The following is a 144,179-nucleotide window of genomic DNA, read 5'->3' on the forward strand; positions in this document are numbered from 1 at the left end:
AGGAACAAAAAATTAAATAGTTAATAATGTTGAATCTAAATACTCTAAAAAGTACCTGCAATTCCTATCCTCCACAAAGCCTACCCTAATGCCACTCTGTATGCTGTCTACAAATAATAGAAGCTGGAGATACTTTTTTAAGACTGTTTCAAAGAGCTTTAATGTTTTACTTTCATCGATCATAAAGACATTATTGTGTTCAAGAATCAGCAGTAAGGGTTATTTGGAAAAAAATAGCTACATAATTTTTAATCATTGAATTCAGGAATCACTGGATTTCTTTGTAAAAAATCCCCTCCTTCAGGAGATTTTTTTGAAACAAACTTATCATATTTTAAATATGCTGTTCCTTCCAGGGATTCAGAATTAATATATACAATATATTTACATAATTTTCTATATTATGTGATTAAGTAGATTTAATTTAATTGTTAGAAACATATATATTTAGATAGAAATCTAAAAACACAATAAGAGCTTGTATGTGTATGAATATAGACCTAATTTTGTGAATTTAAAGATCTAAAGTTTCTTTCAAATGACTAAATTATTACTATGGAGACAATTCTGCACATAAGTGTTTGTTCTGAAAGCTACAATTTTCAATTAACAATTTTATGTCTTACGTATTCCATCACAGCTCCATGGCTTGTTATACAGGATTTACCAGAGTGGCTATTTTTACAAGAATACTGTAATTATCCATTGCAACAAAAGCAATCAGATGTTTTTGTTTTTTAACATAGGAGAGAATTTGTCTGGTAGTTCATAGAACAGATGCATAAGGATCAGCATGAGCTGCTTAACATAAAGTATCTTTCCTTTCTGAGATATTATACTACATTTTAAGTTTGGGAGTTGGAGGGCAGATAAGTCAGTGGAGGAACAAAATTAAGTATTTCAGAATTCACAGCACCACATTTGAAGCTGTAATTTCAAATTTATACTATCTCTGGAAGATATTCTGTAACCAGTTTTCATTCCATTAACATTTTTTCTCTAATCACCTAGACATCAGAACATTTGAACTGATGCTACAAAACAATTTCCAGTCTGTTTTTCTTCCTTCTTCACTTCTCTTTACAATCTGTCATTTTCATTCTGAGTCTACTCCAGATATCCTAATTTTGGGAAATAAACCCTCGGAACTAATGACACTGAGAATAGCACACATGTTATACCCCCTTGAATTTACTTTTGTGAAAATAAAGGTATTTTTCAAATATGGATCTTGAAGTGAAAATTGGTGGTTTCAGGCAACTTTCTTAACACAGCAAAAATAATACGTCTGAACCACATTAAACTTCAAGAAGGAAATCTTTATTAACATTCTCCTAGAAATTTGCTTAACACAATTAAAGATCTAGAATGTTGAAGGCTGAATAAGAAGGCTGGTGGGGTTTGGGAGGGTGCATACTATTATTTCTCTTTTTTTACTAATTATTCTATTCAAGAAGAATATGTGCAGTGGGATAATACAAAAGAAAAAATATAGATCAAACAATTTTAAGTTTTGCCAAAAAAACACAGGTTAACCAATATGGAAATACATGGGGTTATTTTGTAAATTGATCAGGTTGTATGTTGCAAGAGGGTGCAGAAAGCATATATACATCATTATAAAAAGAGTTCAAACAATACATTTTCTCTTGATAATTATGTAGATCACAGAAAGTACATAAAAGTACATATAACAGACCACGTTTATCTTTCTTGTGTGTATGTGTATGTGTCTGTGTGCACATATGCAGATATCAAAAATGAGTGGTACCATTTGCCATAGTGAAGCTGGAATATTTGTTTGCAGCTGATTTACATGGAAATATGCAGTCTCTAAATGTGTCTTGGTATTATTTGCACAATAATTCTAACAGGCTCGAGAATCAAGTTTTGAGACAAGGTATTCTGTATTGGGAATTGCACATACTTTGGACTGATCTGGAAAGGTTTTCAACCTTTCATTTGTCTGGTTCAATATTGTTTTGAGCACAGACCTACAATCTCTATAGCCAAGGAATGGCCACTAAAATTTAAGAGGCTTGTTTTGGGGATACTAAAGTACTAACTGTACCAAATAAGCCATACAGTCTTTTCAAGAGAAAATAAATCACCTGTTATAAGGAAGATGGTAGAAAAGACTTAGAATTGTTTCTTAATTTGTTTCATTCCATCACTTAAAAACACACAGAACTTTAAAAAGCAACCAAAGGCATTCCCAGTTGAACTTGACACTTAATCAAACTCAGATCTCCTGATAAGAAGTGAAATGATTTTCTGACTAGAAGCGTTAAGAAGCTCTATGCCCAGTGCACAGAAGAAGCACTCACAACTTTAATCCATTTCCACTAAGAAGCAAAAGTCTTCTGTGGTTTGTATCTGTGCTTTTGATATCGTTTGCATACAAGGCCCGCAGAATAACTTTTAACTTCATATATTGTTACGATATCCTTACATTTTTTTCATCTCCCTAGTATACACGGTAAAATGTCATTAAACATTTCTTTATCATTCCTTGATTATTGCCAGGACAAAAGTTAATATCCTAAGGGGGAAAAAAAATAATAAAACAAACAAAAAACCCCCAACCACACACAAAAAGAAATACTCAGATTTCCTTGGTCAATATACACAATTATTTCGGTTATGGCTAAATGGCAGGGGACATTTGAATTCTATTAAATACAATGATAGAAGAATACAGCCTGAATGAGTACTGGTAATGTTATTTTTCTTTAATTAATTCACAAAATGCTTTTTGTCTATGTTCTGTATTGAATGTTGAACATGCACTGTTCAACATATCTTAGGCATAACTAGGAGTGGGAGGAGGAACAGACAAGCCACAGTCCAGGGAATATTTCCAATTAGTTGTATGGGCAGTCAAGCCATTTTGGCATTTTGCCTCTGTTATGGCCCACTAGTAATATCTTTGAATACTCAAGATCTGGCTTGGTAGTGCCAGGAGTGTCCTTGTGTCATACTATAAAAATTCTGTTCTAGAGGATGGGTGGGGAAGGATTAGTGCAATGTAATATTTTTTTTTATTACTACGCAGGAGCCACAATCTGAAGGGCTGGGTTAACAGGAGTTAACTGAGTCACCTGGGAAGTTACATCACTCCTTAAGGCTGTAATGAGCTGTAGAAGTAAAGGGGTATTATCTCTATTGCTACCATGGTCTATTCTGGTCCCAGAACTTGTACTTTCTTTCTAATGCAGAAGCAATTAAAAAGATAGATAGGGAGAATTATCTTATTGCCTGATACTGTGGGGAAAAATAGTATTAATTCAGCATTATTGTTATGGATGATGGACACAGAAAAATGTAATGTAAAAAGAAAATGTAAAAAGAAAATTACTATTACTGTGAAAAACCTCATTAAGTAGTTTTCCCTAGTTTCTGTGAAAAAAAATCACGACAGTAACTCAGTCTCCCCATATTATTTTTCTCACAGGAGACAGCAAACCTAATACAGTCAGGTATTTGACTTAAAAATATGAACTGGGCAACAAGGCTACCTTCAAGCAGATCAAGGGGATAAGATTACTGAGGCTAGTGAAATTCTCCCTCAACAGCTGTATTTTTATTTAGTAGAAATAAAAATAGCAGATTTTATTTTTACAACCCTAATATTTTTAACCTAATACTATTGAACTGCTATTGTCAACAAAGATTGGCCCCAAGAGTGAGACAGTGTAAGTACAGAATGTATTTTTTAATTCTGAATAAAAAGTGTGCTAATTTTTCTGAATAAAACTCAAACCAAATACCCTACATACGATTTCAAATGTACAATTTTTTTATTTACATATTGGTTGACATCAGCATTTATTCAGAATCAGTTTAGAATAAGCATAGATTTGTGACTAGAAATACGTGGAGCAGCAAATATTTAGTGCTTCACTAAGAGTACATAACACTTTTTTCCTCTTCTGTTATAGTGAATTTAAAAGCTGCTAGACTATTTGAAAAGTGTCCATGTCTGTAAATGTTTAATATCCCTACTACCGCAGAAACCTCTCTATAAAAGGCATTTCATCCACTTTTGTCATTTTCAAATATTTATTTTATTTTTAAGGAGATTACACTAATGTAAAAATCAGGGCCTAAAATACATCTAGTGTATCCTCTCATCAGACAGATATCAGGCTTAAGGATATATTTATTTATATGAATTTATTTGGTTTAAGGTAACAAAATTTTACAATAGATTATGGTCATATTTTAGTGCTATAGAACTTTAAAAAAATCTTTTATGAGACAGTGAGATATCAGAAATGGTAAATAACCATGTACATTTCCTAATTTATGTTCTATAAGAATTAAACTATATTCAGTAAGGGGAATAATACATATATATTCTTGTATAATGTGATATCTGAGGTATTACTTTGGAAGAAAAAAATCCCAAAACATTAAATTGATTTGAAAGTTTTGAAATGTTTTTAGTTTTGGAAAAAAATACATTTTGTCATATTCTTAATGCATTGCAATTGTGTATAATATTTGACAGAGGACCAAAAATTTGAATAGTGGTCATTTTATCCCTATTCATGGGAAAGCAACATTTGGTTTTGCCAGCACTGCCAATAAGTCATGAGCTAGTTTTTCCTGAAAACATTGTAATTAATATGTTACAAAATGTTTTCCATTATATCATAGCATAACCCTAAATTAAATACTGCATATTAGTAAACATAGTAAGTAGGAAAGAAGATACTAAAAAAATGTTGAATCCTCATCAGTTTCTTAATGCTGCTTCAGTTCATATTTATAATTCTGAAGTTTATTAATAAAGTATATTTTGTAAAATTACTGAAAAGCTAGTTACAAAAAGCTTCAAAAATCTACTGGCTTTGAAGACTTTACTAGAGTGGAGTACTTTGTGCATACAGACTAATAGCATTCTGGTGTGTGGTGCCATACTCAGTCAAGCCAGAGAAAAATAAATTTAGTAAGAAAATGGGATTAGATACACAAATATTTGCTAATCTTATTTAAATCAGCAAAGAGATATATGTCAATGCCAATAAGTATTGAATCACACCTACTGACGCACAAAGGTGTTTTAAATGTCAATCAATGCCTGCCACAATGATTGTAATTATTTAAATTTAGCCAACTTCATAGGATTTTGAGTCAGTATATAATTTTCAGTAGTAATAACAAAATCTGGGTGTCTGGTGTTGATTTGAGGAAAACCAACACTACTAATATTTTTTGTAAGCACAATTTCTAATTATTCATTTAGATTATATTATATAAGAACTTGTTCTAAATTATCTCTTCGGTTTCTAACAGTTTTGTTTTAAATTTAAGTTGTACTGATCTAAATTACAAATATGTAACAATATATTTTCAGTTCACAGAAATTTTAAAATAAATGATGTGAAGTAAAAGTGCACCTTTAATCTTTGCTGTCTTTTTTTATTTTCATAATCTACAGGTTTTTTAAAACTTGATAGAAAAAGATGAAGAAGGGAAAAAATAAAAAAAGTCATATGATTTTTTTTTTTGTTTCTCAGAGTAGTAAAGATTTCTAGTTTTGCTTGTCTAGTTTGTGATCTTGACATTAAATGTTATTATTTTTTTTCTTCTCATAATTTGATACGTTTCTGTCATTTTAGAGGATGTTACATCGGTGAAGGTTAAAAAATTGGCATCCCGTTTTCTGTTAAACGTTTTTTTTCCCTGACATAATAAAACTCTTTTCTCCACTTCTGCTACAGTCAGTACTGACTGGGATCTAATAAAGCAAGGTCTTTAACAGCTTAAAATTGTCCCTGACATTGTCTTATCAGTTGTATCAGACCTCGAATGACATGTACTATGAAAATCTTTCAAGAACATTTTGATAAAGGGGCAGAGTATTCACAAGACCAGCAAGAATTTTAAATCATTTTCAGAGACACAAAGCGGAATGAAAAGTACTTTCCAAGCTGCTGGATCATATGTTCTACAATATTTTTTTCCAAGGTTAAGGCTTGATGACCGCTGTAAATATGCATTGACAGTATAGGTTCAATCCTGTACATTCAAAAGCTTAAAGAATATATCAAGCACATTTTAGATCATCAGCTTTTTATGTTTTTTCTATGGTTTTGAGTAATAAAGCATATGGGATATATTCTTACATTCATAAGATAGAATTTGTCAGGTAAGTTCTGTAAAGCCTAAGGCTGTGTATATATTTAAAAGCACTGAGATGAAAGGAGATTTTTCAAAGTGGCACAGAAGAAGTATATAAAATATATTTTTAGTCTTTTTTGGGGGCAGGGGAGTATTTTTTAAGAGCAGAATTAAAATTAAACATGTACCAAAATTTCAACAGAAAGTATTATGCTGAAGACCACAGAAGAAAAGGCTGAATTTCTGGACATTATCGAAACTCAAAGGAATATCACTAAATTACTCACGTTCTAAAGGCATAGTATTTGTATGTGTAAATTGAATTCAATAACATTATGTTAATTTACATCAGTGGATGGTCATTATTTTACTTTACGTAAATGCTGATTTGGACATATGTCAGAGACAAATCCACTCACAGGAATTATTACGTAATATAAATTTCTTTCCTATTGGAAACAAAGCCTATAAAGGACAGCAGAGGAAATCAGTTGTGCACAAAAAGATCTGCACATATAAAAGTTTGCTAACTTAAATCTTAATTGCTTATAAAAAAGAAAGCTGAAAAGTATGTTTTGCAGGAAAATTATCATATATGAAAAAGGGAAGAGATGCAATTATCAATAATAAAACCACAATAACTAAAAGAAAAACTAAAGTGACTGTAGCTAATAATAATAATAGTAATAATCATCATCACAATGAAAATTGGGAAAAAAAAGATTCCTGATCTTTCAGTCTAGAAGGCTGCATAGATTTTTATGCAGGCAAATTATGCCCTTAGTTAGTTAAAATCACAGTTTCAAAGAAATACATATTATTAGAAGTCTAAAGGAAGCAATAAAGTGTTTAAAAAGTGCCTAATATATTCAGGTGCAGGTCTAAAGAAAGTATTAATTCATGTCCAATAATATGATACCTTTAATAGAAGGAAAAGCAAAGAAGAGGGAAAACATTTTTTCTTTTATTCTAATTGGCCACATTCTTTAACACTAATTTCCAATTATACTTGAAAATATAATGGAACCCAGCATCACAATCAGACTCCTTTAGAAAGATATTTTTGGGATTTCTAATTTTTTTGCAAGATTTATCTGTAGTTGGAACATAAAAGAGCAGAATTTCTTATTCATTCAATAAAGGACACTTTCATTTCCATAATTTCCATTTAAAATGGGAATTCACTTGATATAGCGAAATCTTTGTCAAATTTTATTAATTTTATTTTTATTATTTTTATCATTGCCTACAAATTGACTTTACATATATACATCACTTATATATAAGTGAGCTTATCTTTTTAAGAAAAATGAAAATATTACTTTAAAAGTAAGTAAAACAAAAATATTTCTCTTCATCAGTAGAGATATTTTATTAATATTAGAGATTTAATCTAGCCAAAATCAGGATTAGGAATGGTACATTCCCATAGCTGTATTCCTATAACCTCAGGACCAACAACCATCTGGTACTTCCTGGCTAAACTTGTGCCCTTCACAAACATGTTTTGTGATCATAGATGGTCTCTTAGATATTTGTGCTCACGTCCATCTGCTCATATGGCATTATGCCTACATGCAAGTCAGTCTTTTCACTAATTCACTGGTGCCAGCCATCAGTGAGTTTAGATTGGCTGTCTGGATAAAATTACAGTTGCCATATTTCTTAGCTGCACATACAATTCTGCCTCAGTGACACAAGTTTTGTGATGGACTGACATACCACCTCTCATATAATTGCACCGTGATGAAATTACACCTTCAAATCAGTGGATGAAAACTCACAAAATTCTTATAAGAGACAATAACATATTTCTAAAGCAGAGTAATCCATTAACAACAACAACAACAAAATATATATCACTTTCTCCTATAATCAGCTCAGCACCATTGCATGTTATTATTAGCTGCAATCAATCCTGGGCTTAATGAGAAGTATTTTGAAATGCTTCTACTGTGTCTAGCTGGGATGGCGATATGAAATTAAGTTTCTTCACAGCCATCCATATAGTATTGCATTTTTCATTTGATTCTAAAATACTGTTGGTAACACATCGGTGTTTCATCTACTGCTGAACAGTTCCCAATGAGCGTCAAGGCTTTCTCTCCTTTCTCTCCTATCTCCATCAAAGACAGTATGCTAGGCAAGAGGTTGGGAGGGAACACAGCTGACTTGAACGAACTTGCCAAAAGGATATGTATTAATGTATATCATATAATGTTATGCTCAGCAATAAAAATTTGGGGAAAGAAGGAGGAAGAGGAGGTGCTTGTTGGTGGCAAAGAGCTGGAAATATTCATATCGCTAAGTGTGTTATGGAAACATGGTAAATAAGTTACGTCAACAATGGGATTAACATGTGCAACTATACCTTGGTTTTTTGTGATTAAAGTGATACTAAGTTTTATAATAAGCCAGGAAAAAAAAAAAATAAAATCAGTAGTTAACACAGTAGGCTGTCTAATATATTGTCTAACAAAAGAGCTGCCATATATGCAATGTACACAATACTTAAACAATGTACTGCTAACACATTCAGCTTAACTACTCCTACACTTGACAGAAATAAAATGTAAGGGCAGAAGTGTTTGAATTTATTGTCAATGAACTACAATTATTCATTCAAAAAAAAAAGGAGAATTTAAGATATTAATTGAAATTATTTCAATTTAGAATAGGGTCATTTTGAAGCTGCTTTTTTCATATATCACATTATGCAATGAACATGCTCACTTTTTTTCTTTTTACCATTCCAGGCAGCAAGAAATTATTTCATGGTAGACTTTAATTTTTGGAACCATAGGCTAGGATTAAGGCAAAATAGCTATTTATTTACATGTGCATTATATCACACTCTTTGCAGAAGAAATACCTTTTATATATCTCTTAAGATGCTTTTCTAATGCAGATCGTACATAATGACTCAAGGAAATTTAACAACACTATTTTTAAGGTATTAAATAGCAATGTCAATTACTGTGTAAAAGTCTCACTTTTAAGGAAACATTCTGAGAAAAGACTTTTTAGCTGTACATCACTGGACAGTTAGAGTATTCAAAGTCTTTATCTTCTTTCTCAGTAGCATATATTTTAGTAGCGAAATAGCTTACCCTAGCCACAATGTACAAAGCTGGCTATAGTCAGCTTTCAGTCACTTCTGAGTTGTCTAGGACTGAAGCCACTGGATATACAAAATATCCTTATCCCTTCATGCCATCCCTTAGAAAAAGAAGTACATACAGTAACTATATTTTTGTGAATAGAAATATTAGTGTAATTCTTCTAAAAGCAAGAATATAGTGGTAAAAACACCCATGAGGAACACTGAGTGTAGTCCCTAAAAGCCTCAGTCCATTATGTGTTGCAGCACTCTCCAAACTAGCTGGCTGCAACAAGGTCTTTTACCATCTCATACCAACATTCCCATCATACAGTGCCTCTACTGCCCTGCCCTCACCCCATCCCAGGCATGTATTCTCCCTTCTCTTGCTTCTCCCTCAGCTGCTGTCTTTTCATTGCCTGCCCAACCACTTAACAGAACCAGCCACAGCTGCACCTTATCTACATCAGCCAACCTGCTGCCCTGAAGCCAACCCACAGCTGTATGTTAGCAATGTTAATTAACCCACCTTGATTCCTCTACAATTATGTAGTAAGAAACAAGTCCATAAAAGTGTGCATAAAATGTTTACCATATTTTGTCCCTGCTCCACTAGCAGACAGAAAGCAGAGATCATCTCTCAAGTCCTGTAATAAATGCACAGGTATTGGTTCAAAAGCAGATTATTGGATATAAAAATCAACCAAAAAGGAGAAACATGTCTATAGTGATATGGTTCCTTCAGTGTGGAAAATACTTTTGTGTCTGAGAAGACTCCACCCTGTTGAATTTTAACATAGGATTTCTTGGATGCAAGTAAGTATAGCTCCATAAGCAGAGTTAAAATAGCTAACATTTTGCAGCAGCAGTACTACTCATAAACCTATTATAATCCATTCTTTCTGAACAAAACAGTATGAATCCAGTAAGAATCCAACAAGCCCCTTTCAAACATTGCTTTGAACCAAGCTCGGCAGCAGCACTTCTACAGTTCCATCAACAGGTGATGCAGCACCTCAGTAGCAGTTTGCTCACTCCATCACATTCCAGAGACATTCTTGGAAATCCTAGGAATTCTGATGCACATCCTCACTGGCAATAAAAACTAAGTTAATAACTTTCCAGACTTCAAGTAGTCTAGCTATAACATGGCTGCATTTGCAGCTATAGTAGGTTTTGGGTGTACCTTATCTGGAAACTATCTGAGAAACACTCAAAGAAAGCAGTGAGGCTATAAAATACAAAACTGTAGTCGGTTTTTAATGTCTTAAACTATGTAGTATTTTTAGTGGAATTTGCGTTGCAATTTATGTATTCTTAGTATGCAAGGAACAGATGTTTGTTATAAACACAAAAAAAAAAAAGCAAAAAAAGCCCCATGAAGTTGCTTGCCATCATTCATCCCTCACCATGTCCAACTTAGAGCATGAACTGTGTAACACGAAATTTCTGGATTTCTAGGTGCTCTGATTCCTTACTTATATTCTCATGAGCACTCCTAGTTACAAAGGTGGAAGTAGTCAAAACGTACAAAATTAGAAGAATTAAAAGTGGATTACATACATCCTATTACTAAGTATTTATATATGTTATATAAATAATATATAAAAATAAAAAAATACTTATTAAAAATAAGATGTTGATTCAATAAGTATCCAATGGAACCTGTGAAAGAAAAATTATCCAAGTTAGTTTTCAGGTTCAAACCCTTACATGACTCAGAGGTTTGATTAATACATTCACTTTAACTTAATTCAAATTAGTTTAAGTTTGGGCTGTAAAACGGACCTAATTGGAACAGTTGTTCCCTATTAGTCTGAAAAAATAATTCATCTTTCTGCATACCAGTCCTCTGAATGAGACTCAGAAGCTGAAATTATTTGAAATGCAAAATGTAAATTTTTAAAACCATACATATACTTTAGAGAATATAGAGAAAAATCGAGTATTCCTTTTTTTGTACATGACAGGGAATTCTAATACTAAATACAAATATTTTAGTTAGCATCTCTTTTTTCCTTCTATTCTGGAGATAATTTCATTAAAGTTAAAAAGAGGCACAAACTTGATTTTTTTTGTATAATTTCAGTAGCATTTTAGTGAATTAATTCCATGAGCTTTGCTAAATTCCATGAGTTTCCAAGGAATGAACTCCTTGTAATTCTATTATTTTAGATTCTTACAACAAGGAGAGAAGATTGTTCTTGCTTTAAAGTCAGTTTTAAAGATGTAATAGATAAACCCTAAAATGTACCAGGAAGGAGTTTGAAACACATGGAAGAACGGAAGAAAGAAGTTATAATTGTTTGCTATGATGTGAATATTTTTTACAAGAAACTGCTGACATTTATGAATTTTCTTTTTTTTTTAATGTGTGACTTCTAGTATGTTTATTAAAAGCATAATTTATTACAGAGAAAAATCCGAATTTACCTAGACAATAAATAAGTTGTAAGTAAGTGGGATTCTTAAGTGAATGATAAATAGATAAATATTTATTTGTTTGAAATAAATATTCCATTGAAAAAAAAGGTATTTGGAAAATGTATTGTTATAAAAAGAGTTAGTGGATATAGCTTTCATTAAAATGGCATAAGACAGAAAACACAGAAGTTTTGTAATGCTCTGAAAAAAGATGTATATCCAGAAGGTTAAAGAATGCTTAATATTGTGAAGAGTAGAGCATGTTACAGCAGTAATAAACCTCAATTAAGAACATGTATCATGCTGCAAAAAATATCTGTCTTTTCAAGTATTCAGAGAACTCCATTAACCTTCAAAGTTGCAGATGCCTTCAGGTGTCTTTAATTTAATTTTATTTTCTGGCAAGGAAGAAAAATACAAACATATCCAAGGTATCCTTGTATGGAAATTCTGTAATGTTGTCAAGTTATTACTTCAGCGACAGGTGATTTTTTGGCAGAAAATATTGTTCCTACCAAAAAAAATCTGCAAACATATAAATAATTTTCAAAATTTGCTCAATGTCCAAGATGGTTGGTTAAGAAGTAGACCTTTAAGCTACAGACAGAATTTATCATAGGTTCATTAAGTGATGGGGAAGGAAGGCCAGAAGTAAGTGAAGAAATGGTGCCAAAGGAGAAAATACACATAAGTGATGGTTCCAAGGGGATTTTGACATGTCTGCTTAGAAGGGCAGGTGTTTAAAGGCTTATCTTGATTGTCCATGTACTAATGCACAGAAATTGGGTGGTAAACAAGAATTGAAAGTGTCGGGCTATGACACTGACAGAAAAAAGAAGAAAAAAAAAAAAAAAGATTTGGTGGGATAATGCACATGATTGAAGCATTATCGTTGGTGATTAAATGTCCTGTATGCTCTTGCCCTCTGTGCTGAGATCTTTGGCTGCAGAAACTTTCACTATGAAACCTGAAAACGTTTGTCAAAATCTGTGGGCCAGGACAAAGGGAACTTAGATCTGGGGATGCAGTCATGAGCATTTGTGTGACGAGCATGGTAAGGCACTGGAACAGGTTGCCCTGGCTGTGAATGAGGGGCTTCTGGGGGGCAGCCAGGATTAAGGCAAAACTATCACCATGGAAAGAGAACAGAATGTTTGGTGTTTTGGAGGTTGTTGTGTCGTTAGCTCAAAAGTGTGTTTTTGAGCATGTAGGTAAAGTTTCTGGAATGTCTGTTTCCCCTGGAAATTGCTTGTTGCTTCCAAAAGTAAACAAACTGTTGTGTGGTGTTATTCCACACAGTAGTAGATTAGTGAAAGCAATACTCTGTTCTCTGATGATGGCAAGATGTCATCATCCTGTTCATATGCAATGGCCATCTGTGGTTGCCTGCCAGGTCCAGCGTGTTTGGGAGCTGGGCCTGTATCCTGTGCTTGCTGCAACAATGCCACAAGGGATGGAACTAAGCCTTGCTGCCTACCTGCTGCACAGATGTACCCCTCAGCTGTTGCCACTGCTTTGTCTACTGTAGTTGTTATTGACCATCACAGTGTAAAGGGAAAAGCTGTATTTGTGTTTGTATTGGTTAATATTGTCCTCTAAGCCAGAATTTATTTACCTGTGATTACCCTACATAATTCTAAATACTGTGAATCTAGTGGACTATGGTCTAGTGGAAGGTGTCCTTGCCCATGGCAAGGGGGTGGAGCTAGATGATCTTTAAGGCCCCTTACAACCAAAACCATTCTACAATTCTATGATTCTACTTTGGTGACCATGACAATCGTGATAGTTGTTCTAACTAAACACTGGAAATATGTTGATAAGAGAAAACTGAACAGGGGATTATTTCTGTAAAAGGACGCAGGCAGATATGATATGAATAAATTAAACTATATGAAATCAAACAACCTCTAGTCAGTAAATCTTTCTTACATTTTCAGTTGCAATATATTTACATCAAAATTATTTCAGGTTTTTCTATTAATAACTGAAAAGATCTCTGTTTTTGCAAACTGTAATTCAGTATTATGACTATATTCATGTGTCTATATTCAAGAGATATTTTTCCAAATAAAGATTACTTGAGGCATTTTATTTTCAGATAGTCTAAAGCACCTAATTCATAAGGAAGCATTTTCTGAAGCAAAGCAAAACTTTACTATACTGTAAGGCTTGGGCAAAAGAAATTGTAAATTACTTTTACCAGATATCAGTAAAATTAGGTAATGAATAATAATTTTAAAAAGTTCATAAAAAATACAAGCATCACTATTTCAAAGAAAATATAACTCCTATGAAGCTAAGAAATGTAAGATAAGATATAATTATATTTCCATTCTTGATTTTAATTTACAGGACTTTTTAATGCATATTTTAAATTAATATAAAATTACATGTAAAATAATGTAATTACAGACTAAACAATGATACTTCCCCAGTTGAAGCACAGCTGTGTCCAATTGTTTCATGATGTATGAAATATACTGTCAAAATTAAAACTTCTAGGGCAATGTGAAATTTGCATACAATGAAAACATCATGAACACAGATTATTCATGCCTGAAAAGGAAAAAGCTGAAAAAAAGTGAATGAGATGTTATATATGAGTATATATATAATGAAAAATAATTACATCTTTCTTTTCTGCCTTCTTCAGTTAACAGGCTAGGATATGGTTATTGTTTGTAGCACAATGTCAGTAAAGCTAAAATTCAGATAACCAGAGGGGCTATAGAATATAAACTGGTCTTTTGCTGGGGGTTGTACGGGCCGGGTTTGTTGTGTAGAGCATTCTTCAAGGGATAAGAAGAAAGCTTATGGATCCATACCAATGAGCTGCATGAGGTTATCAAATAGGTCTGAAATGTTTTTTGTAAATTTAGCTATTATGAGTAAACCAGGTCATTTTAAAAACAAGAGCTGATATCTTAGACTGAATATAGGCTTAATATATATGAAATTTATGATGTATAAATTATCTTGGATTTAAGGAGTTTGATCATTGTTTTAAATTTTAATAGAAGTTTTAAACAGTTAAAACATAAAATTACTTTTATCATACTGTTTCTCGAAATATTTCAGAAATTTGCCATTGCATATGCTAGGAACTTGTGTGTGGTCCGAACTGAGGATGTAACTTTTAAGAACAAAATTATTCTATTGACTTATTTCTAGGTAACTGTCATGGTTTAACCTGGCCAGCAACCCAGCACCACGTAGCCATTTGCTCACTCCCCCTCACTTAGAGGGATGGGGAGGAGAATTGGAAAGGAATTTAAAACTCAAGGGTTGAGATAAGAACAATTTAATAGGTAAAGCAAAAGACACGCACGCAAGCAAAGCAAAGCAAGGAATTCATTCACCACTTCCCATGGGCAGGCAGGTGTTCAGCCATGTCCAGGAGAGCAGGGCTCCATCACGTGTAACAGTTACTCGGGAAGACAAACACCATAATGCCAAATGTCCCCACTTCCTTCTTCTACCCCCAGTTTATATACTCAGCATGATGTCATATGGTATGGAATACCTCTTTGGCTAGCTTGGGTCACCTGTCCTAGTTGTGTCACCTCCCAGTTTCCTGTGCCCCTCCAGCCCTCTCACTGGCAGGGCCCAAGGAACTGAAAAGTCCTTGATTTACTATAAACACTGCCCAGCAACAACTAAAACCATCAGTGTGCTATCAACATTGTTCTCACACCAAATCCAAAACACAGCACTGCACCAGCTACTAAGAAGAAAATTAATGTATCCCAGCTGAAACCAGGACAGTAACAATACTATGAACAGTCTTTAAGAATATATTCTGACACTGAGAATAAGGAAAACCAGGATAATTCTAATGTGTACTCTTTTCTGTAGATGATAAAATAGGCTGGAATTCTTGTCTGCAAGTCCTAGAATATAGCGGAAGTCACTGTCATTTATATTTGGACACTGTCCCCTTGAATGTTCACAACAGATTTGAGAAGTATGAGTGGCACAGTGATGTGTTAAGTTTGTAGAAATCCTCTACATAAAACATTACATTGAATCCTTTCACATTTTTCATACATTCACTTATTGGACACATCTCTCTTAGTACTGAGAAACAGCTAGAAAATTATGGTCTAAATTGTGCATATTGATATGTAAGACTCACAAACATTGCTCTAAGAGAGGACTTATAAAAAATCCAAACAGGTTTACTAATAAAAAGCTTGGACTCTTGAATGCTACTGATAGCAATCATTTAACCTGAAAAGCCTAGTTATCTAAAAGTATAAAAAATAGATATTGCTTTGCATTTTTACATTTCAATGAAAATACACATCCTTTGTAAAATTATAGATGTGCAGAAGATTGATATCCCAGAAAGGAGGAAAAGTGTTGAACCCATAGAAATAACACATTATCAAAAATATGTATAAACCCCACATTTTTCTTTTCTTTATATGAAAGCAAGTCTACTGTTTTCAACATATTTTATATCTGCATAACTTAACAGAGAATAGGTTTCCTATATTTTTCTTGAATTAATAAAAAGTATTTAAGGATTATAATGAAAATTCTTGTGTTCTTTTTCCTCTCTTCTTTTCCAAAACTTCTGTTTGAAGCATAAACTCATCCATCATTTTACAGAAAGGAAGCTTTTATTGATAAAAAACAGTACTATAAGCAGAACTCTTATTAAAATGGTCATTTCTATAAGTATTCTACTGTGGGTTTCTTATATACCTTGTAGCACACAGCAAAATAAAATTGGAAATACTAAGCTTGAACTAGAGAGACTTTTCTTACACATCTTTTGTGCAGATCAAGTTTTCTCAGACTCAGTAATGTTAGTACAGAAATTGTCGGATATGGTTTTTGCTTTCCTGTTTTTAAGGGCAAATTTGTGTATATATTCCTAAATACCATGAAGGTGTTATGCAGTTACTCCAAGTTAAGGATGAAATTCATATTTCCTTAGTCATAGTAATTTCTACAAAGCCATTTATTCAGGCTAATCTTCCTTTCTTACTTCTAATCATTAGGGAAATGTCAAGCTAAATCAGTTCAGTTTAGAATTCTAGATTAGCTGTCAAATACCCATACAGCTAAAACTAAGGGACGTGAATCAAAGTCCAAGGAGCTGCAAAAGGCAGAAACAATAATTTTCTGCCCAGATATGGCCAAAGGGCCCAGATAAAAAGTTAGGGAGACTGCCTAGTTAAATATCATTCACCCTTTTCATCATCATTTCGATCCATACTTCACCAAAGTGTTGCTTTTCCAAGGATAAAGTCTAGTACACTCAAGTAAGTAGGAATTCTTTTCTTGGGGCAGAAATTAATTTATAATGTTTGATTTCCTTCAAGTATTTAAAACTGTAAGTTGCTTGCCTCAATTTCCAACTGAATGAAAAAAATCCAAATTTGTTATTTTCTTTTCTACGGCAGTGGAGTGGACAAGCTTTCCACTGATGTCAATAGGCTTTGGAGGTTATACCAAGGACCTGATGATCAAGGCTGTTTCACAAATGAAAGTGTATCAGCTTCAAGGAGAGTTCTGTGTACAGAAATATTTGAAGATTGAGTTTAAAGATGAAAAATTATTTCTGATTTCCAACATATCCATTTTAATACAATATTTTGCTTCTCTTAATCATACAAGTTTCCTCTGGGACTACTGCTCTTTGCAGTAAAAGTTAATATAGCAGTGTGGCTTCCACAGATATGAAGAAAGCTTTTCATATGTACTTACAGCTTATTCACGTAAACTTCCAATGCTTGGTTATGACTAACACTCTGTACAAAATAATGTTTGCCATACTCTATTCCAAACATAAATAACCTTATGTTATATTTATAACTTTAAAAAAGACTTTCATATTCATAACAATTTTACTAAGTTTTATGCATTTCTTGAGAAGCAGTTACTTCAGTGAAACAGATAAGCTCGGTAAAAAGGTACAACACAGATTAAAATAATTATTTTGACCAAACCCAAAAATTGGCTATTTCTTTTTCAAGGAAAAGTGAAGTATCAGTAAAATATCAAACCAATAGGTAACCAAACAGTTTGCTTTATTTATGTGATTTTCCATGAAAACAAAGAAATAAGAATAGGAAAAATTAACTGCAATTCAATTTTTAAACTGTGATGTTCTGAGTGGAAAGAGGAATTTGAACAAAATAATTTATTTTGGTTAAAAATATTTTAGAGTCCAATAGTCCAAACTATTAATACAGACAATTAACGCCATTAATACAGAAAAGCATCATGAATAACACAGTTAAAATGGTTATATAAAAGCTTCCTAGTATCCCTGGTTTATACATTCTTTCAGTGTTCCTCTGGGCAGATACCCAAACATTCCTCAAGAAGAGTAGGGTAGGGGCAATTTTCCCATTAACCATTGGTGTCCTGGGATCTTTGCTAGATGAACAAGCATGTTCATGGTGGTGGTGTAGTAGAAGGGTCCTTCCAGCACAATCTCCGGTATGCTTGTAAACAATTTTATTTTTTCTCATTCTGCTTCCTTCTCACTGTTTCCAAGTTAAGTTAGAAAGTTACACAAGAGCCAACTCCAGCCTTAGTTGATGTAAAGGACTTCTTGTTACTACCTCAGTTTTGCACACATGGCAGTCACAGAGCCTTGGCTAAAACAGGTACAGTGGTCACCCCTGTGGAGCAATTTATCTTTTGTTGATTAATTAGGGATAGGTCGTGCTTAGGAAAGAAGATGTGTGTATCACTTTTAATCAAACATTGTGAAGAACTGTCACTTTTGACATTGAGATTGTGTCTAAAAAAGACAAGATTAATGATGGGAGAATTTAGAATATTACATGCAAAGTATTCTTTATCTTATCTCTTATTTCAAAATCTCAGAAATATCACAGAAAAAAAAAAAAAAAAAACCACATCTCAGCCAATACCAACATTATCAGCAAACCAAAAAATATCAAGTGAATTGGTTGAATTTGCTGAATGAGGCTAACTGTCATCAGGACAGCTGACCTGCACTGCTTGGACTGTAACTTCAGACGTGATGATTTCAAAAGGTAACTTTCTATATCTGTATGTGATGCTTCTTACAACTTATTACTTTACTCAAAATTTTTGTAATCATATGGTCTTTACAGATATCTTGGAGGGATTTAATGATCAAACACTTTCATCTTATTGCTTTGGAATAATAATAGTCTTGGAGACGATATTCATGCTTAAAGGTTTTCGTAGAAGAAATGCATAACTGTTCCAAAAAGGCATTAGCTGTTTTTTAGAAGTAAAAATAAAGTTTTCCTGAAATTGACAGGGGGTAGCATGTAAGCTCCCAATCTTAAAATGCTTCAACCAGAATGGAAAATGCTTTGTTTTCAGGAGAAGTAAAGCAGCAGTGTACTGATCACTGCATTTCAACCTTCTTGTTATCTGCTCAGCAAACATTTTTTTAAATTCTTCTTTGTTTTGATCATTCTTTATGTGTTACAGCTTTTTCAATCATGCCATTTGAGTAGAATAAATATTGAAAGATATAATATTTGAAATACTTCATTACTTCTGCACTTCATTTTACATAAGACTACACTACAGACACCAGAGATTATTTGCAAGACACTCTGTGTTAGGTCCTGCATAAAGTCATTCCAGGAGTTGATTGTCATTACAACATAAACAAAGAGACAAAATAAAACAGGAGCATGAGAAACCAAGTTTGATGTCCAAGGTCACTGAAGAGCATACCAGGGTCAATAAAAAAAAAGTTATCTTTCTTGTGGCCCAACATTGAATCATGATGGTTTTTGTTTATTCGTTTTGTTTTTAATAAATGCTTGCAATATGGTATAAATAGCTTTGTTTACAAAGGCATAATTGTCACCTTGTCACAACATCAACTTGAAGGCTATTCAGACCCTCTTCACCCTGATATTTCTATGAAACAATAAGGGAAAATGCATGAATCATTGGAAAGAGTGTCCATAATGCAGTTACATAGCTGTCAAATCTTTCCCTTTTCCTAGAGAAAGAGCTCATGTTTTCAAGCCTTGGCTGTCTTCAGAGCACTTGAGAATGACGTCAGTGTCCCAGCAGAGTATATAACACCTTTTTGTGATGAATTAAAGCCAACTAATCACTGAATCAAACATTCTGAGACAACTTATGGATGTTATCTTTTCAGGACTGTCTTGCAAACCGGAGTAGGCTGGTTCCAGTACAGCAAAACACTTATTCATTTAAGTGGCCCTATTGTCTTCTAGGTTGTGTTTTTTTTTTTTTTAATTTATTTATTCATTTTAGTTTGAAGGCTGTTGCAAGCATAATTGGCAACATCCTAAAAACTATTTTTTTAAAATGTTTTGATGGCATCTTCACTGTGCCTTGCTTTGCTGTTTGTAGGGGACAGTGTGAAACTTTGAAGTGGACATCTTTGGAAAGCTCTTCAGGTTTCTCAGTTTTTCTTTTTAATTTTCTTTCTGGTTTTTAGACCTATGTTCAGAAACCAATCCCTTATTAAAAAATCAATTCTCCTTGTTAATTACTTAGCATCAGAGAAATTATACATAACAATTATGTATTATTGACCTTTCTTCAGTGTTCAGATTTCAATGTGAATTGTTAGAAAAACAGTATTTTTGTGGGTGGGGACTGAAAAAACACTTTCAAGACTGAAAAACAGTGCCTGGACCCTAATACAGTAGAAAAGAAAAATTAGGAGGAGAAGAAGAAGAAGAAGAGGAAGAAGAAGAAGAAGAAGAAGAAGAAGAAGAAGAAGAAGAAGAAGAAGAAGAAGAAGAGAAGAAAAGAAGAAGAAGAAGGAAAAAACAACAAAAAACACATTAGTCATTCCAATGGTTTATAAGCTGGAGACATCATTCAGAGTAACTGGGGCAGGAGCTCTAACACCTACTAAATGTGGTTGAATTTGATTTTTACTTTAGATATTCATGAGCATATCCAGTTATTGATCTAAAGACACCAAGACAAACTAAATAAAAGAAGTTGGTTTTCATAAATACTAATGGCTAGGTGTGACTCTTAATGACTGGAAATGGTATGCAGTTCTGGGTTACGAAGGTATCACTAGTTTATGTATTTATAGATGTATGCTTAGGAAGACTGGAAACTTATGGAAAAATGTTAATTAAAATCAATAAAGAAAGAAAATAACAAACTGGAAAAGATGGCAAACAAGAAAATTTAGAAATATTGATAAAATGTCAACACTAATCAGCCTCAAAATCAAGTCTTTGCAAAGTTAAAGTGTCCTTACTTTGGTTGATTTAGATAAATCCATTTGGGATTAACTCAAAAACATTTTGATTCAGTTGACTTAAGTTGACTCAAAGGCAAACACTGAATGAAGTTTTAATCTGACACCATTATCTCCATAAGTTTTCAGAATTGTTATACATTCATTTCAGAAGGATTTTAGACATATGACTCTACTTCCTACCAGTTTTCAGCAGCAGTCAAGAACCTCCCTTCTCAAGTCCTTTAAATAATGCCTTTATTACCCTTCTATTAACTTGATTTTTAAATTTATTTTATTTTATTTCAAATGTGTGGTTAGAACTCCTACCAATTTTTCACTGAGTTAATTAAGTTTCACTAACTCTTTTGTAACAGATATATCACTCAGTGAAGTTTTTGGTCGTTCTTTCCAGAATGAAAATAATTGTCTGCTAAATATAAAATAATTTCCCCAGGAGATATCCCAAATAACCAGTTGTCCCAGACCTATGTCAGCCATGTATAGCCAGTAATATTTTAAAAGTGTTTAATCACTTTCTTTGTTTTACACATGGCATCAATACAGATGCATACAGCAAAATGCATCACAGCATGTAAGTACAGACTTCATTTTACAGATCTTTTTGGAGAAAGAGTGTGTACATCGAGCTGCATGAAATTCAGTTTATTTACCTTGAAGATATAAAGATGAAAGATTCAGTGAAACCTGCTAGATTTGATTCTGTGGGCTCCAGGGAGACTAAAGATTTCAAGCTACTTGCTCACACTGCTAAGCCATCACCTTCCAGAAAAGGCTAAATACTGCACTGTTGTTGTATCTGTCTGTTCACTCAGTTCCTTTTAAATTCACTTTTATCCCTGAAGAAAAAGCTTTCTGCTAATCATTACAAGTATCCCAGGGTTTTTCAATCCTCTTCAGCTTGAGTAATTGAGAATCACCCCTTATTTACATTCTCTGTCAGAGACTAAAATGAGAACAAAAAGAAGGTCATTAACGCCTACCTCTGCTCTTCAACATATTTATGGCATGAATTATGATTACGTAACTATATATGTGCAGACAATTATATACTTGTCTGTAACTATTGATTAAAAGCTAAGATTAACAGAAAGATTTAAACCCAACAGACAAGAAAATAAGATTGCGTACTGATTTCCTTAAAAAATACATGTGATGAACTTATACAGTCAAGTAGTCTCAAAAGCCTTTCTATGATCATTCGCCAGCTGTGACTATTCCAGAAGCAATATATCTGTAATTGTGGACTTTCTGACTGGACTAATTTGAAGTCCTGTTGTCTAAAAGCTCAGACAAATGCTCTTCTTTGCACCTATACATATGTTGAATCCTACCCAGAAAAACAAAAATGTAACAATAACTGTTGATATTAATAAAGTCTTGTAATGTTCAGAAGGTATTTCCTTATTATTTTAAAGAAAAAATTGAGTCAAAAAGGTGAAATAAAATTCCCAAGTAAATATTTCCAAGATTAAACAACATAGAAATTATCAAAATATACATGATTAATAATAAAATAAATCAGATAGGTAACCATATAGCTAATTTTAATTGATGACTGTATAATTATAATAGCAAAATTATGATAGAGACTGATTTTTGTGGAAAGAACACACAACAGAGCATGTAAAGTAAAATTTTTCAAAGAAGTAAGTGCTACCTGGTTTATTCTAGTTATTCATAAGTGCTTTTGGTGAATATACAATACATATGAGTATTTTAGAATAAATCTAAGGAGTAATGCAAAAGGAGGCAAAAAAAATTAAAAAATCAACACTGTAATGTCTGCAGCATTATGATCCTTGAATACCATGGACTTAGTCTTAAATACACTGTAATTTTAAGAAATATTGCTACTGATTTTAAGCCACAGTTTGTTTATTCTGTCCCTTGAGTAAGTTAATAAATTAGCTCAAAGCAATAAGGACAGAAAAGAGAAAAGAATCCAACTTTATTTTATTTTTTAAAGAAAACAGGTAGCTAATTAGTGAAAATCACACAAATATATTTGTGAAACTTAACGATGTTATAACTATTTTTCAAAGTTGTCCTTGAATGTTATGAAATTTGTTATAATTATTACAAAAAGTGACATTTTAATAATCTCTACGACCACACTGTTCATATATTCATTTATTTCAAATAAGCACAAAAGGATATAATTGAATATTTCATGCATTAGTCTAAGAAAAGAGAATTCATAGGTCTGTACTATATGCACACAAAAAAATTAAAATAGCGACAAATAAAATAAAAATTATAATGCAAAAAATAAATTTGTGGTTAGGAATCATCTTCTACTGGAATGCATTCTTCTACAAGATTAAAAAAAAACTTTTGAAACCTCATTTATCTTACCCTGTTTCCTGTATTCCCTGACCACAAAGCTATAGGATACACTGAGACTTTGTAAATCTCTCAGGATGTCCTCTAATAGCTATCACATCTTATGAAAGTTGACAGACTTACAATTTTGAAAGGGATCATAAGCATGTTCTTTTCCTAGCCATTGGAATACAAAATCACACACATACTATATCTCTGCCTTTGTATCTAATTAAATATAAAACAGAAGGTGACAACAAGAAGGACTAAGAGAACACCAGCTCTGAAAAACTGTAATTGGAGGTTAGAAAACTGCTTTGTAAAACAGGAAGACAAAGTTCAAATTTATGTTCAAAATCATGAAAGATTTTTTGAGCCTTCCACAGGCAAAAATTTCATCAAAGTGGGCTTACTTCTTCATGCTAAAACAGAATTAGAAGAAAACAAAAAAGCAAAAATACAAATACAATAACAGAAAATATATTTGCTGTACAGACCTAGTCCAGAAGAGCACAATCTACAATAAGTTAACAGTTTTAACTGCTTTTGATCATAAAACTGAACACGATACATGCAATACTTAATTGTGAGTAATTGTGTAACTACATAATTTTTTCCTATTATTTTGATAGACACAAAAATATTTGCTTCCTTTCAGTAATGAGTGTTGGTGGTTACTTTTAAACTAGTTAAGCTGTACTTCAGTTGAGCAGCTCATCCTGGCTAATATGTGGGTTAAAGAAGAGCGAAAACCTAGGAATTAAAGTGTTTTCTACTCTTTTTCCCTATAGATAGAGGGAACTGATGGCTAATAAGGAATGAGGATATCCACATGACTTAAAAAAAATAAATAAAAACCCCTTTTTCTGTATACATAAAGGTTCTGTCTTTTGAGTTCTTATGCTTTGATGCATTTCAGGGAGACCAGGTGAGGAAAAAAGTCAGGACCCTGAATTTTAGGAGAGTCAACTTTCAGGTATCTGTGGATGGGACCTCCTGGAAAACTGCGCTCAGGAGATAAAGGAGAAGAAGAGAGCTGGCAGCTCTTTGCAGACATTTTTCTTAGAGCTCGAGAGCTCTTGATTCCCATGTTTAAGAAATCAGCCAAGGAAGGCAGGCAACCAGCATGTCAGAGTAATGACCTCCTGATCAAACAAAACTGTAAGAATAAAATGACAGGCACAGACAGAGAGCTTATGAAGAATATAGGGACTCTGCCTGGATGTCTAGAGAGGGGTTGAATCAGCAAATCTAAGGCACAGCTGGAGCTGAATTTGGTAAAGAAAGTGAAGAATAACAGGAAGGGCTTCTACAAGTACATTGCTCAGAAAAGAAAGGTTAAAGAAAATAGACATCCCTTAATAAATAAGACAGGAGAAATGGTGACAACCAACATGGAGAAGGCTGAGGTACTCAACAGGGTTTTTTTGCCTCAGTTTTCATTGGTAATCACGCTTCCCACCTCTCAAGTCTCTGAAACTCAGTGAAATTTACCCCACTGTAAAAGATTAGCTTTGAGACCAACTAAGAAACCTGAACGTGCACAAGTCCATGGGACCTGAAAAGTTGCATCCCAAAGTCCTGAGGGAATTGCCTGGTGTAGCTGTTAAGTCACTTTCCATCACACCTGAAAAATCTTGGCATTCAAGTGAAGTTCCCAGTGACTACAGAAAAGGCAATATCACCCCACCATATAAATATGTGTATATATATATATATATATATATGTGCACACACACTCCTCGAATCCCACCTAGAAAAATAAATAAAATTTAACAGGAGGACCCTGGGAGCTGCCAGCCAGTCAGCCTCACCTCTGTGCCTGGTAAGATCATGGAACAGATCCTCCTGAAAGACATGTTGAAACATATGGAGGAAAGGGGGTGGCTGAAAACGGCCAGTATCCCTTCATGAAAGGCAAATAGCGCATGACTAAACTTGTGGCCTTTTGTGACTGAGTGATTGCATCAGCAGACAAGGGAAGAGCTACAAATGTCATCTATCTGGACTTTTGTAAGGCCTTTGCTATAGTCCCCCATAACATTATTGCTGCTAAATTGGAGAGGTACAGTTTTGGTGGTTGGACTACTAGATGGATAAAGAATTGTCTGAATGGCTGAATCCAAAGAGTTACAGTCAATGACTCAATGGCTACCAAGTAATGACTGGTGTTCCTCAAGAGTCCACACTTGGACCAATAGTGTTTAATATCTTCATCAATGGCAGACAGTGGGACTAAGTGCACCCTGAGCAAGCTTTCAGATGACATCAAGCTCAGTGATGCAGTTGATATGGTAGAGGGAAGGGATGGTATCCAGAGAGACCTCAACAGGCTGGAGAAGTGGGTCCATGTGAAACTCATGAAGTTCAACAAGGCCAAGTGCAAGGTCCTGCACCTAGATAGGGACAATCCCCAGGATCAGTACAGAGTGATGACTGGATCAAAATTAGCCCTGTGGAGAAAGACCTGGGGATACTAGTGGATGAAAAATTGACATAAGATGACAATGTGTGCTTGCAGCCCAGAAAGCCAACCGTATCCTGGGCTACATCAAAAGAAGCATGGCCAGCAGGTTGAGGTGATTCTGCCTTTGTTCTCCACTCTCGTGAGACTCCACCTGGAGTACTGCATCCAGCTTTGGAGACCCCAGAACATAAAAGACATGGGCCTGTTGGAGCAAGTCCAGAGGAGGGCTACAAAAATGATCAAAGGGTTGGAATACCTCTCCTATGAGTGGAGGCTGAGAGAGCTGCGGTTGTTCAGCCTGGAGAACAGAATGTTCTGGTGAGACATTATTGCAACCTTTCCACACATAAAAGGGGGCTTGTAAGAAAGACAGAGAAAGGCTTTTTACCAAGGCCTGTAATGAACAGGACAAGGGACAATGCTTTTAAACTGAAAGAGGGTAGGTTTAAATTGGACTAGGAAGAATTTTTTTATGATGAGTGTGGTGAGACACTGGAATAGGTTGCCCGGAGAAGCTGTGGGTGTCCCATCATTAGAAGTGTTCAAGGTCAGGTTGGATGGGGCTTTGAGCAACCTGATCTAGTAGAAGATGGGGTTGGAACTAAATGATCTTTGAAGGTCCCTTCCAATCCAAACCTTCCTATGGTTCTATGATTCTACATTTACATGTTTTTAACAAAGGGTATACTATTCCTTACGCTTCCTACAAAGAATGATTTGCAAGTAATTAACATTTCCGGTCAGTCTAAACACTGATCTTCCTGCTGTTGGACCCTTAGCTTCCTTGCACTATATTTATTTCTTTATATGGACTATTAAAACCGATCTACAGCTGTCTGAAGTCCTAAAAGTCTAGCATTACTTAAAATGACACAGAAAATAAGAACAATCTGTAGTCATGGCCTTTAATCTCTAGAGGAACATAAAGGATTTTTTTCATGCTGTTAACTTATAGCAACTGTTCTTTTCATGGGTCTTCTTAAAGCAGGTATGTTTGAATCCTAGCTTATTCTTAATTTTTTGTTTTGTTTTGTTTTGAAAGATTTCTCATCTATTTCTTGAAATCATGATGCTTGGAATAAAAAAATAAAAAAAAGACAACAAAATACAAGTCAGGCATAGGCATTGCAGAATGACTCACATTAACAGATCCAGCTTTCCTATTTATAAACCGAATAAGCACCTTTGTACTTTATAATCATACTCCACAGACAGATCAATTACTTCTTTACTACTTCTAGAGACAAGAAAGTAAATATATTTAAAAAACGCAAAACACTACAATAAAAATGCCTTTAAATAACCTCATTTCTATTTGCTAAAGTAGCATGAAAATGAAAATGAAAAACAAACTAGAACTTCAAACAAACAAATAAAGGAAAATAATTTTCTGTAGTCTTTTGAATAAGTTTATGTATGTAATTACTGCAAACCAAACTCACTCAATTCCTACAGAAGATAAAACCCATAAAGATCAATCCTTCTTCATCTTATATGACACTGTGTTAGGGAGAGTTCTCTTAATTAAATGCCAGATTATATTAATCTTATCATGCTGTCTTCCTCCTACCTTTCCCTTAGGCATATAAAACTGGACACAAGCTGGATTGAGGAGAAAATACACCAAATTATTCTGCCTCAAGGGCTAGGCATAGACACATTGCATTTCATACCAGATTTTTTCAAAAGCATAGCTTAGTCATATAAAGATTTTTACTGTCCATTCTCTTCAGATCTGAGTATTAATTGCCCTATTTGCAAAATTTTTCCGTTATTTTTCTCTCTTGATTGTTGTTTCTACATTGGCTGTGTATACGTGAAGTTCTGACCCTGCTAAAGTGAGTACGAGCTTCTTTAAATAAGCTTAGGCTTATACAGATTTAACATGTTTCCAAGGATAGCAACCTTTTTTCTGTGTTCTTTTGTGTTACAAAGCGATAGATAATCAAAGAGAAACGGTGAAGCAAGTGGTGGTGGTGTTCAAACAGCAGCACTCCCACCTCATGGGTAAAATAGAGGGGCAGAGCAAAGAGGGAAGATTAAAAAAAAAAAAAAAAAAAAGGTGAAAACAAAGGAAAGAAATATTATAAAAATGAGTATGTAGTAATAGGGAAAAAACACATTCTTTTTAGTACAGGCTACTCATTCCACAGTGTGAGGTCTCATATTTTAGCACAATTTCATGGACATTTCTGAAGTGCACCACTTGAAACATATGTTTCCCTGTTCTTCTTCTATATCTGTTTAGTGCTGCAGTTCTAGAGGACATAAAGCCCTGAAATGCGGATTATTACCAATGCCACTAATTTAGCAGGTCCGATATTTATTAGGAAACTAAAAGCTCTTTACTAACCTGCAGTCAGGGGAAAAACAGATAAAGTATCTATGCTTTCACACAAGTATAAATAGAATTCAGACATCATGCATCAGCACATTTTCCCTTGTTAAAGCATAACGGTATCTCAGTTTGACCAGAGTGCCATTCTTAGACTGCCATCTGAAGGGCAGCTGTTTTACTAATTACTCTCTGAATGTATGTTCAGAATTTAAAAAAAAGTTCATTAGTTAAGTTTGAATAGATATGTAGGCCATTTTTAACATCTTTGGAAACAGTTTACACAGATATTGCTTCCTTCCTGTTTATTTGAGACTAAAGTGCTGGTCTGTTTTGTTAAGGGTTAATTGAATAGGCCATATGGGAAATGACTGAATTAGAGATCCATTAAAATTTTTAATTGTGCGGAAGTTAATTGTTCAAAGTTATGACTTTGTTTTGACATCGAGTTTTCAACATTTTACACTTGGTGAAATTACTTTTACTTGTCTTTTGGGACTTGCTTTTTATGCTATTCTCCTTAGGTTGAAAAGAAACATCGTAGCAGAAAGAAAGCGACTTTACATCCAGAGTATAAATTCAGATTCTTTTTTTGATGTGGATCAAGGACAAATTTTACACAACCTGGAAAAACTTAAAATTTAAGTTTAAGAGAACTCAAAATTATCTTAGTGAGATTTTTCCTGTCCTTGGGATATAGAAGGATAGGACTTATGACAAAACCCAGAAGATAACAAATGACTGACGAAATAAATCTCTGCTTTTAACCCCCATTAGGTATTTATCCTTAAGGCATTAATTTTATCAAGTACTGAACTCCATGTGAGTACGCAGGAGCAATATCCTCAGGGACCAATCTAGCTGTGGAGAAAAAAAAAAACAAACAACAAAACAAAGAAGGAAAAGAAACAGAAAAATGAAGTTAAGGCTTTAAACTAGTAAAAAAAAAGTTTAAGCCTGAAAGTGAGGAATGGCAGGGGTATCTCACAGACTTTTAAGATCTGGTATAAATATGCAGCAGGTAAATGACAACTTGGCTATGGAAGAAGAAGCAGTAGAATTTTAAGGGAAAGAACTGAAACTGATCAGCACAAATCAGGGAGATGTTTCATCTAGTAAAATGACAAGCTGAAATTAGAAAAAACTACAATGTTTATATACTCAGTTGAGAAACCTTTGAAATAAAATGGAGAATTAGCAATTTTGATCCAAGGGTGAGTTCAGACTTTACAGAAAATACTAGTAAGAGCAGTTAAACTTGGACCAGTTACTGAAGACTTAGCTGCTCAGGAAAAAGAGAAATAGGGGGAATAGTTGACTAATACCATACATGAAAGAAGTGTTTCAGTGTTAAAGGAAAAAAAAAAGTACAAGAATAGAATAGAAACTGTGTGAAGCACCTATTATGTGATAGTAAAAATAAATCGTTTCCAAGACGGGAAATCCGCTCTAGATCTCTAGTATTTGCTACAAATAATGATATCTATAGGAGAAAGAAGCAAAAAAAAAGAAAATACGTGACAATGGAAAACTTTTTTTGTAGATGTCTATATTTCCTCGATATAGTCTGAAAAAGCACCATCTAATTTATAGATGATTCTGGAAAGCAGTTAACAGCTTTTTCTGCAAAATAACTAACAGATCAACTTGCAAGGCTTACTATTTTAATCTTAGCAATGAGTATCCTATGAAAGAACTAGTCACATATACCAGAGTCAAAAAAAGGAGTTGTGATCAAATTGAACTCATTTTAGTCAAAAATAAATCTCTAATTTATAGCTTCTATTAGTAATGTTATATTAAAGAAAACTTACACTACTTGAGGAAACATGTAGTAAGGTTGATAAAAATAAACCCCAAAAGGGGTAGAACAGGGTAAATTATGCTTCAAAAATTGTTTCTCTTTCTCAGATTAAAGGAGACCTGGTCTTTGAGTTTTCAGTCCATTATATATTATTCATACTTATTTTTCTGTCAGATTCTTTAAATTCTTTTTTCTGTCTTAATCCTTTCAAAATGCATACCTACTTCCTTTGACATGTATGATAGTATTTCAGCATAAAGGAAGAAGGTCAAATTGTTCCTTTGAATCACTAAAAATGTTTCCCAGGAGTTTGTTGATAAATCTTCCTCTAGTTTTCATCATTTAGAAACATCAGAAAGAACTATAACATTGCCCTAACTCAGATTAGATAAAATTGCTATAGATCGAAAATAAAAAAAAAGTGCAGAATGAAAAAGGGTAAGAAAAGTAGATATCTTACTTTCTAGCATCCTCCAGATAAGATTTTAGGAAAATCCCTATAAATTCAGAATAGTATGACACAAGGGACATAATTAGGTGGTGTGTGGGGTGGGGGTGGGGGTGGGTGTTTGTTTTCTTATAATCTTTTATCTACAAAAAGCCTCATCATGGCTTATAGTTTAGGTTAGTTTGTGGTATCTTATGTTATGTAGGTTAAAAACTTAGTTATTTGCTTGTAAATCCAAAAAAATTTGTTTTGTAACTCAGATGCCCTTTGTTAATCTCATGTCGTACATTCAGAAAATGTAATCAGTTGAAAAAATACACAAGCCAGAGTCCTCAAAATAGTACACGCTTTATGAAAAAGAAGTTGCACTTTATGTTTGACAGTAATTAAAAATACATTAAAACTTCCTGACTTTAAATTATCTGTAGATACAAAAGAAATTAATCATTAAAGAAGAGCTGGTGTTTTAATTCAGGTGTTACTTTATACTATTTTGAGGTGTTATTTTAAAATTATTTGGCACAAAGGCCAGGAAAACTTCCTGTCTCAGCTGCAGCAGTAAGACCAAATCCTGCAAAGTAATTGTTCACGCAATACCATCAAAATGTAGCTAACATTGGAAAGTGAATCTTATGAAAATGCAGAGCATTTTTATTTTAGAACTTAAAAGGAGTGCCAGGCATGCATGAACCATGATTCTTATGAAGTATTTAAAAATTAAAAAGTCAAAATCCTTCATTTGACAGTGTCTGACCTTTAAGCTTATCTGCTTCTAAAATACATCTTACCTATCAACCAAAACTTTAATCACTTTCTCATTTCAGATATTGAAAGAAAGATTCCATTTAAATCAAGCAAAGGTCATTTTGCTTTGAAATACAGATTACTCACCTGCACTTTTCAAAGAAATGAAAACTGGAGAACAAACTCAGGAGGAACAGCTTTCTTTCCATACTGACAAAGTACTGAGTCAGCAGTGAGAAGGATTAAACATAATTATGCATAACTTGCAGAGACTGTAAGGTCCAGTCCAGAAGTAAAATGCAATTCAGTTTCAAAAGATATGAACATCATATAGCAAAAAAGAAATGAAATTATATGTTGTATTCTTCAGTCTTTTTGAAACTAGTTAGGTTAAAATGGCACCAGAAGCATCAAGAGATAAGAACAAACGGATAATTAATTTGAGACCACTTGAGGTTAAGAAGGAGTTTTCCAACCTCTGTTTAATTACTTACATGCTAAATAAATGACCAGCTCATGTTAGCTCTTATATACACATTTGTTTTGTTAAAATACTGTAATAGATTTTAATTCTTGGACTTAAATATCAGCAAAATTTCAACATTTAAGGTATATTCAGTGTGATTTCTATGAGTCTCTGAATGACTGAGCTTTTCATAGAGAAAAACAACTGCTGTCTAAAATCTCTAAATTTCTTCTGAAATAAAATGTAAAATGGGTTGCCTATAATGAACATTCTACAGTGATGGGTAGCAGACAGTCATTCCCCACATCCCCACATGTGCTTGATCAATGCAATATGATTGGAACACCAATTAGAGTGTATATTAAACTTTCAAACGTTGGGTACTGATGCAGAAGACAGTGTGTTAGTCCAGAATTAGGAACAGTAAACAAAATTGAAGTCTTTCTTTTTTTTTTTCTTTTTCTTTTCTTTCCCCACTGTACTGCCCTTGTCCTCACTTAGCACTGTGATAAAGACTTGGAATATCACGTCTTTCTTCTTAATTCTTATTTATCCTTTGTTTCTAGCTTTCTAAATTGCACAATATAGAGTCACAGAAGCCTTTGCTTCTGACAATACAAGGAAATGATAAGATATAGCAATGCAAAACCTGAGAAGTTTGAAAAATTTACTACTTAACTACGTTTGGAAATAACTATATCATCTTAATTCAGTATTTGCAAAAATGTCCCTGACAAGGAGTTAGTAATTTCAAACACTTTTTTTTTTTCTTAGAAAAAGGTGTTCGCTGACAGGGTTTAAAACTCTGATAACATTCACTATTTTTTAGATTCTTATAATGCTGGGGCACATAAAAAAAACCCAATATGATTTCATATGTGTAGGTTTTGTTATTTCAGCTAAAAAGATTATATCTCTCCTGAATTCCAGGAGAAGACATGTATGTTGTTGCTTTGTATGCTAAACAAAGAATTCTAGCTTTAAGGACTGTTGGTTGTAGCATGCTTACAACCTCTATCAAAGATAATATAAAAAGTAGAAAACACAATAGTAAGAAATCTAAACAAAATGGTTGAAAGATAAGAATCTTAACTGCCTCTTGGTATTTTTATGACTTTTTTCCTGTTCAGGGTGGTAAAACCTCTGATGCTGTTGTCCTCATCTCCGTCATAGTTACAGAAAGGACTAATTACATTTGAGATTTTGAGTCAGCATAGGTAATTCATTAAAATTCATCAAATAAAATATGGCTGTGTACTATTAAACTCTCAAAGTACCACAGGTGAAAAACAAACAGTACAGAAATCTCTTCGAAATTAATAAAGCTATCAGCAATAGACTATTAATGGACATTTTTAGACAAAATTGGACATTTCAAACTATATTTTTGCATTGGTATTAAAGGTTTCCAAACCATGAATAATGCAAAACAAGTTGTCTGACTTTCACGGACCTAATGAGTACCCATAAAAAATTTCTCAGTTTTCAAAGCACAGTTTAACTGAAAAACCCTCACCAAAACCTGTATTTCCAGATAAAAGTTTATATTTTCTATTGTGATTAATAGTTTCTGTTATCATTTCCCTCCAGTAAGGATGACTTGAAATTTATGTTACATATGGCTTAATCCTTTTCTATGGAAGCATATTGGCATTTTTTTTGTATTGCTATCTAACATTTATCAGATTAAACATCAGTTACACTCCATGGTCATAAACTAATTTCATCACACTTCAGCATTGGGAATGATCTAAGCACTGAATATATATTTCCCTAGTAAATATGAACAATCTAAAGTTTCCCAGCCTCCTTCCCCATTATTTGACCACCATATTAATACTGGAATTTGATCGAGTACGACTCTGCTCACAGGGATCAGATGCTGTGCATATGTGCACAAAGGTTTGGACATAAGGACTGAGTACTCTATTCTATTATTTGAGTAAAAATAGCTTGTAATTTAATTAGGGACAAGTCATGAAGATAATGACTTGAAGTTTGCAAAAGTAACCTTAATTTTGCCATTTTATGTTTTCTAATGTACAAGCTTATTGCTTTTTTAGCGTATTGTTTTAATAACATATGTAAATAAGAAAAAAATTGAATGTTGGATGCCTGCATTATTTTCAGCTTGCAAATTGTTCAATTTTTCATCATCCAAAATGCACAATAAATATGCAAATATTTAGTAAATAGAACCATTACATTAAAGGAAAACAAATCTTTATCACACCATGGAGCTCATGAAGTTCTCAGTATGTAGAATTCATCTGTTAATACTGATACATTTTTGAATACTAATACATCTGGTACAGGGGGATTTTAGTCAATCACAGCAGGTGAAACAAAAAGTATTTTGCAATTATATCAGAAAAGTTTATTTTTTATGACTTCACCACTTTATTATCCTTTTCTATAACTTTAAATAATAGAATTATTTAAAAATAAGAAATGCATTTCCGTTTCTTATTTTTTAAAAAATGAAATTTTCCCTACTTTTGAAGAGTTTCCTGCACTTAGAACTCATAAAATACTCTGATTTTTGAAAAGTATGTGAACTACTCTAAGAAGGATAACTTCATAATTATACAGGTAAAGATATAGTCTGGTCTTGATGTAGATGTCACTCATATAAAATGCTGAAGTATAAGCACAGCTATATAAAAATGAAAGTAGCCCACAGAGGGAAAATATAAACCATTTGTGGCTCATGTAAGTAAAAGTGTGACACAACCTACATAGCCATTGTTATGGTTAGCTTAAGGGTTGAAAATAAGGAATGTGTATACACTGGCTGTGGTGGGTTGAAAACCAACAGCCAAATACCAACCCAGCTTCTCACTCACTTCCCTGTCCTGCAGGCCAAGGAGAAAATATAAGGCAGGCAAAAAGACTCATGGATCAGGATAAAGCCAGTTTAATAACAAAAGCAAAAGCTGTGTGCACAAACAAATAAAAAAGAGTAATTCCTTCACTACTTCCCATCAGCAGGCAGATGTTCCACTTCCTGGAAAGCAGGGCCACAGCACGTGTAACAGTTGCTTTGAAAGACAAATGTCATAACCACAAATGCCTGCCCTTCCTCCTTCTTTCCCTGAGCTTTTATGGCTGAGCACAATGTCAGGTAGTATGGAATATCCCTTTGGTCAATTTAGGTCAGTTGTCCTGGCTGTGTTTCCTCTCAGCCTCTTGCTTGTCCCCAGCCTACTTGCTAAAAAGAGTGGTGGTGGTGGAAAGCCAACACTGTGCAAGCACTCTTCAGCAATGACCAAAGCACCAGTTTTTTATCAACAATATTTTAGCCACAGCTCCAAAGCACCACACAGTAAGGTCAGCTATGGAGAAAGTTAACTCCACCCCAGACATACCAAGTACACTAGTGAGTGATGTAGGAATGGACCAGAACTTTTTTCCTTGCATGTTTCAACTTAATATTCTGTGTCAAGTTTTAAGGGAGTTTAACTAAGAAAGATGGACCTTCAGAACCATCTTTGTCTTTGTTTAGTCTCAACCTAAGCCCCAGCTAATAAGCAAATTGCTTACATAGGGCTCTAGCTACTTCAACCTGTTAGCATGGGTTATCAAATGAGTAATGCTGAGTACACCATGCTCCAGTCATGGCCTACCACCCCAAATGTACAGAATGATAAAGTAGCTGGTTTCATAAGCTCCTTACCAGGCAGAGAAACAGAGCATCAGCAAAATGTTTTATAAAGGCATCTTAAATACACTGATGAAAAGTAAATAATCTATTCCCATGACAAATCAGAAGCTGTTAGTAATATGCTTAAGAGTCGTGAAATCTGAGTTCTGATTATATTGATGCTAACTTTCTCAGACTAATTTTCTGCATCATTGGTCAAGGTATTCAGTTCTCTAAGAATCTAAATTCCCGGAATCCCCTATGAAACGTTTAAACTCCTACTAAGAAAATTATGACTTATGGAATTCAAAATTATAATTATCCAAGGTAGCCATTCTTAATATTATACCAATATTTTTGGTATAATATTGAAATTTGGCTACCTTGGATAGTTATTTTTATATATATATATATATGCATAATATATAATATAGCATACATATTGTATTTAGTATGTTAAAAAGTTTACTGATTAATATATATACATTACAATAAAATTAATTTTATTATAATGGATTATATATATATATAAATCAAATATATACATGATCTGTGCTTGACAAGCTTATCAGTAAATTTCATCAGCCTTACTTTCTAAGGATTATTATACTCATCCTAAGGTATCCTGTGAACAAAATAAATAAACGTCCTTGAACAGTTTTGAAATATGCACCCACATTTCTCTTTTTCCCATTTGCACACATGGGCATCTCAGTTTTGTTTTATTACAATGTCAGACTTGCAATTCCTTTTAGATTTGATCTGAATGTATTGTGGTTTTTTTATATTGGTTTTTATATTAGCATTTAACTATAAAATGAATATATTAATGTAATAAAAATGACGAAAAATTCCAATGGAAATATGTTTCCATAATTTCATATTAGTTCACATAAATAATGTTATGTCATTGTAGATTTAAATAGGACACAGCTGTAAAAGAGATAAAAACCCACATTAGCTATATGTTTTCTTGAGGAGAAAAAAAAATCTAATAAACAAAGAAACGCATTTGATTATTTGAAAAATTATTGTGAATTCTATAAGAGGAATAGAGAGGAAAATACAAGATATGAGGTTTTGCTCAGTGATCACATTTATAAATAAGAAGGAATTATGTCTCATTCTGAAGGAATGTTTGTAAATTCGAATACAGAGGATCTCACTTTCCTGCTTTTCTGCTTCACTTTTCCGAGGTACGGTGCTTGTGAACTGGTACTATATTTTTACAGCAAGTGGCCTTGAGCCATGAGAAAAATGCAATATACTAAGTGACTACTCATTACTTTACCTTTACAAGCAGCTTGTAACAGAGCTTTTCAAGGAGTGAATTACACCAATCCAAATAATAAGATCAGGAAAAAAAAAAAAAACCAAAACAAAAAACCAAAAAACCACCACATACCAGTAGGCTAGCACCATTTTCAAATCATACAATATGTAAAGAATGCAAAAAGTGCTAAAAATTATTTTTTCCAGGCAGCAGGTATCTCAGCTGTGTTCTTCCTTCTTGTTTGTATCCAAGTCTATATTTTACTGTAATATTTTTAATTACAATCTAATTTCATATTAGTTGGTTACAACACATGTAATTTCTCATATTATCAAGCAATAGTGAGAAACTAACCTTGTAAAAATGCAAAAAAGCACAAATGGGTATCCGTGTCAGAGTTCTATTGAAGTGGATGTGGAACTATGGCAATCTGCATAAACGAAAGAACTCTCTTAAGAAGCAAAGTTCCTTAATACAACAAAAGCATTTAAAAAAGCCAGTATGAAGTGAATAAAAAATTCTATTAAATGTAAGAATTTACAATACATTACTGAATGTGTGTCTGAGGAAAGTATAAACTTTTGCAAAATATTGTAAGAAAGAGCAGAGAATTGTGACAATTCCTCACCAAATAGATGTGTTCCCCAACAGAAATTTCCATCAGTTACTTTTCCCTTATAGATAACTGTCATCTAAAAATCCAGTATTCATAGATAGATATTGAAGAATATTGCAAGATATAGAAAAAACGTACAGAAAATAACAAACTGAAAAATTATTATCACAAGTGGGGTAATTAGTATATACTGGGCTTACTGATTCGCTGGAGAGAAGGTGGAAAAAAAAAAACAGTTTACTTTTATACAATATATAAAAATCTTACTTGTAGTATTCAAATTATACATTATAATGTACAATTGTATAATTCTCAACACATTTTTAAAAATTCAAGAAATTGAATGTACTAGATAATTCTGTATTAAACCTTCCCAACAGGATTCTAATAATTTTATTAATTACCAACTATATTTTTCTCATTGTAAACCTTTACATCAGATAAATAAGTTTGCATTTAAATTTATAACAGGGATATTATATGTCAAAAATATACACTGAAGGTTAATTCAAAATCATTATAGACTTTTCTTTCATGGCTAAATCCTTTATATATTTGGACTAACATACTAAGAGTTTGTCCTTTGTCTTTGGTCATGTTTAAGGTTTTGTCTACTATCCAACAAAATGTAAGAAATTTTAATGACAGAGCAAAATTATTAGGTTTAGCTCCCCAGTTCTCAACATTTTGGAAGATGAAGTCTCTATTTCTCATATAATAAAATTCCATATTCTCATTTAGAATAGTGTTTTCTTTTTAAAACATTTTTGCTACCTGCGATACTATTTTAAAAACTTCTTATGACATTTGTAATCTCTTTCACAGCTCCCTGTCACAATAGATTCTTAGTAAGATTCTTAAAAAGATCAGGAACTAACTTCATGTTTTCATTTGTCAGCAAGTATTGAAATAGTATTTCATTAAACTTTTCAGTGCTTTCCAAAAGGTGGAATTTTTTTTTATTGGATCTTTAATGAAAGGTTTAAAGTAATGACTGTATTTCTTCTACTCTGTCTGCCAAATAGCATGTTTACTCTAGCAGAAAAGTGAATATTAAAATCTATAGTTATGGAGATGAAAGTCTTGCATTAACAAACCAATCTCAAATATTTCAGACTTGAATATTTCCATAGCAGAAAAATAATTTTAAAACATTAACACATATCTCTCTTTATTTTTTTTACAGATAAAAATGCATGCTATGATCAACCTTCTCGGGGAGTCCCCTAGAGGCGTTAGGAAAAGAACTTTATATTTTCCACCAAACCCTCTTTTTTCTTGCTCTGTCTCTTACAGACTCATGCAGTTACACTTATAGTTTAGCTCATTTCTTTCTATCTAGCATACACATCAACTGATTCCCCTTCTCTTCTCCCACAGTGAGAAATAGTATATATAGTATAGTATATATTATGTAGTGTATATATATATCATATATAGTGTATAGTGCATAACACATACTATATATAGTAGTATATGCTGCCCTCTTGAGAGTAATGTGCTGACTGGTTGTTTTCCATATGAAGTATGAGGTGAATTACTTTCCTTGCACATTCTAAAGATGGCAGTGTGGCTCCCACGTTGAGATGGTGTGTCAGCATGAGAAAGAGACATCTTGAAACCAGAGACTGCATTTGGTATTCTGGCTCACTTGGTGGCTTTAACGCTGAAAGAGATTAAAATGTACTGAAATCTTTAGCTATGGAATGAAAAGATTCCCAATTGTGTATCTATATAGTGAGCTGTCTTGATTCTCTATTAGTTTGATCTTATAAGTGAGAAAATTTAGTCAATGTACGTTATTCTAAACCTACAAACTACAGTACTTGTCACTTTTTCTGAGTTTAGGTGACTACATATATATGTACTTTGTCCATCTTTGCAGATATTGCACTGTAGTCTTAAAATAACATGAAGTACAAACTGATTGGAATGTAGTGTCTCTATCTTTCATTTTCATCTGTGGTATTTACCTGAAAAAAATGATAGCAGTGCAACTAATATGAATGTTAAAAGAAATCAACTATTGCTTTTTAATCTATTATTTCACAAAGCACTCAATCCAATATTGTATTTGTCACAGCCGTTGCAGAAGTCTGCTTTTTTTCCTGTCTTAGCAACCGATGACTGCACAGATAGTCAATGAAAATTTCAGAATACAGGCTAAAGTCCTGCTACAAGTGAAATAAATTTACCCTGCTAGTGAATATAGAGATCTTTAACAATGAGCTTGCACACATTGAAAAGTGTTTACCCTTTCAAACTGAATTTTCATCTAACATCTAAAAAAATTTGTAATTACGAGCTGCGTAATCCTAGTTTACTTAGCTTAGAATCAAGCATTAAGGGGTTGTTTTCTTTTATATTTGTTAATAACTCCTTTTGCTTTGAGTAACACATAACCTTGTTGTTGGACCTTTTCTGTTGCCTGTACCTCTTCTGACCCTTTTTCCAAACCAGAAAGTTTATTCAAAGTGCTGGGAACACAAACCTTTCTGTTTCATAAATTGTGTACTTTAATATTTATTGCAAAACCAGCTAAGGGACTCAGAAAGACATAACTGGAAGCAAATTAACTTCTTCAGCCAAGTTTCTAGAGGATTACAAATTGAAGGACAAACCAGTCAAAAGATTTGAGGGCAGGGCTGCCATCCAAGAAGACCTGGGCAGGCTCTAGGAATGAGCCACCAGGACTGCAAGCAAATTACAAGCTAGGCATGAGTCAGCAAGCAGTGTGCCCTGGCAGTAAAAAAGCCCAAGAGCCAGCCAGGCTGCAGTAACAGGAACATGGACAGTAGATCGAGGGGAGTAGTCCTTCCTCTCTCCTCAGCACTTGTGAGACCACATTTAGACTCCTGCATCGAGTTTTGGGCACCCCTGATAGAGAAAAGATGCTGATGAACATGGATGAATTCAGTGGAGAGCCACCAAGCTGGTTAGGGAGTGGAGCACTTGCCCTGGTGAGAAAAGACTGATGGAGCTGGGCTTGTTCAGCCTGGAGAAAGGATAGTTTTCAGTGGATCTAACAGCAGTCCTCCAGCTGGGGAGGACCTTATAAAGAGAACCTTATCAAGAAGACAGAGAGAGGCTATTTACATTGGTGCACGGTGAGAAGATGAGAAATAACAGTCATAAATCGAAACAAAAGAAATTGAGACTGTGTACAAAGAGAAACTTTTTCTCTATGAGGACACTCAGGCACTAGAAGAGGCTTCCAAAAAAATTTGTGCATGCTCCATCCTTGAAGGTTTTTGAGACCCAGTCAGATCAAACTCTAAGTAGCTCGATCTGAACTCACAGATGGCCATTTTGGGAATCTTCAGGTCCTTTCCAACTTGAATTTTCCTACCAGCCTATGTTTTTTCCAGTATTTGCTTCAGAATGCATTGAAAGAAAAGACCCTTCTAGTACTATTTTAGGAGGGAAAGGAAGGAAGATTGAGCATGATTGTGTGCTTCCTCTCAGAGAGATGAATTGCAATATCATTGCAGAATAACCTGCAGCAGTACATCATGTTACAGAGGTCCTAGATTATATGAGACCATTCTTCTTTCTGTCTGGTGGAACTAAAGTAGAGATGAAACTGATCCACAAAGCCTAAATAAAAGTCTAGCACACAGAAAGGAAATGGTAAATTCCCCATTGACTTAAATGGAGCAGTTTTTTATTTTCCACATCTAAATTATTATAATTCAGGTACAGTCAGACTGAGAAACCTAGATATGAAGACAATTCTAACCTGTATTTCCCCACAGTTTATGTATGCATAATGTTAGAGTTCATTACAAATAACCTTATAAAAGGTTACAAATTTTCTACTCTTAATGGAAAAATAACTTTTGGAAAGCAATTATTTCAATAGAGGTTTTTTGGGTGTGTAAACATGTCACTTCACTACTGCCTTTCTGTAAAATTACAGAACCGTTCTCTCTTTTATATTTATAACAATACTACAATAAACACACATGGAAAATCTTAAATTTTAAGTCTTATACTTGAAATCAAGTGATTTGAGAAAATCTGTGTGAGATTTTAGGCATTATATTTGTTGAAGGTAACTTAAAATTGTGAGTTTGTAAATCCCAAAATCTCCAAGTATTTCCAATGTAATTTAGGATATAAATAATTTTTTGGGTGCTTGTCATGGCAAAGCTAGCTATATCACAGTCAGTGCTTATTTTTACCTTCTAAACATGCTTTGTAAGTCACATGGAACAAACAGCAAACATAATTTACTTTCTTGTCAAAGCTTTGCTGTGATTATTCAATCACTTAAAAAATATGTAATGTCTCTACTTACTTTTCCTTTACATTATTATGTAAATGGGAAAGGTTCCATATTAAGATTCTTATTGTTGTTAATAGTTCTATTACTCCTAATTACTCAGTTGATTTGTAATAGACTTAGCATGAAATAAAATAGTTTTTGATAAAATGTTTACTTTCAGAGGATTATCAGTGAGGAGGACATCGATTGAGTGAATTGTCCAGCAACAGTTCCAGATTTCCATTTATACCTTTAAGCTCCAAGCTTTCTTTAAAAGAGACAGAATTATTTAAATTGCAGTTGCATTTTTGAGAAGTGCAACACTGAATTTCTAAAACAATATTTAAAAACGTATTACTCTGAATAAATCCAAATTCTGATAATATTGGTTTTGTTTTGAGAATGTTGATAGCAAGCATTTTCTAGAAAAATACCAAAATGCCATAAAAAAATTAATCACAAATAATAAACAAATAACTAATCCCCAGGTCACCAGTAACTTGAAAGTTGAAATCCGCGAACAAGATTAAAAGATGTTAGATTGCCAAGAAAATTATCATCACTGCTGTTTAAAGATAAGAGTATGGTGCCATGGGATAGGATGAGTATTTCAGATGACTCTGGTCATCAATGATCGTTCTTCCTCAAATGTTTTATCAAATATACATGAATAAATAAATCCTTTTAATGTAAAAAGACTCAGGGAATAAATTAGTTCTGTAAGTTATAAAATAAAATTTCAAAGAATTTCAGAGAACATGCTATTATACTGTTCAAGGCAAAAACACTGAGGTTTTCTCTGGACTTTTTCACCCCTTCCCTGTTCACACAGCTGTCTTTACTTTGCTGTCTGTACTCATTCACTTATTCACAGAATAAATCAAAAAGGGATTTACAAGAAAGGTAGGAAGAACACGTGGAAAGAGCAACATAATACAACAATTAACTTAAAAGCTGAATCAAAGTCCAAGCCTCCCAAATAATTTAGGTATGATGGAGGAGATAGACTGAGACAGTTGGGGTTGTTCAGCCTGGAGAAGAGAAGGCTCCAGGGAGTCCTTACTGCAGCCTTTCAAAACTTACAAGGGGACTTACAAGATTTATTACATCTCACAAAAATGAGGATTATATTATATTAAAATGAGAATTAATCATGGACTTGTTAAGAAAAATGCCTATAATGTTTCTAAGGTCTGGCTATAAGAAAGTATGTATTTTTTTCCCATTTTTGAAAATTATATTTTCTCAGCTTGTATACAACATAACTTGAAAATCAGGAATAAAGTCAGAATAAGATAATCCCCAAAATCTTTGTTAAATGGTTTTGGAAGAAAAAACAAACAAACAACAAAAATTCTGCCATATCCTTTCCTTGCACATGTTTTCATTTTTATTTGCTGTCTGATATCATCATTGGGACCCAATGATCTAATTCCTGATACCAGCAAAAAAAGATACAAAAAAGTGTGAGTCTCCTTTCATGCCAATCAGTTCAGCAAATGCTGTCATATTAAATGATGCATTTGCTAGCTATGCAGCATCTTTGTTCAGATAAATGTTGCATCTGTCACTAGATGTAGTACATTTAATTTTTGCTTTGCATAAATTTGTGACTTATACATAATAATCTTTTTTTTTATATAGCGATTCTTCAAAATATACTGATGCCACAAATACCCTGTAATAATCCCAGTACACATCAATCACATTTCACTAAAATCACATCAAAGCTTTCTGTGAATTTACAGTTGGAAGATACCATAAAATAAAAAAAAAAGATCAATACACACCCACCTACCTCCATCTTTTTCCTGGAGACACACACACACAAAAAAAAAAAAAAAAAAAAAAAAAAAGCATGTTGTTTGACTTTGGTATTTCTTATCCTGAAAATCTGCAGAGTATTCTTCATCTCTTTCCTTTGTATGAATCTTTCGCCCAGCACCCAGGTAATTATGACTCCAGAGGACTGATGTTACTTCAGGACTCAGTTCTTAAGAAAGTAACCTAAGGATTTATTGATCTTTGAACACCAGTAGGGTACAGATAAGATACCTAATTTATACAGGGGGCGGGGGGGAGGGGAAAGCAAAAACTTAACCAAATGCTTTTGATCTCTTGGAAGGGCCTTCAGGAATCAAATCAAGTAAGGTAACAAACCAGAGAAAATATTCTTTGTCAGTGCAACAGTTTTAGACCATCAGTATTAACTGTTACATATATTTATGTTCATGTAAAGAATTAACAAAAGAAAGCATGAACAAATTTTCTGGATTCCGTTCATTCATTTAATCTTGTTGAAAAGCATTAACTATGGGCAGTACTTTTCTGTGAAATGATTCTGTCGTTCAACTTTCAGCACAGCAATAAGGTCTATATTTGGCAAGAGGAAAGTACATCAGCATAATTACTAGTGCCACTTAAAAATATCGAGCTAGTCTGATAAATGAACACAGCTGTAGAAAACAGGTTTTATATGTTTAAAAAAATGCAATTGTTTCAGTTACTTGTTTTTACTAAAAGATCCTTTTTTCACTTAGAGCTCCAACACAATTATAGGATAGTGTGTAAAGAGCAAAATGGTAAGATAATTTAGGAAAGCTGCATAAAGAAAAAAAGATATGTTTAGTAAAACCTTTCAATTCCTTCCCAATCTGTTGTATTTGTTATTTATACTGTCAGCTAAAATTCACTATTTTTAAAAAGGTGTTTTCTTGTTTGCTGCCTACTGAGTTACAAATTTTCTACTAGCTTTTATCATCTTTAGTATCTTTATGCAGCAAGGTACTATGTATTTTTGCCTTCAGCAGACCTACCAACAATGTCTGTGGCAGAGAATTACAGAAATTTACCTACAACCTTACTCTGTAGAAAAATGCAGTAAATGGTCAAATGACAGTTGTTGAGGAGGGAACAGCTTAAAAGGTACACTGAGACAGAATTTTCCTACAGCAGCATGTACTCCAGAATCTCTTTTATAGAACACTACACAGAACAGAAAATTATTTTCTTTTCCCATCAATCAAAATGTCACATGTAGCATTTCAAATGCAGCAGACCTCAATAGTTCAGGAAACTTCAAGATGGTATTAAGCGGTTGAATCCAGTCCAAGGCTAGGTCTTTTCACTATTGACCTCAGTCATTGAACTATGAAAAACTGAATATTTCAGCTGTACAGTGGGAACATTTGTCAGTACTTTTCTATCATGAAGAAACACATGTTAAAAAGTATTTGACTCCAAAAGCAAATTACAAACAGTTTTAGAACATAAATATGTTCAAATATATTCAAATATACAGTTCAAAGGGTGGTTTTTTTTTTTTTTTCTTGTTGTGGTTTTGTTTTGTTAGTAGAAGATGTAAAAAAATACTGATTTTCTTGAAGTTCTGTTATTTCTGTAAAACAACAAACGTAGCACACCAGTAATAATTTTTTGAAACTGAAATGTGAGATAAAATGTATCATTAGCAGCTGTTACTTAGTCTTTATAAAACACCAACAGTATACACTAGTTTATACCTTAAAATCTATTTGCATAGCAAGGTATTACTCTGCCAGTAAATACTATGTTATGTTTTGAATGTATTAGGTCTATAATAACAGATGACTTGTCACAGTTTTGTCATTACAGCTGTTACTTTATTTCCTCCATTTGCACATCTAGTAAGTTTGTAAGGAAATAAAAAACCTATCAGAGAAACAGCTAATTGATTCTAAGAGAAAGTTGCTTGTAGGCATAGATAATTTCAGAAACTGAAGAAGCCCCTGACCAGTGTCACATAATGCTTACTTGTACAAGGTAAGGTATACAGTGAAGACAGATGTACTAGGAAGGGAAAACAAAAAAGAAAAAAACACAAACAAACAAACAAATCCAAAACAAAGAAAGAAAGAAACAAACAAAAAAGTAAAGGAAAAATAAATATTTGACATGCAAACTGGCACACTGGGATCTGGAATTGCAGACTATACTCTAGTAATCTTGAAGCACTGTGTTTATCATATGCATATACTATGCTAAAAAGGTAATTGTCATTATTTTGGGTATTAATAGTCTACAAAAATATAGGAGAGCATGACTACTGAAATACTTAATGATTACTCATCACTTTGATGTGTTTTTTACATACCTCAGTATAGGTGGCTTGTAGGGACCTACTTATCAGAAGAAATGAGGACACAATGTTAAACAGATTAGCCAAAAACTGAGGCACTTTATGAGATAGAATGTCCTTAATACTTAAAAGATATAGTATCAGTTGAGGGGAGGGGGGAAGAGGAGTTTCTTTTTTTGTTTTATATCCTATATGTAACATAGGCACAGCTACATTGTTTCAATCCGTAACTCTTACAAGTATTTTTGTATAGTTCCTATTAAATTCTTTCTTGTGTTTTGTTCTAAACTAGAGGCCTTTTTTCCTCTCATTTTTAAGCTGTCTCATGCCTATGATTTCTCTCCCAGTATCTCTCTTTTATTCAAAAGAAAATTTCTATATATTAATGTTTTCTTTGTTTGTGGGTGTTTGGGGTTTTTTATTATTATTTGTGGGGTGAATTACACAAAGATAAAGAGTCAGGTAGGTTTACCAGTATCTGTATGGAAGATCTTTTGGGTTTTGTTATTACTCATTTGACTCCTGAATACTGGATATCCCCTTTCAAAACTTTCTGCACATTGTTAGATCTGTTGACCACATGAGTGGAGCTAAGACACCTTGAAAACAGAAAACTAATTTGATTCCTGACTTTAAGAGATTTTGATTTCTTTCTTATTTATATATTCTGTAGCTTCTTACTTGGGGAAAAGAAAAAAAATCTGAAAATAGCTACAGTGTTAGTGAGGTTCACAAAACCTTATTATTTTCAGAGAGATTAATCAGAATAATTTAAGATGGATTTTAAACCACTATAGGTTTAAGCCACTGCTTTGAGAGATAACATGGACCCCATATTTCAGTATAGGTTAATTGGTAATAAGTCTGAAAGAGTAAGAAAAAAAAGCTACTAAAATGAAAACTATCTACCTAGGGAGCTGAACTCAATGAACCAAACGGTTTTAAGCAGATACAAGTTAACATTATGCAATTTCTCAATACAAACAACAGTGAGAGGAGAAACTGGCATAACAACATTAAGCTGATATTGCACATTTAGAAATCCTATGACAAGCTGCAACTCTGGTAATTTAATTACATTGTTTTAATAGATCCTCTCCAATTTTTACAGCTCCTGTTATATTTCACCTTGTTTAATCATTTGCAGTTGTACTGGATAAATGTTTAAACTGTTGTAACCCATGACTGGGCTTAAACAAGGTAGTATTTCCTATGTTATAGGAAATACTATATCAGGATCCACTCAGATCAAAGGAGGATGAGCCTTGCAAGACACCAGGCAGGTGCAGTGCTGACTCAAGCTGATCTGTCTTGGACATCCAATAACTCAGCACAGCATGCCACTTCTCCTGTCATGAGTGAACACCATAACAGACAGAGCCCTATTCATGGACTAAATAAACTCAATAGACCTTTATGGACATTCAAGGGACATTCATTCAATGACGGTAACCCACAGACAAAGGGAATGACACCACACCAAAGGACAAGAATGTGGTTTGTGTATTGGATAGTGCCAGACCTAAGAATGATACAAATGGTATGGAATAATGTGCATGGATTTTACTTGGTCTGACTGGAATAGAGTTAGCTCTCTTCTTAGCAGCCTCTATGGCACTGTGTCTTGGATTTACTATTAAAAGCACCGATAACATCTAATGTATTGGTAATTGTTGAGCAGTACTTTCACTGTGTCAATGCTTTTTCTTTTTAGTCATAGAATCATAGAATGTTTTAGGTTGGAAGGGACTTTAAAGATCATCTAGTTCCAACCCCTTCCACTAGACCAGGTTGCTCAAAGCTCCACCCAGCCTGGCCTTGAACACTTCCAGGGATGGGGCATCCACAGCTTCTCTGGGCAACCTCTTCCAGTGCCTCACTGCCATCACCGTAAGAAATGTCTTCCTAATACTTAACCTAAATCTACCCTATTTTAGTTTAAAACCATTACTCCTTGGTTCTATCACTACAGGCCCTACTAAGAAGTCTGTCCCCATCCTTTTTATAAGCCCCCTTCTAAGTACCAAAATGCCACAATAAGGTCTCCCTGGAGCCTTCTCTTCTCCAGGCTGAACAACCCCAGCTCTTTTTGTCAGGAATAATTTCATTCCTGATTTCTCTGCTTCCTTCCCTCGAGCAGTGCAGGGGGTCAGGGAATGGGTGTTGTGGTCAATACATCACAGGTTGTGTCTTCCGCTCCTTTCTCTTCACAGTCTCCCCCTGCTCCAGCATGCTGTCCCACTCGTGGCAGACAGTGTTCTACACACTTCTCCAGTACGGGAAGAAGTTCCAGAGTGCAGTCCTTCAGGACCAGACTGCTGCAGTGTGCATCCCCCATGGGGTGACAAGTCCTGCCAGAAAACCTTCTCCAATGTGGGCTTCTCTCCATGGGCTCACAAGTCCTGCCAGATGCCTGCTCCAGCACAGACCCTCCATGGTGTCACAGCCCCCTTTGGGGCATCCACCTGCTTTAGTATGAGATCCTCCACAGGCTTCAGGTGGGTATCTGCTCCACCGTGGACCTCCATGGGCTGCAGGGGGACAGCTAGTCTCAGTATGATCTTCATCATGGGTTGCAGGGGAATCTCTCCTCCAGGCCCTGGAGCATCTCCTTCCCCTCCTTTGTCACTGACTTTGATGTCTGCAGAGGAGCTATTCACTCCTCACTTTGCCTGCAGTTGCACAGCAGTTTTTCCCCTTAAATATGTTTTTACAGAGACGTTACAACTCTCGCTGGTTGGCCCAGTCTTGGCCAGCCACAGGTCCATCTTGGAGCTGTCTGGCATTGACTCTATAAAACACAGGGGAAGCCATCTACAGAAGCCATCCTGTAGCCCCACCACTACCAAACCCTTGCCACGAAAATGCAATAAAGCACTGTATCAAAAAAGAAGCCAATACTGAAAACATGGAAGGGTAAAGTGGTAGGAAAATTATCTAAAAACCATTGCCCTGGAAACTGTTTTTATAATCTTAGGTTTATGGATTTTATGGATATTATGCATCCTCAGAATTACAGTGTGGAAGTTATGCACTAAGGTTGAGTTAACATCACTGTTGTAGTAAAAGTGACCAGATGAAATAGTTCCAAATCCTAAATTTCTGGATTACAGAGGCACAACTAGTATCAAAATTCTCATGTCTCTTTGTCTTGTGGTTCTGAATATGCCAAGAACATTTGAAATAAAATTAATTCTGAGATGAAGGTACTTAGAATTTTATTTGATCTTGGAAAAAAAAAAAACTTCTAAGTGATATCATTCTTAGGAAAAGGATGAAAAAAGACATGCAAGCAAAAATCAAGTCAGTTGACATCATGTAGGAGTTCTATAGTTTCTATAGTATCTGTGTTGAGACAGTATCTTTATCTCCTTAGCTAGCATAACTATTAGCAACTCCTTTTTTTTTTTTTGAAGAAGAATTTATATTTCATTTGCATATTTATAAAAATCCTAAGAAAGTTTCAGAATATATAAAGCTATTACCTCCAACACTGAAAAGCAGCAGTTCATGAGCCTGAGAGCTTCTTAACCTTCACTTTGCTAATATGAAGCTACAATAAAATCTAAAATAGAATCTTCCCTGAGTCCTTAGGCCTAAGGAGTATCCCCACTACAAATGAAATTCAGAATATCATGCTCTGTTTTTTGCTGCAGGAAATTTCTATCTTTAGAAATCCAGGACTTTAAGACATTCATTTTAAATAAGTTTTTAAGAAAAAAATATATCTGACAAATGAACAAATATTTCCTTTTATCTTTTTTTCATATGAAACTTTGAAACAATTAAATGTTGGGTTCCTCCCACCCCCCCCCCCCCCCCCCCCCCCCCCCCATTTTCTTTTAACTCCTTGCTATTAATCAATAAATATTTTTAGCAGAATCAACTCTGGAAGGAGTGTAATCAGTCTTGATAACAGTATCCTTTACTGTGCCACTGTATAATAACAAACAGACATTACAGTACTGAAGTTCAACACAATATCTGCATGATGTTGGTTTTTTATTTTTGAGGTTTTTTAGCAAACTTTTATTAATCATTAATCTAGCAGAATATTGTATGGCACTTTTGAAATAACATGTTATTAAACTTCTATGAACTGCTGCAGAGTACTCTACAAAACCCTGAAAAGCTAGGTCTACAGACTAGTCTACAGCTATTAGATTTTCATTTGACATACATATATCATACTGCAATGCAACAAGAGAATGACACAAAATTGCTGCAAAATGCTTGCTCTTGTGATCTGTTATTTTCATAAGAATACCAGTTGATAACGAGTTAGGAACCTGATGGTTTGGAATAGGAGAGTGCTTCAAAATGAAGCCCATACGTAGTTTTCTGGAACAGTGGGACCCCATGTATCACATCTAAAAGACCCCTACTAATATTTATCAGTGGTCTGTAAATTTTAATATAGTCCTTGTGCAATTAGGTATAACTCCTAATTCTTTAAATGTAACTGTTGTTATGATCCTTACTCCACCTTCTTGCATGATACTCATTTCAGTATGTTATAGTTGGCATTAAAAAAAAAAATCATCTGCTATTGCATGTCTGTAAAAGCTCTTCTATATGTATGATGGACAGTTTTACCAAAGGAACAAAATCCTGCTGAGATGGTAGCTTTGTTCCTTTCTATTCTTAGAGGGAGACCTCCCTTTAACACCAGCAATGGCTCCTTAAAAAAGAAAAAAAAAAAGAAGAAAAAAAAAAAAAAAAAAAAAAAAGGCAGAGAGAAGATTTCTGTGCTATGGAGACTAAATACTGCAAACATTTGGATGGGTCACTAATAGTTCATTTACCTATAGTACCAGGTGAAGTAAACCACTGAAAAACGAGGGAAACAAAAGTTTAACTATATACCAGCATCTGGGCAGCTATCAAATATGGTGTTTATTACCATTGATTTGCATGTTTTGCACTGGATTTGTAAATCAGAAAGGAATAGCTACAGGAAGTCAGAGACAATTTCAGTGCCATGTATCCATGAAAAATAATTGCAAACCTTGTTAGTAAGACTGAATTTAGATGGTTTGGGGTAATGATTTCACAATAAAGATTTAACATTATATCTATAAAAGAGATGCTACCTAGTTATTTTTATTGGATCATAAAATATGATTATATTTCCTAACACTGAATAAAAATATTTCATAAATTTTAAACTATTTGATATCATGACTTTATAATGACTATTATCATGACTTTATCTTGCAGAAAAAAGTACATTTATTATAAGCATTATAAGTTCATACAGGCAGAGGATAACAATTATAAATAAGCTTTTTTGTACCACTGAAAAGATCTACTGATTTCCTCAAGGAGAAAAGAAACATTCCATGGTTAAAGCTGTGATATATCTGTCTTAATAAACAAAAAATATGAAAGTTTACATATCATATTTCTAGCATGCAGGTGATATCTAATTCAAACATATTTGCATATTAATAGAAATTACAAATATTTCTTCCAATACAGAAACTTAATTTCTAGATGAAATTTTCACAGTTTCTGCTGATTCCAGTGAAACATTTAGGACTTGATCTCACCAACCTCTTAAGTCAAGGGAAGAATACCAATAAGATAAGAAAGTTTTGAGGTGAGTTTTCATTCACCAAAACAGAGATACCTTGTTCAGATATGAAGGTTTTTGACAGCTCTTGTGAACAAAGATAGAATTTGCCCTAATTAACTTGCTGAAAAATAAGCTTTGGAAAAGTGGATTTTTTTCTGGGTAAGGAGTAGAACAATGCAAAATACTCAGCCAAAAAAATAAATATATTAAAAAAACTTTATTTTCTCACAGGTTAGCTCGTAATATTTTGTTTTATCTGGGTCTATGAAAATAACAAAGAAATATTTTTTCTATATTTGCATTTGATAAACAACATCTAGATTAATGTGTGGCAGATATAAATGGCTACAGACAAGTGAGTTCTTTAATGTGTGGTCTTACCCCAAGTGCCTGTAAGCACCAGAATAGAAGCTTACAAATGCATTTAATTTGTGAATTGTATTCTATGAACCTGCTTAGAATCCTTTTGGCATTACACTATTTATATAGTACATTCATTTTATGCAGCTCAATGGTGGCCAAATTAGAACCTTGATGTTCTGCAAGCAAATAAGTGTGAGAGTTTCAAAGCATTTTTTTTTTTTTTAATCTAGTAATCTTTTCTTACATGTATATTTTCATAACTAAGTTATCTATAGGAATTTCATTATAAAATATTAATAAAGAAGTTTCTTTCATTATTATTTTTTCATTTACTGGGCTTCCTTTTCCATTCCAACTGAATTTTTATCTGTGCAAAAAGATTACTGAACAAACTGAAAATGCATTTCACTTTGAATTTTGAAGTGTGAGCACCAGTAGTGGTGGAGCAATGTCTGCTGCTGAATATAGTATCTTAAGTCTTAACTCCTGGTGAACCATTTCCATGAATTAAAGAGGAAGAAAGCAAGCCTTCTCCCTCTTTCTCCCAAGTACATTGCAATGTTTTCAATAGATAATCAATGCAGATTTCAAAGGTATACAAAAGGCCTTTAATTACTGGGGTTTTTTTTCTTTACATTGCCAATGATTTCACATCTACTTTGTATTTGATCCACTAAAGATAACCTTTATCACTGTAAACTGTATCTGGTGAAGCATGAAAATGTCAACATCTATTCATTGTCTCATTTATTCTTCAATTTAAGATTACTATATTGACCTTTTGCCCTCATTAAAAATGGACTTTTGAAATAAGATTTAGAATAAAATTCTAACCATTGAATACCAATTATTTCTAGATTAGAAATTATTTTATTTAGACCACCAGGGAAATTGATCCTGTATATCTGATCCAAACCAGTAAAATTTCAACATTCATCTCATTTAAAGTAGATGAGGATTCGACTAGAGAGATTGCCTTTATTACTTACAATCTCTAGAATTGCTAATTATGTATTATGTTTTTTATGTGGTGTTTGTTCTAACATATTCTTCATTGTGATTATTCCCTACGGGCACTAAACAAAACATCTTCATCACTCTTGTTCCTTTCTATAATTTTCACAGAATACTTCATTCATTTCTTTTTCAATTCTGTTACAAAATGTTTTGATCAGTTGAATGATAAACAATTTCATGAATGCCAATCTCTTAGTCAGGAAAAGGACAATACTTTCTAAAGTATTTGTATCATGTTAATACAGTTTTACAACTCAGTAAATAATTTAGGCTTTAGGATTTTTGTACTACATCAAAAGATGGTGACAGATTAATAAGAAATCTGCACCTGAAGAAATTCCTCAGGCTATTCTACTTGAAAGAAATTTGCGTTCCAGAAAGCTTTCACTTCAGTCTAGCTGCCTTATCACAACCCAAACCAAAACAGATAAAACAAAGGGTGTGGAATTGGAGCATCTGTAGCAACTATCATACAGATATTGATGAGGATCTGTAAAGACCATTATTTTACTGAATATATACAATAATTATAACCTTTGAGAATATAATTAATTGCACATCAGTACAGTACATTCTAATTCAACTCCTTTCACTTGAGACTTCACTACTTAAAAATATCTTTTAAGAACTATTGGATTGGAGAAATTCAGTAGAATGATCTCAGGAGGAATAATTCCATGCATGGAGACATGCTGGGTACTTACTGGCTGGAAAGCTACTTTGCTCAGAAGAACCTGTGGACACCAAGCTGAACATTTAATGAGCCAGTAATGTGCCCTCATGCAAAGGCAACTGACAACCTCCCAGGCTGCAGTAGGAAGAGTGTTGCCAGCAGGTTGAGGAAGGTGATCCTTCCCCTCTTTTCAGCACTGGCCATAGCTGGAGTGCTGTGCCCAGTTCTGAGCTCCCCAGTACGAGAGAGACGTGCCTATACTGGAGAGTCTGGCACAGGGCCACTAAAATGATGAAGGGCCTGGAACGTCTCTCCTAGGGGGGAAAGGCTAAGAGAGCTGGGACTGTTTAGCCTAGAGAAGAAAGGTCTCGGGGGGGATCTTGTGAATGTGTACAAATCCCTGATAGGAGGGATAAAGGAAGATGGAGTCGGACTCTTCTCAGTGGTGTTCAGTGACAGGACAAGAGGCAATGGGCACCGTCTGAAACACAGGAGGTTCCAGTTAAATGTAAAAAAACCTTTTTCACTGTAGGGGTGGTTAAACACTGATCCAGGTTACCCAGAGAGGATGGGGAGTCCCCATCTGTGGAGATATAAAAATTCCAGACCCAGCTGGACTCGGTTCTCACCATCTTGTGCTAGCTGACATTCCTTTGAGCTTGAGGTTTGTACTATTGAAACTACTCTGCTACGAAAATATTTTTTCATATACAACACTTCCACAGTCCGGTAAAGTATTAAAGAGCATACAAGGAAGGACCTTCAGCAACATATCCACCTAATTCACACTTCTAATTATGGCCAACTTTCCACTGAAAGGTTTTTTTCAAAATGTTAATTCCTGACTACATAGATTAAAAATCTGTTAAAAAGAAGTTATTTTTGGCTTTGGAGATTAGTTGTTTTCGATACATTTGTTCTTATATTTCTTACTCACAAATCTAGCATACTTATACAAATAAATCTACTTCTTTTCATAGCACTTGTATATATTAATTTCTCATTTACCTCAGGATTCTTCACAGTATTAATAAATACTACTTTATAATTTCCATGCTCGATAACACTGGCAATTGAGCTGTTAAGCTGATTCATGCTTATACTCGCAAAAAAAGTCAGGCTTTGGATCTTTTGGTAATGCTGCAGGAAGATTTCTAGCCCAGTATTTGCCCTCTACCTCTATCTCATCCCTGTTATTTTGTGTCATAATGCATCATTACAGATTGATGTTTGCTTCTGTACAAATCAGCAAAAAAGAAATTGCATAGCCCACATTGGCCTCCTTTCTTTGCATTAACTCTGTCAGTTTTGATTTGTTATTTTTCTGAATGTTTCAAGCACTTCCAACTTGAGGGATTTTACTTTTATAGAAAAAATATTTTCTTTTGTTTGGGGGGGCATATTAAATTTTTGCTATTACCTTAAGTAATAGCAAGCGTGAAAAAACAGATTAATATTGCAATATTTATATTTATCAAGAATGTTTCATGCAAGGTACTGTGCGATAGCATGTCCTGTGTTGTGAATAAAGGTTTTCATGTATTTATAAGCAGCTTTTCTTATTAATAGAACAGCTGAATACCAGTTCTTCTCAGCTCATTTTCAAATAATTATCAGAATTGATTTAATGGAATGTTAGCTGACTGAAATATATTTAGTAAAAAAACACTGAGACATACTGTACACACATATGAAATACTTTATTTCAGCCATACTAAAAAATCTGGCTGTGATAGAGTTAAAATTCTTCATATTATCTTGTATGGATCTATTATTTGGATTTGTGCTGAAAATAACATTGATAACACAAGGATGTTTTAGTTATTGCTAAGCAGTCCTTACACAGGTAGTCGAGGCCTTTTCTGCTTCTCACCCCACCAGCAAGTAGGCTGGGGATGCACAGGGAGTTGGGAGGGAGCAGCTGGCTTCAACTGACCAAAAGGATATTCCATAACATACGATGTCATGCTCAGCCTAAAAGCTGGGGGAAGAAGGAGAAAGGGGGTGACATTCAGAGTTATAGAATCATAGAATCATTTAGGTTGGAAAAGACCCTAAAGATCATGGGGTTCAGCTGTTAACCTAATACTACCAGGTTCCCCACTATACCATGGCCCTAAGCATGTTACGGCATTTGTCTTCCCATGTAACTGTTACATGTGATGAACACCTGCATTCCTGGAGATAGTTGAGCATCTGCCTGCCAATGTGAAATGTTGAATGAAATCCTTATTTTGCTTTGCTTATGTAGCTTTTGTTCCACCTATTAAACTGTCTTTATCTCAACACACAAATTTTCTCACTTTACCCTTCAAAATTTCTCCCCCATCCCACTGAGGCACTCCCCCACAGGTAGAGAGTGCGTGTGTGGTGCTTGGCTGCCTACTGGGCTTACATCACAATCTCTGTTCATCATAGTGCCTAGGTGTAAGTATCTAACTAAATAAGGTAAGACTGGCAGAGAAATTACTAGACTTCCACCAACCCCCTGGAAAAAATGATCCTTCATTATTTTTTTTCCTGAGAATTTGAGGGGGGGGGGGGGGGGGGTGGTGGTGGTGGTGTTGGCTCTGTGTGTGTGTAATAAAGAATGAATTCTTATTAAAAAAAAATAAAATTAGAATTTTGTGATTGGACAGAGCATCTCCAGACACATATGAAAAAGTTAAAGATTGTCAAAATACACCTTTCTCAATAAATTTAACAAGTGGGTTTGGAGTCAACTTCTCTTAGGCTATGAGGAATGCCTGGTGAGAATCAAAGGAAAGGCCTCTTAGCCGGGGAACAGCAGAGGAATATATCCCCCTTATTCCTCTTGGTGAATCTATCATGATGAAGCAGTCATTACTGTTGCAGTGAATCTCAAAGTGCCCCACCAACTGAAGCAGAGTTGGACTTCTGATTGACATACATGAAGCATTTGACATTAATGTGCCAAAAAACCTAAAGCTTCCTAGAGACACTGAACTTTTAAAGACTAGCCAAAGAAATCAATAAATTTAATCGCATGGACTAGCAGACTGAGGAAATGTTGATATGCCTAAGGGTAACCAGTGGGGACTGCGGAAGAACAGCATTTGTGTGTGCTCCACTGCATTCATTGGTGTTAGGTATTTCACAACAGCCTAAGTAAGATAACTGTAGAAACAGGTGTCATAAGTTTTGACAAAATTTGTGATGCTTTAGAGACATTGTCAGTTCAGTTCTCCACAGAAGAACCATTTTCAACTTATTTAAATTTGCCAACACCTACATTTTTGTGGTACTGAGTCCATTTTTCACCTGACACATGGAGATGACTGAATTTCTAATAAGAAAAAAGGTGTTTCATATTTTGTTTATTTACAATTTTGTCCTTTGTTTCTAATTGGATGGGTTTTTTTGAACAAAACATGAAGATTTTTCATTCAGCATCAAGTTTCTGCTTACATAATTATATTAATTACATTAATAAAAAAGATTTCCTTGAAAAGCAAAATTAATGTAAGTTCATAGTTAGTTTATGGCTATTCAGACTGTAGATGCCTTTTATTTTCCAGTTCATGCTATGTTTCCTTTCCTTTTAATAGGATCAAACAAGATCCTAAGAAGAAGCTATTGTCCTCTATTTCTTTAGAGTTTTAAATTGTGGTTTTGTTGTGATGAGAAATTTTTTAAGTAATAAGGCAGCAAAAATGGGTTGCAATATCAAGGTGACACTCTAAAGAGATATAAAAGATGATGTGTTGAGAATTTAACTGCTGAACTAACCAGACAAGTCATTACTAGTGCTCTGAAAGAGAGAATAAGTTTACAGAAAAAAAGTCCAACCTCTCATATTCATTGCCACTTTCTTAGCTGTCAGTACTTCCTAATAACTATTGCTCAGGGTGTATATTAATGGTTTTTTTATGAGCATGTATAAAGTTTCTTGTCACTAAACATGTACTACCTGTTTATCAACACACTTTATCAAGTTTATATCCTTTCCCTATTGAAAATCAAATATGCAGAGTATTTTTATATGCATTTTGGAGTTACTAAATGACGAGAAACTTTTTGGTGAGAGAAGCATCTTGCAATAGCAGATAGAAGTGATAGAAGCTCCTAACTGGATCTGTAAGCTGATTTAGGTGTTATATAATACCATGACAGTATTTGAGTAAGGTGTTCAATAAACTTGCTTAGCTGCATTTACTCAGTATTTCTGACAATGTTGGTTTTTGCTATAGATAGAAACAGTACCTCTATGACTTCGTAAGATTTTTCAGTCTTGCAATTTAGTGACTCACATCAAAAGATATTAAATCACTTTATTATTCACAGTGGCAGTTGAATGGAACATTTTATTTCTTTATGTCAATTCATTCATTTCATGCTTAAATTACTCTATACTTTTATCTTTGAAATGATGGTGCTATGTTTGAAGGAAGCAACACAGGGTGAGTGCTTTTAAACTCACTAGTTAAGATTTTTGTTTATGTATATATTCAAAATTGTTAGTTATTACCTGATGTAGTAGAAGGGAAGTCCACCTGGATCTACATCAGGTCTAAGTGCTGTTACAAGGTTCACTTTCTTTTTCCAGCCAGATGGACAGGTTACTTAGTCACTTTTTACCAACTGCTTGAGCTGAGCTCATTTTGAGACTCTGTTCATTCAAATGAACCATTTTTTCGCCTAATGAGTTTGAACTGAGACTTCATGTTTCCTGTCTAAAGCCGTTGACCCAGGAGTGAACAGAGAGCAAACAAGATCCTCAGTAAGTAGGAAAGGGAGTAGTAAATGTAATTATAACAATGCTTTTCTTACTTTCGTAATGATTAACTTAGTAAGCAAGAACCAGTGCTGAAGGAATGCAATGAGTGGTCTCAAATTTCTAGGAAAAAGTGAAATTCATTAGAAACAAAAGATAATCCTGGTGTATTTTACAGAATTGTGTTAACAATAGTGTCACTCCACTGTGCATTCCATAACTGTCAGTGTAGAAGGGACAGCCAGTATCTGAAAATACCTACAGCCCAGCACAAATACAGAATAGATACTGCTATTACTTGCTTTTGTCCATTATCTTTTTAGGATTTGAAAGAAACAGTATAAAGACCCTAGATATTTCTAGATCAAATTTCAAAAGCGCTGGCCTCACTGGTCACCTGGCCATCAGACTGCTGTTCAAACAATATAAAACTAGCTCAGACCAAAGCAAGACCAGCCCAGCCCTGAGACCCTGCGCTGTTGAGGTCAGTACAAGGCCTGTGGACTTTTACTAGCAATGGGCAAAATCACATTTACAGGGTTACATTCTTATCACTGACAGTGGCATCTAGAATTTGTTCATGAAATTCCTTTTGGGCCAGGAGCTGGGGGGTTGAAGAGGGCAATGCAGGGATGGAGGTCTGTTTTGTTTTGCTTTACATCTAAGTTGTCCTTCAATTTTTTTTTTTTTTTTTTTTTTTTGTTTGTTTGGTTGGTTTTGGGTTTGGGTTTTGTTTTGGTTTTGTGTTTGAGGTTTTTTTCTTTCATTTTGGTTTCCTTCACTTCATAGAACCACAGCAATGTTGTTTGTAAGAAGTCTCTGGAAGTCATCTGATCCAAGGTCCAGCCTGAAACAGGACTATTACCAACATGAGATCTGGTCACTGTGACTTTGGTTAGCTGAGTCTTAGACCTCAAAAGGATGCAGATTCTACATTACCCTTTGTCAACCCATTCCAGTGCTGGACTACCATCCCAGTAAATATGCATCTTTTCCTAAAAGGTAACCTAACTTCCCAAACTGCAACCTGTGGCCACTGCCCCTTGCTAAAACTGTGCAATGTTTGTAATTCCTCCTCACATAGCTGTAGGCTGTTAATAGCATACCCCTTAACCCCATTTTCTGATTAGGCAAGGCCAGCACTTTCAATCTCTGCTTGCAACTGATGTGCTGAAAGCCCCTAGCCATTCAGATACAATTCAATCTCTTTTTCATTCCTATTTTTGCCTTTCTTGGCCCTGACAAATGTTTATCTCACCTACATTGTGGTCACTGTTTCAGAGCAGCTTTTGAACTCTAACATTTTGAACTTGGCCTGAGTGCTAATGAAGAGTTGTTTCTTCCCTCAGGGACTCCCTGCTGTCTCTCACTTGAAGTTACGATATCTAGAATTATAGTCTTTCCATTTTTGACCAGCATGATAGCTGTTCAGTCTCTCAAATTATCTACTAGTCTATCAATTTAGAGATTTTAAGCAAAGCAACTGAAAACAAAAATATTTCAAAGTTCCTGATTATTAAAAAGACTCAAAACAGACCTCAGACGCATTCCTGTTCCTCAAGTAAAAAAAAAAAAAAAAAAAAAAAAATAGCACTGAGGCTTTGAATACTGGCACTTAATTCCACATTTTAGTGTGGTGAATGGAAAGTAACCTCACAATGGTGGTTCAGATCATTCAGAACCAAGTTATAAGAGCTGTAGGAGATTTTATGTTTTAAAAATAAAAGCCAATTTTCTACCTTTCAGAACCATTTCACCTTTATTTCCTTTGAATATGCTACTTGTACTGCACATCAGTTTTGACCAAATTTAAGAAACTTTACAATTTGAAAGACATATAATTAACTTTAACCTTCTTAAACTTTTAAGACTGAAAATTTTTAACTAGAATTTGAAGAATAATGTGAATTGAAAGATGACAAGAAAAATTTTAGAAAAATATATGGCTGTTATACTAATTGTTTTGATACATAATAGAACAAAATATTTTCAGATTTTTCCTCTTTGTTGAAATACAAATGGAAAAATAATAATTTGTATGCAACTCCTGTTAAAATATTTTTTCTTACCTTGCTGTTATAACAGTATATTTGTCAAAATAAATTATGTATTGAAGTCTTTCATTTCTTAGCATAACTTTTTTTTTCTCTTTTTGCTGTCTACACAAAACCCAAAATGGAATAACATAATTTAATGAATTCTTAAATGACTACCCTAGGCAAAATGCAATTTAAGCACAAGAATAAAACAAAACCTTAATATTCGTCACTCATCAAGAATATACAAATGAATCCTGATTTTTGACAAAAGTTGGCACAAACAGCCTGTTGCCTCAGGAAGATAGTACTCTAACCTAAATTATTATAGATAATTCTTATGTCATCAATATGACTATTCTATATCGTATGCATTTTCCTTCTGAACTCTAGTGGCTCAGTTCAGCAAAGTTTATGCTCTCCCATTCTCTTAGACTTTTTTTCCCCCCAGATTATGGAGGGGAAAAAAAAAGTGGAAACATTATACTCAAGTATGCTTACACACATTTATTATCACTTTCATCCTTTCAGTGTATCACAGTTTATTGTCTCCTCTTTTACACTTGGTAGAAGAAATCCCAGGGAAGGAATCAATTCCCCAGCATACAGTGAGTTTTCACATCTAGTTAGTTAGTGGTAAAATCATTTTTCCCCCCTTTTTTCTAAGTGTCTTAAGTTCCATGAAATTCATACTCTTATACAAATACATCTACAAAGCTGAAAATAAAACTGTATTATTATCCCATCCCATACTTTGTGTAGGTTATCAGTGAAACATTGCAAAATTGGTTATTTTTACTCTTAGAATAACACATATTATGTTTTATTTTATTATTAAGATGGGTAATTAATCTGTTTTTAAAAGACTGATAAATCAATTACTAATTTTTACTCTTTTCTGCACGCTGTTACATTCCAAACTCTTTTATACTGTTCTGATTTGAAAGGTTTTAGTAGTATGAACACATTAAATTGTTTTTACAGTAGTCTTACATGACTTATTTTTCATATGTAAAAATTGATGTGTCAGTGATTATACAAGACATTCAAACATCCTTTCCATGAAAGGAAAATCCTGTTGCTCCAATGTCAGATAATTATCTGCAAATGAGATTAGGTGCCTAATTTCATTTTACAGATAGCTACTGTTGTTCTCACAGAACCAGATGATGGCCCAGTCTGTTTATCTGGCTTTTGTCTTTAGACTTGAGGTGAACGTAGAGCTGTTACAAGTGTGCAGATTTTTTACTTCACTTACTCAGTTTACTGCAAAGTATAAGGGACACAACTGAAAAGCATGAGAGACATATTTGCAGACTGATGGGAATGGTGCTGCAACATGCTCCTTCCCAGCAAGAAAACTGTTAATGGAAGGGTATATTTTTCTGAAGATTTGAATTACAGATGACACATAGCAAGACTGAATCATTACATATTCAGAGATCATGGAAAACATACAGTCAAAGTCAGATTCAAAAAAGAATGTTTTTATAAGTGTTAACTCATGTTTTGTTGAGTTGTATTTTACCATCTTAATTTTAGTTGGATTGTTTACATTCTCATGCTATGGTTTCTATTTGCTACCAATAGGAAAACAATAATAAAAAATCATTTGCATAAATAAAATCACATATATTGTTTATGAATTTCCTTATATTTTTAACTGTAGGTTTGTATCCTTTTTAAGCATTTCTACATTTTTTACTTTTTTAACCAAAGTAGCCTAAAAGTAATATCCTGGACTTTGAAGTGGTAAACATTAACAGAAGCCTTTGAGTTTTAAGTGAATCAACAAGAATAAATATAAAAAGTGAGTCCCAGCCACATGAATGAGTCCTTTAGGTTAAAAGGGTTCAGCATTTAATAACTCTCAGTCTGAGTATTAGAGGTGTTTAGGTGTCTTAACGTTATAAATCATAAAATGTAGCCTACATATGGTTAAATCTTCAACCTTTTTCTGCCATGTTTATACCCTACATATGCTATGGTTTTGGTTTTTTGGGTTTTTTTGGTTTTTTTTAATCAAGTAAAAGCAAAATATTATTAGTTATAAAAGATTAATACTTACAGAATATAGGGAAACTCCGACATGCATTCTACACTAAACATAAATAGAAAATGCTGCCATGCCGCTCTCCAACAAATAGAGGCAGTGTCCTTATTCTTTAACAGGAGAACGTTGAAAAAGAGTCTGAATGAATGAATGCTCAGCAACATGCAATTTTTGAAACTTCACCACTGCCAGAGTTATTTCAGAAACCTTTGGTATATCTCCCATCTCAACCTTTCTTATTCACAAAAGAGTTTACTGAGGTTTGAATTATTTCTGCTAGTTACTGAGTAATGTTTAATCTGTATTATTGATAAAAATACCTAAAGGTGTTATAATGATGAAGAATGTAAGTGTTGGTCTGATTCATGTAGTCAAATGCATAGGTAGTTACACTTTTTATGCTAAAACAATTTATCAGAAAACATGATACTAAATAACCCAGTAAATCTTTAGTGAAGGTCTCCCATAAAGGCTTACAAAAAACACAAGTGAAAAATATTAAGCTCTCAAGGATATTATATATGAAATGTTTAATTTATATGTCAAAACATAACAGGCTGAATGTCCTGAACAAAGACAAGGTACACTGTACAACTGCTTAATTAATTTCAAATACCTATTTGAAGATCTTGGAAACAAATTCTTATCAAAAAAACATGTACCTCCAAATTCAGTCATGGATACATCTATGGATTCACCTATTGCCTTGAAGTTAGGATAGAGTTGTTATATTTTGAAGTGGGGTAATGGCTGTATGCTTTAATTCCCTTTTTTTGCTTCATGAGGTATCACAGAATAGCTGCAAGTAGGTAGAGACTTCTGGCGAGGTTCAAATCCCCCACTCAAAGGAGGGTCAGCTAGAACAGGCTGCTGAGGGCCAAGTCCAGCCGGGTTTTTAATATCTGCACAGATGGAGACTGTCTATACTCTCTGGGAAACCCGTGTCACTGTTTGACCACCCCTACAGTGAAAAAGGTTTTTTTATATTTAAGTGGAACTTACTGTGTTCCAGCCTGTGCTCATTGCCTCTTCTCCTGTCACTGAACACCACTGAGAAGAGTCTAGCCTCATCTTCCTTACTTCCCTCCATACAGAAGTTGATAGTCTGAAATACTCTCATGTTGCTTAGCAGTGTAACACAATATAACATATGAGTAGCAGAATCTATCCTTGAGAAAAGTGTTTGTTTATTTTATGCTTCTTTTATACAATTTTTATTCCTTCAGAAGTTAAATGCCTGTTATTACAGGATATTATAACATTTTTAAAGTATTTTTCTTCTCTTATGTACTTGTCTTGGTATTCTGTGTAGATAGAATAGTTCCTGACATTTCTTACTTTTGTAGAGGACTGCTGCACATTATTGGACAGCATTAAAGATGTAAATAGCTTAAGGATGCTCAATCACAAACAGGCAATGGGGTACCTATGATTTTGAATTTTGTGGAGGTGTGCTTCTATTGCAGTTACTAACTTTTATTTTATATACATTCCAAACCTGAAAATATTTTAAAGATGTTCTCTTATTCATAATTTTGTAAGAGTAGTTATGTATCTCAGCTGCTGGTAAGTCAATGGAGGAACTCATCTAACCTAAATGACCAGGCCTAGTTATCATGACTTCTTGAAAATGTTAACAAAATTTCTGAAATCCACTATAGCTGATATTAGAGAGGAACTAACTTCACTGTAAAGTTCAGGTTGTTAATTTCTGCTAAAAAAGTCTGCTATTTGTTTTCAGTCCATGCATACAGCTGTGTTTGATGTCAATTAAAATTGTACTACAGGCTGGGGTTGGATAATATGCCATTAGTGCTTGGAATCATAACTGGAATACATGATAAATGAGCTGTCAGTTTTCTTGGTAAGGATCAACAGAGTTAAAACAAAAATATGCTGAAGCCAGTGTCCCTGATTATAGTGTTTGCCTAAGATTTATCTAGACATCTCAGAGTAAGTTTTTGAATAGACTGGTTTAAAAATAGATCAAAACTAGAGGAAAATACCACAGGACAGGATCAAAACGCTTGGTCAGGGGAAAAAGATCACTGGATTTTGTGAAAAATGATTATGTACCCTGAAAAAGAAATAGAAGTGAAGCTAGAGAAGCCTGTGAAGGTACTGGATTTTGTTCAAGAGCCCTGTCTCTGCAGGAAAGACTTTAAAGAGGTGAAATCTTAGCTAACATAAGGAAGCAAAAGCCAAGCACCTAGGGTTGGGGTTTTTTTTTTCTGGATTGGGTCTAAAAAGTGCTCTTTGAAGATACTGATGGATAGCATTTGTTAGCTAATCAGGGTTTTGGTTTTGAGAAGCAAAAGCAATATTGTTAGTCTCAAAAGATTCAACTTTGCTAAACCAATATTATACAGCTGATAAAAGGATTTTGATATAATATCAAAAAAAAAAAAAAAAAAAAAGAGGAGGCTGAAAGAAAAAGAAAGAAGAAATAAATAACAAAATAAATAATATCCAGGAATAATTTGCTCCTTATGAGCATAGCAGAGTAGAAGATGCATTAGTGGTAGTCAAACATTTTAATTGAAAAGAAATTGTCATTGTATTGTATTAACAAAAACAATACTGTTTTGTTATGTTTATAACTTTCATAATGCTTTTTAAAAGGCTTCCTGACACTGCAGAATAATTCTCATCTTGGATGAACACCCAAAAGGTCACACATAATATAAACATCTTATGCTTAATTAAAATATCCAAAGCCAAAGAAAATTATGTTGACAAAGATCAAATACATCGTGTAACATGTCAACAAGGTCTACCAATTAATTTATTCTAAAAATATCTTTCTGCCAGTTCATCTAACGATTATTTCTCTCATCCTAGTTCACAGAGAAAAAGCATTTGAAAGTAAGAATGGACATTATTCCATTTCTACAAGTAATATTTCTCATTACTATTTGCAATGTGATCTGTTTAAAATACTTGCTTCCAAACTTCAGCTTATTTTTTTTTAAAGAAACATAAGATAAAATGTTAGAAAAATCCACAAAATGTAATTCAGCATTCCATTTCTAGGTAGAACATACCGTTTAATGTAAATAATATATAGAAGACATTTCCTGAGATATATCCTCATAAATGAATATACAGAGTTCAACAAAAGTACATGTAAATTGCCTTAATGTAGGACAGACCTTTTGAAACAGTATATGCCTGGAGATGAACAACTAGAAAGCAGCTTTGCAGAAAAAAGGTCTGAAGATTGTTATGAACATGTTGAATACAAATCAGCAGCATGCCTCTGAAGCTAGAAATGCCTATCACATAATGATTTATTTTAGAAAGAGCGTATTAATCTCTGCTCATTACTTGTGAATCTGTATGCAGAGTGCTGTGTCCAGTTTTGGCCTGCCCAGTACAGGAAAGTTACTAACATACTAAAGCAAGTTCAGTGGAGGAACATCAAGGTGGTCAGAGTGCTGTAGCACAGGATGAACAAGTCTAGAATCTGGCTTGAAACATGAGAAAACCTGGGTCAATAAAGGGAAAAAAAGATCTACTGTGACAGTGCTCACACGTGGCAACAGGTTTCCTGAAGTAGTTGTGAATCTCCATCCTTGAAGGTTTTCAGAACTTGACTGGACATTTCTCTAAGCAACCAGTTCTAACTGAAAATTTTTTGTGCTGGATGTAAAAATTAGATGACCATTGGGCTGCCTTTCTAAAGTACGTGATTCTATGATTCAATATGGTAGGAATTAAACCTGAAAGGTCGGGTTTATCACAAAACTGTTGAAATGAATTTGAGAAGACCTATCTAGGTACATTACAAGCTTACACTAATTGAAAGTGTTAGCTAGCTGCAAACTCCAGATATACTGTATCAGGGAAGGCCTTACCCCATGGAGACTTTAACTTCTGTTGTAATGTAGTTTATTGGTTCCATTGGTTTCTTTAGAAAAGACACAATGAGAGAAATGTGTTTCATTAGGTATGGCTTTTATTATTTGCCTTCCTTTAAAGAAAAGCTCTAGAAACTGGAGGAGTTGAACAGTTAATTTACACAATTTTGGGATAAGTGAAATAAATGAGAAAATCCTTATGCTAAAATGTACTAGTCCTCAGTATGCTGCAGGTTACTTACCCCTCCCCCCCCCCAAAAAAAAAAAAAAAAAAAAAAAAAAGTAAAACCCAAAACCCACCCAGCAGAATTACATTTTCTTAGATCTAAAACAAATAACATTCAAAGTTCCTATTTGCCTTAGGCACTGCAGAACTTAATTGGCAGTAAGATTCCAAATCAATTTTCCTTACTACCTCATGCAATGATTAATATCATTTCTTTTTCCATTTTTTCACAAATATCTGCCTTGCTGCAGGTTAGATCTTGCAATGGCCCTTTCAGAAGAGTGAAGAAATATTTTAAGCTCAGTCAGTGAGGTTGCACTGTGGACCAATTCTCAGGTACAGCAAGCTGCATTAAATAATTCTAACAAGCCCCCACCCCAACTGCTCTCCAGCAACCAATATGCATCTCATACTAAGGCTTTTTCTCATGCTTTCCCACTTGCCATCAACAAGTATCCTCAACGCTAACATCTATAATGTTCTAGAGAAAGTGTGGAAATAATTTGCAAAGTGATATGTGTGATCTCCTTAGGATTATAAAAGGCGAAAAAAAGAAGAAGAAAAAAAAAGGAATTAATCTAAAATTCCAGTGTGTCTCCACTTACCAAATCTACTCAGAAGTAACACACACTGTGGGTGATACTGGCCAGAGAATCTTGAAGTTATTGCCTTAAAGCTACAAGGGTAATGACACAAGTTAATAGACTCAACACACCTCTTTAGGTGAAAACTAATTAAAAGCTTCTAATTAGAACCAACTAGAATGAAGGATCTTATTTTCCTTGAGTACTAAACTAACCAGAAGAAGAAAAAAAAAAAAAAAAAAAAAAAAAAAAGAGCCCCTTTGCAGGGACATCCAGTATTTATTTATTTAGTAGTATATTTTAATTTCTTGTTGGAAGTTAGACATTCCTTTATACAACGTTACTCTAAATGTTATAATTAATGCAATGGTTTAAAAGTCATTAAAATTCTATTTAAATATTATTTTTAGCTAATTGAAATTAAGTACAGGAAGAGGAAGTACTATGTCGCTTTATTTCAGGAAGATTATAATGATTTACTAGAACAATATAGATAAAAGATACAGTTCCATCAACACATATTGTAAAAAGGGATTTTACTATAACATACCTAGTTTATCATTCTGAAAATACTTTCACTGGCTAAACAATGTCCCTGAAAGAAGAACAGCTGAAAGCTATAATGTTCTTAAGCTTCATTTATGATTCTAGAAGTTAAAGAAGAGTAGATACATGCCAGGAAATAAATGAGAAAAAAATTATGAATACAAGGAATGTAAGACTGCTACTTCAAGATACAAAGAGATAAAATGTCACTAACATTTTATTTATTTTACAGTTTACTAATTTAAAGTAATACCACATATTTTCATTTTGAAAAAGCTGTTAAGAGATACCAGGAAGATATATATATATAGATATATAGATATATAGATATAGGTATATATATATACACTGTGATACAATCTCAAAAGGATAAAGAAGAAAAGAGGTTTTTCTCTTGTCACCTATTTGGGTCATTTCTTTCTAGGGAAGCAGGCTCAACTACTTCCCTCCCTGAATAAGCACAGGCATACAGAAATAGTTTTCTTGTATTCTCATAATATTTAAGGATATTCTTCTGATCTAAATTTTATGAAAATATTAATGGCTTACAGTGCCTCATATTTTGAGCTGTATTTATGGAAGTACTCTAGAGAGACTATCCTAGACAGAGGTTAGGGAAAATCACCATTCACCTTCTGTACACAATATGGAAAAGGTATAGGTCAGTGACAAATTTCAGCTTAAGATCCTAGTTTCTTAGCACAGACAGCATTAAGGTATTTTTTTTAATTCTATAGATTGCCACATCTAGTTCTAAAACCATTAATATATATTATATGTAACTTTTCTGAATATTAATTGGCAATAAATTAAATTCTTTTTCTCTAAGTCATCTGTTTTGCCCACCACAGTAACTGGTAAGCTATCTCCCTATCTTTATGTTGATCCACAAGCTTTCTCACCCCTGTTCTTCTGAGGTGAGGGGAATGAGTGAGTGGTGGGGTGAGTGCTTGCCTGCCAACAGGTTCAATCCACCATAGTACTCTTCTGCAAGTTCAGCTCCCTTCAAAGAGAGGATACTGTAGAAAGCTATGAAATTCACAATGGCATTGGTAAGTAAAAAATGCTTACAGGAAAAGTCACTAAATAATGAGAAGTTGTAGTATATATATGGAGAAATGCTGATCATAACTACTCCAGAGGCTGTTCCTCTATGATTTCAATAGTATGCATCTAAAAAAGTTTTATCACAGACCTCTGAGGGACAACTTAGGACTGTACTTATCCAACATGCTTAGTAAAAACAATTTTAAAAAAATAATAATTCAAGGAGCTAATAGGTTTTTACTACCACATAAAGTACTCAGTACTTAGAGTGACACTTCTGAATTAATTTTGATGCCTAAGGACACAATTTAGTGATTAATTTGTTTTCATATAGAGCAAACTTGCTTATTTCAATGAAAGTACTCCCAGTTGACTGTAATGTGAAGATCAGACCCTTATTACATTTTTTCAATTCACTTCCATCAATAATAAATCGAAGACTATTTAGCACATCAACATTATTTATGTAAGTATAGTGACATGCTTTGAAAGTGAAAGAATGTGTTTTTAATTTATCCCTAGTAAGTGTCTTTTTGAGCCTGTAAGTGTGGGGCAAAAAACTACATTTGATACAATGAATGTCTGTTGATCTTGCTGTGCTTTTATGATACATTTCTCTAGCTGGTCACAAAGTGAATTCATCACCACATTCCTTTACCAGGAGGCAAGCTGTTTAGACTAGACAACATATTTGGCTAGACATATAGTGCATTCTTTGCTGTTGTTAAAAAGACAATATATTTATTGCAACATTAAATCCATCTTTTTCTATAAGCAATGCATCTAATCTCAGAGACAACATATATAGAGTAGCCAATACATGTATATCAAAAAAGTGAAGAACCTGTCTCAAAAAGTGACATTTCTAATTTGCTAAGAGATTACTTTGGTTTTCTAGTTGATACACGGTATCTGTCTCAATATGAAATCTTTCTTATTTGCAGGTTTGAGCAGGTGATGCATGTAGTATATGTTCTGATAGTCAGCACATAGGTTTTAATAAGAAATATAACTGAATCAAGTACAACGATTCTGATTCAAGAGGAAGACCATCTAGTGATGGATAATTTATAAATGTCTCTCAAAAGATGATGTATCTATGACCTGTATCAAATTTACTGAACATTGTATTTTTTCAATATGTGATGTGTAAGATTTTCTGGATCTCAATAATTAACGTTTTACGTTCCTGATAAATTCTAACATATCCAAATTACTTGTACTTTTGCAAGTGAACAAGAATTAGATGTTATAAGAAATGACACATTAAATCTGTATTAAACACAATTTCAACTTCATTTCCAAATCAATTGTGAAACTCTAATATCTCAAGTAACACCACCGAATTTTACTACCTGAGTAAAAGCAAAATTAGTATTTTTTCACCTTAAAAACTTTGCAAAGTTTTTACTAGTTTTTTAAAGTGAAGTTTATGTTAATAATTTAGAAAAATAAGGGAAATAATAGTATTCCTAAAAATATACATGCTCCCATTAAATACACCCAATCCAACATACTTTTGTTCAAGTTTTCAAAGCAGCCTTAGGCAGTTAAAGGTCTTCTACATTAAACTCAAACTTCCACAAGGTTATAATCTATTTGATCATTTTCTTCAGGTTGCAAAATTCAAATTAATTAAGTTTGATCTTATTCCCACTGTTATGCGTATCTACATATCCATTATTTCTCCTCTCTTTTCTGACATTTCCTGTATGTTTCTCAGGAAAGCTTTAACAGTAAATAAAATGAATTTTTATTTCATTTTTAACTGATGTATTTCAGCAAATTTAACAGTACTTTTTTAATAGAAAAGTCAATTTTTCTATGTATAATAGTGACAGAAACACATTAGTAATTCTCTGAAATTGTACTTCTGTAGTATTCTGTTTTTAATTTGAAAATAAATATATATAATAAGATTATATAAAAGTTACAAACTTTCCACTGTCATTCAAGTAAATATATGTGTTACTTCCTATTCATATTGTGGGAACATTCCAACTTCTCAATACTGTAAAGTATGGGTTTATGTTTACATAAGAAATGGTTGTTTTTTTAATGAGCCCTGAAAACATTTGGCCAGTTTAGTCAACAGCCCAACTCACTGATTGCAATATAGCCTGCATGATTATTGTTTGTAGTCATGTGGCATGGAAAGAACCATGCAAAAAACTAAAAAAGATGCCATACTGTGTCACATATATTTTACGTCTTGCCTGCTTTTCTGCCTGCAAAGGTGGCAGATGCTTTTTAGAAAGAATGTGCAATCCTGTCCATTAACTGAGGTCAGTTCCCCTCATTAGCACTCGGTCTTCACTCCCTCCCCAGACAGTGCACAACAGCTGAATTAGGGCAAATTCCCTTTCTTATCTTTTTCTACATCTTTTGTCTTTTAATTTGCCTAATCTTTTTTTGTACCTGCAGATACTATCTGCTTCCACAGTCTCCGGCAGCAAAGGATTCCACAAATTCACTAACTGCTGTGTCAAAAAGTGCTATCTTAACTGTTTTAAACTGATCTTGTACTACTTTAATGACTGCCTAGCAGCCCCAGTATTGTGGGATTGTGTTCTATACTCAGCTTGTCTATCACTAGTCTGATTCTGTTAACTTCAATCATATCCTCACCTTATCTTTCTCCTCCCTGGATTGAATAGTCCCAAGCCTGTTAGTATCTCCATATAGAGCAGCTAGTGCATTTACTTCAATTGCCTTTCTCTGTACAGTCTTGAATTATAGTACTTTCTTCAGATGCAGACACCAGAACTTTTTTGTAGTAATAGGGTATGTGAGTGTGCCAAGGTTTTCTACAGAAAGATGTGTTTTTCCTTGTTCTCAGTTCCCTTCCCAGTGATGTTCAGTATTTTGCCTTTTTTTTTTTTTTTTGCTTTTGACAGAGACAGAACTAACATTTTTAGATGCATGTCAACGATGACACAAAGATTTATTTCATGATCTGTTCCCACCAGTTCGCTGTTCAACATCACACAGAAGTGTTTTTTATTGTTTCTCCTGGATGCATTATCATTTATCCTTTGAAGCTCACTTGCCACTATGTTGCCCGCTTACTCAACACTGTCAGGTCTTGTGAGAATTCCTTGTAATTGCCATCATATTAGGCCATCAAAAAAAGGCTTGATTTCATCATAATTTAGAAATTTCAATGTATATTACCTTCTCCAGGTAATCAAAACTAAAGTGTTCTCCAACTTCTGTACAAACAAGTTTGCCCACCCAGAAAGATATAGAGGCCTGGTTTAGCACCTTACAGAATCAGGTAAAATGTTACATTGAAAAAGGAGGTTTCAGATAAAACCAGATACTAGCTTGTTATCAAGCTCTTTGGAGCCCTAACATTAAGTGAATTGTGAAATTAACTTCAAAAACCCCACTTCTAATTTGAAAAACCTTAAAAATCAGTGTCAGTCTTTTCAAAACTGTAAGTAAATAAAAAAAAAATTAAAAAAAAAATCATACCTACTCTCTTTTATGAGCAACACAAACTGAACTGTCTTGTATCTAAACAATGTCTTAAAAGTGATTCAGTGTATTATAGGAAATTCAAGATCAAACTTGCAGGAAAGGAAAGACTTTTTTTCTTTATCTTTTTTGGGTGCCAGGAACAGATAACTCACAACAGGCTATGATCACTACAATGCAACACAGCATACTGTAAGATTTTTGGCAGCCTGCAAGGGAACTTTTAAAATTTAGTACTTACCCCTCAGAACCAAATCTGAAATTTAGGAAAGGCTAATGTTCCTGTGTATACCATCTAAAGCAAATTTCTTTTAAGCTTTTCAGATGGTTTATTATATACGTATTACCTTGAGGAAAGCCATGGATCACTTCTACAAGCATACAATTTTGTAGATATTAAATTTTTAAAAAGTCATGTAATATTGATACTTTATGCTTCATGAAGATTATTCAACATTGTTATTTAAAAAAAAATGTCAACAATATAAAATACAGTAAAACTTTAAACTCTTAAAGATCTTTTTCTTTCAAAGATTTACTACCATTTAAAAGGCTTGAAATAAAATGCAGAGAAGCATTATAATTTTGAGTTGAAACTAAGCATTATCTTTCTGGATGGAGATGAACCACCTTGTATTATCATCTCCTTTGCATAAATGTATACAAAGTGAAAACAAGACAGAATGGTAAATGGATCATTATTCAAGCAGGTGATGTACACTGCCAGATTTAATTTCAATTTAGAGCAAAGGTTTTTTTTAATAATTCAGGGAACAGCTTTATGATCCCACATATTAGAACAATGGTATTAATCAGTAATTTTAAAATTTGTCTTGGAGAATATTAACTAGGCATTTATAGGAATATTTTAACTCTGAAGCTAAAGAAGATGAACTCCAGCCCTTGGAGGGTGATTTTGACCTCATTTACATTGACCTGAAATAACAGTTTTGCTCCCACTGAAGCTGAGTACAATGACAGGAAGTTCTGGTTCTGAGTGTAAATGACAAATAATTTCTGGTGACATTTGAAAAGAACGTGAGCATGTAGATTCAGTTTATACCAATTGTCAGAAATTGTCAGGGCACTATTCAGAGCAAAAGGCAGATGTTTATTTGCAGTCACAATTTGCATAGAAAAGCCCTAATTTTAAGGAAAACTGAGCAGTCACAGAAGGGTACAGGTACCATATGACCTGAAAGGAAGTCAAATATGGAAGTTTTTAAAGTAACACCTGAGTTTTCTTCCTCTTTATTTATTTTGTTTTACTTGTTTCTCTTGGGAAGCAGAAATACCCAGATTCCAAAAGAAACACTGAACTCGCATGATATCAGTCATGGTCACTTGGAAGGCTGATTTTTCTGAGTCTCTGTTACAGATGCCTGAACATATTTCAAGTGAGAGGTCTGTTCATTAATTCTGCTCATGATGGGAGCATATTGTTCAACCAATTATTCCAGAGTGGACATCTGGATTACCTCTACAGTTTCTAGCAGTCTTAACAGGTTAAACTGATCTGAGTTTCCTTGAAACATACATCTAAAGAAAAAGGACACCTGTGGTGACATTAAGAAACAATGGATAAGTGGGTGAATAGCAGGAATAAAATCCAAGCCATTCATTCTAAATAATCATAAACTTTCTAAGTTGTAAGGAAAGAAAAAAGGTAGCTGGACCTCTAGGAAACCAAATCTTAACCATTTGAGAGTGGAAGGAGAATTAATTTCTTAGACGTTTATCATGCTGAGGAAAAGAAGCCAAGAAGAGAGACAAGTAATTAAAAAAAAAACCCAAATTTTATTTTTTTGGAAATGTTGGCTTATTCAAGAAATAAGATAATTTATTGGGAAATACCAAATTAAAAAATATTTATTATTATTATAGAAATGCTTCTGTAAAATCATAGGTTTTCTTACCAATTTCTTCTCTTTTTTACTAATTTTATAAGGTTTATATTTCAGCTCCCCAGACAAAAGGCTGGTTACAGGAATGACAGAACTTCCTCTTGTTTTAACACCAAGACTTATGAAATCTTCATGAATTGACACTTATGTTAATCTACTGCTGTTCCATTTTAAGCAGTAATGTACCTTACCTCTGAATAACAAACACTGTTACTGCTTGATTTCTGGAAACTCTGGCTGGCTAAATACTGAAGACTCCTTGTTGACAGATTTCTGTTTATCAGTATGTGCACAAAAGCTGAAAAAAGGAACATAAGTAGCAAGCTGCCTATATATCTTATGTTTTACCTGTACTTGAAATTAATTTTTCAGTGGTGGCACTTCTGGTTATTACACAAAGTGCTGACATGGGGCTAGTGAGGTTTTTTAAATTGTCTAGAAAAAAATTAAAACTAAACAGCATTAAAAGGTAATTTTTTCCACAGTTTTTTTCATACTCCATTTCTAAAAGTTTGTCATGCATTTCAGTCCTTAAAAAATAGCAGTAAGACAAAATGAAACATGATCTTAGCAATGTACAATGAGAACATGGTGACAAATTTAAAAAATATTTTAAAATATTTTTTTTAAAACACTCTCTTATTCAGAAGATAGTAAAGATAATTAGATCGAAACCAGAACATGCACATTTAAGATTGTGTTTTAAGCTGTCTAACTTAATGCAGAAGTCTCTCTGCCATTACAGTTTAATTATATGAATTTTATAGATTTAGCTCATCAAGGTTTTTTTCAAGGATTGTGTTCCACTTTTTGTTTTCTCAATAATAGCCTGGATGACAAAAGATGCAAAGACTCCAGAAAGGAGAAGAAAAGTTGACTATCAACAATTTTAAACAATCTCATATGCAGGAACTCAAATGCAAAGTACAACTCCTTGTTAACCCTAAAACTATACTAAGCTTTGTAGTAGGGCAATTACCTAATGAAAAAATAAAAATAAATAAAATAATTTCAATAGTCAACTAAAACTAATATTAAACCAGGAATAAGTTATAACAGTATCTTCGAGTATCTTATATAAGATTTTTTTGTTTGCTTGTTTCCATTAAGATATAATGAATTTCTGTAAAACCAAATAATAAGTACATAATTAACCCAGATTTTGACTCCTGTGTATAATTCAGACTTGAAACGCATTGTCTCAATATATAAAACAACAAACAAAATTCAAAGTGTAGCAGAAATCCCTTCGCTTTCTGTTAAATATGAACCATGACAAAACATCAGAGGCCTGAAGGCATTGCCAGCCCTGACTGACCCTCCCCAGCCCTCAGGCCTCCCCACACCTTCTCAAGGGCCAAGGACCGCATTTCAGCTCCCCAGGACCATCAGTCCCTGCCCCAGAGATGCCACAGCAGGGCTGGTCTCCAGCTCCCCGCAGCCCTGAGCTGCTCATCCACAGGCCCACCGGGCTGGGCCCACCCGCAGGCCAAAACCTCAGCCCAGCCTTGGCCAGTCCCCTTGGCCCTGCCTGGCCATCCTGGGGCTGTGCTGACCCTGGTTACCCTCACCAGGCCTGATCCTGACCCCAGCCTGTGGTCTGATGTCCCACCTGGCCTTGGCCCAGCCCATCCTGAACTCTGAATACCTCACAATAAGGATTCTTCCATCTAAGTACATTCCCATTCAGTACTAGCTACTGTAGGGTTTCTCTGACAAGATCCTTAAATTCCCTCTGCTTATCTCATTTTTATCATCACCTTTGGGTTTCCTCTGCATTTTATGAAGTGTTTACTAAGATTCTGAGACATAATTGAGTCTTTTCTAGAAAATCATTAAATACTTTTCTTGGGGATGGTCAAGCCTTGGAAAATACCTGCTGTATTTTATCACTTTTTTCCTTTTACTTACACAGATTGCATTAGGCAATCCATATTCTGTTATCTTGCAGCCCTTATATTATCATGGCTAGTAACAGTCCATAAGCTTTACACAGAGTTTGCGAGACCTGAGGTCTAAGGCTTGTCAGGCTTACCCTGTCAACATTTCCCGACCTGCTTGCAGCTTGATTTTACTTCATGTAGCTGAAGCAGCATTTCTTTTTAAATACAGAACAAGTTTCTATGACTAATTTCACTACCTCAGGATTCGTTTAATTACATCCTACTATGGGTCATAGAATCTTCTGGGGCAGTATTCAATACTATTTTAAAGGAAAAAAAGAAGATGTGTATATTTCATTTTGAATTAATGCATGTTATTTATCTTACTGGGAATTCAGTCATCATAAGTCTTTAAAAAATAATTGGAAGAAGATATTTTTCTTCAAATTTTATAAAACCAATGTTTGCAAATTGAGTTTGAAGCACACTGAAAACACCTTATCTGCTATTATTTTACAAGAAAATTACTAGGCATTTTGACAATAAATGAAACATCCCTTCTACCTTTCTTTCATTAATAAGCTATTCAAACCCTTCACTCTTTGCATTTCACTTTCCCTTTCCTAAAGATACACTGCTCACGTTCACTGTAATTTTCCAAAGCCCTTTTTATGTATCCACAAGGCTTTCATACAACCGTCCTAAATTTTTTGTCTTGAAAAATTATTATCGGTGTGATGCCTACAGTAAATTTTTCAACACTTAGGCTGCTAATACTCTGGTACCAGATAGTGAGGTATGTTGTTTTGCTGTTGCACTGTATTTTTCTATCTCTTTGAACCTCTACTTTTCAGATTGCAAGCTTGTTGAAGAACCTACTCTCTTTAGTAAGGTACCCACTCCAGCAAGTCCTGGACCATACCATGAACTACGGTATTTTATTGGTAATGTTAAAAGTTTGAACTGATTGAACAAAACAAGATCTCAAAATCTTCTTCCTAAGATATATATGGGTACCACACACATTTTGAAAACCAGAAGATGAAAATGTAATCTGGTTAAATTCTAGAAAAAACAGAATTTATTTCCAAATTTTGTGGAATTACATTCATCCATTATTATTATTAGAATAATATTAAAAGTTTGAGTCTCAAATTCAAAATTTTGGAAAGAGCTATACAGATTATTATTTTTTCAATTGCTGCTTGGATTTAATCAAGAACAAAACTGCAGAAAAAAAGTTTCATACAATAATGAAGGTTGCATCATAGAATAGTTTGTGTTGGAAGGGACCTTAAACACCATATGGTTCCAAACCCCTGCCATGGGCAGGGACCCCTTCCACTAGACCAGGTTGCTCAAAGCTCCACCCAACCTGGCCTTGAACACTTCCAGGGATGGGGCATCCACAGCTTCTCTGGGCAACCTCTTCCAGTGCCTCACTGCCATCACCGTAAGAAATGTCTTCCTAATACTTAACCTAAATCTACCCTATTTTAGTTTAAAACCATTACTCCTTGGTTCTATCACTACAGGCCCTACTAAGAAGTCTGTCCCCATCCTTTTTATAAGCCCCCTTCTAAGTACCAAAATGCCACAATAAGGTCTCCCTGGAGCCTTCTCTTCTCCAGGCTGAACAACCCCAACTTTCTCAGCCTGCCTTCATAGGAGGGACACTCCAGCCTTCTGTTCATCTTTGTGGCCCTCCTCTGGACTCACTCCGACAGGTCCATGTCCTTTTTATGTTGAGGGCTCCAGAGCTGAACACAGTACTGCAAGTGGGGTCTTATCAGAGCGTAGTATAGGGGGAGATTCACCTCCCTTGACCTGCTGGTCACTCTTCTTTTGATGCAGCCCAGGATATGGTTGGCTTTCTGTACTGGAAGCACACGTTGTTAGATCATGTTGAGCCCCTCATCCACCAATGTTCCGAAGTCCTTCTCCTCAGAGCTGGTCTCAACCCATTCTCTGCCCAGACTGTATCAATACTGAGGGTTGTACCAACACATGTGCTGAACCTTGCATTTGGCCTTGTTGAACTTCTTGTGTTTTTTATGGGCCCACCTATCCAGCCAGTCAAGCTCCCTCTGCCTTCCCTCCCATGCTTCAACCACACTACTTGATGCTGTCAGCAAACTAAGGGCGCACTCGTTCTCACTGTCCCTGACGCTGACAAAGATGTTGAACAACACTGGTCCCAGTACTGACCCCTGAGGAACAGCAGTCATCCCTCTATCATTAAAGAGGAAATTAAGTCATTTTGTATCAATATGACAATTAGAAATCTAAGAGACCTGAATTTCATTTTAAAATGTGTTTGCTGTGCAGCTTTTTGAGTGCCTCATTTTCCTGAGAATAAAAATATAAATCATTTCACCGAGTTACAAATGATGGAATTACATATTCTAATCTAAACTTTCTTTTAGTATAAAACACAAATTTAATGAAAATCCAACTCTTGTTTCAATCTTCATCAAGTTTAGAAGTCACAACTTCTAGAAGTTACAACTTGAGAAGTCAAACTTATTTGTGCATACAGTACTCTTAAATCTCACCTTTCTTTTCTTAATAATCACTTTCTAAGTCAATGTGCAAATGCCACAAGACTGCTGTGCTGCTGTCTATGGTTTAAGTATATAACAAGTCAGAGCTGAAGCCAAACTTATATCCATTTTGTGATAACTAAATATTGAAGATGAATGGTTTAAAATGTAGAGTTTCACAGTTAGTGAAATGAGTATTTTAAGAATATTGGTTTTGTAACTATAGCTAACTGGAAATTATTTGTGACCAGGGTACAAATACAAAAATTGCAAGAGCATACAAATGAAAAGTAATTATTCAGAACATATGTAAGCAAGCAATCAACAGTGTTTCCCTGGAAATGTAGGGAGGAAAAAAAAAAAAAAAAACCAAACAAAAAACCCCAACAAAATATTCCATCAATAAAAAATAGAAAACAATGAGATGGGTATTCTTATAATCTATTGTACAAGTTCTTCTGTGTAAAAGAACATCAAATCATTAGCAAAAAGGAAATAAATCACATCCACCCCAACCCTTTTTCAACAACAGTCATTTATACTGTCTCTCAGCTATCTCAAAAAAGCACTAGAAATAGCATAATTATACCACAAGATGACAATTACAACTGCTCATAAATTAGACAAAGCAATGTCACTACATCTGAATGTGGCACTTAATCAGCCTCATTGAGATATGGTTTTTGATCAATTATAATCAAGATTAATCAGATGAATTTTGTAGAGGTGAAAGCATTAATGAGGTGACAGAAACTGGGTGAAAACTACTGAAAGAAGAAACTCAAGGGTTGAGATAAGAACAATTTAATAGGTAAAGCAAAAGCTGCACACACAAGCAAAGAAAACAAGGAATTCATTCACCACTTCCCATGGGCAGGCAGGCGTTCGGCCATCCCCAGGAGAGCAGGGCTCCAGCATGTGTAACATTTACTCGGGCAGACAAACACCATAATGCCAAATGTCCCCCCTTCATTCTTCTACCCCCAGTTTATATACTCAGCATGCCATTCTATGGTATGGAATACCTCTTTGGCTAGTTTGGATCAGCTGTCCTGGCTGTGTCCCCTCCCAGTTTCTTGTGCTCCTCCAGCCCTCTTGCTGGCAGGGCCCAAGGAACTGAAAAGTCCTTGATTTACTGTAAACACTACCCAGCAACAACTAAAACCATCAGTGTGCTATCAACATTGTTCTCACACCAAATCCAAAACACAGCACTGCACCAGCTACTAAGAAGATAATAAACTCCACCCCAGGCAAAACCAGGACAAATATTTAGATTATACTGGTCCACATAAAGAAACAGGATGAAGGAGAGAAAGAACATATACCTTTTCCTCTTAGAGGCTAAAGCATTCATCAGAAGAGGACTTTGTGACTCTTGGTTTGATCTTACTCCACATTTCAGAAAAGCTTACTGAATTGGGCAGCATATCATGCTAGTATGGTTATGAAAATATTGGTAATGTCTTCCTAATTCTGAATTCATATTTCTTTATGTTCATTCATGCAGCAACGTCCATTATAGTATTTTATTGCTGTGTAGAAAATTTACATGAAGGTGATACATGGAGAAGTTGCCGTGATGTGATAAGGGGAGAAAAATAAGACGAGCTAAATTAGGTCAGATCAAAGATCTGCTTAGTTGAGTATGGTTATCTGTTGTCTGGCAGTGGCCTTGAAGAAGTGCCAAGGCAACTATAGAATAATGAAAAACCATTCTTTTGCAGAATGCTTTCCCAGTCCCTAATAGGTTGCAGTTCAGACATTTTTAAAGTCAGAAGGGTATGTTTGCACTCAATAGTCAAAGAATTTTCTTTTGTTAATTTATCCAGTAGATTTCTGAATATACACAAACTTTTTTATTCACAGTGTATTAAAGGATGGTAAACTTACGGTAATACCTCAAGCTGTTTCACAGACTCACTTTATATGATGGATCACCCTTCTTCATTTTTTTTTCTGCACCTGTCTCCTTATAATTTCATTTTATGCTTCAAAATTTTGTTCTACAAGAGACAATGAACAAAGACTTCTTCCTATAAAAAAGGTTTCATTCTTGCAGTTATTCCTTCTAGCACCTCCAAAATGAGAAAAAATAGTTTTACATTGTTCCCCTTTGTAAGATTAAACATTATAACAGTGAAGGGAAACCTATCTCTCCTAGTTTAGGTAAATAAGAATATCGAAAGAGTAATGATGGATCTCAGAGACTATGTCCACTTTGCAGAGTATAGCCACATCAGGTACCCTGAGTGTTACCTCCTGTGCTTGCAATTTGATATTTTATCTGGCCATCTGGAAGGAGTTACAGCTACACATCCTCCACTTCAGAGTTGCATTTACTTTGGAAAGACAACTAGATGTGCAGGCAGACAGGGAGTCACGTATTTCCCAAAAGAACAACTAAGAGATTGGCACAGTGTATACATTACAGATGGTACCTGCTCTGCAGTATATGAAAGTACTGGTGGTGGGTTGAACTTGTCCTGCTTCCAGACACCCACCCATCTGCTCTCTCCCCCACCTCCGCAGCACAAGGGAAGAAAATAAGACAGAAAAGCAAATGGGTCAAGATAAAGACAGCATGATCACTTACTAATTACCATCAGGGGCAAAACAGACTCAGCTTGGGGAAAATACGTTTAATTTATTGCTAATTAAAACCAGATTAGAATAGTGAGAAACAAAGGCAAAAACTCCCAACACCTTTCTCCCACTCGCCCTTCATCCCAGGCTCAACTTCACTTCTTCATTCCTAACTCTTCTGCCTCCCCACCCTGGCTGAAGCAGTGCAGGGGAAAGGAATATGATGGGTTGTGGTAAGTCCGTAACAGTGGAAGCCAAATATTTCTCTGCTAGTCTACTAAGGCTGGACAACGGGTGAGGCAGATAACAATGTACCACAGTACTCTGAAGTTACACTGACATCTGACAACTTTGTAATGGACTACAATAGCTACATGTTGCCCTACATGACACTGTGTCTGAGACTGCTTGTAGATCATAAAACTTTTAATTGCTTCATAAGCAACTACAGCATGGTATGAGTGATGTAACTTGTGGTATATGAACCTAAAACACCCCATGCAGTATATAGTATTGGGAAGTAGGGGACAAAGAAGCAGTCACAATTCTAAAATAAATAAAAATAAAACAAACACCTTACGCTTCAGAACCCTCTATTTATTTCTTACGACTTCTCTGAATGTGTGTTAAAATGGGGATCAGTCTAAATGACAGTCTGGCCTGCTTGAGGGTTGGTTTTGTTTATCCTGATTTTAAAGAAATTCCCACATGGGCATTTCCCTTACCAAGGAAAGGATGGGATGGCTATCTGGGAGGTAAACAGAAGAATAAATACAGACTCTGACACTAAATACAGAAGACAGTTTTGATATAGGGGAAAAAAAATAATTAAGAGGAATCAAATTTTTCTGTGAAATAGCCAATAGCTACATAGAAATCCTGCTATTGCTATACTTACTATATAAGAAATCTTGTTTATGGACAACCTGAGGTGTTAAATCAGATTTAACAATTATTCTTGTGTCAGCAAGGATTCACAAACAAGGAGAAAAAAGGATGAATTCAAGATGTCAGGGCTCTCCTACAATGTTGCCTTCATAAAGCAAAACAGAAAAACAGATGAACATGCAGTCTTTGTTGATCTAAGCTACTTTTTCTTTTGTGATTGTTCTGTTTTGTTTTGTTTGAAAAGGACTGTTGATTCTGAGATGTTGTCCATCTTGTAGCTTAACTTGTTCCATGAACAAGTTTTGGGGTTCTAAGTCAAGTGGTTTGTCTCATGTCCCCAAAATCACTTTTTATACAACCTCTCTACATTAGCTGCATTTACATGAGATGTTTCTGCCAGCACTGCTACATCACTGAACAATGTTGGTATTTAAAATCATGATCATCAGAGCTATGCTTCAGCATAGAACTGAGTGTATGTTATTTGTGTCACCTCTGGTGAACGGGAATACAATTGCTTTGATAGATTGAACTAACTACTTGCTTACGCATACGCACAAAAAACTGTCTTGCACTTTTTCTCATAAATTACGCAGGATTATCATTTTGGCATGACTTTCCCTGTGTGACACACCCAGCCTTTAATCCTTCTCCAGTGCATGGCATTGACTCACATTTTATAGGTCTGAAATAAAAAGCTCACTTTACCTCGTGAATCAGGATTCCAATTTCTTTTGTTAGTCAACAATGTATCACGGCTCAAAAAAAGTCCCTACAAATGGAAGTAGACCGCATGACACCAGGCAACAGAATCTATACCTGGCCGAAAACACTGTGAATGACTGAAAATGCTCAATTTTGAACTATCAAGTCCTAAAAAGAACATCCAACATGTTTTTAGAGTGACACAACAGGAAACCTAAAATACTTGATCATATAAAGTGAGGATGTGCTACTGTAGAAAAAGTTATTGGGCCTGCAATCTTTTTTTCAGTTTCAGTAAAACACAGTTTAAATGCCTTTTAGTTCTGGTAAAAACAAACAAAAAAAATGAATCTGAGGAGTTAGATTACTTAGATATTTTCCATAAACACCAAGTTGCATCAAAGAAACAAAGGTAATTAGTTGGTCCACAGCCACAAAAGGAATTTGGAAAAGGAAAAAATCTTTTGCAAGAAAAATCGATTGTAAATGGACACACATCATTAATGATGTTTCAGTACGCAGCCTGAAAACAGTCTGCAAGGGAGGAATAGGGTACATTTTTCCATGAAGCCTTTTAGGATAGACAGAGAACTGAAACATATTTACTGGTCTTTTACACTTCCCTTGGAAGGAAGTACTTTATCATGTTAGTAGTGCAACATACACTTTAAATGTACCTTTTTAACACGCAATAATGCAACTCATGATTAAATCTATTTTAGTGGCAATACCTTTCCTAAAATAGCATTTTAAATCTTTGGTAAAGTTACTTGAAAGAAGGGAGAGGTGGAAAACTGATTAAAGTTTATCAAAAACAAAAGATTGAGAGAAAGACATTTTAATCAGTGAAGGAGAAAAGAAAAAATAACAGGTGATGCAAACATAGTTAATCAAACTCCCACAGGCAGGCTGATGACCAGCCAGTCTTCAAACAATAGCTGCTTTGGAAAGGCTACCTCCAGTTCTATTGCTGAGCATGATGCTACATGATATAGAATACTCTTTGGTCAACTTGTGTGGGCTGTCCCAATGTGCCCACTCCCCAACCACTTGCCTGCTCCCAGCCTACTGGCTAGGGAGGCAGACTGAGAAAATGAGAAGACAACCTTGATGCTGTGCAGGCATTGCTCAGGAACAGCCAAAATGCTGCAGTGTTATCAACAGTGACTTGGTCACAAATCCAAAATACAGTACCGAACAGGCTGCTCTAAGGAAAATTAACTCAATCCCAGGCAGACCCTGTTCACTTATATGATAAAATCTTTATTTAAATTGGCAGTTCTAAAATAATTTAATAAACAAACCTGGAAAACAAATTAAAATGATTAACCTTGTGGCCTTCTGATCCAGTATCTCTAGCATTTTGAATTAATACATTCTTTTGGTTTTTTTTCTAATGATCTTCTAGCTATGACATGTATGAAAAATAGAAGTGTCACAAAACCATTTAATCTGAGAAAGGTCTTTTTGTTTGTCTCCCCACCAATTAAGGTATCCTAAAAATATCTGTATTGTGAGGCATGTTCATGGAACTCTGCTTCCCACATCATAGCTCATGTCTACTATGATCATATTCTTTACAGCTCTTTGGATAATTTGCTGCCAAAACCTCCATTGTTCCTGCTTCTGACAATCACCCTGATAGCATATGAGATTCACCTTTCCACTGATGTCACCTACATTACTCCTTAAAGAATAACTATTAAAAAGAACCCCAACCCCCAAAAAAACTCTGTTAAGTGGAAATCAAAGCTAAATCTCCAAGTTCCTTTTGCTAGATGCAGACGCTTTGATGATTCATAAGAAAATTCTGCTTTTGCTGTGGAAAGCTCTTGTGAAAGAGGAAGACGCTGTCATGAATAAGAGCTAGGTGACCAAACTTAGTTTAGTCAGATCAACATAGATGAGCATAGCATAGCTCTTTGTTTTCAAAGTATGAATGTCCTAATGGCAGTAGAAGAATGAAATGAGCCATTTTAAGGTTTCCAAGTAGACAAATATATAAAGGTGGATTTTTGACATTCTGACTTCTACTCTGACATTCAGTTTTTTGGATGACTCTGCCATCCAAAAAACTGAATTTTCAAATAAGCTGAACAGAGTCTGTCTTTTAAATGGTGAGGAAAAGTCAGTGAGAAAACTCATACAAAATATGATGTACCATATATTTTGAGCTTGGATACAGTGAAACTCTCTTACTAGTTTTGGAATTGTATATTGTGGAAACAATTTTCCACAATACCATGTTCTCATACTTGGAACAATGGTTTTGCAAAATATAGAATTTAGTTCTTTAGCAAGATCTTTATTCAACCAAAATTTGCTGAACAGCAATGATACCCTTCCTGGTCATGAACAGATCCAAATTTAGTCTCAGTACATTTTTCCTTACTTTCAAATTATTTTAAGGACAAAATGTTCCAAATTGTAAGCAGAGGTGATCAAACACCTGCATCACATTTTTGCTCACTCAGCATGGAAGAACTGATTAAGGGAATTTATTGCATAGCCTACTTTCAGAGAATTGTGATGTTACAGAGACAGTGAATGACAAAATTATCTCTAGCAATTTACAATAAATAAGGTGGGCAGCTGTAATGATTTATTGTGGAGCTCTGTACCACAGCAATCCAGCTGCCATTTTGTAGCTGCAGGATATAAATAGTTTTTAATTAAAAAAAAAAAAAAAAAAAAAAAAAAAAAAAAAAAAAAAAAAAAAAGTTAGCTAAAAAATGACCCAAACAAATGAAGTATCTAATGAGAGACTATAGGTACAGAGGTTGGACAGATGTTCTTAAGATGTCAAATCAATTTATAAAACAAGATTAGTAAATATTTAGTAAGTATAACAGGTTTCTCTATTAACCACTAAGTATTTTCTCTCCAAAGTCCATGTTCCTGCTGAGTCACAGACAACCTTTTCCACTTTCTGCAGGTCATTTAGAACTTTTCAATTATAAATTATGGACATAGGAATCTTCTTTTAGCTTAGTTATGTGAATTCACATGTTGAATTCTGGATTCTGGAGTATAAATCGGAGTAATTTCCAAACATAAATATGTGAGGAAAAAGTTTCAGAACACAAAGTCTCCCTAAATTTCCTGTTGTGTTTTTTTTGTTGTTGTTGTTGTTTCCTTTGTTTTTTAAGTAATTTAAAACAAACAAAAAGCCTTTTAAGACAATAAAATTCCCATGAAATGGCCTTTCAATATCTTTTCTGAAACAGATTCAATATTCAGAAGACAATCGTGACTTTTTTTTTCCTTTTTTTTTTGTTTCCAGTCAGAATTATAATTAAGAACCAACATAGAGATAATGTGCTTTCATTCTCTAGGCTATGTACATTTTAATGCTGATCAGTAGGGAAAGAAGAAAACAAACAGAAACCAACCAACCAAAGTGTACTTTCCGCATGTTTGGGGGCTGGGAGGGTGGGGTGATAGAGTGTTTTTTGCTTAGACAGTTTATTTTACTAACATGCCATTAAAAACAGTACTTATTCAGAAATTATGTCTTTTAAAAATGAAGATGTGCTAGCATTCATTTAAAGAAAGGCCTAAAAGTTACAGCTCTGGCAATGGGTTTCAGATACAAGCTCTACTAATTTTCATTTGCAGTACATGCAGAATTTGTGAAGAAAGTTAGAGCTTGTTTTCTCATCACTTCAATAAATCAAATTCTAAGTTAAAGCCTAATGAACAAACAAGAAACGAAGACTACACAATTAAAAATGCCTTGAGTGACTTGACTAACATCAATGAGATTTTGTAACAAATTCCAATATAAGATCCAATACTTCAGGTACAAGGAGAATTAAATGGTCCAATAAAGACAATTAGAATAAGGCTGAAAACTACTTTCACTTAATACTAGCTTTTTTTCCAAGACATTATAATCCAAATAATGATGCATTTGTGATTAATTTGAGACTATTTCATAGAAAATGAGTTTGTAACACTTAACTTAGTCTTGTTTCACTTTCCACAGAGCTAATTCCATGGATTTAATTAACAATAAACTTACATATTTTTTTTTCCAGTGAATAATACCAGAATCAGACATTTATCATTCAAGTGAATCAGAGCTAATTTTATATAGCTGAGGATTAAATACTTGACAATAGTGGTTTTCCCAATAAATCAATGTTTGAAAGTCACATTGTTCAGACAACATACAATCTCTATCCTAAGATACCTTATTATGTACCGTTTTAACATATTTTAAACTCATAAAGCAGTACAGTTTGCACGCAGTACATTTCTAGAACTATTCTAGAAATAAAAAGGAAGTAAATCCTTTTCCCCTAGTATGCAATACCCTATAGGTTTTCTTGCTTTGTTTGTTTTTTTAGTTATTTTTTTCTCAAAAGAAAATACTAAGTTACAACAATGAAAGAAGTATCAATGACAGAAATTTTACCAGTACCAATACCAAAGGACTAAAAGAATCCAAATCTTTCACTATATTTTAAAGTACAGTCAGTAAAATTATCTGTGTGATTATGTCAGAATTCTCACATACAGCAACAAATTAGAGCACAATGTTAGATATTAATAATCCTATTTTTCCCATTCTTATTTTACAATGGTTTAAATCTTGAAATTCAGGTATTGTAGCATAGAATGCCATCAAGAGCTCTTACAGAGGTATTGCCCACAGCCACTGAAGACAGTTCTGCCTCTCTGTTCACTGAACCTCTCACAGAAAAAAAACTGTTTATGTCAAATACTTTAAGTGAAGTTTTGCTCTATTTTGACAATTTTACTGTTGTCAGTGAAGTTTCACATGGCTATCTACCTAGAAACTTTAAGCTGGTCCTCTTTGTGCAGTTTCCATTGTCTTGAAAATCAGCAATTAGAAAATGAATAGGGCATCTTCATGTTTGACTGTTCTGTTTGTCTTTTCTTTGCATCATGTATTTTATGCATCCATACTACAGGTGTCTCATGACTGTAACAGTTTTCTGATATACTAAGGGAAGTTAGTTTACATTAGCAGAATATATGGGTTTATACATCCCTTTCTTATTATCAGTTGCTAACACTCTTCTAACTTTTCCTTACAGTAGAATCTCCTATGCATTTTAACTTTTGAAAAAAAAAAAAAAAAAACCAAACAAAAAAAAAAAAAAAACAAACCAAACCAACATTGTTTACTTTTATGAGACTAGCAGCACACACTGAATCTTTCTCATGAATGTTGCCTTCAATAAATAAGAAACCCTACCAGAAACTTGAAATACTCAGAATGCTGCAAAAGTCCTATGTTTAGCTCCAATGACAGTAAATGTAGCTTATCATTCTTGTATACCCCCTTCCAGATAGCCTACAAGAAAAGATGGCAAGCATCATTACTTGGAGAATGCAAGGAGGAATTGCAAGGAGGATGGCAAGAATCATTACAGGAGAATAACTGATGATTTATTAAGGGTGAAACTGACCCTTTTGAAAAGGATCCTAGTAATGCCTAAATGAAGGAATATTTTAGTAAGTCTCAAACTGATGTCTTGTCAGGTTAATTTATGCTTCTTACAGGACAAAGAGAATATTACATTTCCATTTAATGTATACTGTTTTCAAGGGTAGGTGAATAGACATGCTTTCTATGTTTTTAGTTTGTGGTGGTGTAGAGGAATGAAGCTGGGTTAATTAACATTGATAATATACAGCTGTGGGCTGGCTTCAGGGGTGGTGGGCTGGCTGATATGGACAAGGTGCAGCTGTGGCTGAGTAGTTAAATAGCTCTAAGGGATATGGAAGAAGAGTAGTGAATGAAGAGAGGCCTAGAAGAAGCAGAGGGAGGAAAGGGAGTGCCCTGGGGGTAGGAGAGACGAGGAGAAGGATGCAGCAGAGTCAAGAGGCAGGGTGGACTGGCCTGAAGAGGTTGAAGAAACAGCACGAACAGTAGATGAACCTTTGAAACCTTGTGGGGGATTGGTGACTGTGCCAGGGCAAGGTGTGCTGACTGCTTATTGAAGTTAACCTGGTATGGGATGGTAAAAAAGCCTTGTTGTGGCTGGCTAGTTTTGAAAGTACAGTGACATGGTGGATTTTCCTTTTTCCCCCGGAAGTAGAACACGTTAAGTAGCATTTCACATGTGATTACATTTTTTTCAAAACCTGTTACAATTTTTTTTAATTGAGAATAGAAAGTAGAAATTAAAGGGGAACTCTACATAAGGGTGAAGTGAGTCTGCGCACTCCAATGCTAAATGGCTGCTTTTCTCTTAAATAGATATATGCTATGAACTAACTAAAAAAATCTTTCATATCTAAGGCTAGAAAAGTTTGGGTTTTGTTTTTTGCTTTTTTTTTGGGGGGGGGGGAGTTGCAGAGGTGTGAATTTTTGTTTCTTTTAAAATAGTCTTCCTTTTTTAAGGCCTGTCCAATTTCTTATAATTAATCTTCAGTCATTTTCACTAGTACATATTTTATTTTATTTGCACTGGTTTGTTTACTGCAAAAAAAAGTTACCACCACAATTAGCTAATCTGCCCTTATATTTTAAATCTGTTAGATAATCTGAAAACATAATTTGTTTTATTTCAAGCAGCTTTTTCTTTTCCTCAGCTATAGGCGATCTAGATGTTTTCATGGATGACTTTATCTTCCATGCTTTCTTATTTGCTTCTGTTTGAAATCCAAGGTGCTTCCAAAGTGCTTAGCTGGTAACATCCTCCAGATTTCCAGACCAAGTCTGGTATCCTATGGCCACTGTTGAATCAAAGGTCCATTTGCCAATGTTCCTGTTAGTTGATTGTAGGTGCTATCATCAGCCAACGGAACTACTGAATAGTTAAAAAAACCCAAAAACTCATTAATGATTATTATTTTGGGCACTACATTTTTATTTGTGATTGTAACATTTTAATTGTGTCTGCTTTGGAATTTGCTTTTAAAAACTGTCAGAGAGATATTCCACTGGTTGACTTCTGGTCAGCATTTCTGCAGAAGAAATTTGTATGCATTAAGCTAGATATATTATTACTAGGTGTAGGAAAGACCATGCTTATTTAAAGCCTGTCCCTTCAAGTTATTCCAGAGCTGACCACTTTGACTACAAAATGCTAATTTGTTTGTTTTGCTAGGGCTTTCACAGGGTGATACAGCATAGTGTAGGTCAGTGATACCTTGGCTTTCAGCCTGTGTATTTTATAAGGCTCTAAATCTGCCTGTCAAGAGAATGAACAGAAAGGTAACAACTGCTAGTTAAATCAAATCACTTTGACTAAATTGGACAAATTTTGTTAGCCTGTTGTGCACGCTGGACCAGGTCCATGTCAGCAAGAATGATTGTGTTCAATCAAGGCTAAACTCATGGGTGAACAAAACACAGTGCAAGAATATCACAGAACATGCTGTCTGCAAGCTCATCTCTATATGGACAAAAGGATGCTACCCAGACTGGATGTACAGATACAGCTGGAAACAATCACTAGGATTTTTTCATGATAATCTTAGAGAAGAGTCTAAACCTAATAACTAAAAAGAAATTTCTGGTTATTTTAGGCATGATTTTCAGTATATTCATCTTAAATCTATATCTCTGAGATTTTTACATTTTCTTTGAAAGACAGATGTTATAGTAGCAGGAATACCCAACGCAGCACAATCTAGGAATCACAGATCTGTTGGGTTTATATAGACTTTCAGTAAATAACTTTGCATTTATCAGTACTTCTAATCTGACAAGTTTTTATCAGTATTATAATTCTTGTAAATACCTGGGTATATTACCCACATTGAAAGCAGGATTTCCCCCTCTAAGATGTATGTTTAACAGAGCAGCTACGTTTCACAACATTTTACTATAGGCAAAGAATTGAAATAAATACTAAATTTAATTATAGTATGAGGGAAAAGGAGAAATTTAAATTGACCTGGTTTAATAGTTGCAATAAACATTTAATTCAGACACAGGATTTTTTAAAAAGTTCTAAGAATTTTTTTAAGTCTCTATAGAAATTGCATTATAGTATTTTTTTATAATAGAAATCTGACACTTTAAAACGATCACCCATGATTAATAATCTCATTTTTGTTATCCTTATTCTTTCAGGCTAGGCCTTAACCTAGCTGTCTTATGTCTTGCCTTGCTGGTTTGAGTGTACTCAGTCTTGCAACAAAACTCATTTGTTACTTGTGGCTCACCAAACATATTCCTCCTTCATGTAATAAATAAGAAAGTTAGAAGTCAGAAATACAGTTTTAATGTTAAAAACGTAACATTTTCAGCTATGTGGTTGTTTCCAAAAATAGTAACCAGGAGAACTCTCCAAACCAAATGACAGCTTAGAACGGTGGCACTGGTTTGCTGCAGTGCCAGGTGCATGGGGGATCTTCTCTCCCAACAACCACACCAAGCTGCTTGAGGGTATGCACTACGTAGAGTACTGGCACATGCATAGGACATCACACATTCATTTTCATTCACCCACAGGACTGGTTACAAGTTTCTGGCTCCTAATGATAATTAGTGATTGCAACACCTTATCAGCTTGTCTCCTCTCCCAGCCAGTTCTTTTTCACTTGGAGACTTCTTTCTGCATAATTTACATAAGGCTATCTTATCATCTGTTGTCTCCCAGCATTGACTCCTTTGATTAGAAGTCCTTTCAGTCATCAGTTTTGACAACTTGAGATGGTGGGTATTTGAGCACTAAGGACTAATGACTGGAGAGGGTGGGTCCGCTTGACCTAAACTTTGTGCAGGCTTTTGTTAATCTAAATCAAAGTTTGGTAACTGTGGAGTTTAGGCAACCCAGCCATACGATCAGCATGGCAGCTTCACAGCCTAGCATCCAGTGATATGGATATGTTGCCTACGGAATGTTGAAGACCAAACTGTTGTGGTTTAACCCCAGCTGGCAACCAAGCACCACTGCAGTCTATTTCTCACTTCCCTTCACCCAGAGGGATGGGGTGGAGAATCAGAAAGGAATGTAAAACTTGAGGGTTGAGATAAAGACAGTTTAATAGGTAAAGCAAAAGCCAGCACACAAGCAATGCAAAACAAGGAATTCATTCACCCCTTCGCACTGGCAGGCAGGTTCAGCAATCTCCAGGAGAGCAGGACTCCAGCACTCATGGTGAACAGAGAAACGCCATAATGCCAGATATCCCCTTCTTCCTTCTTCCTCCAGTTTATATACTCAGCATGTTCTATGGTATGGAATACCTCTTTGGCTCATTCAGTTGTCCTGGCTGTGTCCCCTCCCAGTTTCCCATTCCCCTCCAGCCTTTTTTGCTAAGGAGGCCTGAGAAACTGAAAAGTCCTTAACTTAGTATAAACATTACCCAGCAGCAACTAAAACCACCAGTGTGCTATCAACATTGCTCTCACACCAAACCCAAAACAAGATAATTAACTCCATCCCAGCTGAAACCAGGACACTAATAAATAAAAAAAAATCCATTAAAAAGAAGGTTTTAAGAAATGCCAATTCTTGAGCATTCTGTCATGAGTAAGTGTATTTTGCTTTTAATTTGCTGTCCTGTTTTGGAACTTTAAATATACAACCAGCAGAGATACTCCTTAGATGACCTCAGAGAACCTGGCCTGTATAAAACTAGAACTATGACATGCTGGGTTTTTTCCTATGAACTTCTTGAGCAAACCAGTTGCTCTAGTTATACTTACTTCCTGTTCCTTTCTCTTGAAGAAATTAGATGCAGGCAACCAATGTAACGTTCAGTTCACCTGATATTTTTAGTTGATGTTTTGATCATAAATAGGATATCTATGCTGCAGGAACACTGAGAAGTTGAGGAAAAGAAATGAGAACTGGCCCTTAGTGAACATGCACACAGACAATTGGTAAACAAAAAGAATAAGCATGACATGCTGACCTTTGGACAGAAGTTTATGGTATTTTTAGGAGACCAGCTACAATATTCCAACCTTTCAAAGAAACCAAACATGAATATACTTAAAGACTATAAATAGATTAGAATGTTTCCAATATTTAAAAAAAAATACTTGCTGAATTGACAGTGGACCAGCTAGTACATATATCAGTGTTCAATATATTTTTACCAGTTCCTAAACATTGAATAAGCTGCATATCTAACATCTTATTGCAAATGTTTCTATATGCAGATTCAGCTCTTCAAACTAAGAGCAGGTCATAATGATTCGTATTTGTGCATCGATTTTAATCTTTGGAGGCCTATCTCTCTCCCTCTCCTTTGCTACAAACTATGGATGAAATTAAGAAGATAAAATGCTTCTGTGTAACGTAAATAGATCCTGCTGCACCCAAAGGGCTTAGAATTGCAATAATGTGACACTTAATACTTACTTCCTCTGCCATTTTGTCCCAAGGTGCAGGGAATATATCTTATCAAGTCTGACACAGAAGACTGACGTGAGGTAAAAAGCAATGTGACCCAAAAAAAAGAAAACAGGTAAACTACTATTTCTATGTGACATTTTGGTAAATATTTTATTTCTTATATAAAATATGTGTGTCTTTTAAATGCTATCACTTTAGTTTTAAAAGTTACATGACTATTCTGATGATGACTTAATCTGCCAGTGTTTTAGAAAACATATTAAAGGCAGTAAATTAAGTAATACCTGCATTTCTTCTTGCAATGAACTCCAAGAAAATTCATAAATTGTTTTGCATCTTATGAGATGAAATGAGAAAGAATAATTCCTTGCTGATATGATGCTATGAACAGAGCACAAATCTAAAAATATTTAGAAGGACAATTGAAAGAAAGAAAAAAACCAAAGACGTTCTGGTATGCTTTACACATCAAATAAACCCTGTATTTTATGTCAATGTACAAAAGGTAAGAATACAGCTTTCTATCTCTACATAAAGTATTAGAGTTACTGTTTAGCTTTGAGTAAATATATAAAACAAACAGGGCCATAAAATCACCACAAAATTTATGTCAATAGTATCCCAGGGATAACACATACCATCCAGTAAACTAAATAAGCCAGTATTTAAGGATGTTTTGCAGAGATATCCACTTTTTCTTCCAAAACTTGTAATCTGGGGATTGTTGAAAAATTGTCTGACAAAACATATATAAGGTTTTGTCTTTCATTGAGAATCTTCCTCGTTTTGTTTGCTGCAGAACTGAGATTTTGTGTTTTCCAGATACACTAACATTTGCCTCAAACAATATTGGCTAACTCAAGCACTCCAAATTAATATGAAAAATGAATTACCAAGAACTTTTTCAGGTTACCAAAGCAAATCTAATGGGATCTTTTCCCTCTCTACAGCTTCTGTTTTAATTTAATTGTTTTGCCTTAAGTTTCTGTTACCTTTTTACTCATTGAAATAGCTGTGATTGCCATATCTAAAACTATTGCTCCTTGTTTGTTTAGTAACAGAATAGTACTGTAAAAAGCAAGGTATTTTTCACATAAGGATATGTTCCTATCTGGCAAAAAACTAGTCAGCCTTCTCCATTTTAACAATATCTGAAGGCAAATTGATCAAAACAACCTGATATATGCTAACAAGTACTTTGGAGATCCTCAGGAGATCATTCTATGCTATGAATTCTAAGTGGACAGGAGCTTGCTATCTAGGAGCTCCAGGGTACATCAGCAAAATATAACTGCGGTCAGTGCAACTCTAAGCTTACAATAACAAGCCCTACTGAGAGACAGACTATAATTGCACAGAGTTACTACCAACTTTACATGCAGACACAGTTTGCTTTGTAAGTCTAGACCCAGCTTTCTTCTGCCAGCAAAATAACACGTATATCTCCATTAAATAGAAGATACCCAGTCTCGAGGAGTTGGCTGTACTTCACCCTCCTTACTGTGTAAGCACAGGCAGCCTACTATCACATGTGCTGGATCTGTGTGTTTTCATCATAAGTTGCTTAACTCTCCTCAAATCTAGCCCAAACAAACCAGATACTTTTCCCACTGTTTTAGATTCCAGTCCAGGCATGTTACATTTAAACACCATACTCCTTCATAGAATGGGATACCCCCTCAAAATAGAGGGGGGCCCAGGGAGGGAGGGTGCAGAGGAGATCCTCCTCCATGTGACTGAGAGTGAAAACAAAAGGAACTCAAAAGAAATCAGGTTTGTTGTGAAAATAATACACATAATAATTGCAGTAGTTTTAAAACACCACAAAGTAGGTTTGTCTTTAAAACTTGTCATTAAAAATTAGTCCTATTATTTTACTTTTCTTCTTACAATTCCACCTTACTGCAGAGATTTTTAATAGCAGCATTACCCAGCACATCTTATGTGGCAATGATTACTTAATGTCTGTGTGCATGAATAAATTGTAGGCAGCATAGTTGTCTGGTGCCAATTGCTAGTCAATGACAAGGAAGAGGTTAAAAGATTCAAAAGCTTGTGAACTCCATAGAAAGATACTGAAAGCAAGGTATGACAATTTTTGTTTAAAAAAGTATCTAAATATTAATTAATAATTCAGCTATTATTTTAAAGTTTGTTTAAGCTAGTGAATATTAACAACCTTCAGAAAATTGCTTAATATTGGATGAATATTTCAAAAAATGTAAATTCATTTGAAAACTACCCCTTTACATTTTTAAGCATTTTAGAGAATGTTTCTTGCCTTTTTTATGTGCACCCTCTGTAAATTTTCTATCATTGATTTATTTAAATGCTCTTAAATATTTTTCTTACTTGCAGTTTGTCTAGGCTGAGAAATTTTTTTTTTTTTAATAATGAAGTTATTGTTCAAAAATGAAAATGCAGTGATTGTAAGAAGTGAAACTACTTTTTTCTTGCATGTTTTGTTGGTTTGTTGCTTTGGGTTTTTCTTTTGGTGTTCTTGGTTTTTTGTTTTGTTTTTCAAAAAATGTCTTTGCTTAAAACAAGGGACATCTTATTACAGTGAAGCTTGAATTAGCATTTCTTAATTTTAATGATTTTTTTTTTCCTGAATACCTATAATACTCTGTTTCTAAAACTTACTTAAAATTATAAAACAGGAAATACATGTTGGCAACATTAATGTCTGATCATTTGATAACATTGTTTTCCCATAGTAATGTACAAGTAAATTAAAAAACTGTTGAAAGGATTGCATCCATAGAAAGAAGGTAATGAAAAAAATTGTGCAGTGTATATGTTTTATTCTTTATGTACAACTATGATTTTGACCTTTTTGTCCATAGTTTTTTAGCCCAATGCCTGTTCTGAGGTTTGTTTTTTCCCCTGGCCATATTAGCAAATATGGATATTAAAGAGGGACTTTAAGGGCAAGAAAGCAACTTTGATAAGCCAGCAAGTTTTCATATAGGATCTGAGAGGGAATATTTAAACACTAAGCCAAGAGTGAAACTAGGTGTTGAGATGGATTTCTTTATATGGAAATATATAGGAAAGGTCCCCTAAAATGTAGGGAAGGTTTCCAATGAATGTGAATGCCATATTTATTACTTGCATAAATACAAGGAATACTTTACCACAGAAATTTCCTAAAATATGAATCTTTACAGATAATGTATGCACTGTTAGAACGACAATAAGTCAAATTAAATATGAATAAACAAAAAGCTGACATTGATATTGGTGAAGAATAAGAGAATAAATACAGATGCTAACCAAAACATAAACAGTTTTTCCCCATTGTGAATTGTAACTCTTCTAAGATACTTCCTACCCAGTTGTCACACAACTCAAAAAAATAAAAAAGCTCAGCAAAGCCATCTGTAGACAGTGAGATAGATCAGGCCAGGCCCAGAGGGTGGCAATCAGTGATATGAGGTCGAGTTGGTAGCCAGTAACTACTGGTGTACCCCAGAAGCCAATACTTGGTGAAGTCCCATTCAACATCTTTGTTAATGATCCAGATAATAGACAAGTACGGGAAGTGGAGCCTTGGCTGCAAATACCATGAAACAGGATGTTCTGAGATCCCACAGTGTTTAAGATCTTGAATTGAAGACAACAAGTAATCTAAAGCCCTAAGCAAAGACCCCTGGCTTGATGAGGGTGGATTTCCACTTGTTCATGGAAGTCGCAATCAAGATCCCATGCATGGCAGCTCTAAAGAACAAAGGAGCCCAGGGGGATTGGTTAGTGTTTGAAGCCACATTCCTCCAAGCACAAGAACAATTCATGCTGGTCTATGAAGTGTAGTAGACAGCCAGCTTGGCTAAACAAGGAAGTCCTCCCTGTCGTCAAACACAAAAATGCGTATGGGAGTTAACAGCAGGGACAGAATATCAAGAATGAGTACAGATGCAGTCTCAAGCATGTAGGATGAAATTACAGCCAAACTCTAGACATATGTCAGGTGTAACAACAAAGGCTTCTACAGGTATGTCAGCAGCAAAAGGAAGTCCAAGGAAAATGCTGCTCCATTGCTAAATAGAGCAAGTAATCTAAAGACAAAGAAATTTGAAGAGTTGGAGTTTCTTAGTGCCTGCTTTGCCCTGGTCTGTACTCGGAGAGTCTACTTTCAGCCCTTGCAAGTCTACCTAGTCTCAAAATTTGAGGCATGGGAGTGCTATTTGTGGATGAAGAGGATTGAACTAGGGATGATTTACATGAACAGAACATACACCGGTCCAGAGGGTGAAAAGAATTAATCCAGAATTGCTGAAGGAGATGGACAATGTCATTGCAAGGCTGCTGCATAACATCTCTGAAAGGTTAGACAAATGGCAGAGGTGCCCAAAGTCCAGAAAAAGACAAATGTATCAGCCATCTTAAGGAAAGAGAAGAAGGAGGATCCAGAGGACTGCAGGCAGGTTAGTCTTGTCTAAGAACCTGGGAAGATTATGGACAAAGTCTTCATATAACACATTTCCAGGCTCATGGACAGGGAGGTGATTATTCTTACAATCCATGGCTTATTTGGAACCTTGCAGAAGACACAGTATTTGAGGAGTTAGTGACTTTAGATAAGTCATGTCTGCTCTGTTGGGTCCTGTACTTAAGGGTTTGAGAAACCCCTATGTTTGCATGAGTAATTGCTGTTCAAGTCCAGGTATGCTACACTATAATGGAACTTGCTGGAATACCCCATACTGGTCTGTGCTGCACTCTAGTGGATAGCAAGAAAATGATACCGTTCCTACCTGTCAGGCAACAAACACATGGTTTGGTTTGTTGCCCAGGATAACAGGCACCATGCACCAGAGAAAGATAGAACCTCTCCATAGGTGGGATTTGAGAAGTGTGTCATGGGAATTCATTCAGATTGTGTCTGATGCTGTGCAACACTGGGGTTCCCAGCAGGTGATGGTACATGATTTATTCATTATTTATATTTTCTTCCTATTTCCATCTTATTAACGCAATTCTGATCTGCTATTTGCTGTCAGGCTTTTCTTGTAGCAGTCTGGAAGAATCCTGCACCCCACTTAACTCCCTGGTGCAGAGCACATAGCCACAATCAGAAATCGTTTCACCCATGTATTAAATAGGTTGTTAAAATATGTTGTGGAGACAGTAACACACTTCAACTGTAAGAGAAGCAGCAATGTTTATCAATATAAAACAGCAATTTAACAAAGTTTGATAGTAAATGCAGTAGTGCTTTAACAAGATTTGATGGCAAGGTACACTTGATTATTTACTGCACAGGGGACAGGGTCAGACAAAACTGTCAGGGAGACCCTCCTGTTGAGTCATGAGGTTCAGAAAGGACCCTCTTACATTCTAAACTCCTTCTCTGAGTGGAGTTTAGGTGCAGCAAGATCCAGACTCAGTCAACAGTTTATATCTAAAGGATTATATGTGCACAGTCAATCCTTTATGCTACTTAGCTAAGATGTCAAAGTTCATGATGCTATTAATCACTTAATGAGAATCTGTTGCAGCAAGGAATCTCTCAGCCTTGAGGGATGACCCTATTCAAGGGGAGATCCTGGGGTGCAGCTCACTGCTGTGCAGGAGAGCTCTACAGGATCTGGGCTGTCCAGTATTTATGGAGTTATTTATGGAGTAAGATAATTGACTCATAATCATATCTACATACTGACTGCAGAAGTTAGTTTCTTTCCAACTTGGCTTGAGTTGGACCTTGACCAGCACTGTTAAGTGAGCACATTATTCAGATTAACCCTTGGGTATTGTGTGATGTCTCCCCCAAACCCACTCTGAGTCAGATGCAGCCATCACAACCGGAGGCATCCATTATGACTGCCACTGATGGTTATTACTTGAGCATTGTTATGGAAGTAAAGGTCAGGAAAGAGGGGGGTGGGGGTGGGGGGAGTGGTAGGTGAGTACACCACCACAAAATTAGAACTGCCTTACCTTCCAACTACACTGAGTTTTTAAACCTTTAAGGTGCCCAAGACTATCAGAAATAGATAATAAAGCAGTAGGGTAGTACACTGTTGCTAAAATTGTTAATTACTAATACAGCTGCTTAAGAGCTGAAGCAGAAGTAAAAGAATAAGAAAATTGGAATTCAAATTTCACTTTTGAAGAAGAATTTCAAAATTTTTCTACTCCAGGTTAATCAGAGAAAAATGGAATATTGCTAAAATACGCCCTAAAATCTGGCAATATATACTGGTTAAAAAAATTAGATGAAATAATTTTTCAATGAATACTGTTATATGTGTATTCCCTGCCTCAAATGTATAATGTTAGCTACCTCTTTACTATTACTAGAAAGGGGTACTTGAACAAAAGTGTGTGTGGAATATGTAATAATTATACAAATAACATTATTTTCTTCAAAATAGAAGTAGTTCAGTATGAGTAAATTTATCTGTATTCTTATTTTCAAATGTTAAATTAATCTTGTTGATGAAAAAGTGGTTGATGATATATTTAGTCTTTGTGAATAATTTCTCAGTCTAGGATACTGTTATTTTACATCAGTATCAAATGTTCAATATTGCAACAAAGTTCCTGCAGGCTCAGTTCTGTTGCTCTGGACATCTGGCACACATGAAGAACAAAATTAATGCCTTAAGACTTTTTTTTATGCCCGTTAAAAGGATGGTGAATGGCTGACAGGTAGGCCATTGAAATCTTGTAAGGACATGCTCAAGGCAAATCCTCCACTGTGTGCTACCAGCTCCACAAAGTGGGAAACTACAACTAAAGACCATCTGTTACAGCAAAGATTGTGCACCATTGCTTTGACAACCTTTGAACAAACCTGGAACAACAAAATGACTGTGCTGTACTACTGTTCTATAGAAATGCAGGCATAGTGTGTTCAAGAAAAAACATGTGTCGTTTGTGACTGCTAGCATGCTGGGACAATCCAACTGTTTTTTAATCAACCAAGCTACAAAACAGGGAATCCTCAGTTATTATAAGAAAAATACTCATTTTATATATATATATATATATATATATATATATTTGCAAAGATTTTTCCCATTCTAAGCAGATTAAATTGCCATGTGCTGAAATATCTAGCAATACTCTGCAAGCCTAACTCAGGATTTCAACCGAGTTCTACTAATCAAGCACCCTGAATAGAAACTGAAAGAGCTGCAGTTTTGAAAACAGGTGGGAACACAAGTATTAAGCTGAAAATCTTCACCTAGTCAGAATGTGCACTGCTTTGTTTACACTGGATTCTATGCTGTAAGAGTTTCTGTTTTAAAGTGTATTTTCAGATGACATTATTATTTTTACTGTTAATTTCACTTAGATAACTTGTCTTTCAAATAACTGAATATCCATTGACCCTATTTGAAAAAAAAAAAAAAAAGTTTACAATTCTGAACATTAATTTTAGGTAGAACTTAGGTAGTTCAGAACTTAGACTGAACTTTGATAAAAAAGAGGTTTTATCAAAGGGAAGAGAGGCTGATTTATTTCATATTATTTGTGATTTGCATCTTTTCTATATTTAATATATTTCAGCAAAATCTGGAAGAGTGAGCATGGCAAGAACAGTATTTTTGCTAAATTTAGGTTTCTATTTTCAGTCTTTTAGATCCCAGTGAGCAAAGTAAGTGACATTTCCCCCTTATGGAGCAAATCATTAATAATACGAATACAGCAGAGAGAAAGAGTGAAGGTGATGTTATTTGAGAAAAGAATGTGATGCTATTTGAAAAAAGACTGCATGTTAGATTATCATTCCAGCAACCATAATTTGTGCTGGAATATTGTACACTCAGAAAGGCTTAAAAAATATCTATCACTTTTCTTTCACATCTTATACTTAATGATCAAGATTCTCATTTAAGATTAAAATTTGGCAGGGAAGTCTGTAGGCTGGTTCCTAGACAGGATTTTATTTGATTTCTAAAACTGACGCTCAGACATTGAATGCTTGGATTTGGATGAAATATTTTATTATAATCAGATAGATATTACCAGTTGGAAAGGTATGATGCTTACAAAGCAGCAGTTTCCTGGGGCATCTTGGCAGCTGAAGGGATATGTATTTTTTTTGAAAGAAGCACAGATAGAATTAAATTACTTGTTCAAGTAATTAAAATGTAGTACTTAAATTTAGGAAAGTTGATTTTCCTGTGAAAAGTGTTTCAGCGTATGAGTTTGAAAGGCATGAGTGCTTTCCAATTTGGGGGTGGTGGTGGTGGAATAAAACACTTAACTTTTCTTCCTGATCCAAAATGGATTTTTTTAATAGCTTTTTTTTTAAAAAATTAAATATTGAATAAAATACCTCTAGTAGTCAAGAAATATAAATTATAAATTATTATAATTTATATATTATAATATATAAATTATATATAAACTATAAATTATACTATTCTGTTTGTATACATTCAGAGGCATAAAGGAGAAGAGATTGAATGTATTATGTTTATGTTTGTCTAAACCTTTTAAGTAATTTATTATCACTACCTCCTTACACCCAAAAGAAGAATTAAGCTTTATCTCACTAATTAGCAATGAATTTATAGTAGCTGAGGACCAAAAGAGGCGAGAAGTAACAGTTCACATGAAAATTTTTACCGAGTTCAACATGCTTTCATGTTTGTGATGTGACAGAACAGATCACTAAGGAATATAACTTTGAGCTGTTCATTTCCCCCCCACCCCCTACTCCGCTATGATTGTTATAGCTTAAAGAAAGAAGCTTAATACTGTTTACAAAATCACAGCTACTCTGGGTGTGCCTGTTTATTCCAAGTCAGTGCTAGACCAGGTAATTTCCACAGTGCCTGATTTATTTCAGCTTGTTTGTCACTATTCTCAAATTAGATTGATTCTCCTTTTAGAAAGTAAAGATTTTAACCTTGCAGATTTCATCCCCTGAGTTAAAGCCCAAATGTTTTCTATAAAAGTAAAATGCTTTGGTAGGCTTCTTCCCCATAGAGAACCAGTTTCCTCCAAGAGCTGTACTCCAGACAAGTAATTTACTTTTATAAACAGTATAAATAAAGCAGAAATAGAGGAAAATATCTCAAAAAACCTACAGCGTGTCTTCCTTTACAGCACCCTGTCTGGTTTATTTTATTTCTTGCAGAAGGTTTACAAGCTGTTCCAGTTGGCTGTCTGTGGGAGGTCCTCAAGCTGTTCACAAAGAATTTAGGAAAGTAAAATTACAAGGTTTTCCCCCTTCTCACTGGTAGACATACAAGTTAAGGTGCTTCCACAGAGCATGGATAATAACCTGCATATTTTTTGAATATTTCTTAGTGATTTTACAAGCATACAAATGTGGTGTTCATCATCATCATTGTCATAATAATAATAACAATAAAAATAATAAAAAAGTTAATTGCATTAATGTATAAAGGTGTTTCTAATAAAAACAATATAACAGTATCTATCAAGAATAAACAAAATGCCCTTAACTCTGTAATTAGTTTGGATAACAGAATCATTTCATGTTACTGTTATAAGGTTGTGTCAAATGTACATCCTGATCCTATAGAGAAGAGAAGGCATTTTTGGTTTATTTCCAATTTAAATTCATGAAAGAAAAGACAAAAGGGGGGGGGGCACACACAATCATAATAATTATTATTATTTGGATAACAAGATATGTGAAGAAAAGAAATCTGATCAAAGCTTACATTCATTATACAGGCAAGATTGATTACAGATATACTAAAATATGTACATGCAATAATTCCTGACAGTCATTAAAATGTATGCTATTTAATATTGTTTAAAATATGTTAAACAGACTGATAGCAGGTTGACAGATTTACCTTTAAGATAGTGATTAATAAGCAACCACATATAAATAAGGTGCTTTAAGTAGAGTTCTGATGGAATCAGTAGTTAGGAAGTAGCTAGGAAGAAAGTTATCCTAATTTATAGTATTTTGAAAGTCCAACCCACAAAAACTGACTCATCAGCTGAAAAAAGATCTGTAAGAGACTTAAAAAGAGAAAAAAACAGCTTCTCAAAAGTTTGAGAAGGAATACATTTATAAGGTAAAAGAAAGACATTGGCTATTAACAGGGTCTTTAAATACTTTTTGCTCCAGAAAAAAACCCAAAACATGTCAACCATTGTATGGAGGGAGAACCCAAACTCATTTTCACATAAAATGTGTCACACATTTTAAGTACTGAACAATGAAAATAAAGTGAAATAAAATATTAATAGAGTAACACCTCAATCTTTCTGTATATTCAAAGAAAAAATGAGCATTTTTCTGAAAGCTCCGCTTGTAGCAAAATATACCTTATTGAGCTTGGCACCAGTGTTACTTAGAGAAAGGTATTAGCTAGTGATATGAAGCTCTTAATACGTGTCCTCTTAATGTGTCCAGTGCAATACTGTAGCTTTCAATTCTTTAAGAAAATAATGGCTTGGATTCAGAATAACAGAAAGTGATTCATGATATTAAACAACAACAACAACAACAACAACAAAACCCAAAAAAACCCCAAAACAAAAACAAACCCCACAACAGAAAACAGACAAAACTCCTGAGAATGAAGGATAATAGACTTTGACTGTTAGAGAAGTATGGTATTCACCATGCAGTTGTTGGTTTTCTGGACTTAGATGTTCAAATTTATCCAAGCTAGATAAATACCATTGATTAATATACTTTCCTCACAGTAAAAAGAATGGAAATATGTATCTCCATAAGTATATAAAATAATGAAATACAAAAATCTTCAAAGTAAAATAGTAAAATCCTTCAATTTTCAAGAAAATGAGCAAATTCACGAGCTCAATTTGCACATGACCCTTAAACCTTAGCAATGTGCAAATAATCATATTGGACAAGGTATCTGATACAGAAAGGAATCTCTTTCTAAAATTCCAGTGCAAAATTAATATTTATCAATGTGCTAATAAACAATATATGTTGCTAACAGATTCAGTACTGTAAGTCCTACCACAGAATCTTTTTCAATTTGCAATAATTGCTTTATTATAGAAAAGCTGTAAAGCGTTTCTGAAATTTTAAATGGCTGAAGATTTGTTGCTGACTTATTAAAAAAGTGCTATTTTCTAATCTTTAATGGGTTATTCTAGCAAGTTTGTATATCAGTGTCATTGACTACAAAATTTCAGCTATATATTGAGCCATATACACTGTAATGCTATTTAGTTCCCTTGGTGGCTACTTTCAAGCTAGATCAGGGGTCCTCAAACTATGGCCCACAGGCCAGATACGGCCCCCCAGGGTCCTCAATCCCGCCCCTGGTATTTACAGAACCCCCCCGCCCCCCCCCTGCCGGGGTTTGGGGGGGGGGAAACCAAGCAGCTGCAGATGACTGCACACCACTTAATCCACATGCCAGCCCCCTGTTTAAAAAGTTTGAGGACCCCTGAGCCAGATGCTGTTGATTGAAATCTTGACTATGTAACTCCAGTCATGTATTCAGGAAGTCCATGTAGAGAGATCATAAGGGCAGAGCTACACCTGCAGCATCCTGACATTTTTTAACAGACAAAAAAAGGCTTGTATACAACTTTTTTGATAGAAATGTGGAAAATACTTATTTAAATTACTTATTATCAACTAAATTTTACAGAAATTGTTAATCTAGATAATAATTATTGCTGATTTGCAATTTGGCTGTTGTCTTCTGTTCAGTATTTCAACTATAATAATATTTACTTTTTTAGGAACCTGATCAAAGAATTCATCAGATTATAGAAAACAACTGGTTGGTTTTGGTTGGTTTGTTTCTTTTTTTTTTTTTTTTTTTTTTTTTTTAATTATTTTTATGGATTGGGATGTCCAAAGATCATCCTGAGTGAACTGAATAAACTTGCCAGATGATTCAGAAATGATGACGGTTAGGTTAACTCATTAAATGACACTTAGTACTCGGAGTGGTTTTCATTCTGTCTCCTGAGAGATGTCAAATGATGGACAACCTAATTCAAAATTTCCCAGGTACATTCATCAAAGATAAAATTGTTTTGACTTCAAAAAGTACACTGTGTAATGTTTATCATGTTGTCTAAAGCTAAGAACATCTCACAGTCACAGAGGTTTTAAACTAGTTTCAGCAAGGGACCTACATTATCAGGTCAATGCCTATCACTTATGCAGTAATTTGTTTTCACTCTGTTTCCCCTTCTCCCAAGTTCCCTTTGCCTTTTATTTCTACTTATTTCCCCAGACAACCTTCTGTTGCTGATACAACAATACATATGTAACCAAGGGACTAAAAAAATAGATCAATTTCTTAAGAAAGTGAATCCCTCATGTTATCCGTTATGTCAAGGAGAAAAACAGTACAGAACACAAGTGCCTGAACTGAATAAGTTTATGTTAGAAAGCATCAATCCAGTCAGTCTTAGCAAAATGCAGTAGGTAATAGTAGGATTAACTGTGCTAGACAAGGAGCTGACTGATGTCATTGTGAGGCCACTCTCAATAATCTTTGAATGATTAAGGCAATTAGGAGATGTGCCTGAGCACTGGAGTGTATGGAGTCTGCATGGCAAGGTTTTGTTACTGGAGGGGCTACAGGGGTGGCTTATGTGAGAGCATACCAGAAGCTTCCCCCAGGCTCTGGCAGAGCCAATGCCAGGTGGCTCCAAGAGAGACACACCGGTGGCCAAAGCTGAGCCCATCAGCAATGGTGGTAGTGCCTCTGAGATAGCATATTTTAAAAGAGGGAGAAAAATCCCGGTTGTGCAATAGCAGCTGGGAAATAAGAGTGAGAATATGTGAGACAAAAAGCCTTGCAGAAACTAAGGTTAGTGAAGAAGGAGGAGGAGGAGGTGCTCCAGGTGCCAGAGCAGAGGTTTGCTTGCAGTCTGTGGTGAAGACCAGGATGATGCAGGTTGTCACCCTGCAGCTCATGGAGGTTAGTAGTGGAGCAGATATCCACATGCAGCCCATGAAGGACCCCATGCTGGAGCCCCCCCAAAGGAGGCTGTGACTCCATGGAGAGCCCATAGTGGAGCAGGCTCCTGGCAGGATGTGACCCTGTGGGGGATGCACGCTGGAGCAGTCTGTTCCTGAAGGACTGCACCCCATGGAAAGGATCCATGCTGGAGCAGTGTGTGAAGAACTGCAGCCTGTGGGAAGGACCCACACTGGAAAAGTTAATGGAGGACTATTTCCCATGGATGGGACCCCACGCTGGAGCAGGGGAAGAGTGTGCAGAAGAAGGAGCAGCAGAGACAACATGTGATGAGCTGACTACAACCCCCATTCCTCATCTCCCTGTGCCACTCAAGGGGAGAAGGCAGAGAAAATTGGGAGTAAAGGTGAGCCCAGGGAAAAGGGAGGGCTGAGGGGAAGGTGTTTTTAAGATTTGTTTTTATTTCTCATTATCCTACTCTGACTTTTGATTGGCAATAAATTAGATTAATTTTTGCCAAATTGAGTCTGTTTTGCCTGTAACGTTAATTGGTGATTGATTTCCCTGTCCTTATCTTGACCCACAAGCCTTTCATTATATTTTCTCTCCTCTGTCCTGCTGAGAAGGGGGAACAATAACACAGCTTAGAAGGCACGTGGTGTCCAGCCAACGTTAACCCACCACATGGAAGAAATCAAAAGTCACTCCTGTCTTCAAGAAGGGCAAGAAGGAGGACCAAGGGAATGACAAAGCAGTCAGCCTCACCTCAATCCGTGTGAAGATGATGGAGTAACTAATCCTGGAAACCAGTTCCAGGTACATGAAGGACAAGAAGGAGATAATGAATAGTCAGCATGGATTCAAAAAGAGGAAGACATGCTTGACCAGCCTGGTAGCCTTCTACAATGAAATCATTGGCTTGGTCAAAGAGGGGATATTGTCTAACTTGATTTCAGTAAAGCTTTCAGCACTGCATCTTATTACATTGACATAGAGACACTGATAACGTATGGGCTGGATTAGCAGACAAGTGAGGTGGATTGAAAATTGGATGAATGGCCCGGTCCAGAGGGTGGGGATCAGTGATATGAATCTAGCTGGAGGCCAGTAACTAGCAGTGCACCTCAGAGTTAAATACTGAGTCCAATCCCATTCAACGTTATAATTAATAATCTGCATAATGGGGCAGAACATACCCTGATCAAATTTGCTGATGACACAAAACTGGGATTGAGAGGCCGATACACCAGAGGGTCACGCTGCCATCCAGAGGCAGGTTGGAGAAATGGGCTGACAGAAACCTCATGAAGTTCAACAGGAGGAATTGCAAAGTCCTGCACCTGGGGAGGAAAAACACTATGCACCAATGTACACTGCAGGCTGACCAGATGGAAAGCAGCTTTGTAGAAAAGGACCTGGGCATTCTAGTGAACACCAAGTTTAACAAGGCTTAGCAATGTGCCCTTGCTGCAAAGGTGGCTAATGGTAATCCTTATTAGGAAGACTGTTGCCAGCAGGTTGAGGGGGTTGATCCTTCCCCTCTACTAGCACTAGTGCTGTGTCCATTTATGGGCTCCCCAGAACAAAAGAGACATGGCCACAGTGGAGAGAATCCAGCAAAGGGCCACTAAGACGATGGAGGGCCTGAAGCACCTATTGTATAAAGAAAGGCTGAGAGAGCCAGGACTGTTTAGCTTAGAGAAAGCTCAGGGGAGAGAATGAAGAAGATGGAGCCAGGCACTTTTCAGTGGTGCCCAGTGACAAGACAAGAGGCAATGGGCTCAGACTGAAACACAGGAGGTTCCACCTAAACATCTGAAGACACTCTTGTGCTGTGAGGGTTACTGAGCACTGGCACAGGTTTCCCAGAGAGGTTGTGGAATCTTCCATGAGCAGTATAAAAGTGCAGGGACTTCATTATGTTCAGCAGAGTTACTCATTTCTATTCATTGAATTAACCCACAGCCTTGAAGAGAGGTATTTAAGAACAAAAGCAAATATATCTATAACCTTTTACAGTGAGTACAGATGCCTTTTCTACACTTTTGTATAAAATCTATTGGATAGTTTCTCTACCTGAAAAATAGGTAATTTACTTTCATTGTTTTCAGCATATTATTTACTTTCTATTCTACCTTTTTAAAAGATACTTTCAGTTCTTATCTTGCTGATTTATTAAAAGTTTGTTTTAGATGTTTGCAGCAAACCTTGGCAGAACATTCAATTTAAGCTTACTTGAAACCTGTCATACTTCCATGGCTTTTGATATTTCCGTTGTTGCCAATGAATATGTGATTTATTTCAAAAAGTGACTTTAGTACATCAGAAATTTTAGAAGCTTTTTGTGAGGAAATATTTTCTTTAGCTACCTGAAATGAAATAGTTAGCTCAATAAACCAGTAAAAATGGGTAGAAACTGACTTTTCTATGATTTTTAAATTTATAAAAAATCATATTAAAAAAAAAGCAACCACCCCAAACCATTTCACAAGAAAAAGAACAAAACTGAGTGAGGACTATTTAAATCAACCAAACTTAACAAAATAATTTTAAAAAATATTTACTGATTCACATTTTTATAATCCAAGTACTCACTGAACAACACGCTTTGTGGCTATTCACCATATTCATTCTCAGTGTCAGGCAAGAGTTAGCAAGAGGGAATATCATTATGCAGCCTAGTGGTTAGAGTGGTTTTGTGGACTGGCAAGCCCTGAATTTCATCGCATACTAGCCTTGCACTCTCCTAGGCATGTCCTTTGATTATACTTCACAAAGCAAGTAAGTTCATTCTACAGTTATTGGTCATTGCTAAAGGTGATAACTTGTAATAACCTTCCAACCAGCTTTCTAAAATTGTTAATACCTTTGCCTTGTTTTCTTTTCTAAATTGTCCTTACTATGAAGTCTTATTCCTGTTTTATTTTTAAATATTTTGGAAGACTTCCATCTAACATCCAAAAAAAGAACTATTTGTTGTATTCCTCACTGGAAATCTGAAAAAAGCTTTTTGGCTTGTAGTCTTCTAGTTTGTCTTCTAAGGATAAAGACTACTGCCTCATATAACTGCTCAGTACTTCAAGGTGCTGTTACAGGCTATTTTGTCAATGATTCACAAGTTAAAGACTCCCTAAGAAATTTTTGGCATAATAAGATTTAACAGATACAATAGAGATATTATGGGCAAGCGTGTCAACTAGCAGCAGTGCTCCACTGAGATTCCGCTGGAATATCTGATTAAAAGCAAATAATGTAAGTATAACCCATTTTTAACTTTAAAGGGAAGATATGCTTGTCCTGATATCCTACAACTAAACAAAGTATCTGAATTCTCATCATATGACTTTGTAAATTTTGTTAGACATGGGGATGGGTTTTGGGACTGGCTACTCCAAACTGTCTCTGAGAAAAGTATCTGCAGCTAGTAATGAATACTCTGGAAATCTGGCTCCCACATTCTTTACTTGTAAAACTGAAATTTTGCCTTTCATTATGTGTTTTCACAGATAATCTGTTCACCCCAAACTGAATTCTTTCCTCAGTGAAGAAGAAAGCAAGCAGACAAAACTAAACCAGAACTTTCTTACCTTATATACCCTAATGCACAGCTCTTTTACATGTAGATGAGTAGCTTTCATTGAAGAATGAAAGCCTTGGCTTCTTAGAAGGAACTAGACCATGCAACTGTCCTCTGCAACCTAGCCTAGAAAATACAAGTATGTAAGCGGCACCTTTCTGCTTTTGTCACATGCCACTTAGGAATCAAAAAATTCTGACTTAGGAATCAAAACATTCTAACAAAGTGGACACATGTACAGCCAATCTTCCAAGTACTAAATACCTGATCAATCTTTTAAGTTTTTTTTTAATTTTTTTTTTGTTTTGTTTTGTTTTGCTTTTGTGGTTGCTTTTAGTTTTCTTTTCTGCACACACACAAACACCCCTTTACGGATACAGAGGTTTGGTTTTATATACACACACTCATCACAACACAGTCAACAATACTTGACTCACATGTGTAGGAATTTTGACACCACTGTGTTTTCTTAACTTTGGGTCAGGGAGGAGGAAAAATGGTTGACAAGGAATGGAGAAGAGGTCCTGAAATAAACAGGTTTTCAACATATGTTAGTCACAGTAAATAGTTGATTATAAAAGGTCCCAACAGCAGCCAGGAATTTTACCATCTGCTGACAGTATTTGTAATCAGGTGTGAAGAAGAGTGACGATATTAAGATGGATGACTTCTAGTAAATAAATAAATAAATACATACATAAATAAATAAGTAAATAAATAAACAGATAGATAAATAGATAAACAGATAAATAAATAGATAAATAGATAAATAAAGCTTTCTAAATTTTATACTTTTCCCAAACTTTTCTGCTATTTCGTGGGATAAGTACAATCTGAAATCCAACCCCTTTTAATTCTACACTGTGAACTGGCTGTTCTCAGAAAAGAATTCAGAGTATTTCTCCTAACACTGATCTATGGATTTTTTATTTCAAAATAGTTCCATGGCAAATTGAAGATAGAAATCCTTCTCTTCAGAAGGATTCATTACATGAACAATTTAGACTGTAGTATTGCAGATTTGCAGTTGTTAGATACTGCAGGCTATTAAATATGAGATATATATTGAAAAGTCTGTAAAATATGACCTGTCATATATAAATAGTTTAAATATGAAATATATCTGTAAGTATGCTGCATTTTTAATCTTCATATATATAATATGTAAAGATTTTTAGAGATAGATTCTTCTCAAAATTTGTAATTTTGCTGGTTAGGTGCTATAATCTGTTATTATTCCTTATAGTTAACTACTGTAATTACTGTCAGCTATAATTATTTTTTTTAAAGTCTTTTTCAAGGCAATGGTAGTTCTTGTATGTCTTTGCAGTACACCTGTGGTACTTAGCATTTTACTGTTCTAGGTGTTCCAAAAAAAGCAGCACTTTTTAATAGCTTTTTTTTTTATTTTTAACTATGAAAATGTATGATACAAACATCACAAAAACAAGTGCATATCTGTGATTTATTGGTTTCAAATTTTTCAATGTTTCTTTGGTTAAAGTATTATGCAAACTGAAAAGCTCTCTTGAATTATATTAATTTCCTCTTCTTCCATGAAAAATAAACAGTTCTTGTCTTCTTTTTTTTTTCTTTTTTTTTAATAACTATGAAATAAAAAGTAGTATATGCATTGTTAGCTATTTGAAACCTCTTTCAAATTGCACCCATTGCTTAGGTAAATATTTTTTTAAATTCCTTTTTTCAAATCTATGATGATTTCTGGTTCTATCAAGTCCATAAGACACCTGTCAGTCCCTTAGGTTTCATTACTGTCTTCCCTTTCTATTGAAGTAAAGGGATTCCAGGGCTTTTTGGGAAGAATTTTAATTAAATACATGTAGATGAAAAATTAACAATTTAGAAATATTTTATCATTTGTACTCTGAAAGAAGCCATCCTGCAACTCTTAATATTTTCTCTGAATACATTGGAAAAAAATAGAAAAGCTGTTAATTATATAAACAATGGAATAATTTGATTTCATAAAGAAAATATAATTATGTTACTTAAGGAAATAATTTAAACAAAAATAAATAAAGAGGAACATTTAAGCATCTAAAACAGGGGAGAACCAGGGATAATGCAGGACTGGGAACTGTGACTACAATGCTTTTCTGCAAATATGCGTGTATGGAATCCCAGAATGATATCTCCAAGGATCAGATATTTGACTTCTGGTTTGATATATGAAATTTCCTACTGGGGAGTCACAGAAGTGGTGACATGAAGGACAAGCTGCTTTTCACTAATACTGTGTATTCCGAAAATTTGTACTTAAAAGGTAAGATGATAACAAAGACCGACTCTGGACGAGTACAAGTTTTATGCTGCTGTCCTTTCCTGATAATTTTGGTAGAATAAATGATGATATTTTTAATTTGTTTGTTTTTAATACTCTTACCATTAATATTAACCAAGCTTCCTAGGGTAAAAGGAAAATTAATAACAATTTTCCTCATCTATTCAAAGAACTAATTACAAAAATGTACCAGCCCAGTTTCTTCAATCATCATGGATTCCAGAATTCACTTAGATGAAAACCAAATCAACTTCCAGTGGTTTACAGCTTCAATGTACAAATTATTGAATCCTGAATGTAAAGTGTATGTGTATCTTTCCATAAATTTATGTGTGGAATGTATTTTTTAAAAAAATCTGTATTATACCTTTCCACAGCTATGAAGAACTCACGGAATAGGTGAATTGGCTTCTGAAGTAAATGAGGGTTCAATTTATAGCCTAAATCTATGGTTCTATGTGCTCAAACATGTTAAGAAGCAAATCTGTGTTATATTTCTCAGTATTCAAAAGTGATAGTGAATCCTTCTGCTTTATTCATTTTTTGTCTAATGTGCACCCTAACATAACAAAGAAAGAAGGTTCTTTGGGATTAAACTTTTCAAATAATACACACAGATGTTCAAATTGCCTCCTACAATAACATCAGGTTGTATATGCTACAAAATACTAATTACAGCCCAGAGGAATAATTCTTTAAGAATTGACCTCATAAATTTTGCTTAAGGGTTTGAAACTAACAATCTTTTGTAGTTTATGATTAACTGTATGCATAAATGAATAATAATAAAATTGTTACATTTTTTCAGAGGCTTACTAACATTACTATACATGAAGAGTAATGCATTATTCATCTCTTCTATTCTGCTAACAGCAGGCAACGCAGGATACAAATTGCAGTACCTGTATTTTAAAAGAATCGCATGTATAGTTTAGAGTTTAGTTCTTCTACAATGCACATTGAAAACTTTTGGGCTGTTTTATTACTTTTTAGATAAATATATATTGGGAGGAAGAACTATATCTAAATTTTAAATACTCTTCTGTGAATTAATTCCTACTTTTTGAACAGCTGTAGATGCACAGCAATCAAGTTTGTTATAGCACTTACAGTCCAAAAAAATAAACATGAAGCAAAGAATTTTCTAATGTCAAAGATATTTTATTGAAAAATATAATTTCTGGACCAAGGGGAAACTCTACTTAAAAAATTGTGCACTTTCTGTAAAACTTACAGGAAGCACTGATGTTATATAGAAAACAGTAAATTGATTTACCTTAATCCACAAAACTGAATCCACAAGAAGTCTGTGCTTGAATCAGCTGTCCAGTTTTGAAAAGAAATTTTTTTCCTATGGTACTCTATGATCAACAAGAGTTCTCAAGAATAACAAAGGTTAACATTTAAACTTTTATTGTATTTAAATAATATAATAAAAATGCATTTTTAGTTTTGACCAGATATTGCTATTAATTATTATTATTATTGTGTATTTATATTTTAACATTTATTATAATGGTTAATTATTACAATGGTAATATGTGACATCTATTATATTGATTAGGGGATATTTAAAGGAGGTAGATTAACTTTAAGATGGACTTACAAAGTTGCAAAGTAAGATTTGATATTGTCTCCGTTGGCAATAGAACAATCTTAATTATCCTAGCAGCAAGGACAGTGACAGAAAATCTATTTAAAATATGAAAATAATTTTACATTTAACTCTGGAATAAAATTCTGACACTGTAAGCATTCAAGAAGACCCTGCATAGTTGTATTCTACATGCTTTGTAGGAATAAGCAAAAATTCCCTAGTATGCAAGTGCTTATGAAAATCAGGTAATATTCACAGAGTAACTGCTTATTACATTTTTTAAACTTGAATATGTTTATTCATATTCAAGAGAGTACAAGACAATGTGGCTATAGAAGCGCTGAATGTCTTTATTTAGAGATCTCAATTCCAGAAACTAACATATATTAGCATTTTAATTTTTGTTTTAGTTATGCCACATATCATATTAAAAACTCACTTTATATTGTCAATTCTATTTTGATATTTTTTTGTCTGATCTCCAAGTCCCCCAAACTCATACTTGTGCATTCACACCAAGTTTGATGTCACAATTTTAGATCAAGAGGTGTCACAATAAACAAAAGGAATGCAAAAATTATTTATAACAACCTGTGGGTATAACAGAAAGAACTATATATAGATTCAATAGTTTCAAAAATCCTGAAAAGAAAGGAGATTATTAAATCAAGGTTGACCTAAACATCACAGATCATATCATTGTTACACTATGGCTTTGGAGCTTTATCCAGGTATTAGAACTCATTTCCCTGCCATCCAGCCTCTGATAATTTGAAAAGAATGTAATACTCTCTCTAACTTCTAACTGTTTGATAATGATTTTCTTTTGCCTTGCTTTCCATTAACTGGAAGCTTCCGTCAGTCGTGTATTTTGAAAGACAGCTAATTGTGTTTTGCCCTCCAGACAACATGCATGCTGCATTCTCCGCAGAAAGTTGTTTTGCTGGGAAATTTTTTAGAGGCCAGAAATTATCTGATACAAAAGCTGAAATATTTAATCCCGCTTTCCAGTTTTTTGGATCTTGTTATGTTTTTGTCATTAATGCTTGGACACCTCTGCTGCAATATTAAATGCTTTTCAATATAAAAATAATAGTTATCGATTCACCCCATATGTTTGTTTCAATTAACTTCTTTCAACAGTCTTCTCATTAAAAAGTTTGGGGGTTTTACCATCTTTTTTTTTTTTTTTTCTCTTCCTTTGAGTTTAGTCACTGAACTTGAACACAGGCACACACACAAAAGCAGAGAAAGTATTCTGTTCTCAGTCCACACTGATAACTTAAAGCCTAAACACATTTCCAAGGTCTAGCAGGCTTTTCTCAGTCTGTTCCTGATTAGGTAATTGTTTCAGTGCTCATGTTGATGTGATTATCTACTACAAACTCCTATAAATCATTTAAAAGAAACAAAAGTGAAATAAGAGAAAACAGTAATTATTTTAGTCACCACATGTAATAACTTCCCTGTGATGTTATTGAAGGCATACTTTTGGATTATGACCATTTGTCGTGGTATAACCCCGGTCGGTAACCAAACCCCACGCAGCTGCTCGCTCACTCCCCTCACAGTGGGATTGAGGAGAGGATCAGAAAAGTAAGCGTGAGAAAGCTCATGGTTTGAGATAAAGACAGGTTCATAGGTAAAGCAAAAGCCATGTGCAGAAGCAAAGCAAAGCAAGGAATTCATTCAATGCTTCCCACCGGCAGGCAGGTGTTCAGCCATCCCCAGGAGAGCAGGGCTTCATCATGCTTAATGGTAATTTGGGAAGGCAACACTGTCATGCTGAACATCGCCTACTCCTTCTACCCCCCAGATTATCTAGTCAGCATGACACCATATGGTATGGAATATCCCTTTGGCTGGTTCGGGCCAGCTGTCCCGGCTGTGCCCCTCCAGCCCTCTCGCTGGCAGGGCCAGAGAAACTAAAGTCCTTGACTTAGTAAAAACACTACCCAGCAACAACTGAAACCCTCACATTCTTCTCACACCAAAATCCAAAACACAGCAAGCACTGCACCAGCTACTAAGAAAAAAAGTAACCCTATCCCAGCTGAAACCAAGACACCATTTTAATGGGCAAATCAGAATACTCCATAATGGTAACATTTCTTCTTTATTAACATTCTAGGATATATGTGTAAATCTCTTAAAGTAATATTATTAGCCCTGTAATGGATAAAAGGAAAAAAAAAAGCCCAAATAATTACAAATATCTTTGTAGCAAAGTGTTTTTAGTATATGTTAGAATAGCTAAATTGAAACTGTTTAATAAGACTGGTTTTATCATTGTTTGTTTGCTTTAAAAAATACCCATAAAACAACAAATAAGAAGTAATTTTCTGTCCTTCAATGTCTGCTTTGGATGAGTGAGTTACATAAATAGTACTAACTGGGTTTTACTAACACTGTATTGTTCAGATAGTCTGAAAATATTCTCCTTTGTGGGAGCGACCCAGAGGGACATGGTCTGTTATCATTGAATTTCATGAGTCTCATTCTGCTCTAAAAATATATTTTTTAAAAAAGCTAAAAAATAACTTCTTAAACATATCATAATTCTAAAATATATCAGAACAGTCACTATGATATAAACTTAATAGCCACAGCTATAATAGCTGCATTATAACCCAAATTAGAAATAACATGTTTATAAACAAAATAAGTTGTTATTTTTGGTCTTTCCTAATGCCATTGTTTGTTTGTTTGTTTGTTTTCTTTTGTGAACCAATTAAGAGAAAAATAGTTCTGGTTAAATAAATTAATATTATTATTAATTGAGAGATCTGCTGCATTGTATTAACAATTTTTCAATATTCACTTCATTGTTATTTTACTAATAGAATCTTCACATATAATAAAATAAGATTATTTTATGTTTATGGTGTTGAAAAAATCTATAAAAGAGTACTGATTACTTTTATTTATCACTAGTGTTTGAAATTAAGAGAAAAGTAATAATTATAGAAATACAGTTAAGGAAAAAGGTAGAAAGGATGTGAAGGACTGAGACTGATAACTTCAATTATATAATTTGGTATAGGAAGTTAGTTTATTTAGAGTACTTAGATATACACCAGTGAGGGAGAAGGAGAGAGAGAGACATGGAAAAGCTACTAAGAATGCTTTTGTTAAGGTCCTGCTCTGTTCAACTGATTAAAAAGGGCTTGTTTGGGAGCTTTTCTCCTAACGCAGGCACATAACTGAGATGTCTGGAATTATGTGGTATAAATATTCATGAACACATTCATCCTGTAAATATGTCATCCTGCCTCTTTTTTTTTTTAGCACAAATGATTTATAAACATTAAATAAAACAAAATGGGTAATGTATTAAAGTAACAGAAGTCTCAAAAAAACCTATGACTATTGCAACTCTAGAGATATTGTATACCCACTCACCCACTTGAAAATGTTAACAGAAATGAATGGCTTAATATGACATCTAGGGATAAAAATAGAGCAAAAGAATCTTCAAGAGGGAATGAAAACCAGAGTAAAGGAAGAAATTAAAGAAGACAGCAAGCTACAAAACAGTGGTATAGAATGGTGGTACACAATAAATACTCTTTCTTCTTCTGCTTTCGGGACTTATGACAGAAAAAAAATGCCCTTCCTTTTAGTGCTTGCTGGCAAAGGAAAAAACTTTATTTTGGCTTGTATTTTAAACAAAGGCGGAATTAGTTGTTTCTGTCACTATTTCTTTATTCTGTTCTTCTGTTTCACTAAAATTTTCTAGTTCAACCAGTTTTGACTGGTGGTGTCACTGCCAATGCATGTATGAAAAGTTTCCTGTGATAAAACTTGAGAGAACTTTCCTTTTTCTTGTACTAGTGCTTCTTGTTCTCCTCACACATGTCAATGAAACTTTCTTTACTTTTTATATCATAAAGACATTTATAATGTATGCAAGAAAACTTTAAACAGCAAATGAAATGCTTAGTGTTTCGGATTAAAACATCAAAAAAGATATGCTGATAAACATATTTCTTTCCTCCAGGAAATTAGCTTTTATACTTGACCTAGCAACAGGACATGAAATTAATTGTTTTCCGTAAGGGCTATTAATCACAATTGTGACATTTTCCCATAATACACTACTACAGTAATTGAATATTGCCATTCACTTTGAATACAATTTAATTCACAGAGCAAAGTTAAATGCTGCAGACAGGAAAGAGTAAGTTTTTGAAGATGATCCATGCACTAATTGCTAAGCTGTGATGGCATTTTCATTTATTGTAGGCTGCTCAACCATTAATTGTGTGTGGTGATACAGTTCACTGGAGTTTCTTATTGAAAAAGTTACACAGGTTAACTGCATCTGAGTTTAAAAAAAAAGAAATATCAAATGAAAAACAAATAAATTGCTAAGTAATATGACTTTAACTCACTGACAAACTGTACATATACTAAAAATAGAGACCACTCAGCACTCTTAACACCGACTCAGTTCTGTAAAATAAATATTAAATATATCAGCCTGCAAACATTGAATAAAGTAAGTTAATCCTTCATGTTTGATGCACTTAAACTTTTTTGGAGAGAAATAGGAATTCTTTTGCAAGTTAGTGCTCAGAACTGAGTCACAGCTAGCTTCAGTATAAGTGTTAAGATTTCTTTTTAGTGTGCTACTGAACTTAAATGTACTACCTTGCTACCTACTAGATAATTCCCTGATTAGTATCAGTTATTAAACATAATAGCATATTAAACCCACTCTATCTCCAGCTCTTGGAAATAAGATACTTGAGGTAAACTAATACTATTTGTATACTCTGAAATATTGGGCATTTTGTGAGAGGTCCAGCATTCTAGATTTAAGAATTATTACAGATAGCTGCTTTTCAGAGCATTTAATCTGTTTAATATGAGACAGGTTTTAATGCCAACTTAATGCCAATGTTTGAAGCTCATGTTGTAGTCTATTTGAGGAAATAAAATTACATAATGACCAGAAGTACTGGAATATTAACATTTTACTTAATGCAGTGATATATAGAATTATTTTTAAAAAACCTCTGAATTTAGAGGCTTCTTAAAACAAGATCTGGGATCTTGTATCTATTTTATTTTAAAAGAAAATATGGTCATTTTTTAAAACTTTAAGGTGGTCATATATCTTCAAACCTATCAATTTAAAAAAAATGCACAGAGCCAGAGTATTGATCAATACAGACAAACAAAACTGAAAAAAAATTATATGCTGAAGTGAAGGTCTATGACTGCAATTTAGATCAGATGTAACAATGTCAAGGCAATCATTACTAAAGCATTAGAAATAATCTGATATAACATAGTTCAGCTTCAATCCCAGCTTTGCAAATATTTGTTTAATCTGTTGACTTCAAGGTTTTGCACTTCCTTGTCTTATTTATGTAACCTGAATCATGAAATAAGATGGTTTTGATATTTTTTAATATCTTTTAAAAATAAATCTTTTAATAGTAAACAACTTTTTTTTGATTTTGATGTGTGATATGTGCCTGCATCCTTTATATTGTCTATTTATTCCTGTTTACCACTGTGGTCTACTGTATTGAACCTGTCTTATGAAACCACTGACCTGACCCTCTGCTGTCTTGTCACTGAAGCTGATATCCTGCTCTGTGCTTGCCTTCATTTCAATCCTAAGGGTTATTATCTTAAAGCTCCTTGTGAAGCCTGTGGTGTACAACTGTATACTAGCTCATTCCACCAACCAAAGCAAAAATCATAGAATGCCAGAAGTCATAGCTGTGAAAATAAAATCTCAGGAAAATCACAAAACTCAGGACTCTGGTGACAGCTGTTCTGACAAGTGTTCATCTTTCTTGATGAGGAAGCTTTCTTACCTTTTTTTTTTTTTTTTTTTTTTTTTTTTTTTTTTTTTTTTTTTTTTTTTTTTTGTTAATGTTATTTACACATAGATAGCATGAGTCTGTTATGTACAGTATCTGTCATGAACTTTTGTGTGATGGGAATAAAATTAATTTGTCACCCTTTATGTAGTACTATGCTTGATACTCAAATCTAATGTCTTATTTACCAGTTGATTATGGACTGTTTATACTCTCTGGTAGCCACTTGTACAAAATGCCTGGTAGATTCCTTAGCCCTGCCTGTTCTAGCAATCTTCAATGTTCGATTACCTGCTTGCTGGGTAAAACATGTCACAGATATTCCCATTACAACAAGGCTTTCAGAATGAGACCTTAACTGCAGCACAAAATTTATCATCACAATGATGTCAGGTGCTAAGTATGTGAAGAAATGGGTATACATCTGGAAAGTCTGTATTCAGAAAAGGAATAATACCTGTTTTCTAATTCAACTTTGTTTTAATTATATATAATCATCAGTTACTGTAAACATCACTTGTGATATGTAGGAGGTCAGATTAGTAGACCATACCAAGTCTTCTGGTTTTATCTAATAAGCTATAAAACATGTATATTTTAAACACAGCATTGTGAGGATTCTATTTTCATTGGGGAAGAATCAAATAACATCTGAAGGTAAGAACAAATTGACTGTAACCTGTGGGCACATAACATTTATTATCAGTTTGCTTCCACCCCCACATAAGTAATTTTGCTTCATAACCTTGAAACTGTGCTTTGTAGGTTGTCATACAGTGAAGCCCCTTTACTGTTACAAAAAAACCAAGATACTGTAAAGCCCTTTATATCTCCAATAAACCAATGTGTATACTGTTTGAAAAAGCTGTTGAGTTATGTATCTAATCTTTATATAATTTGCCTTTTCTAGATGCAATTTTTATTGTTGTTTGGGTTTGTGGGTTGTTGTTGGTTTCTTTTTTTCTTCATTTCCATTTTTCATACATTATTCCAAAAGTAGACCCACTTTTGTCAGATCAAGTATTTATGTAGAAATACATGGGATGGGGAGGGCAGGGAGGGTCAGTTACGGCTTTTACAGAACAGTTAAATATTGGAATAAAATAAAACCATTCCAGAATTTATCCCCAGTGAAATCAAAAGAAGACCTCAAATTACCTTCAGCATGAATAATATTTCATTACAAAACTTTTAGCAATAGTGGAATCATAGGATGATAAGATTGTAGAATAATTCAGGTTGGAAGGGAGACGAGCCTGGAGGAGAGCTCAGGACATATCTTGTCCAGTCTCCAGCATTGAGGACCAGTTCTGAGATCACACAAGGTTGCTCAGGGCTTGATCCAGTTGAATCTCAAAACTCCCCAAGTGTGGAGACTGGACAATCCCTTCAAACTGTTCAATTGCATGCCTGTTTTCTTGGGGAAAATGTTTTTCCTTGCATCCGGTTAGACTGTCTCTTTGTTTCAATTTATGACAATGCTTCACATCCTTCTGCCATTACTGTGAAGGAGGTTGATTCTGCCTTTTTGATGGTCCCTCCACAGGTGCTGTGGGTCTGCTGTTACATCCCCTCAAAGGTGTCTCTTCTTCAGGTTAAACAAGCCTACCTCTCAGCCTCTCCTGATAACCCCCCGATAAGTTTATCCAGTCTATCGATGTCATTCTTGACTGAAGTGCCCCAAAACTGGGCACAGGACTCTAGATGCAGCATAAGGAGCAACGAGGGAAGCAGAATAATCACTCTGCTTGACCTGTTAGTACCTGTTAGTACAGCCCAGAAGCCTCTTGGCCTTTGCTGTCAAAGCACACTTCTGGCTCATGCCCAGCATCAGCAGGTCCTCCTCAATAGAACTGCTGCCCATCCAGTCAGGCCCCAGCTTGTGACATTGCAAGGGAATTTCTGCCTACCCAGGATCAGGATTTAGTATCAGTCTGTACTGAATTTCATGAGGTTTCTGGCAGCGTATCCCTCTAGCCAGCCTAGGTCCCCCTACATGGCAGCCCTGCTGTAGAGGGTATTGACTGGTTGCCCTCTTTCTCCTTGTCCTTTCCCCTGCCAGTTTGGTTTCATCTGTAAATGATGAGAGTGCACACTTCTACAGGTCATTGATAAAGACAGACCCCTCCAATTTTTATGACCTCTAGGTATAATAAGACCCATTAACCATTATCCTTTGAGCCAGCTCCTCTAAACTATTTTTTACCCATTTAGCAGTCCATGTATCCAGACCATAACATTCTAACTTGGATACAAAATACCTGGGATATAAGAATTATAACTTCTTTAAGCCGAGTACTTGTCATCTGAAGCTAACTGGAACTTCAAAGATTAGCACAACATAATAATGACAGGGAAAGACTACTAGAAAAAATAATTGTAATTTTAATCTTCTGTCTGAAAATGGAATTGTATAATCATGATGACTACCTAAAATAAAAACTAAAGGTTCTGAAGTTTTTCAGTTTACTACAATTATATAGTGTTAATTATTAATTTTATAATTATTTATACATATTTATTTTATAAAGAAATTTCCTGGTAATAAATTAATATTTATCAGACTAAGGAAAATGTTCACTGATGGGGTATTAAGTAAGCAAGATGTTCACTTCCCTAAAACAAACACAAAACAAAAAATCCCAGTGTCTATCTAAACTATATTTGGCTTCAGAGTTCAGCAGAAAATTATTTAGGAACCTGAAACATCTTTTCCAATATTATTTAGTCAGGACAGAATATTTCAAAGCAGTCACTGATTAAAGGTCAGTGGCATGTTAAAATCTCCTCTTTCTCCTGGCACTGGGTATACAACTAACACTTCATTCTATACATGCTGATTTTTTTCTTCGTAGATATTTGGTTCAAAACCCTCCTTGCTTAATGTTTATCATGTGCTCCCTACATCTGTGTTATCCTTAAAGGGTTATTTTTGAAGTATATGTGGTTGGGGCCTTTAAGGTGCCACTGCAAACACACAGAAATGCAAACATTTAGAAACGGAATCTTAGGTCAGAGTTTGCAGTATGAAATGTAATTTGGGTTTATTTACTTCAGAGATTTCTTTAATTTCATTGATATTTCATGTATAGTTACTTCCAGTTTTGAGATAAAGTGATATGATGTGTAGTTGCAGGAGAAATCATGCAAACTTCACAGTTTTACCATTCAACCAGATGAAAATCAGTGATTTTGACTGATTTTCATTTTGCATTTTTACTTTTCTCTGAACCAGAAACTCAAAGTGAGCCTTGAAGAAAGGGTAGGATAGAAGGTGCTGACCCACATGGATCAAACCCTTTAAAAATATTTACACCAACATCTGTGAAGTTTCACACACATCTGTATGCCGAATACATTTTGTGAAGGCACTGAAGCATCAAATTTTGCCCCCCGTCCAACCCCCCCCACCCCACCCCCCGCCCCCGCCTTGGATTGCATTTACTATCTCTGTGTCATGTTTGTACACTTCCTGTTTGGAATCTTGATGTAGTTTTGAGAACACTCTTTTCTGAAAAGCAAAATAATTAAATCTGATTTAAGTTCACTTTGAATCTTTTGAAGCAAACTTGGGAGGTTGGTTTGCTATAAGCTAATACTTTGAAAAAGATTTTTGAAGTTCAGATGCCATAATCATAATTTTTCTTCACTGGATCCTTTCCTTAATATAGCAAAGATTGAAAACTCTTAAGTAATTAATCTACAGCATTATAATCTTGTCAAATAAACATAGACACACACAATTTTCCAAAGATTTTTGGACTATAGCAATTAAGGGTATCATATATATCATATATGGCTTAAACAAGGGCATTGACATACTCAGGCAAGTAGGATTATTTATAGATACTGCAGATAAAGCCAATCACGGTGGTGGGGTGATGCCAATTTTTTTTTTTTTTGAGGAGATAATATATCTTAGCCACTTGCCACCCTTTGCTAGAGTATACAGACAGCACCTACGACACTAAGGGCAGAGGCTAGTTCGTGCTTTTTCCAAATGATGTTAGTTCTAATGTTTTGTCAACAGTCTCCCGCTCTAATTTCTAATTATGCATTCCACTGCTTCATACATTGATTTTTCAATCGCTTTGTCCATCTCTGGCCAGCCCCACGCGGGGAACACGGACATGCAGACCGGAGCTCCCCAATCACTTTGCAGTGACACTGCGGCTCTCACACACACTGCACTGCTGGCAACCCTCAGTCACAAGCACCGTGTTACACAGTACCGTGCACTTCCACACAACTCCAGTAATGCTGACAGTTTGCATTATCACACAAAGTATGCATTTCAATGAACAATTGCCAAAGCCCAAATTATTTTTTTTTTCTGGCCCTAAGCAGCATGTTAAGTTTTCAGCTATTTGCCCAGAATTACCACAATTTTTTTTAATTATTTTTTTTTTTTACACACGATTCATAACTCTACTTTTGAACATGTAACAAGACAACACATAAAACAAACAAGACAGAGCGCTATTTCAGTTGTTACGTTCTAGGAATTCCCCAAATCTTATGACACGCTAAAGGAAATTTTCAGCTTCCCAAATCTTAAGACAATCAAATATTCAATACAAAGAATAAATATAAATACCTTTTATGTTGAGCAGAAGTCCTTGTCCACCTGTGTGAGAAGCCGAGGCGTAGGCAAGTCTCACCAACAGAAGATGCAGTCGGGGGCCCCAAGGGTCCCCAGGCCCCTGGATTCCAGCACCATCAGAAAGTTCTCCTGCCTGGCTCACCAAATTGATGCCCAAACGACACAGAGTAACTGCTCACAGATGAATTTTGTCTTTAAGCAGCAAAGGTATTTATTTTGTACAACGTTGGGGAGCTAGCCGATTCACACCAGACAAACTAGCTCCAAAGTTTCAGTGAAAAGTTAGGCATTTTATAAAGTTTTCCGTGAGAGGTTACACAACATCTTTACATACACACTCATTTGATTTTGACACCTAATCATTCCATTCACAATAGGTGGGATCTAGGTGGAGTAGACCTTTCAATTTTCTTTGTTCAACAATTTCCTGACTTGATGGTCTCCTGATCTCCTTCAGGTGCCCACCTTATCTTTTCTAATTATTCAGAGTACATTCCTTTCTCAACACAAACAGAGCATCACCCAGAGCACTGTACCAAACTCATCCTGACTAATCTTTTTATTTTAAGACCTTGTTCTGTTTCAGGGTTGTGGGGAAATGGAGAAAAAAACATTTACAGATAGAGTTCAGATATAAGAAAGAAACGATGTAACCTAGAAACTACACAACTTTGGTAATCAAGTGGCAACTGGAATCTTATATGCAAAATATCTTGTTACTTAAAAATGTTTTGGTTAAAAAAACATATAAAAGGAAAAATCAAAGAAAACTAGTTTTGTGAAACAATAACTGAGGTAATAGAAACTAAGTTCATTGCCTACTTTTTGATAATTACAAGCTTTAATTGATTACTGAGCAAAGTCTCCAGTTGGCTGTTTCATACTTTTCATGACTTACTGTTTGATTTGAACTATTTAATAAAACTTTAATTAGAGAATCTGTGATTAAAGAAAAAGCAAGATTTAAGAGTTGAGAATCTTTTAGTATTCTGTAAGAGACTAAAACATACAAATTTTTCTGTTTATCAGTAAATTAACTGGAATTGCTTTTTATTCCTTGTCCTTACTAACATGTAATCTGTGGGTTTTCTGTTTCATGATGTTCATACTAATTTCTTTATCAGAATACCAGAGCTTAGATCCACTTAGAATCACAAAAAATAAGTTAAGACTTCAATTATCCCTATATTACTGTACTTCATACACGACAAAAATATGGTGTTTAATCATAATTGTTGCACCTCATTGCAGATAGTCAAAATAAATATCCTTACACTCTGTGTTTGATTCCATTTCCTTTATTAGCAGCTCATTACATATATCTATGTATAGTTGCTTAACAAACACTACATGTAGGAAACTTAAGTAAGCTCACAATACATTCTTGGGTTTCCGAGTCACTTGCTACTTACACATTTAGAGCTCTGCAAGTCTAGAACACCTCCGTATGTGATCCACACTTATTATAGTTCAATTTGTCTCTGCTTAACTTTTTCCCTAATTGCTCCAATCCAGTCCAAAAGGGGAATTTTGTGCCGTAATCCTGAGCCTTGAAAAGTTTATCTTTTAATGTCGTTCACAGATCTGAGTAAAGCCTTTATCAAAGCCTTATCAAAGCCTAGTACTATAGTTTTAACTTTAACTGCCCTTGTTTTAACCTGGCTGCCAGGAAAAGGTGTTGCTCTTTACTCATTGTCTTCAAAAGTTAAAGAAAGAGTCTAAGATGACTAGACGCATATGTCCTGTTTCTTTCTGGGAAGATTATATCCACCACTTGACAACTGTAAACACTTGTTATAAGAAGAATTCATGGTTAATTAGTTGAGACAAACAAGCTTGAGACCAAAGCTCAACTTCAGGAGTATTCATTGGACCTTTAGTCTGAGATGTGAGGACAATATTCTAATTCAAAGACTATTACTGCATCTTACTTTAAAACAGGAATGAATTAATTGCACACAGGTTTTCAGAACTGGAAATATCATTATCTCCTCTCCCAGAGTAATTTTAAAATAACTTGATAGCTACCATTGCATTTTTTCATAGGTCCAACTCATTAAGCTTGCTTGAACATGCATCACATCAAATGTTTTAGAAAATACAGATAGATTAATACTTATTTCAAGAATCCAATGACTATTTGTCCTGGTTTCAGCTGGGATAGACTTAATTATCTTCTTAGGAGCTAGCACATGTTGTGTTTTGGCTCTGATGTGAGGCTTTTCAGTTTCTCAGACCTTGCCAGCAAGAAGGCTGGAGAGGCACAAGGAACTGGGAAGGGACACAGCCAGGTCAGCTGACCCAAACTAGCCAAAGGGATATTCCATGCCATGGGACAGCATGCCTGGTATATATACCTGGGGGGCTGGTCAGGGTGGGCAGGTTGTTTCTCAGGGACTGGCTGGGCATTGGTCAGCAGGTGGTGAGTAGCTGCATTGTGCACCATGTGTTCCTTTCTTCCTTTCCCCCTGGATGTTATTCTTTTCCTATCCCTTTTCATTATAACTGTTTTTGTCATTGTTGTTATTATTTTTCTTTCATTTTAATTCTGTTTCAATTATTAAATTGTTCTTGTCTCAACCCTCAAGTTTTACATTCCTTTCCAACTCTCCTCCCCATCCCTCTGGGTGAGGGGGAGTGAGCGAGCAGCTGCATGGCACTTAGTTACCAGCCAGGGTTAAACTGTGACACTATGGCATGAGTAAAACGTTATGTTACTGAGGTGTTTTAATACTTCTGTTCATGAGCAGAATCTTCCATGACTAGTCTTCTTGCATGTGAATATCCTTGTCTAATACAGAAGCTTCCAAGTTAAATGTAAAAGATCTCCGAAGAAAATTGGAAATTTGGGGGAATCACAATTTGGAATTTATGTATCTGTGACTCTCGTTGAAATATGTTCTGTCCTGCTCCTCTAAAATAAAAACTGTTTAACACAGCACAAATTTATTTTAGATTTCCCACCTTTAACTCCTCCCAAATTTAGTCCTTTTTTTTTTTTTTTTTTTTCAAAAATAGAGGTTTAGTGTAATTGTATCTAGTCTAATCATTAGCTAACTTGGATTTTTCAACACCATTCTTTTGAACATTTTATCCTATGCTTACACTGCAAAAGAAGCACAAAAGAGCCCCAGGGCTCTATGTCTATTGCTGTGAATAAGGCAATCACCATTTACACCTGTAAATGTTCCTGCCCAGAGTCTGGGAAGGACTGAAATGAGAGAAAGTCATTCAAGTCTGAAATTGACAAAGGTCACCAAATAAATTAAATTTAGTTTTTTCTCTTCAACTAAACTAAAAGAGCAGCATTCAGATCACAGCTCCCTTCTAAAGCTAATGCTAATTTAGGTGAATTATCCCTGAGAGATTCAGAGGAAACTGATTTCACAAACTATAGAAATAATGGGATGCATTCCTGATGGTGATATAAATGCACCATCTTCCTAGTTCAGCTTTGTCCTTTTATCACCTTTTGGTCTCATAATCCCAAATCATGCTGAACACTTAAACCATTCAATTAATTCTTGCTGTCCTTTAAAAAACCTGAAATTGCTGATTGCTAGCGTCCTTCAAGTTCTACGTTAAAAAAGCAAAAGGGAAGTAGGGTGATATGCCATTTTAAGTAGGTTTTTATTATTGATTGACTGTTTCGTTTACTTTATCTGTCTGGCTGACAAAGTGGTTGACCCTATTTCATCCTCAAAATAATTGCTGACTACACAACCAATAAAATATAAATTAAATATGTAACATGTTTTCACTGAAAAACATGAATTAATAAAAATTAGCACATGCTGATATTATGCCAATTGCTTAGTGAAAAGAAATTTACAACAACTTGCCTGCTGAATTAGAAAGCAGTATCTTTTCTGTATCAAAACTAATTAATTCAATACTGTCATTAAACGTGTTTGTTATAAACTGCTCTTACTCAACCTTCATAATTTCTTACAAAATTAGTTTATTCAAATGGAATTTTTTCATTATTAATGAAAAAAAATAGTTACCCAAAAAGGGGTTAGGATACTTTTTTAAATTTCTGAATTATTTATTTTTAATTACTGAAATTTTGACAAACTAGCAAATGCATATTCATTCTCAGGCTGAAACACTCTGTGGTAAATTTCAGCGAGATTGAAATTTTATGGAAGTATTAAAAATCCTCTTGTAATAGAGTTTTATAATGGAAGTACTGTCAGATCCTGAATTATTGTTGTACTGTTGGGCACATAATGAATGCTGTATTCTGGAAACGAAGTAATGACAAATATACTAGGTAATGGAAGTTTCTGTGGAGACCATGGTGTACATGCCATATGTACTGAATAACTGTTAGTACAATGAAAACTGGATTACAAAATATACTTAATCTTCCTTTGTTACAATGACATTTCATTGACCTGTGACCTCCTAGAATAAAGCTAACAGCAAATCCATAGTAAAAATGATAAAAATACCAATTAAATATGGAACCAATACAAGTTTTGGAGTTTTCCAGGCTATTAGCCATTAATTTAACAGTATCCTGTAGCACAGTTTCAGTGCTACTAGATTTGGATACAAAAGTTGTTTTTTCCCTAACTCTCTGAGGCTGTTCAACTACATAAAGAAAAGGATATAGAATTCACCATAAACTAACTAAAGGTTTTAAAAGTGTTTCAAAGGTTTTTCATTTATTCACTCACCATCTTTCTATTGTGCCTAAAGATTGTGGTAACAAGTCAGGTCAGATGTCCTTCCAATAGTTCTGGGCTGAATGCTTGAACTCATCTCTGAATTGTCTTGACTTTTTGCTCGTAGAGGCTGTGAAACTGAAGGCACTTGTAAGGTAATCAGACTAAAACCATTTTTCTTGTTGCATTCCGCTAGTTAACAGGCAACATGTTGTGCACACCATACTGGTGGATTGCTGAAATTTGACCCATGACCTTTCATAATAGATTTTTTTATATATATTTGTTTATTTATTTTTATTAAGTGAAGTGTTTAAGTACATGCTTATCATTAAATTTATCCTAACATTCTTTAAAGAAAAATGAGAGGAACACATGCTTAAGATGGAATGGGTATTTCACCCATTGCACCTGAGTACAACTGGGAGAACATTCAGAACATATATGGCTTGATATCACACTTACGTAATCTAAGAAATTTTATTCTGAAGTCCAGTGCTCATAGTGTAGTCTTTGTGGTAACACAGCTTGCCTAAAATACTTAAGTTCCAATATAGCAAAGAACCAGAACTGAACATATTAAATATAAGACATGTTTAGGCAAAATATTTAAGATGTGCTTCAAGGTAAGCCAGAAATTTCCTATTTTAGGCACAGATCTTCTTCAGCTGAACTTATCTTCTCAAGGATTAGGTAAGTTCTGTTAATGTTTGAGCTGAGTGAGGTTGTATTTTCACAGAATCACAGAATGGTTGAGGTTGGAAAGGACCTCTGGAGGTCATGTGCAACCTCCCTGCTCATGCAGAGCTACCTAGAGGTGGTTGCCCAGGATGATGTACAGATGGCTTTTGAGTATCTCCAGGGTGCGAGACTTCACAGCCTCTCTGGACAATGTATTCTGTATCACACCTAATTGTAACTATGGTTTATTGACTTAATAATTTCAACAATGTATACATGATAATGTTTTTTCAGCATCCTAATCGAAATTCTGTGACCATAGTTTCTGTGATTCCCCCCCCCCCAAAAATTCAAAAATAGAAAAAAAAGTTGCTGTCTTCTTTCTAAATGTGGAAAATAAAGATTATTTCTTGCACATTGAAGTATAAACTGCTGATGTAACAGACAAAAAGTTCAGAATAACCTTACTTTTCAAAAAATAAATATGCAGTTCAGAGAAAGTTGTATTTTAACCACAATTAACCTCATTTAACATTAATATTTGATATAACTTTTAAAAACTATGCATTTCAAATTTTATTGTCTTCATTTATAGATTAACATATTTTTTTAAATAGTTTTCTTGTTACACATGCCTTTTATTTCATTAAACCAGAAAGAACTGTATTGTATAAGAAATATTTATATTTAAACTGTTTTAAATATCACATTATGCTTATAAAAATTTCAGACACTTTATCAAACTGAATTGTGGGTCAAAATTGTTTGTCTTCAAAGAGCTTCTTTGTTTATATTATTCTTTCTTTGCCTAGATTCCTGTACTATTTTTATGTGTTTATTGCAATACCAATTCCTTGACCATCAAATAACAGTTTTGTGGATGATGAAAAAAATGTATTCACATACTCTTATGTGTCTATGTTAAAAATTGTTATGGCTAGATTGAAAAATGTGTTTAACAGCCACAGTCTTCACAATCTGTAATTATTAGGCAGCTAACTACCTAAATGTATCTCCCCCTTGTGTATGCAGAACACCAAAAAAACTGTATGAATATAAGAGTATTGCTTCAGTTATTGAATAGAAAATCATAAATAGAAAGCTACAACTTAAATCCAGTCCCTTTTTGAGACTTGGTGGCCTTTCTGTAGGCTTGGGGTAAATACCAAACATTATCAGCCCTCTGAGTTCTTGTAAAGTTTGCCACATTTAGTTTTTTCTTACAAATGGAATCCTGGCAAGATTCTGTCTGCTTTCTAACCAATATGCCACAGGCTATTATTTCCCCATGAAGAAGTAGCTCCACTGTGCATTCCTTCTGTGTGAAGGATTTGAGCATATCCTGGTTATTTGTCACTGAATTCTGGAGGATGATCTTTACCATTTCCTTTCTCATTGAGTATCTGCATATTATCTGAGCTGAAAAGTACTGATTGCTAGTCAAATTATTAAGCTACCTGACATTGTTTAGGTAATATTTTAAATTGTTAACAAAAGTTCAGCATGGGCTCTAGAATCAGGGAAAAAAATCACACCAAGGTTGCAGACTCAAACTCACCCTCAGTTTAATGTTTCTAAAGATACTACTCAAAAGACCATTTAACCCAGTGTCTCTTGACAGCAGCCAATAAGAAAATCTTAGAGGAAGAGAATAATAAGAAAAAAATAGAGGAAGAGAATAATAAAAAGAGCATGAATAGGATTATACTTTTCCCAAATATAACATCCCAGAATACAGTAGCCAGTGGCCTAGAGATTTCCTGAGCTGAAGGGTTCATCAGACTATTGTGTTTCACAGTTCCTAAATTACTTATTCTCCAAGATTGTTAAAAATTATCTATACCAAACCATTCCCAGTTCAGAATATTTATTTTCTTTATTTTTTTTTAAAAAAATTCTAACCTAATGTCTACTGATTTTACAGAACAGACATGTTCTTTAATTAGCTCTTGATAAATAGTTTTTATTTACCTCCTTTTCTGTTCACAGTTGCATGCACCTCTGCTATATATGGTCTTTATCCTTTTCACAAGGTAAAGAGCTCTAATCTACTTAGTTTCTCTTCATCTGGAGACCATTCCTCTGGAAATACTTAACAGAAACATGTACTCTTAGTTGTGTTATTATTTATTATTACTATTTTAGAGTTTTATGAGTAAATGGCAGATAAAAATCAAATCTATCATGGTTTTATAATTCCCCCCACTTTTTCTTTAATAATCTGATTTGGTTTTCAGTTAATTATGTAAAATGTATTAATTTTTTGATCCATTGTTTCCTCTTTGCCCTTTGATTTATTTTTCGCATATCTTTTACAATGTCAGTGAGGATAAAATTTGTCCCACTTCCACATCCTATCCCCTCACACATTTCAGAATGGGAATTCAAAATTCCAAGAAAGTATCTAATTTGTTCAGTACAGTAAATTTCATTTGCAATGAAACTCTTCCTGAGTGACCAGAAATTTGAAAATGGTAGTTTTGTTGTATTAAAAAGATCAGCATACCAAATGAATGAACACAATGCTGGAAAGATCATGCAAGCTGTTCAAACAGAAACAAAACAAAACAACAACAAAAAAGTGGAAGAAAAGAAAACCTAAATGTACCATACTACTTTATTTATTCTCCTTTTGCATAGGTAGTTTTCAATTATGTAGTCATGATGCAAAAAGTATATTTTTAAGTTTAAATATGCCGACTGAAAACAAGTTGGGTTTTTATAAAATCATAAACTTAAATTAAAACAGAACAGATGCCAGAATGTTGCAATTAAACAAATAACTTTAAATTATGTTCATTAATCCATAGCCTTGATTTAAACAGGGATAATCCCAGGTTTTGGACTTAAACCCAAAGAGGCTTTGGAGATTCATATTAACCTTTTGAAGGGCATTTCACAAGGTCAGATCCATGTTACAAAATGAATGTTAATGTGAGCAGAAGCTGTGGAATGATGTATTTCTGCCACATATTTCTTGAGAACACCACTTAAAGGAGGACTTATGGGAAAAGATATAGTAAATAGTAGTCAGTGCACAGCTGGAGCTAGAGGCTCCCTGGGGGCGAGGATACCAGGAGCCATTAGGGATGCTCCTGAGGGTGGCAGGGCAAGAATTTACCAGCTAGGGCTGATCCCACAGCCTCAGCCAGTGTGTAGGACTGGCCCCATCTGTACAGGGTCAGTCCTGGCCACAGCTCCTTTGGGCACCTGAGATTCTTTCGCCTCAGCAATCAGCAGGACAGAGCTGCCCATGGCCATGCTGATGCTGAGCTGGGACCCCAGCCCTGGCACACAAGCCCCCAGCAGGAGGGCTTTCAAGACCCCTAAGGTAAAAAAAATACAAAATTTTACATAGAGAAACTGCCTCATGCTACATCATATAGGTGATACATAGGAATTCATGATAGTAACTGAACAAGAGCTTGCTGTTACCTCTGCAGCTTCATGGACATTAGTAGTTCTTTCACAGAGTAACATCATAAACGTCAGAAGTAGGAAAACAATAAAAACTGAAATCTCTGGCAAAAGTGAAAGATAAAGATTAATTATTAACTTGTTACTGTTTTAGTAGGTGCAACATCCTATTAGAAAATGTTGCTATTCTAGCACCAGAAATTTCTAGTTATCAAGATCTTGTTAAAAAATTGAGATTATGTAGGTATTTAAGTGAATACTAATATCCAGAAAATCTACTTATAATCTTGGGTTGTGGATATTCAAAACCTCATATTTAAAGATCTGCAGAAAACCTTTGTACAGTCTTTGGGTTGTCAAGTCCCTTAGTTATCAGCCACTCATTTGATGAAATACTTTCAAATATCTAGGAACAATTGTGAAAATTCACAAAGTTTTTACAGTAGTCTTTAAACTTGAGCAGATGTGAAGTTAACACATTCAAAAGTGAAATCCTGAAAATGCATGTATTTTAAGACGTTGCTGGGCTGCAGTTCTTACACAAAAGAATATATTGAGCATAAGTAAAACAATTATATGGGCTATATGAATCTAAGTGCATTTTTCTTACAGGGTCCTGTTAAATCTTGATAACTTCAAATGGGATCTCAGTACTTTTCAAGATTTTTGCCCTTAACTTCTTTTCCAGTTTCTGCTATTAGAGTTGATTCTGCTTAAAATAAAAGGGAGTACCAGGGGGCATGACTTGTCTCTATCAGTTCTTTGCACTACAGTGGTAAATCAATTACATAAACTGTTACACTATACTCTCAATTGCATTCATTTCCTTTCACCTATGAGGGGTGACACTTATTTTTGCCGTATCTTTCCTATTCATTTGTGTCCCAAAGAAAAACTGCTCAGTTTAGGTAGTTAAATCAAATAAAAATCAAAGCATTTTATACATTATTAACAATCTATAATTAACCAGCAATCAATGAACCACATGAGAAGGATCAGTATCAGTAGTAAAACAGGTATACCACAATACTAGCCACCTACAAAATGTTCATAAACACCTACAGATATTTAAACAGCCTTCTATAAACAATCCCAGCAAATTCTAAACCTATACAAATATCCATTCACAGTTATGGGGCCACACACACACTCTCACAATATACGTGGGCTACAAGTGGATATCTCTCTCCTGGCACTGGAGGGTCCCCTACTACCACACATCTGTGTTGGAGGTGGGGATGCTCCAGCTTTATATGCACCCGTGCTGTTCCCTACAACTTGGTAATGTGAATGCCAGTGACAGGGTCACATCACCCACCACCACCCCCAGGCTGTGAGTCCCCACACGCTGCACCCAGTACTGCCACTCCAGGAACAAGTGCAGGCTGCTCACAGGATCTGATGGAGAGACTACCCTCTCCAGCCTTGGTAGAAGTTTGGCAGTACCAAACCAGCTTCCCACTACTGCTCTTTCCTCTACATGGTGTCTACTCCAACATTAATGATTTTCATGTTCTTGTATATTACCTTTCAGCTTTACTTCTAATTTGTTGCAACAGTCTCTTCAGTATTCACTGTTTATTGTTTAATCTTGATTGTAATTTTCCTTTTTAACACCATCAGTGGGGTCTGATGGTCACCTTCCTTTTTAACATGATCAGTTTTTGGTAAACATACACCAGACTTTTTTATTATTATTTACTTATTTTTTATATGATCCACACATGCACTACATACACTCAAATTCCTACTTTTACAGGTTTTGTCTAAAATGTATTTTATATTGGGAGGGTCAGATTCTCAGCAATTTTATAACTAAATCTTTCATTAATGGCAGTTTAGCTTAGGGGGCTACAGCTTTAACATTTACTGTTATTAATTTCTCATTCTAAGTAATAGTTTCCAGTTAGAAACTATTGTTAAAATAAGCAATAGTTTAACAGTTAAATTCATGCTGATCTTCCTTATTCATGGTCAGCTGACAGAATATAGCCCTATATAAGTAACAGTTGAATTGTCTGCCTTCATATGTGTATATGATTAGGTTGTTAATTTTAGTCTTCCATGAATGCATGTGCTGTTGCTCTCTAATCCACAGTAGCTGTTCACATAAGTGCTGGTGACTCCAGTGCTGGCTGCCCCTTGGTATAAAGTGCACAGCTTAGCAACATGTCTTTCACATAAAAGCCAATGTCACTGCTTCATGGAAATACTGAATCTAGATCCATTAAAAACTTCATGAATCTTCCAAATAAATATACTTGAGGAAGTTATTGCTTCACAGTATTAATCACACAGAAATGTTATGTAAATCCATTTTGAGGTAACCTGCATGTCTTCAAGGGTGTATAGGCTGTGTCACTTAAAATATTCAGTTGCTTTTTACTTTAAAAAGCAATTTCACACTGTAGCATCAAAAAAACCAAAAGCACTTTGCTGCATCATTAGCTTGGATGACACGCTGAGAGTGATGACAGAGATGCACAACTAAGCACTTCTAGCTACAAAAAAAGCATAGTCACCATGTCACATAACGATCAAACTTCTTTAATAGGTTACTGGTATGATATATTAACCCAGAGAAAAGCATTTGCATCTCCTTACTTTTCTCTACCAGCAGATAATATACATTGAACTGCTACCAGTTACCCATGGAGAAAACGGACTTCTTAAAGAACTTACTTGTTTAATGAAAGTCATCTATATGTAAAGTATGATGCAAAGAAAACTGAAAAACATAACAACATAACAAACTGATTTCAGTCTTCCAGGTCTCAGGTATTTTTATAAATTGTTCTTAATATTCTTGGAAATGCTAGGGGAAAATACATGTTACCATAATAATTCATAATAGATCAATGCTTTTATATTATATTAAACTTGGTTTGGAAATGGAGACCTAAATGTATAATGATAATGTTCAAGACTGCATATGACATAGTTGGGAAAAACTTTAGTTTGAGAAATTTATTGTACTTTTGCCTATGAGTTTTAGCATTATTGTTTATTTTGTTTTCTGTACCATATATAAACTCCAAAATGTCCGGGAAGATTCCTAGGTCATCACTGTATTTCTAGGGCCTGGACTCTTAAAAATGCTGGGATATGATAGCTTTATATACTTAATAACAAGGTATTTTTACTGGTTGCTATCTACTACTTTATTAGACAGTTTTCTCCCAGGGCAAACAAACTGTGTGTTTCAGTGAGGGAAGAAATATTCTGTTTAAAAACTAGGCATATAGGTAATTTGCCTTAAATTTGTATATAATATTTTTTTCTTTTTGTTATTTTTTCAATTTTATTCTTTCTAATTCTTCTATTTTGTTTTTGATCTTTCCCTTTTTAGACTTCAGGAGGTGGAAGTCAAAGGCATTATTGTCTGGTTTTCTCTTCACAAGTAAATGGTGTTGTTTTATGACCTTATTTTCTTTCCCCACTGAGTCCTCAGCAAGGTCTGCGAGCCAGATGAAAAGGGGCGTTTCAGAGTTTTCAGTGTGGTAGGAATTAAAGTCACATTTAAAAATCAGCAACAATGCTGCAGAACTGCCTGCATACCTAAGAGTTTATAAGCATAAGAGTTTTGGTTGTAAAGTTATTTAAGCATTGACAGTGGTGTCATTTTTTGAAGTTGTTTTGTCAGAGTTGGGCAGCTATAATTCTATATTTCATTTAAAGCCAACTAAGATTCATTGGTTTAAATAAAAATGCTGTCATGCCATGCCAGATAGCTCCTGCAAAACACATACCTCTTTGCTTCTAAGACATCAATGAAAAAGGATAGAAACTATCTTTACTATGCTAAATCAATAACCCTTTACTCAGCAGTATGAGCTTTGAGTTTCTTTTTGGTGTGAAATAATATCAGTGCACATCTAAAAAAGCAGTTAATCACAAATAGGCAAGGCTGAAGAAGAAAGTGTCCTTCATCATTCTTGTTGGGGGGGGGGGGGGAAGTAAGATTTCTGTGACAGTTGGAAACCTAAGTGTCTATAACTGGCTTTGAGAATTTGCAGAGCTGGGCAGAGAATTTATCATTATGAGAGCTATCATCTTCATGTCTAAGACTCTTTGTGAACCTCATCTCATAGCCTTTCACAAAATCATTTACCTGTCTTTATGTGTTTGATCCCATCTTTTGAGGGAGAAAACTAAAGATTGTGCACTACATAAATGAAGCTTGGAATAAAACACACAAAACTATCTAGATGAGTGTTCTGTACTGAGGCTGCTTCAAATGTTACAATTAAAATGTCAGATAATTACTTGATTTGACCCACGTGCTAGAATGGACTTAATCTCTGTTTTGAGAAGTTTGATTTTTTGATGTTTTAATTTCCAGCCTGTGTGAGCATTGATTAAAATCATGCTTTGCTAGGCTCCGTCTTACAGCACTTCACCTTTCTTGACTGCTTCCTTAAATAATGTTATGTTTGAATTTTTCTTCTGTTGTAGAAACTATAGATATGTTAAGGGAACCTATTCCAAAAGTCCTTGATAAGCGCACTTTATATATAGCTTCTTCAGCTCTGTGCTGTGATAGTCACAATATTTTATAGGAGGAATCTCACCAGTCATTTCAGATATGTCCATAGAGCCCTTTGTAGAACAACCCTCTGAAACTATCCTTGGGGAGAAAGAAAATATATTTCCACAGTGTCATTATTTTTAGTTTGATTATAATGACTACAGCGATAGTTCTATTACTACTGACACTACTATTACAAGTGTAACATACCACAGCAGAGTGTGACATTTCCTAGGCTATTGTAAAGCCTCCAGAAACCATCAAGGATTTGCTTAGTCTACTACAGAACATGTCTGAGAAATTAATTTTATGAGACAGGGCACCATTGTGAATAAAACCACCTAGAGTGTTCAAAGTGAATGTTTTGTACCCAGTGTGATAAAGCAAGAGTTTAGTTTAAGCCAAAAGAATATCTGGAACACTTTGTTTTCCCACATACCACGTTTTATTACAATAGACAAGAAGAAACCAAATAAACTGAGAATAAAAATTACCAGTGTGTGTAATGGTTGTGCTAAGTTTTTATGTCTGGAGAGTGGACTTGAGGGAGGCAAATAAACTCTGTTATGCGATCCAGTTTTGTACATGAATCTATTGAAATTGCATTGAATTGAAACTTGAACTTATATTTTGTTAGTACTGGTTCACATTTCTTTCAGAAGAATTTCTGGAAAAAATACGTATTAAAATGGACTGTGAAAATATCAGTCCAGAACTGATCAAAAATAGAGAAATGGAAAGGATTAGAAAGAAGAAGGTTTGTGACAAATTGAGGAAAGGAGTGTGAGATAATCAACCTAATTCAAGTCTAGGCATACCTGCAGTTTATTTAATTTCTCTGTACCTTGTTGATATTTACATTTTTAAATTGAGATTGCAATAGCACATGAACATTAGAAAATTCAAACCTTATGCTTTTTTTCTTTTTCTCTGAGTTTATGGATTTTATAACATTAAAAGTATGTGAGAATATTTTGGTCTGATATCTAAAAACATACTTCACATTGATTAAAAAAATGACTTTATTTTAATATGGATTAATATTTAGAAACAAGGAAGAGAATCCTAAAAAAAATTTCAATAAACTTATTTTCCTTTTTCCCCACTTCAAACTTTGCAAGAAATGTGATGTCTGAACACCTGTTTATCCCAGAATAAATTAGAACATAGTTACTTATATAGTTAGAATTATGTTCTAATTTTCTTGAGAAAAAGTAGCCTTCAGTCCTCAATGGAAGGTACTATAAATTCCTTTAGATACAGAAGAGAGTGAAAATCATGTCTTGTCATCCATGGAAAGGCAATACACAATGAAAGAGTACTTTTTTCCCCTATGAAAAAGGTTGAAAATCCTCTGAATATATCATAGTTAATCCAAAAACCCCTTGGGATTGTTAAGAACAAACACAAATAGTCTTCCCATATAGCATGGTCATACCAAAATGTGGTGCAATTCTACAGCTTTGCAAAGATTTACTGTAGCTAGGAAAAAGACTTTTTTTTCTTTTCTTTTATCCCCCATCCATGTTCTGTGGTTCAGCAGCTGTGCAAAGGGACAGCCAGTCTGCACTACTCACAGACTACACTTTCCATCAGGGACCTTCAAACGGAACAGTGTGCTTGAAGAGGTAGCCTGAAAGAAAAAATTCATATAACAATAAAAATTTAAGGTCTACATATTTTCAACCTCTTAAACTGCCATACTTGTAAAGCGTTAAGAATCAAACATGAAATGTATCCAAAAATATACATACAAAAATTTTGTGTTTGGATAGAGAACATTTCCCTTCACTGCAGTAGCAGGTAACTTAAAGTAAAATATATTGTAAATATACAACTTTAAAAACAAGCATTCAACATGTGAATATGGAACTGCAGTCTTATGTACAAACTCCTTATAAATCTCTTGCTATAAACTCTGAAAGGACAATCTTTGCATATTTTGTATTTTCCTAAAGTGATTTCTTTTTTTCAATGCTATCACTAAATGCATGGTAAGTGAAATATCTCAGAGGTTTTTCAGGTGAAATTAGTCTTTATTATTCTTAGCTACTGTTGAGAACAAAAATGGTTTTCTACATTATTACTTTTCTAAGCCACCAGATATTCCGAATCCATTGCTCCCAGAGCTAGTTTAACTAGGAATGTTTCTAGTATCCAGGAAAGGGTACCAGATACATCACTGAAAATTCAAATCAGCATCATCCTTTAACTAGCGTACCAAACCCTCTTTGTTATGAAACACTGCCTAGGGAACAGATGGCTTGCTTGTCTGCACCAGGTGGCAGTTCAGTTTCCCTTCTTAGATGTTAGAAAAGAGATCTTTACTTCCATTTGTGTTTCTTATACACCCAAAAAGCACAAGAGGCCTCATAATATGTAGATATTTCTTCAAAAGTGTACAGATGGTAATCAAAACCATCTGTCGGAATCTACTGTCCTGTTCAAATAAACCTATTTCCTAATGCTATTGATATTACTGTGGATGATGCACTCAAATAGTCGTGAAAACAACATCTGTGTTGAACAATAGAAGTGTTTCCCCTTGACCTTTGCATCCTGCACTCAAAGAAGTGGTTTCATAACCCCTGTGTGGTGAAGTCAAAAGCTCTAGAAAGAAGCATTGGGAAATCCAGCATAACACTCTGCTTTTGGGCAGCCAAAATACAGATGTACCTGCAGTGGTGATGCCAATAAAAGAAATGCAACAATTTTTTTCTAAGGATACTACCAAGAAACATGACATATATATAATAACACATTCCAAAGAATATAAGTAGCTAAATAAATATGTATCACTATTTATTGATGAATAATAATTATCCCACACAAATAATTAAAATACATTAACATTTTATTTTTCTAACAGTCCTTAAGAGAGATATGAATGACACTTTGCACAAACACAAAACAACCATTAACAGCAGCAAATGAATTAATTTAGCTGTCATAAGTATTAATTTATATTTCTCTGATTTATATCTAAACTATGAAAATCTTGGACTGGTTTTGCCCATATTCTCCTAATGGACCAATCATTAAAACCTTTTCTGTAGTAACTACTAGAACTTTGATCACGTTGTGAAAAATGTCAGAATCAGTGTATTTTTATTCCAGAAGTACTTGGTAGCTGTCCTACATTGTTACAACTATAGGCATTTGCAGATGTGCACAGATCAAGTACTTTAGTTGCATAAATAATAAATAGTTATTTACAACGTAGAAATTGCTGGTTAAAACTTACAGTCCACAACATGCAGAAATTTGGGATATAGCAGTATTTGAATCTCTCTGTTGACTCTTAGATTAAGTATTCTGAAACAATCTTTGATGTAAGGATTGAAAATGCCAGAGGGAACATATTGTTGGTCAAAGCGCTGATCTGAGAAATAGAAAGATACTTTGGTTTAACTGTCACAGTTAGGATTAGCATTACTGTTGTACCTTAAAGAAAAGAAAGTGGATCAGGTTTTGTTATAATGTCAAATAGTAAAAACAAGGTCAAAAGATACATGAATCATCTGAAAATTTTACAGTTGGAAATATAGCTAGGAAACAGAATACACTAAATTGTAAGAAAAAATAACAGAAGACACCAACAGAACCCTAAGGCTTACAAATTAATCTGATTTTGATGATAAGTACTTATGGAACAAGAAATTAGTAATAGAAATATAAATTTGATTGTACAGTAATGGATATGAAACCAAGTGGATAAGTGAATGTCATTGGACTGCAAAGAGTGAAATAAATATTTGTGTATGAGAGAAGGACTACAAATTGAAGTATCTGGAAAGTTTTCCTTAACTATAAGTTCATAACACTTTCAGGCTAATGGTCTAGACACTGAAATTACATAACAAGCAACCTGTCCGAGCGACTCGTCCCACAAATTAATGACAGTATCATGAGTTATTACTTGGTGGCCACACAAAGATACAAATATTTTACAATTCTCAAGCTTAATCAACTTTATGAGCTTCTAAAGTAGTTAAATCTCCAGCTGCAGGGTCAGCAGCTACATTCATTTTGTTTCTTGTACAGTATCAGTCAGTTGACAGAATCAGTGCTTAAATAATCAATGCTAGTACCTGTTAATAGTAATCATCAAATTCAATCAAAGACCTCTTACAGAATTCTATGGTGTTCATGAAGGCAAAACTGAAAACCAAGAATTAAACTTATGTAATGCCTTTTGATCTGTTGCTAAATACTGGAACTGTTAGAACAGCAATCTAAAAAAATCCAGTTAGGATTTTGGACTTAAAGCCAGTGAACTGTGCATATCAGTTTTATTCCTGCAAGCTTTCTTGTAAGAAAGAAAAAGTGCTGAAATGTTTTTACTCTGTGTTTTTGGAGGTGTTTTTTCTTTGGTTGTTCCCTTGAGAAAATAGAAATACAAAAGACTAAGTCTTATCCTGATAAAATGATATTCCTCAACATCCTCTTACTATAATTTTATTTGTAGATGGGTTCTAGCCAAGATTAGTATAGCTAAGAAAATTTTTTCAATAATTTGGTCACGTGACCATATCTGTTTTTACACTTTGATAGAAGCATGGAAGAATTCTCAGATTTTCAAAATATTATCTTTCATCAACCTTTGATAAATCAAATTTTTCATTTTTCTATTAGAAATACTCATTTAAGCTTTGAAATAATGAAATAATAAAAAACTGTGACCAACTATGTAACAGATTACGTATAGTTTTGCCTTTTTCAGACATTCACTCCTCACTACAAGAAAGTTATGCTTTGGCCAAACAACAGCCACTACCAATAGTAAAGTTAAGAAACAGAAGTCCAAAAATTAGTCCATCTCCCTTTTAAAAAAATTAGTCATCTAGAATATTATTTCTAATGTTCCATTTATAAAGAAAAAGGACTTAAATCATAGGGAAAAAAACCCAAAGTAAAATAAAACAAGAAGCCAGTCTCTGAATTTTTGGGGAAAAAAGTATCATTCTTTTGGTGAGTGAAAATAAGTGTTTATTGAATGAAATATGTAGTATATAAAGCTGGACTGTTGGTGCACTTCGGGCTCTGACCTCCTATTTTTTTTTAAAATATAATTTATATAGCTTAATATCATTGTAATGGTCACTATATATGAAGTCTGAAAAAAGAAAAATACTGCTTTTTTTATATGTCTTTTCTTCATTATAAAACCTAGTGTAATATAAGTATGGTGTTCTAGAGGTACTTGCTAATAGTCTTGATAGTTACAGTTTAAAATATTAGTGTCTGGTTTGTAGCTCTGCCAGTTGACTCTCCCATCACAAATAGATGCAAGGGTTATGAAAGTCAGGCAGCTGTAATCAGAAGAAATATTTTCTTCTGTGTTCCCTATGAGATCCTTTGTCAGATTCAAAGGCTGAGATTACACTGCAGATAAACACACATGTGAATAATGCTAATTTTTAAAGACAGACTATGATAAATTAGGACAATTGGGAAACCACACCTAACTGGAAGAGCAATCCCTGTAAGTGATTGCCAGAAACATGGCATGTATTATACCAGCAAATAGTCTGGAAAAGGCAAGACAGCCAGGTGTTTTTGGGTTTATTTTTCTCTTTTAAATTACTACAAGTTTTTGCCCTGAGTAGGTAACTAAACTATTTATATCTCGCAACAGACTAATCTTCTATCCAGCTTTGCTACAAGTAGGAAAAAACAAAAACAAACTAACAAACCCCAACTTTTCAGAGCTCAGACGTGTAAGTAAATGAGACATCAGACTTACGTTGTTAGATGTGATCCAGCGAAAAATTAAACTGTTTAATTAGAGTGCAATCTTTTGTAGCATTTAATAATACTGTTTCAGATGGAAGCTTAACTTGGTGCATTTGAATGTGTTTCAAACAATTAAAAGGTCCAGATAATACACTGAGGGACACAGAAAGAAAGGAAGTTTGCTTTCAAATACATGGATTATATTTCAGCAGAAGCTGAAAAGAAATGTTCTCTTTGTAGGTGTTTTTTTGTTTGAGTTTTTTTTGAGGGGTGGGGGGGAACATGGGATTTTTGGTGTTTGTGTGTGTTTAGAGTACTTGAGAAGATACTACAATTCTCAGTAAGATATTTTTACAACTTCTGTGAAAAATGTATTATAAACTAGAAGCCAATAAAACTGATCTGCAGAAATGCAAAGTATAATCAGAACAAGACTGTATTATACAGCATTAATAATATTTGAATATCTCCCTTATGTTACAGCACAAGGGAAACTGCAATAACATTTTAATTTTAAAAGAACCAGAGAAACCATCTCTCAACTGGTTCATTGAAAGTGGGGTTTGTGGGTTTTTGTTGTTTGGTTTGTTTTTCTTTTTCCCCAAAAAACGCTTTTCTGTGCATCTGTGCTGTGTAAGTATTTCTTACTAATGCAGCAGAAAATTCTTTAATCCCTTACTTCGGTAATATGGAACATATTAGAAGTTTCTAGGAAGAGATGGAAGGATATTATTGAGATGTAGCATAATATTTTTGTCAGACCTTTAGCTAGCAAAGAAGCTGAATAAAATCTCTGAAGTCTAAGTGATGTCCCCCATTCCTCTAAAATACTAATGTTGATACAATATATGGCATGTTTAAATCTATTTTAGTAACATAATAGTAAACAGCACTTTCTAAACTACATAGCCACCTGCATAAATAAAATCTTCAGTACAAATTTCATTCTTGATTCAGAACACATCCTGCAAGTGGTCCTTATTTATTCATACCGCTACATGAAAATTACATAGAGACAGAACATATGACTGATCAGACTATACCAGAAGCAAACTACTAGAAAGGGTGGTAGAGGAGCTGGGAATGAAGGTGTGAAGTTGAGCCTGGGAAAAGAGGGGGCTGGGGAAAGGTGTTCTTTTAAATTTGGTTTTGTGTCTTATTATCCAAATCTACATTAATTTGTTATAAATTCCTCTGTTTTCTGTTTAGTCTGTGACAGTAAGTGGTAAGCCATCTCCTTGCACTTACCTTGAGCTTTGAGCTTTTGCATCCCTGCCCTGCTGAGGATAGGAAATGGGAGAGTGGCTGATGAGTGGCTGACAGCTGGCCAAGGCCAACCCACCACAAGAAGTGATGTACATTTATCAATGGCAGAACAAAGAAGATAAAGATATTAAAACCTGGAAGTTTCAGTAAGATACACTATTTAGGGGATGGGGCTGGATAGAGATGGTAAGTAAAAGGCCAAGAGAGTTAGCAACCTTCAACCTGGAGGAAAAAAGTTTCTGTGGGGAATTTGTTGCAGCCTTCCAGAATATGATGGGGGCTTATAGAAAAGATGAAGAGAGACTTTTTGCTAGGGCCTGTGGTGACAGGACAAAGGACAACAGTTTGAAACTGACAGAGGGTAGGTTTAGATTGGATACAAGTACAAAGTTTTTACAATGAGGTTGGTGAGACACTGGAACAGGTTGCCCAGAGAAGTTGTGGTTGCCTTGTCATCACAAGTGTTCAAGGTCAGATTAGATGGGGTATGAGAAAACTGATCTAGTGGAAGATGTCCCTGCCCATGGTAGGGGGATTGAACTACACGATCCTTAAAAATTACTTCCAACTCAAACCATTTTATGATTCTATTAAGTACTTTAGAAAAGTGCAGTTATGTTTACCAAGCAAGACAGAGGGGAAAAAAGCAGAGTACATATATATACACATATTATGTTCATATACACACATTTGTG

The sequence above is a fragment of the Falco punctatus genome (genome assembly GCF_963210335.1).
Source record: "Falco punctatus genome assembly, chromosome: 1".
In the NCBI taxonomy this organism is placed as follows: domain Eukaryota; kingdom Metazoa; phylum Chordata; class Aves; order Falconiformes; family Falconidae; genus Falco; species Falco punctatus.